The 144179-nt window shown below is 38.3% G+C and overlaps 2 protein-coding genes and 1 long non-coding RNA gene across 3 annotated transcripts; 2 read left to right on the top strand and 1 right to left on the bottom strand.

Annotated features, from left to right (window-relative positions):
• Positions 1-28747: 28747 nt before the first annotated feature.
• On the top strand, positions 28748-100784 carry LOC134535268 (fatty acid synthase-like). The gene is made up of 4 exons (XM_063374341.1): positions 28748-28886; positions 83153-83353; positions 91530-91768; positions 100527-100784. Exons 1-4 carry the CDS (start codon positions 28748-28750, stop codon positions 100782-100784), a joined length of 837 nt encoding a protein of 278 aa, XP_063230411.1.
• A 9133-nt stretch (positions 100785-109917) lies between these two features.
• LOC134535589 (uncharacterized) lies at positions 109918-126298 on the bottom strand. The gene is made up of 2 exons (XR_010075654.1): positions 125940-126298; positions 109918-110492 (listed from the first exon to the last, which is right to left on the bottom strand). It is a non-coding gene; the product is annotated as an uncharacterized LOC134535589 (long non-coding RNA).
• Positions 126299-126426: 128 nt separating this feature from the next.
• Positions 126427-140531, top strand: LOC134535267 (fatty acid synthase-like). The gene is made up of 3 exons (XM_063374340.1): positions 126427-126483; positions 128443-128769; positions 140520-140531. The coding sequence occupies exons 1-3, from the start codon at positions 126427-126429 to the stop codon at positions 140529-140531; spliced, it is 396 nt and encodes a 131-aa protein (XP_063230410.1).
• The last annotated feature ends 3648 nt before the right edge of the window (positions 140532-144179 follow it).

Here is a 144179-nt window from a genome sequence, read left to right as displayed (position 1 = left end):
TGCTACACACATGAGAAGATACTCCCCGGGCGAATGACCCTACTGAGTTGTGGTTGTGATCAACTGAAACTATTTCAGACAACCGATGCCTGACCTGGCCTGAGCGGGGCGGTGGGGGTGCGAAATGTCGCGACTTTCCAAGGTCGGGTGGGGATTTCCCTCCATGGTTCCCACAGGGCCACGGCAGAGTTGCCAGACGTACAATCTAGAAGGTATTTGTACCTACCAAAATTCAGTGGTATGTATCTACCAGTTACCACCGTACCATCGCAAGTTAGAATGTACGAGAATAATATCATTTTTATTAGTGTATATATTATATATCTTCCAATATGAATAATTCCTTTAAACTGCACTAGACTTTTTTTTGCTCTAACACTACGATATTGAAGTAAATATATAGTATAAATTACTCTTTCAGTTCAGCGCCCCTCCAAATGCGGCGCCCGGGGCACAAGCCCCGTCTGCCCCCCCTTAGTTTCGTCCCTGTGTATGAGTGTATTAAATCCAAGATGCTGGATTAATATGTGGATATACAAGTTAAATCGGACACCATGATATAATTTAATTTAATATGGTGGCTGCATTAGTGAAATGAGAGGGCATGGGAAATTCAAATTCAAAATGATAGTGGTGGTATCATAGGTAAATGTGATTACACAGTCCAAGATAGTGATATCATAGGACCAAAGTTTTGATGAAGTATTCCAATTTAGAAATGGTGGTATAGGTCAAAGGTAATGATCATGTATCCAAGATGCTGATGTTATAGGTCAAACAAAGGTAATGACAATGAACTCTTAGATGGTGATGTTATAGGTTAAAGGTAATGATTATCTACTCCAATATGGCGGAATGTTATAGAATTCAAATTTATGTAATTCAAGATGGTGGTTGGAAATGGAATAATACAATATGATGGCAGGGAATTAAGTAGTCCAAGATGACGGTGTGATGTTATAGGTTAAAAGTAATAATGATTTCTAAGATAAGGGCTACATTTGTGAAAATTTAAGATGCATAATAATTAATTTGTCCATAACAAAAAGTGCCACTTACCTACCATAATGTCATATAGCGACAATAACGCCAAGATTGACACATAGGAATGAGACATTAAATTTAACTGTAACTGTAGCAAAAAACGCAACACGCAGGAATAAGGCAATCGATTTCCAGACCTTGGATGTGATGTCATTATTCAAAATGGTATAACGTTTTAGAAAACAAAATGGCGGCTGCACAAACATAATAAAATGGTATGCCAGGAAAGGGTGTGTAGTGCCTGGGTCTTGGTAATTGCCGCTTTGTCCAGTTGTGCTTTATATTGACTGTCGATGGGAATCATGCATGGCTTCTGGAGTGTCTGTACCGATCACCCTGGTTGAAGAACCGTCCTTGTCCTCCTCTTTAAATGGCGTACTTGGTGGGGGTTTGTAGTACCTACCATTCATCTCTGGGGCTCGGTTCTGGTTTTCCTACCCGGATTGCTGAGTTCGGTGACAAAGGTTGGTTGAAGCCTGTCTGGTGGTAGAACTTTGTTCACCAGTTTCCGAAGTGGTACGTACTGGTTGGGTCTGTGCCTGGTTGGCGGCGGAAACCTAAGGCTAACTTTCTGTGAAACTCTGTCCACTGATTTGCGTAGGCAGTTAGCGATCCGAGAGTTGGACAGTGTGGGGGGGGGGGCCCTTGTTTTCCAAGTCTAATAAAGATGTTGGCTCTGGATTTATAAGATATGTAAGACGACTCCTATTCTACCCTAAAAGGGCGCAGACATAGAAGGGGAGGTGGTGGGTGAGCCGGCCTTCGGGCCGGAAAACAGTAAACATACGTAATGTGATAATCCTTAATCAGAATCCCTATTCCCCTGTACTGTTAGTCGTGATGTAATCCAAATTGGTAAAAAGATTTAAATTCAGAATGGTAAAAATTTTTGGATTTCAAAACGGCTGTTGATTAATGGTATTGCGAAAATCCTAAACCGGAATCCTCAATCCTTTGTCTCTGTCAGTGGTGATGTAATCTAGGATAGTAGAATGTTCTAGAATTCAAAATGGCGGAAGGTGTTAGAAAACATAATGGTGATAGGAAATGACATAATCCAAGAGGGAAACCGGAAATTACGTAATCCAAAATGGTGTCTGGAATAAACCTTATACAATATAATGGCTGTAAACGATGTACTCTAAGATGGCATCTGTAAATGACGTTATCCAAGAATGCGGCGGTGATGTCAGATGTCAAATGTCACGAATCCAGGCATCCGAGGCATCCGAATCCACAATACACTGCGCTCTAATTGTCATAACGTATCTACTTACACCATGCAATGCATTTGGCAAGACAAATTTTAATTTAATAAAAATTTTAATTTATTGGTTTTCACATCTGATGTATTATAAAAGGAATTTATATTTTTGCTAACGTTTATCGCTGTACGTACTGAATGTGTATTTTTTAATTTTCACGCTGGACTATCTGTGTGAAAGAGTATTATCTCTTTAATACTAAGCTTATCAGTAATCTACTAGTACATTGTACTAAAATTTTGATACCAGTATTCTGCAATTCAAAAAAAGTTGTGCTTTTTAAAACATATATTTTGATTTTAATTCTTTAGAAGATGATAAACTAAATTAGAGTGGGAATTTAAAAGCTTACTTAATCCAAACGTTAGTTAAATATGCATGTGTAACATTTTTTAACAGGCCGCATCGATAATAGATAATTAGATATAGATAATTAGTCTATGTCTATTTCTAATTATTCTAGATAATTAGTCTATGTTTCCTTCAAGTGAAAATACATCACACATAAAACTAGAGTTATAAAATGATCATACTTTAATTTTACTAAAAAAATAACACTAATTAAAATATCAATGGCTACAAGTCATATATTTATGTCCCTTCAAACAATATATTTTTTACAAAATCAAAATAGTCTAATATTAGTGTTTTTGTAAATAAATGAATTAAAAATTTAATTTTGATACTGTCCTCTGGGTGCATTACTGGTCATATGTCGTTTTGTTTTGATAAAAGTGGTAAGTATTATTATATATATTGAAGAGTTTATCATATTATTTATTATTTAAAAAAATTGTTGTCTGTAAAGTCGGTTTACGGACGATAGTTTAACGTGACATCGTCATAACAAAACATTGATGAAATGATTGCATACTTTTATGAATAAAATTGAATCATTTTTATTGAATAATCACTGTTTTGTATGGATACAAAGAAGGAGTGAAATGAAATCTACAATTTAATTGATAAATTAACTTTATTTGCACTCATTAATTCAAATATGTTTATTACTTTAACAAATAGATTATTTTAACTTTAACTATTATACATGTTTGCTATTTAACTTCTTACAATCTGTGTTATTCTGTTAAGGATAGGACGATGATAGGAAAAGTAGGAAACGAATGGGAGTGTTTCAAGTTTAATGCGCCTCGAATGTGGACTACAATTTCGACCAGGTACACAACTATCTGATCTCGTAGATTATGAGATCATATTAGCTAATCATATACCTGTATTGTGCTTTGTACAGTAATGCGGCTATGGTCTGGAATTCATATTGGTATAGGTCGCACGGGATGGTGAGATGCGTGTCGTTACTGCGCAGTACCACAGCACACAACAGCACACATACAGAGCTTTAGACAATGCTAGCATGACCTCACATGTGTGTTCTGTTAAGTAGTGCCATGCACACAATCACCGATCTGACTTTCCATTTAACATGGATGCAGTGAAGCTCGTTGTACACGAAAACAGCTCTAGAGGCAAATTAAAGAACTTCCGGATCTATGGTTTTTTAAGGTTTTTGTCATGTTTTTTTAAAATGCTGATTTAATGTACAAATAGATTTGATGTAGATCATAGATCAATAATGTATATCTCTAAGTGTTTAATTGGGCTCGGCTAAGGATATCATTTGAAAGAGTTGCTTTATTTTTAACTAGCCATAGTTACCTTATCTTTGCTCAGAAAAACCCAGTCAGTTCTTATTAAACTGAAACCGGAAGTTCTTTCGAAGGTCCAGAGCCTTCTGTGACGTTATAGAAACTTTTCAAACATCCTAGAATATTCTCGAAGATTCTATAATATTCTGGAAAAATATAAAACATTCTGGAGTACTAAAGAACCTTCTAGAAGATTCTTTAACATTCTGGAACATTATAGAACACTTTCAATCTTTGGAAAGATGACATAAAATTCTGGAAACAATTACAACATTATAGGACATTCTAAAACTTTATAGATCATTCAGGAGCCACTTCGGCACTAGTTTACAAGCTGCTTCATCGACTACTCATAAGAAGTCCATTTGCACGATTCCCTCTATGGACACCTATATCTTCGAACACAACCCCTGCAATTTCAAGACGAAACTTTCTTCATGGATGGGGGATTGTAGGTTACCATACCACATAATACCTACAATGCAGTAGGTTATAACTTCACGCAAAGAAAAACCACGCTTATCTTATATTTATAATATACTAGCTGCAGTACCCGGCTTTGCCTGGGCTGAACACCGGGTGATATATTGTCCGCGAGTTACAGAAAAATGGATAGTGGTGGACATTAGGAAATTACACACAATTACTGTTTGTGTATCTGTGACCTATGGTTATCTGTTTACCCATTGCGATCGGTTGAAAGGTTTAGAAGTTGATGCGCTACAGCGCCATCTAGCGGCGATTTACAAAAAAATGGTTAGCATAACATTCATAGCATAACATTTATAGTGGCAGATCACTTTGCAAAAATCAGTCAAATCTATGAAGACCATCTAGAAAGTCATCCTGAGCGGATATACAAACATGGATGAGAAAGGTTGCCGCCTGACGATTCACCATCAACAGACAGTGCTGGCACAGAAAGGTGCCAAACGTGTAGACTTAAATTCATCGGAACATGCAGAAAGTGTCACCATTGCGGGATGTGTAAACGCACTCGGTACTGCAATATCACATATGGTCATCACAAATTGTCGAAATTTTGGGGCTTTGTTCCCAGAGGGGGGCGGAGGTTCGAGGACCCTGAATGGCTCGAAAACAGTTAAAATCGAAAGAGAGAGATTTTTAAAATTTTTTAAACTTTCGAGATTTTGGGGCTTTAACCACCTGGGGGGGGGGGGGGGTTGACGTTGAGGACCCCGAATGGCTCGGAAACACTCCAAATCGAAAGAAATATAAAGGAATATAAGAATGTAGGCATTTACTGTACTCCTATCTACCATAATAACAATATTGACAAATAGAAAGCTTATTACCTACCTATGAATAATTATCTAAATAAATTAATAAATAACTGTATGTTTAAGAATTTACGTACATACATAATATTAAACTTCAAACTATACACAAAAAAAAACTAAGGATGTTTGTGAAACAATTTTTTATTTGTCATAATGTTTAAAACATTTGTAAGATTTGTTTATATGTAAAACTGTGGTGGCAATATTCCGCTTATACAAAGGAGTATAGAAATCAATAGAGATATCACTCTCTGTACACACCACAAATATTTGAATTAAGTAAAAAAAAAAAAAAAAAACAGTCCGAAATGAAACAAAAAGTATAAATAACAAATAATTTGACAAAAAAAATTATATAACTGGAATGACAATGTTAACATCCATCTGAAATTTAATAGAAGAAGGTAGTTAAGAATATATATATAAGAAATTAAATGAAATTAAAACATACATAAATAAAATTATCTCACACTCAACCAAACATAATGTTTAATATGAAATAAAGGAAGATGGCAATTACACGTAACTATTCTAATAAATAAAAAATCAACTTTCCTGTAAATAGTAAAATTCAAATTTTTCAAAAATATATTACATAATTGATAAATATTTCTGGTCTTCGGTCTCAGCAGCCCTAAGACTCTTGACGATCAGCAGATAAATTATAAACACTAAACCAAACTCCTTGCAAATAAGTAGGTACTGTAAGAAAAAATAACAATATTGACAAATATAAAATATTAGTAGGCCCTAGCAACCTATGAATAAATTTCGAAGAAATTTATAAGTTTAAGAATTTATGTAGGGTACCTACATAATATTAAACTTGAAACTATCCACACAAAAACCTAAGAATGTTAGTGAAACTAATTTTTTTTATTTGTCATAATACCTAAAATACGTGTGTTTCCAAAATGAAACAAAGTGTAAATAATGACCAATTTGACAAAAAAAATGGTACAACTCGAATGACATTGAAAACATACACGTGAAATTTAAAAGAATTATGAGTGCCCTAGGTAGGGAGAAAAAATATATATAGAAGAAATTAAATTTTAAAAATGGGTGCGTGTACTTAGGTACGCGCATGAGAAGTTATACTTCTTTGGCATCATTAAAAAATAGTTTTTAATTGCATGCAAAAATATTGCGTGGAGTCCCTCCGCGTGGAACAAGTGAAACTTCGTAATGTGGAAATGAAATTAGGAAGGGGTAGAAATTGATTTTTAGTAAAATCATATTGAATCAAATCAAACTAAAAAAATAAAGGAAATAAATTTGTAAAGATTCATTGATTGGTCTTCAGAGAGAGAGAGACACCTATTGAATGTCTATAAAACTAACTTTTTTATGAGAGCATATTTTCATGAAATAAATCATGAAATTATTCAACGATAAAAGCTGTTTATTTAATCAAGTGGACGGGTTTGCCCCAAGGAGAAAATTGACGCGGCGAGACCTCGTGGACATAGAGATATGACACACACTCACTATTTATGTGTCTATGAAACATGATTTTTTTCTGCAATTTAAATTGTAATATACAAAAACGGTATTGAAAATTGAAACAAATATGGCGACACTACAAACTGTCAAGATCTTTATTTTTTTCTTACTCTCTACTTAGTTCCTTACAATAGTAAAACGTAACGTAATGGCTTGAAAGCTATTGCTCGGCAGACATAGAGGAATGACACTAACAGTTTGCATATCTATGACACACATTACATAAAATTAAGATATATATTTTTTAACCCGTTTAAATTTTTTTTTTTAGACAAAATATAGCCTATGTCCATCCCCAGGATATAATTTATCTCATTGCCAAATTTAATTACGATCTGTTCAGCCTAGAAAAGGTAACAAACAAACAGACAAACAGACAGACAGAGTTACTTTCGCATTTATAATATTAGTAAGGATAATTATTACTGCTTAACAGTAGGTGTATTTGGTATGTATGAGGGCACCAGGTCTAGGGTCGGGAGCCGGGGAGCCACGGGGGCCATCTTGGATTACGTAACTTCCTGTGGCCATCTTGGATTACGTCACTTCCGGCGGCCATCTTGGATTTGACAATGACCTTTGACCCCGGCGGCCATTTTATTTTAACCGCCATTTTGTTTTCTAGAACATTCAGCCATTTTGTTTTATATAACATGCCGACATTTCGTGTTTCGTTCGCTATTTTGAAAATATTTATGTATTATCCGATTTTAATGAAAAAGAAATAAAAAAAATAATAAAAAATCCATTGGAATTGACGAATGGGGAGCGGCAGAGACATCGCCCACCCGTACAAGTTGTTTGCTTCAATGTACTCCAGGAATGTGGATGGCTTGGAAGCTTCATGTGTTTCTGGTACGTAGGCGTTATTGGCTACACAATGACGTTTAATGCTTTGCATTACACCACCGCGAATACCAGCCTCCACAAACATATACATGTCGTAATCTGTGAGTAGCTCTAGCTATACACCAGTGGTTCGAAGCATCGCGTCGAAAGTGAACCCAGGACAAGAAATGTAGTGAGATGGATCTAAACTATATGTTTCCAAGCAAAGACTTCGAAAATTCTCGAATACGTCCGCCAAAATCAGAACATCCGTCTTTAGGTACAAGTCAGCGTACTCCCCTAAGGTAGCACACTGAAACTTGTCCCAGACATTTTGTGCGTGAGCGTAATATGCCTCGGAAATACCAGAATCAGTCAGAATATTTAAGAACTCATCGATGGATGGAAGACTAGTATCGTCTAGTCGAGCAAAAGAATCAACGAAGTCGTAGGGGAAGACTCCGTTGCGGGTAACCAACTCCAACTCGTCAGGAGCGAAAAACTTAGCAGTACTTATCAACTTGTCTGCAGGCCTGAACTCGGCGAGCGAAGCGAGACCCCGACTCATTAAACGGAACGTATCGACAAACTGAATGCTGAACTTATCATGTAACTTCTTGGAAAAAGTTATCAGCTTCTCCTCTGAATTCGGAATGATGAAGATGTCTTTACTATCATACCCCAACTTACTGATTATGAAGTTCTGATCGTATGCCAGGTTGTGGAAGAACACAATCATATTTTTTGGTCTGCACCTGAGAAGGTTGCAGTCATTACATGCAGGCCCAATAAATTCTCCTGTGAAGTGATTATGATCACGAACTTTCTTTACAGTTCCTCCGAACTTTCCCCTACAGTAGCAACAACACCTTGCTTGCAGAAAAGCAGTGTTCTGTGCATGTGTGTGTTGATTCATAGGAACAGATGTAGAAAATATTTTCTGTACGTCATTTCCAATCTTCACAATGCGGGATATGAATTTATCTTCTGCATCACACCCGCTGTAAATTTCAGGCTCTGTTGGAAGTGAAGAAGTAAGGTGTGCTGGAATGACGGTATTATCTGCTTTCACGTAAATGCAGAAGATGTACGCTTTATGTTTTTGGTACTGCAGCGTGTATGCTTCATCAGGATTCGGGTGGCACGTATGGATTTTCTCCAGAATAGCTTCAAAGTCGCAATATACCACGATGGGCATCTTGTCCCTGTGATAGATGTTTTTGAACTGTAGAACAGGAGGAAAGCCATTTTCATCAAGCTGTGGTATTTCCATCCTACCAGCAGCATGCTGTTTACAGAAATCACTGTGTTTTTCCAAACACTGAAGACCAGTGAGCCCGCTAACCCTTTCTCGATCATCGTAATGCTTGAAGCATCTTTTACAGACATCTTTTATAGCCTCAGTGTGTGTAGTGATTTGGGACTGAACCAGAGCAGAAAAATTAGTGATGTAGGTGAAATGGGACGAATTGTCATTGACCAAGAGCAGAAGATCGAAATGATGTTCTTTTTCTTCAGGAGCGACTCGTGCAGGAACAACATTCAGATTGTCGTCGATACTGTTAATGTTAATGGAGACTCCGGGGTTCTGTTTTTAAAACAGTGGTATTTGCCGGATTGGAGTAGGAAACTCATTGTTGTTGAAATTGAATTTATCTTCCAAGTCATGGTATCGCTGGTTGACACGTTCAGTATTCCATCCTTCGACGTACTTGACCAGAATTGACCACTTAAAGCACATGTGGTCTTCGAGGTTTTGCGGATTGATCACTGCGTATTTGTCTTTGATGGAAGTAGGTAATTCGATGTAGGAGCTGGCACGGAGTGGGTCGAGCTTGTTGATTCTCAACTTTAGTCGCTTAACGGCCGACAAAGTCCATCCGGATCCTTTACCCATGTAGTGTTCCTCCTCCTTGCAGATCTTAGAGATAGACTCGGTGACTGCCTCCTCCACCTCGTGAAATGCATAGAGGGGAACAATCATGGTTTTAAAGGCCCTCTTGTCTTCGCTGGCATCCATAGGTTTTTCGTAGTCGCACTCGAGCACGATATTAAACTTCAGCGGCCCGTTCTCTTCAATCTCCTCCATGAGCTGGCTTATTATATTTGCCTTGATGGAGTCCAGGTACATACAGATATCCTTGCCAGTACTTGATGTATTTAAAGCAACGTAAGTCTTCAAGTTGCCCTTGTATCCTACTTCACCGGTGATGAAGCCACGGGTATTGGCCAAACCCGCGCCGGTCACCACCTTTGTTCGGCTGGTCGATGGTTTAGGCAGTACTGCTGGCATAACTGCTGCCATCCTCTGCTTCTTTGTAGGAGGCATAGCAGGTCCCTTGCTCACCTTGATGTGAGCTTTCAAATTATCTGCTCTGGCGAACTCTTTAGCACAGTTGTTGCAGGAATGTGCTATGCGGTTAGGGTTTAGTCTGCAAGCCGACTTCTCATGCCATCTGGCATGGCTGGAGTTTTCGAAGGCCTTATAGCGGAAACTGCACCGTATGCCTGATGTCATGGCGACAGCACCGGTACATGATGCAAGGTGCTGCTGCATCTTGTCACTGCGTGCAACCATCTTGCCACATAGGTGGCACTGCTGGTAGTCACGATGCTGGTTCTCGGCACACTGTCGCTCGTGCCGGTAGCAATTCTTAGATGCCGTGAAGGAGGTAGAGCAGAAACAGCATTTCTGAACAGTAGACGTCATCTCGACAATCGGTAGTCCGGTCTCAACGTACGGAACACGCGAAGGAAGCTCGACGTACGGATAACTATAACAAAAGAATTAAGAATACAATGTAGCTTGATGTTACATGAAAACAAACATAACCTCAAAACTCTAGCCCTCAAGCTTTCTAACCTAAACTGATAGCAATGTTACTAAATAAAAAAGTTGCAAACATAAACTCAAAACTCTAGCCCTCAAGCTTACTAACCTAAACTGTTAGCAGTGTTACTAAATAAAAAAGTTACAAACATCACCTCAAAGCTGCTCCTTCATGTACAATCCTAAAAATTATAGAAAATTTAAAGTACTGATAAAAGGTAAAACTGTTAAAAGTTTAAGTGAAACAATTCCTGGTTACCCACACATAAGTGTACAGAGAAAAAACTAGCTAGCTACAAAAAAGCTGAGAAACATACAAATATTAACGAAACATGTAGCATAGCTCAGAAAACGATGAAGTGGATCTGTAGAAGGCGATGTAGCGTTGGCGGTAGGAATTGTGCTAGCAGCGAAACTCACACACGAACTAACTCACTCAAACTCTAAAAACACACTGAAGCTCCGACAGCTAATCCCAGCCTTTTATAGCCTCGGACCTGCCTGTTCTTGGAAAAACCATTAGGAGCAGATTATTTCTGTTGTATCCACCAATAGGAACGCAGTACATGGAGGGATAGGAATGTAGAGTAGCATCATCATCTTCGGAAAAACCCAGCATGACTCATGCGCAGGTCGTGGCAGGTCTGTGAGAGGTGTGGAGCAGATGCCCTACCACTCACGAGTCGGGTAAAAACATTAATGACCTAAGTGATTTAGAGATTAGGTCGCGAGGCACTGCCTGCATCGTGACTCATCACTCAGGAATGTCGTCTCGCAGTGTCGATGGGACCCGAACAATAGACTTGGCCATGCATTTCACAACAGGTCCATTAGTCGCCCGACTTTGTGGCGCCATGAGGCGCTCAGGTAGCAGTCATGGTCTACGACAACAGACTCGTTAATCGTCAACAGTCCAAGCACTCGAGCTGCAGTCATGGCACGCTTGTTACAACAGGTCTGCGACATCGTGGCGTCAAGCTGCGTTCGAGGAACATACAGCTAAATACTCATTATAGATGTATAAAGAAATAAATAAAAAAAATTAATCAGGTAATTTTAATACATTTATTTTCACGTCAGAACACATCTAAAACTAGAACATAAAAAATTTATTCTACATTTATTATCTCCGACATACTTTTTAAAATCTTTTGCAATTTACTGCGTACAATCCGTTGAACATCCACACTATGCATGCTCGTTGGTTCGAAGAAAGTACTTGTAGTTTTCAAATTGTTTTTAGCAGGCTTGCGAGGATTTTTTTTTTCTGGTACACTTTTCGCATGTTGGAAATTTGTTATTTCATGGTTTGAATACCCACTCGTTGAATACCCACTCACTCGTAGTAATACAGTTTGTTGCAGGATTGTAGAATTGTATAGTCAACTAGGACGTACGTGCCGTTCCCCGTATTTCCCATCCGTTCAAGTAACAACCGTCAGGTAATTATGTGCTTGTGCTTATTGTGTTCAGCCACCATACCCTAATCAATAGCCTAGGAGCTTAGTAGGGCATGCTGGGGCCGACGACCCACCACAGAAACGGCTAGACGCCTTAAGACTAGTCTGGCGCCCTCCCGGAGAACTAACACCAGCAACTACTAGGCTCACCCTGGGTATCGAGCTCAAGACCCCGAGTGATGGCATTTGGCGCCCATGTGTGTGACAAAAATTAATAATTCCAGTGTTTTTCCATGATCCGCCAACACCAAGGAAATCTTGTGCGCGTGACAGAATTGGGGTTAGAAAGGTAGGCGTGACCAGGACAGCAGACAAAGGGCCCTTTCACTTCTGGACTTTCCAACAGAGCGAGACCGACCTCCCTCTTCCCCCCCGCCAAAGCTAACGCTCTTCTCTTTGTGCGACCATCCGGCAGCGGCCCAATCCTTTTCCCCCTTTTCTCAACCCGAGCTAAGCTCTTCTCTTTGTGCGACCATCCTGGCAACAGCCCACACCCCTCCCCCTGCTTTTCACACCGAGAACTCCTTCACGGCCCAACCTGCTTCTCCCACCAGCCGGAGCTATCGCTGTACTCTTTTAGCCCAGGAAACAAAGGTTTCAACCTGTGAAAAATTTGTCCAAAGCTGAATTTTTGCACAGTGGTAGAGTCGACTATGCTTAATAACATACCGAAAGTTTACCGCTGTAGACCTTGTGCGTATCACTGAAAATTTGCAGTTAAATCCTAGATGACAGCGACTTGCAGCAGTTCATTAAAATGCTTCCCATTTACGCACTTTTTACCGTAGACTCTCGATAGCTATATGAAAATAATCTTAATGCACTACTACTCACATTTATAATGAATAAAGTTCTAAGTGTTAATATTAAAGGTAAGAAAAAAAATGTTAAATTAATGAAATAAGTTTTTTTACATCAGTCAAGGCAATAAAAAGACAATTCACTTAAAAATAAAGGGTCTTATGCAAATATGTTTTAAACAAAAGTTGTTGTATAGTTGTTAAGCTTTACAGGGACATATCTCTCAAAAGTCTAGCTTAATTTATAGGATCACTAGAGACTCCCGAGCTTATAAATGTAGTCTACGCACTGCGACAGAGCCACAGCCGCAAACGCTGTGGCCACTCTCACTCCCACGAAATCGAAGATTTTTAATCTTTGTAAAATTTGCTCCTAACTGAAATTTAAAACAGTGGTAACATTCAAGTTTTCTAGCAACATTTTAAATGTTTACCTCTGCAAACCTTGCGCGGAACACCGAAAACGAGAAGTTAAGTCCTAAATAATACTTTATTGACCACTCAACAACATGGCACTATAACGTAATTACTATAGTATACTTTCAGAATAGCAAACGAAAATTTACTCAAAACATTATTCTCAATGATTAAATTTAAAAATCTTTCACTACGTTTGACTAAATATATTTATTCAATAATATTAGAAGAGAGGTGTTATGAAAAAAAGGGCACAAATGGAAATACGTATTACAAAAACACGAAGAGCCCGACGTGAAAACATTAAATACAAGAAGTTGCAAAGTTCTTATACTTTTAATTAGTTTATTTGTTGAGAGCTTGGTACAATGTTTCTGACCGCTAAAGCGATACGAGCCGCGTAGTGTATACTACTGCGAGGTTGTCGAAGTAGGCTCGGGTCGGGACGAATTTCGCTGTAAAGAAACAAAGGTTTTTAATACATGGAAAATTATCCCAAAGAAGAAACTTTGTACAATTGTAGAATGAACGTTTCTTAGTAACATGTCAAACGTTTACCGATGCAAACCTTGTGCGTCACACCAAAAACAAGCAGTTAAGCCCAAAATGACCATTTTTTGCAACGATCCACAATAATGGATATTGCAAATGCAGTTTATGGAGTAGACTGACAGTATGGAACCCAAAATAATCTAGAAACATTGTCCTATCTGAGGATAGTGATAAAAAGTAAAATTTAAACATCTTTCTATAAAATAGGCAATTTAAATCATTAAAGTTAACAAATTCAATTTCATTCAATTTTAAGTAAATATTAATACATTTTACATAAACTTAAAGAGCCCAACATGGAAATCACTTAGAGTAAACGTTGTTGCATATTTATTCATCTTTAAATTGGTATATTTTTTAAGTGTCTCATACAATTAGTCTGACCGCTGAAGCGATCCGAGCCGCGTAGTGTATACTACTGCGATGTTGTCGAAGTAGGCTCGGGTCGGGACGAATTTCGCTGTTAAGAAACATGGAAAATTATCCCAAAGCAGAAACTTGGTACTGTTGTAGAATAAACGTTTCTTAGTAACACGACAAAAGTTTACCGATGTAACCCTTGTGATCACACCAATAACGAGCAGTTAAGTCCTAAATGATAATTTCCCAAACGATCCACAAAATTGTGTTTCGTAACTAATATAATAACTCTATAAATACTTTTTTTAAGTAGACTCTCAGTATACAGCAAACTTGGTTTGTCCTCAAACGCCATTCTGTTACGGTAATAGGAATATGAAATCAATACAGACAAGATCTTGTTTCGTTTACTATGGTGAAACCAGAGTTAACCGAGAAATGACCGAACGTCCCGGAAAGTTGTGATATTTGACGATATTGCGCGAGTAGCACACCCGTACGTGACTACAGAGAATGGATAGTTTCCTTAACCGTTAGGATTTCTGGTACGAACACCCTCTCACAGGTAGGGTCATAAAATACGGTCAAACTCTTGCAAAAACATCCACCACCGCTCTTTGCCACTAGCAATCCAACGACGTCAGCTAGGCACAGCATTCAAATACATTAACTTATTAAAAAAACTTAATATGTAATCCTACCTATACGTTTTACAACACAACTCGTGTTTTATTAATTTTCTGAAAAAAAAACCCTATTATTATAGGAATTATGTTGTAAAAGTGAAAAAAAACTCAGAGCACATTTACGATGTATCGTTTTATTCAATTTTTATGTAGTAAACTGATTTTAAAGAAGTATATATATATAATTTTTCATTTTGTCGAATACAGGCTACATTAAAATTTTGCATTGTTCTGATCGAAAATAAAACGATGTTTCAGAAATAAAAAAAAATTGTTGCTAAAAAAATAATTTTAAATAATAACATTTTTGAAACAGAATAAATCAATGCAGATATAAAACCAGAGGTCCTCTAGAGTTTTTCATTTACAAGTTCTAAGCAGAAATCGTTTATTGTTAATTTTATTATAACAAAAAACATTCATATAAGAAAAAAAATGCATATCTCCATATCTCATCACATGTAACATAAATACACCATCTCATATGAATTAGCTATGTTTTAAGTTATCCCTAAATATGACCAAGTTGAATGAGTGTCGCAGTACGCAGTGTGTCGCAATGCCGCGCTGGAACGGCGGTGGCCGTGAGAGATCAGTACGGCCGCAGTACACTGCAACGCTCGGGCCGCTTTAATGAGCCAACTAATTACGTTAGACTCTTTATAAATATACTGTCTTAAAGCTAAAGGTATAATAAAAAACATTTATTTGGACATTTTTCGCATTGGACTCTTCAAATTGGTGTACATAGTATTTTTATTTGGGTGGCAAAGATAAAAAAAAATATGTCATAAATTAATCGCTTAATATCATATCTTTAATATTAACGATTTATGCTTTTTACAACATTTATGGCTGTATTAGAGTCTCAAGATTATTTTGGAAATTTTATGGACAGTCTAAATTAAAAACTGTTCAAATGGGTAGCATTTTAATGGACTGATGTAAGTCACTGTCATCTAGGACTTAAATGCAAATTTTCGGTGATACACACAAGGTCTACAGCGGTAAACTTTCGGTATGTTATTAAGCATAGTCAAATCTACAACTGTGCAAAAATTCAGCTTTGGACAAATTTTTCACAGGTTTGTGCCTTATTAAGTCTTGGTTTCCTGGACTATTTGTGCGGTCATCCGGGCAGCGGCATACCGCGCCACCCCTCCCACCTGTGCGCGCGCATGAGTCCTCACCCCGACTACACCAAACATCACCGGACAATATGTGTGAATTTATTTTATAGTGGTAAAAATTGTTACGCGATCTAATCCTTCTAAATTATATTAGCTACACCACATCAACTGACACCTACCAGTGACGTCAACAACACAATTGCTCACCGGTAAAATGTTACCACACATTTCAACCACAGTCTGTGCAAACTGCTACCTACCTAAGGGCATGGACCTACTAACAGGGACACTACCGTGGCATAACACATGCCGATGCGAACCCGACACCTTAAAATTCCCGATCAAGCGGGGAAAAGTAAAGCCCACAAAGGAAATACAATGGAATCCTGTGTGGCCAGGGAAGAACGAAGCAGGGCTACCACCAACTGCACCACCTGCCCTAGTGACCACGGCACCAATCACACACACCACCACTGCAAACCCATCAGATAAGATAGGAACAACAGCGTGTGCAAACTGTGCACAGCGCGAGCAGAAGCCAAGACAAGCATGGGAACACACATCGCTGACCGAACTGAGCGCCACATGGGGGGCACCGCAAATGGTGACCAACACGGGTAGAGCAACACTACCGGAGTTAAGTGGACTGCAGCAGGAGAACCCGGGCGAGTTTCTACGGCAATGTGAGGTGCGCCTAGCGAGGGCGGGAAAACCTCCTGACGAATGGGCAGAACGTGCAGGTGAGCAGCTGCGGAGCGTGGCACATCACTGGTGGAGCCTCTGGGGCCAGTTCGGAATGCTGTGACCGTAGTTCACCACCAAGTTCATGCAGCGTTTTGACACCGGAGAGGCGGTGGTACAGTGTACCTCCCAATTCTACGGGAGACAGCAGCGAGACGGGGAACCAGTAGAGCAGTTTGTCACCCACAAGCTGCAGCTGTTTCGGCGGATCATGCCGAACACAGAACCAATGGCAGCGCTGCCGACCGTCACCACCCTGCTGTGTGATGAGCTTCAGCCCTTCCTCCGCTGCTACCGACACACCTCGGTAGAAGACTGTGTGCAACAGGCAGTGGCCACTGAAAGAAACCTCCAGATGGTGTGGCGCCGAAACCCATCAACGACAGACCGGGGGTACCACAGCCTAGCATTACCGGGCCCACCAGTGACCAACCACCAAGCCAGGCCGAGTGAGCCGCAACCATCACCCAGGCGGCAGTGGGCCATCGAGGATGCACTGGCATCACGCCAGAGCACCACCCAACCAGGCCGCTGGGACAACCAGTCACCACGTAACCATGAGCGGCCACCTAAGAGCCAACGGGGGTGCGCCACTGGGGCATATCACTGGCACAGTGAATGCCCACTTCCCCCACCACCCGGCCAGCAGCAGACAGTGCCGCAGTCGGGAAATGGACCACCAGGGGTGCGGGACTGAGGGGCCCACCCCCGCGAAAATGGTGCCATTTGCCACAACCTTCTCGACACCACCTTCCGCAACTTCCTTCTCGGCACCCACCTGCGACAGCCTTCTCGACACCACCTGCCACAGCCTTCTCGGCACCATCCTGATGCAACCCCCTTCTCAGCACCACCTTCTGCAACTCCCTTCTCGGCACCACATGCCACAGCCTTCTCGGCACCACCTGCCACAACCCCCTTCTCAGCACCACCTTCTGCAACTCCTTTCTCAGCACCACCTGCCACAGCCTTCTCGGCACCACCTGATACAACTTCCTTTAAGGCACCACCTGCCATGACTGCCATGGCACCACCTGCTGCAACCTCACTCTTGCCAGCACCAGCAACACCACCAGCAGTGACACTGGCACCATCCTTACCAATGGCATCACCAGCCACAGGACCAATGCCCTCAATGCCACTTGCACCACCACCCATCGGGATGATGCCAGGTACCACACCGACACTGGGCCAACTGTTCCGGCCATGCGATCACCTGCTGCGCATTCTGGTGGAGGTGAATGGCCAGCCGACGGCGGCACTGGTCGACACAGGTGCGAGCCACGTGTTTGTCGCCCCAAGCCTGGTATCTCCGGGAGCACTCAAACACCACCGCACCGAGATGCGCCTCGCGACCACTACACGACCAGGGATGACAGTGAGCCAAGCCAAACTTCAGAGAAGCCTTCGGGAAATGTCGACCACAGTTATTGCCCTTGTTGTGGAGGACCTGCATGAGGACCTTGTATTCGGACAGCCCTGGCTAGCGGAGCATGATGCTGTGGTGGAGCTGAAGGCTGCACGAGTCCACGTGGGAACCCGGGAGCGATACATGGTGTATGCCACGGGCCTCGCACCCGAACCACCTGGCGAACCACTTACACTGGCGCAACTGCATCACGATGTACCGCAGCAGCATCAGGCAGCTGTGGAAAAGGTGCTGAAAGAGAGGCAGGATGTGTTTGCACTCGCCAACCCCCTGCAATGTACCACAGTGGCATAGCATGCATGCATGCATGATCAACCTATTCATGAACCACCCAGGGGATATGGCTTCCGGGAGCAGAGCGCCATCAGAGAGCAGGTATCGGAAATGTTACGGAATGGTGTCATCGAGCCCTCCAATAGCCATTATATTTCATGTGTGGTGTTGGCCCCGAAAAAGGACGGCTCGCTGCATTTTTGTGTGGACTTCCGACCCCTGAACGCCATCACCATCAGCTCACCTCCGCCCCAGATCAGTGTCGAGGCCGCCATCGCCGGCTTAGGACGAGCCAAAGTGTTTAGCACGCTTTACCTCAAGGCTGGCTATTGGCAGGTGCCCATACGGCCCGGGGACCGAGGTAAAACTGCTTTTACAACACCAGAAGGGTGGCACTTCCAATTCAGGGCCATGCCATTCGGCTTAAAGTGCGTGCCAGCCACCTTCCAGGAGATGATGATGCGGGTGCTGGAGGGGTATGTGGGACAGATTGCTATAGCCTACCTCGATGATGTCATCGTGTTTTCCGAGACATGGGAGGACCACATCCGCCATCTTGCCCTCGTCCTAGAGTGGCTCGCGACACATAACCTAACAGCAGTGTCATGTCGGGGCGTTCAAAGTCGAGTTCTTAGGGCACTTGGTGTATGCGGCAGGCAACAGCCCACAACCAGTCCACCTGCGGAAAATCGCAGAGGCTGAGGTGCCGAGGACCTGCAAACAGCTACGTTTCGTGGGACTCGTTAACTGGTTAAGGAGCTATATACCGAACTTTTCAAATATCATTGTTCCACTCACAGACCTTTTATCACCACAGTTGCGCTACAGGTGGAATGCGATCGCACAAAATGCCTTTGACCAAATCAAGGCTGCATTCACGAGCTGCCACACATTGGCACGGGTGGACCCAGAGTGCCGCCTGTACCTGCAAACCGATGCCACTGCCCTAGGGGTGGGAGCTGTGCTGTTCCATCTGGACCAGAATGGAGACCGACAAGTCATCGACTATGCGAGTGCGAAGTTCGGCTCGGCAGAGTGTCGTTACCACAGTAATGAGCAGGTGTGCCTGGCTGTTGTGTGGGCCATGAAGAAGTACTGCCCTCACCTGGAAGGAAAACCATTCACGCTCCGCACTGACAACAGGTGCCTGACCTGGCTGCACACCATGCAGGGGAAGAAAAGCAAGCTGATCTGGTGGGCGTTGTTCCTGCAATCTTTTGACTTTGAAGTCGAACACGTCCCCGGAACAGACAACCAGCTGCCCAACCTTCTGTCTCGCGAGCCAGACGAGAACAGCGAGCTAGCCGACCATGAAGGCTGGGAGGATATGCTGCCACCCAGCCACCAAAACAGGCAAGCCCAACCAGTTGTAACATGCACGCGGCTTACAGCCGTTGCCCAGGAAGACGACATACCACCGAGTACAGCAGCCGACGTCCACCACAGAGTTTTGGAAGCCGAAGGGATGTCACCAGAGGCCGATCGACGGCGCCAATAGGCGACGATGGGGGAACATGACACCTGGTGTGTATGAGACGGGACCGTGTGGTGCCGTACACCTAGACACAAAATGTAATGGAAGACCTATGTACCACCTGAAGCCCGGGAAGCTGTACTATGGTTCTACCATGACCACGAACTAGCCGGCCATCCCGGCACCGACCAGACAAAGCGGGCTGTTTGCCAATATTACCACTGGCCCAGAGTCGCCAGCGATGTACGCGAGTACGTGCGCGAATGTCAAGTCTGTCAATCACAGATGGCACGACGGTGTGATGGGGAGGAGCAGCAGCTTTCCAGACAATAGGACTGGATGTGATGGGCCCATATCCACGAACACCGAGGGGATACAGGTTCTTGCTTGTAGTAACTGACCTGTTCACCTGGTGGACGGAGGCCTACCCCTGTCGAAATGTGCGAGCCGCCACCATCACCAAGATCCTGGCACACGAGTTCTTGCCGCGCTGGAGCTACCGACAGTTAGCCCTCTCCGACAATGGCAGCCAGTTTTTGGGCCGACAGTGGAGGACCTAGTGCGACGACCACCAAATACAGCACCACACCACACCCGCATACCACCCACGGGCGAACCCCACCGAATGCCGCAACCAGGAGCTAAAGGCGCAGATGCACATACGCCTTAGCTCGGACCATGCACAGTGGGACAGGTACATTTCAGATGCCCTGTTATGCACGTGCCAGCGAGTGAATGCGGAAACTGATAGAACACCCGCAGAGATGGTTCAGGGACACAATCTACCCCTGCCCGGCGAATGGGCCACACATGGAGTACCATACCCGACAGAAGGACCGGAAGAGCGAGACCGCCGCCGCACAGCCACACACGAAGAAGCACGCCAACAGCAAAAAGTCTACACAATGGAAATAACACCAACGACGAACCACACGCCACCCACCGTAGAAGCAGGAGACCAAGTGTTTGTGCGTGTCCATTCCCTGTCGGCCACACCACGTAATTACTGTGCAGGATTGGCCCCCCGCTGGGGAGGCCCCAACATGATACAGAGACTCCTTGGCCAGACAACATAACTCGTGTGCCTAGGTGGACGGCGGGTGAAGAAGATTCATCGTGATGACCTGCGCCTTGCAACATTCCCGGGAGACAGGCTCCCAGAATCGCCTGTAACACTGACTCCACCAGAACACCCAGCACCCAGGATAGAACTGGACAATCCGACCACCCTTGAGGGTGAGCAGGACGAGGACCAGAATGGTGGTCAAGCCTCACGCCAATGACAGCCCAGATGCCAACGATTACCAAGAGTAACTATCACTGATGTCTCGGCGGATGAAACAACATCCGATGCATACGGGCACCAATTACACCACCGGTCGTGACTGAACCGTACGAGACTGACCCCGCCGCACCTGTGTCACTGACCCGGGGTGCCTGGGGCCACCTGGCATCCCTGGAGGACGCCCACTTCACTGTCCATGTGAGCGAGCCGAACGACGAGGCTAACGAACAGCCCTGCCGGCCAACCCAGCACCCGTGTCACCTGGATGATAATGGCCTCGATGAGCCAATGACCCCACAGCGACAAATGCATCGACAAATGTGAACAAGGCTGATCACAGGCGCAGACGCCACACCTGATTGGAGAAGCGACCACGTGCTGACACCACCCGCAACAGAACCAGAGGAGGACCGAACCAACCAGAACTCGAGTGGTCTGGCATAACCCGGTATTTCAGAAATTGAAGAAAACACGTCGGCCTCCCAAACTGACCTTTGCCAATATGACAACCTGACCGGACGGCCCCAACGGGTCAGACAGCCACCGGGATACCTCGCAGACTACCACCTGGGAACAATCCGGTGCGCCCGGTCTGCTGATGCAGCCCCCGAGTACACACAGCGGTATGACCTGTGAGCAGAGCGCGGTCCCTACCAGCTGCTGCCACTCCAAGCGCCTCCAGCTTGGACCTGCTGCCAATGCTTGGGGTGCAGCCATGCTGCGGGGTACCAATCACAGGGAAAGACCGGGCTTCTCCAGGGGGGGGGGGGTTTGACGTCGTACCGCCTGTGACAATGAAGACCGCACCCCTAGCCTAGCCTATGCAGGCTGACACTGCCCCCTCCTCCTAGGCCGGCCGCGGTCAACGGCAGTCGACCACGTATCATCAATTAGGACGAACGTGCCGTTCCCCGCATTTCCCATCTGTTCAAGTAACAACCGTCAGGTAATTATGTGCGTGTGTTTATTGTGTTCAGCCACCATACCCTAATCAATAGCCTAGGAGCTTAGTAGGGCATGCTGGGGCCGACGACCCACCACAGAAACGGCTAGATGCCTTAAGACTAGCCTGGCGCCTTCCCGGAGAACTAACACCTCAACAGAGACACCAGCAACTACTAGGCTCACCCCGGGTATCGTGTTCAAGACCCCGAGTGATGGAAATATATTTGTGTAATCCAAATTGGGATCCAATGAAAAATTTGTTGTTGTCAGGTCAAAAGTCAATGCATCGCCATGACATGCCTGCATGTGTGTTCAAACAAAAATGAAAATCTTTGATGAATTTGATTACACATCACTCGGTATTTGGCGAAACACGTTGCTGGCTTTACTCTGTAGAATGGCAAATACGAGGTTTGCCACTTGCTCATATTTTGTTTTGGTTGGTGGATAAAATACGCCCAGAAGAAACTGATAGAATTATTTCAGCGGAAATTCCGGATCCGAATATTGATCAATAATTTTTTGACATTGTTAATACTAATACTAACATGATCCATGGTCTATTTGGTACTCAAAACATGACATCACCATTTATGGACAATGTACGAAGCATTTTCCAAAACCATGTCTAACTCAGGGGCGAAGCCAGGGGGGGGGGGGGGGTTAGGGGTTAAACCCCCCCCCCCCTTAGCATAAAAGCTTTAATTAATTTCTTATTCATCACTCAAACAAATTTCATATTAAAATTAATAAAAATTTTACCATTACAATTTTTAACTTTAAGAACCGAAAACTGCTAAAATAGCACTATTTTACACCTTAAAATCCCCGGACCCCACGCTTTATTAGGGAGGGGGGGGGGGGGCGCACGCTTCTTAACACCCCCATACACAAATCCTGGCTATACTAATGGTCTAACTTATACTATCACCAATATCGATGGTTATCAATCTTACAGTCGTAGAGACATAAACAATGGCGGCAAATCATATCGATTACGTCTGTCAAACTGTGTAAGAGTTGATAATCGCAGGGTGGTTCCATTTTCACCATTGCTGTGCAAAACCTACAAAACACACATAAACGTTGGGTGATGCAGTTCAGTGAAGTCCATCAAGTACATTTGTAAATACGTCCATAAGTGCAGTGATAAAGCTATATTTTCTGTTAAAAATGTAAACGACAATACGATACATTAGTAGTAATGAAGCTATTTTGCGCATTTTTAATTTTCCTATACATGGAAGGGATCCTGCTGTATTACATTTAGCTGTGCATCTTGAAAATGAACAGCGTGTTTTTTTTTCACGGAACAGACTGCTCTACAACAACCTCTAACAGCTCCCAAAACAACTCTTACTGAAATTTTCAACCTTTGTAATCGACAAGATGTTGTTGGTAATTTAGCAAAGACATTAATGTGTACTGACGTTCCTAAATTTTTTACATGGAATAAACAATCAAAAAATTGGGAACCACGGAAACGAGGCGTTTCAGTCCCAGGATTCGCCGACATATTTACGGCAAATACTTTAGGCCGATTATATACAGTTCATCCTAATCAACGTGTTTGTTGTTGGTTAACGTTCCTGGACCGACATCCTTCCAATATTTGCGAAAAGTCAATGGTATATTATTAGATACTTTCTTCGATGCGTGTCGTGAATTACATTTATTGGAAAATGATAACCACTGGAACCTGACACTAGCAGATGCAGAACTGAGTTCATCTCCACAACAAATTCGTCAATTATTTTCAATAATATTAACGTGTTTTCCGTCTGAAGCACCTGCTCTGTAGAACAAATATAAAAACTCAATGAGTGAAGATATTTTGCATCGGATTAGATTTACTAATCAAAATCCAAATATCAAATTTTCGGCTGAAATATATAACGAAGCATAAATAATGATTGAGTATTTTTGTATTCTTATTTCAAACATGCCGCTCATCCATTTTGGCATGCCAGCGCCGAACCGCCCAGCAGCAGATATCTTCAACAGCGATATTCAACGTGAACACTAGTTTAATATGACTTCTTTGGCTACTTTTGTTGCTGATAATGAACAATTGCTTACTGCTGAGCAACGATATGTATATGATCAACTTATCAATTTCAGCTCAACGAGGTGGATTCTTTTTTTTATGCACCCGGTGGCACTGGTAAAACATTCCCCAACTCACTGATACTTGCGCGCATTCGATCATAAAATCATATTGCATTGGCAATTGCTTCATCAGCTATTGCAGCAACCTTACTTGATGTTGGACGGACTGCGCATTCAGTACTTAAATTACCTTTGAATATTCATACAAATCCCGACGCAATGTGTAACATAAAGAAGTTTTCTGGCATAGCTGAAGTTTTGAGAAAATGAAAATTTATCATCTGGGATGAATGCACAATGGCCTACAAGCATTCGCTTGAAGCTCTCGACAGGTCGCTGAAAGACATAAAAAATAATACTAGGCTTTTCGGTGGTGCTTTACTACTGCTGTCTGGTGATTTCAGACAGACATTGCTCGTCATTCCAAGTGCTACATATTCGGACGAAATAAACGCATGTTTGAAAGAATAATATCTATGGCGAAGTGTCAGTTAATTATGCCTAGGGACACCTGTATTTCGCGAATACATTTCGTGTCTAGGTACATCGCAAAACACCGTAGTTTTTTTTCTTGTAGTTATTGGCTGTGGTCGGCGAGAGGTGTTTTCCCGCACTTGACGGGGCCAATGGGAATGTGGATACCGTACTGCTGCACGCACACGATTCCAAATTACTCTAAGAAAAAGCTATAGTGTTTTGTGACATACCTTGACACGAAATGTATTCGCGAAATACATGTGTCCCTAATTATGCCTTACCATAAATATGCGTGTTCAGCTTCAAAATGACCCATTAGCGTCGGGATTCTCTGAACAATTGCTAGACATTGACAATGGTAAAATTCAATTGTATGAAAATACACAATATATTCGACTCCCAGAAAATTTTTGCAACATGGTGGCTACCAAAGATGAGTTAATTAAAATTATCTTTCCAGATTTATGACATAATAACTATACTTATCATGCATGGCTACGTGAGCGAGAAAAAATTTAGATGTTGATGCCATAAATTTCAAAACACAGCATTTATTGCCTGCTAATAAAATTAAATTCAAATCGATTGACACTGTTGTTGATCCTGATGAAGTTGTCAACTATCCTGTAGACATTTATATTCACTGGATTAACCTGGAATGCCACCACAAAACTGGCGTTTGAAGATTGGCTCACCTATATTTTGCTTCGAAATTTGAATGCACAATAATTGTGTAATGGCACGCGGTTGGTCACACAAATAATCATTGGCAACATTCTTGAAGCCACTTTTTAGAGTGAAAAATTTCCATGTGAAATTGTACTACTACCATGGATCCCAATGATTCCTTCATATGCACCTATCCCATTCAAACATTTACAATGTCCAATTCGCTTGGCATTTGCTATGAGTATTAATAAGTCACAAGGTCAAACAATGACGATTTGTGGCTTATATTTAGAAAATCCGTGCTTTTCTCATGGTTAATTATATAATGCGTGTTCCAGGGTTGGCAAACCATCGAAATTGTTAGTTTATACCCCTCAACGATTAACCAAACATCCAATGGAATTACGATAAATTAAGTTTTTCTACATTACAAAATATACCTGTTATAAAATATTTTGAGTATAAACTTTTTTACCTTCAATTAATACAAGTTAAAGTTTTTATTCAACACAGCTTCTAAAATCAACTTACCTCATAGTATACACATACTCACACACTATCGATTGGTCGAAATGTAGTAACTGTACATGTAATGAATTTAGATATTGTAATAACTTTTTAGTAAAATTTGTCATATAAATGGTCAAAACTGTTACAGCTTAATCAAAATTTTTTTTTTTTTTTTTCAAATTTAAGACATGTGTATATGACAACGTCTGTCGGGTCCGCTAGTAGGAATAAATTGTAAATTTGTACAATACATGTCTATGGTTATTTTGCGTATAATTTTTTTTCAGATAATATTTACTATTTATTACAAAACTTGCTACATATTTTAATGTTTTATTAGATATTTGATTCAATAATAATAATTTTAAAATAAGAAAGATAATCGAATATTCTACATTTTGACTTTATTTGGTTGATCGTGCTTATTGTGTGAGCAGTTAATACTAGAAAGCTATTCAGGGAACAGTTTACAAATAACTATTGGAGGTTTTGGGACAACACAAAACTAAGGGCCCAGCTAAGAATCCAAACTCTGTATTCTATGAACACTGTTTTGTAGTGATACATTATTTGTAGTTGTACCAAATTTACAAATATCTATAAAATTACATGAATATTTCTGTTCCCTGTAAAACATAACAAAATTATAATATGCTTGCAAAAAAGCTTCCTTGCCAGTATATACGAGTATATTTGGTTAGAATATGTATAGGAATTAGATTTTTCTATTTGTTGAAGTTGACACTTGTGAACTGGGGTGGTTATCATGATTGTTGTGCCCGCGTGTAATAATTATTTCCTCGCAACGCTTACAGACTAGAGTATGTTAGTATATAGTATGTGGTTGCATCAAGGTAAAGAAGGTCTAGGAGATGCCTTGAAATTCCAGAAATAAATATGAATATTTCAAAATTATCATTACAGCAAAAGGACGGAATAATCGAAAATTACGTTACCTAATCCCCCCTATGAACATAGTTAAAGAGGGGAATGATGGGGCCTGTACCCTCCTCTCCAAATCCTGATTTTTTTGGGTTAAAATGGCTTTAAAATGGCCCCATTTATGTCTGTTGAATATACACAATTTGAGGGTAGCTACCAATCTCTTTATACGCGTGTTGTAACATACGAGTAACAGGCATTTTGCCTAAAGGCAGTTTGCCTAAACATGAATTCGTTACGGCGATTTGCCTAAAGTCATTTCGCCTAAAGGCGTTTTGCCTAATAACGAATTGCCTAACGGCGATTAGCCTAACGACATTTTACCTAACAGCATTATGCCTAATGGCGTTTTGCCTAACTCCGATTTGCCAAACGGCGTGCATAATGGCGATTTGCCTAATGGCATTTTGCCTAAAATGTTACTATGATGACAAAACCTCATTTTGACTAACGGCGTTTTGCCTAATGGCGATTTGCCTAACGGCGTTTTACCTAACCTAACCTAACCTAACCGCATTTTACCTATCGGTGTTTTGCCTAACGGAGTTTTGCCTATCAGCAGTTTGCCTAACGGCGATTTTCCTAAAGGCGATTTCCCTAACCGCGATATGCCTAACGGCATTTTGCCTAACGCCGAATTGCCTAATGGCGATTAGTCTAACAGCGTTATGCCTAACGGAGTTTTGCCTAACGAAATTTTGCCTAACAGCATTTTGCCTAAACAGCATTTTGCCTAAAATTAGGCAAAAACCTTTAGGCAAAACGACACATGTCCTAACATACTCATAAACAGTAATACTATAAAGAACTATCTTTCACTAGGAGCAATTATTACCTTAGAATTTAGGATATTTAAAATCGCCTTGCATGCCATGTCGTTTTTTTTTGTTTTTTCCATAATTACTAATTTTTAATTCTCTTTCTCTAAAATTATTACTCGATACCTCCCTTTCACTTATTGTTAAGCCACAAATATTTTCAACATAAATTTAATTAATCCACTATTAGAGTATTGATGATAGTTACAGAGACTTGCGTGCCTTTTTACTCCATATAATTACAGTAAGTGAATATCTGTTGGACATATTTGTGGCAGTATAAAAAGTAAGAGAATTTTAAAAGTTAAAATTTAATAAATAGCCCTTAAATAAGAGTAACGACGAAAAAACGGAAAAAAAAACATGGCGTGTGAGACCGAATCTTAAGGTTCTCAGAATGACAAAAAATTCGCTTGCAAAAATTATCTTTTGAAAAATATTCCAGTAGAGGTAACTATGGAAATGAGTATTCCATACTTCTAACGACTCCCCAAAATAAAGGCCCATCCAAAGTATATTTATATATCTCCCATAGCCCTCCTTACCCTAGAGTAAATAAAGTACTAGTTACAGAGTGAACACTCAAAGAATTTTTCTTCATAATTGTACTATATGACTGCACACTTGACCAACATAAATGTGGTTTTGTCCCACTATTAATCTACACTAAACGTTTCACTTATCAATTATTTATGTATGTCTGTAAACGATATGTCTAAATGTTATCCATAGTATTCGGTGTAAAACAATAGAAAAAAATGTATAACATCTTTATTACGAAACTAGAAATTTTTTCGTTACCTTGTTGTAGTATCAGCCTAGCAGTTTTTTTTCTATTGATTGCTAACATTTTATTTAGCTTATAATAACGTTGGGGGTGAAGAAAAGCACATGAGTGTGGTTTAGTCTTCTGTCGTAGTAGTACAACACACAAATCACTATCACCACGCCATGTTGTTTTCTTCGTTTTGTCAAGATTTATCACATGCAACTAGTGAGAAAAATTAGTAAAATAAATTTAACATAAGAAATAAAAAAAATAAAATTGTTAACTATTTGAACGGTTTTATGTTTTCAAAAAAAAAATTAATGTTTTAAAATATGTAAAATTCAATACGTTTGATAGGATTATTTTTAAGGTTCTATATAGCTTCAAGTCTCTCGCCTTTGAAAACCAAATAGCTCCTCATGCGCGTTATATATTTTTACCCTTGTGCAGCGGCGGTGCGATGGCTGCACCAGGAGCGGAGGTGGTGATCTCGGGGGTGTCCGGGCGCTTCCCTGAGTGTGACTCCGTGGCCGAGTTCAGGGACAAGCTGTTCGCCGGTGAGCACCTGGTGTCCTGCGATCGCCGCCGCCAGGACCTGGGTGAGAAGCAGGGACATAGCCAGGGTATCTCATGCTGCTTCCGACGCCCTAACTTTCGGATTAAAAAAAAAATGCGACAACAGGATTAAAAATAACAGCAATTTTGGAAATTATATTGTAAGCATTAGTTGGAAACATATGTGTATTTATTCCATATTCCAAGTACAGTCTATATTTCATGCGAGTTTGCACAAGTCTATGTATTTCATACAAACTTGATATGTGTGATTCGTGTATTTATTAACATATACATAGTTATATATTTATGACCTGCTTAATGAAATCAAACAGTTGACTTAAGAACTAAATATTAAAACAATTAAATAAATATAATCAAATGATTAAATATCCAGTTTTTTTCTCAAGCAAAATAATTAATTAAAAATTATTTGTGTCAAACTTTAGAGAACTAAATTCTACTATTCCCTGAGATTGAAGTGTGACAAACAATCATCTTTTTTAAAATCCCTGCCATTGGAGGGGAAGAAAACCACCCTCATATAGTGCCAATCTTTTAAACTGATAAACGAGAGAGTTTTTTTTTATCTGTAGCTCGCGTATCATTTGGGATTTGGCACGCGAATTCACCACGTGGGATCCGTTTGCACTTCGAAGCACTTTTTTTAAGTGTAAACATCTCAGTTCTTGGCATACGGAATTTCGTTGGAGTAATTTCATGAAAATGGAACGATCGTCAATGAGCGGAAATGTGACGCAAAGCATGTGGACCCATGTGTAGCAACATAATTCTAAATAGAGTAACATTTGTTAAGATGCACCAAATAACACCTTATGATAGTAAAACTACCATATTTTCACTAAAAATATCGTAGGCTTTTTATAACTGTGGTGTCTGAAGTATGCGACATCGTCCAGCACATGCGCAGAACGAGGTATCTGCCACTACAGTTACGGCCTGTAGCTCACCACGTGCACCAGCCGTAGGGATCCTCTGCGCGGGAAGCCTACAACTCACTTAGTTATAGGGCCCTATTGAGCAGTTCAGAACTTTACAGACTTTTGCTGCTTGCTCGCGCAACTTGAGTAGCAATGTTTTTAAAAATGTAAAAGCGCGGGTAAAACTTGTTTTGAGTGATAAAAGGATATGCTCATTGTCAGAATTCGCAAAAATAATATTTATTCATTATCAGTATAAATATGAGAGTTTATGGATACACAAGAAGCAAATATTATTAATCATCATATGATAGAAATTTAATACTTTAAAAAAGTTAATGATATTCTAATTCAATTCGTTAAAATAAAATAATGACAGCAGATGATTTAAATTTAATATAAAATGTTAATGTAACACATTAAATGATAATGCCTAAATTTATTTTATTTAGGCTGGAGAAAAATTCTTGCTCGTATTGTTATATATTTGTACTCAGTGCCTGTCAATGGCGGATTCCTGAATATTTTTGTAAAAAGGGGTAGAAGAGGCGGTTGAAATATTAGAAAAAAAAATTAAATTTGAAATCATGTATTTAAAATAACCTACATTACAATTTACACTAACACATTTAATACATATGTCGTTGGCTTCTTACCTATTCGGGGTGATTGAGGGTTTACGATATATACCCACACCCTTCCATCTTCCATTGTGTTGGTACACATAAAACTAACACATCAATTTATATGGTATGAAATGAAAATAGTCAAGAGCAGGTGATTAAAGTACTGAATTTAATATTAACTTTGCAATACAAGGTTACGTGAAAGTAAATGAACTTACATTCTGCTTCATCCAATCTTGTTTTCCACATGTGCCCATATTGCTTCAGGCATCTTATTATAGACCATGGCTGATTGTTTTCGTAATTTTGTTGACTTGAAATTTATGGAAAGGTATTGAACTTTTCATCGACCTCAAATTCAATAGACGATGTATGAGCCCTGGCGCCGGGGCGTGGTGCCGGTGCCGAGCCACATCTCTGATTCTGACATCACGGCGGCCATCTTGGATGAGTGTAACGGGACACAGCGTAACGAGTCACAACGTCACGGGACACAGCGTAACGGGACACAGCGTATCGGGACAAGTTGTACCGTGACCTTGACCTTGACCCCGGCGGCCATCTTGAATACCGTCGACTTTGTTTCTGTTGTTTGTTACTAGACAGCGCCAGCGTCGCTCTTGATTTTTTCTTTTCCACTGGAGGCCGCCATCTTGGATACCGACGACTTTGTTTCTGTTGTTTGTTCCTAGATAGCAACAGCGTCGCTCTTGATTGTTTTCTGTTACACTGGAGGCCGCCATCTTAGATACCGTCGACTTTGTTTCTGTTGTTTCTTCCTAGATAGCACCAGCGTCGCTCTTGATTTTTTTCTGTTCTGCTGGAGGCCGCCATCTTGGATACCGTTGACTTTGTTTCTGTTGTTTGTTCCTAGAAAGCGCCAGCATCTCTCTGTCACATCACATAAGGTCGATGTTCCATTACCTACCATACCTATTATGATCCTTATCGACATATTATATTTAATTTTTATGAAAAATACATTGGAAGCGCTGTGATTCGAACCAGCGCAACTCTGGTAGCTAGGTTGGAAAACATACGCCTTTAACCACTCGGATATCGAGACATTTACCAGACTGAGAATTAAATAAGGTATATAAAAAAAATAATATGCATATTCGGACTTGAAATTTTTTTAAATTTTAAGTAATAATGTTCGAGACAGAACCACCATCTTGGATTATGAGGTCACCGTTGCAATTTCCGTTACGCTCGCAATCTTTAAAATCAGCAATTTTTATGTTTGAAAATCGGGAAAAATTTTTAAAATCATTAAAAAAATTAAATAATCGAATTTTATAATAAAAATCTAATAAACCACTGTTTCACTTATCGTTACGGTCGCTATCTTGGATTATATAAATGATACACGTTACGTTTCGTCCAGCCATCTCGGTTGAGTATGATGCCATCGTTACACTTTATGTTATGACCATAATATTGGATCCTATTAATGTTGCAATTACCGTTATGGTCACCATCTTGAAATTTAGAAGCCATCTTGGAAACCCGTAATTTTTATGTTAGAAAATCGGGGAAAATTCCAAAATTCATCAAAAATTTAACTTAATAGAATTCTGATTGATAAGACCGATTCCCGTCCTTGGTTCGAAACAGGTGAGGGCAAAAAATAATAAAACCATCAGATCCTCCCTCCACAGAACCCACCTACAGACTGACCTACCACCAATAACAATGTATAGGTATATCATCAACTTGTATGACGTCATGTCCGGCATCTTATAATTTAGTCGACATCTTGGATATCTTTATTTACTATCCGATTTTAATAAAAAAAATCCAAAATTCATCAAAAATTAACTTATTAGAATTCTGATTGAATAGATCGATTTCCGTCCTGGGTTTGAAACCACTAAGAGCAAAAAAAAAAAAAAAAAAAGCCATCAGAGCCTTCCTCCACAGAAGCCACCTACAGACTGACCTACCACCAATACCAACGTATATATAACGTCAACAGGTATGACGTCATGTCCGCCATCTTGTCTTCGTCCGATGGAGGCCGCCATTTTGTTTTCGTCTGCTATAGAGTGCTGGTGCCATGTTAGTATAATTTTATGTTCACCATGCCTTTAAGGGCGTATGTCCCGTTCCAGGTCATGATTTTATATTTATATTAATCACTGATCAACTTTTAGACGTTTTCAATCGTTTAACTTTCACGAAATGAAAAAAAAAAATAGAGTTGCATACTTTTTGCATAATTAGCTGCTAAAGTTACACTTTTAACCTTTTTGGGTTGTACAAATAAGGAGAATTTAATTTATTGCAGAACTGATACTTTTTAGGATTAACTGCTATGCCACTGGCTACTTCAAGAAATGGTTTGCATTTCTTTCAGAAAATATTAATTAATTTTACCTATCATTTCAAAATTCTCAAAATTTGTATGATCTTGCAGCCAAGAAACATGAAATGAGTTTTTGTGATAGAAATGCAAACCATTTCTTGAAGTAGCCAGTGGCATTGCAGTTAATCCTAAAAAGTTCCAGTTCTGCAATAAATTAAATTCTCGTTATTTGTACAACCCAAAAAGGTTAAAAATGTAACTTTGGCAGCTAATTATGCAAAAAGTATGCAACTATATATATTTTTCATTTCGTGAAAGTTAAACGATTGGAAATGTCTAAAAGTTGATCAGTGATTAATATAAATCTAAAATCATGACCTGGAATGGGTCATACGCCCTTAACCTCGTCTGTTGGCATTGAACTTAGTCATTAACCTTGAACTTTGACCTTGACCTTGACATTTGACTATGACCTTGATATTTGATTTTGACCTTGAAATTTCACTTTGACCTTGACGTACATCATGGATCCGACATTTTATGTTCAGTACATGCTACCAGGAGCTACCACCTGCTAGTGTTCATTTCCAACCATCTTGTTTTCATCTGCTGGAGGACACCATCTTGTGTGTACTCGTGTTACCATCATGCTAGTTTTATTCTAACCTGCTATAGTGCAGTAATCATTTATTACTGAGGTGTTCGCCATCTTTAAATTTGGACGCCATCTTAAAATCATATAATTATTTAGCTAGAAATGTGGGAAAAATTCCGAAATTCACCGAAAAAATCAATTATTAATTTACAAATCGATCAGTTCCTGTCCACGGTTCGATTCTCGACCAGTGATAGTTGTAACTAAATATTAAACATATTTAATATTTTGTTTTCCATTACCGTTCGTGGAATTTATTAATCATTTACTCTTCGAAAAAAACTCAAGACAATATACCTGACCATCTAAATAAATACAGTGCCACTATGCATTACATTAAAATTTAGTTTTTTGATACTTAGATTAACCTTTAAAATGTTCATGTACAAAACCATACATACACCAAGCGTCATCGGACTGCAAGACCGGGTCATGAACAATTTCAGACATATAGACCACGAACATAGTAAACGCAGGAAAACGGAATTAACACACAGGAAAACGGAACGTACACACAGGAAACGGAATGTACACGCAGGAAAACGGAATGTACACTCAGGTAAACGGAACGTACACACAGGAAACGGAACGTACACACAGGAAAACAGAACGTACACACAGGAAACGGAACGTACACACAGGAAACGGAATGATCACACATACAGAAGCGGAAACACATGCTCAGTTGGAAATCAGAATACAAGAAATATAACGTCCTTTTTAAAATATAAATAATTCATTTATTTTTCAATAGTACACACATGACAGTTAAACAAATTATTGTATGTAGCCAGCTTTCCGCAGTTCTTTAAGTATGGACGATACTTCATCGATATGCGAGTAGTTTCCTCTACGAACAGATGCCACCATCAGTCTTAGTTGGTCAACCAATATGTTAGGATCGTCCAATCTCTTCTGCTACGTTCATCTTCCTTGTTCGTTTACAATAAATATCATTATCTCCGGTGTCTTACGTTTTATCACCAACCGCAAGGTCACTTTCGTAATCGTGTCAGTGATTATCACAAGCTTGATCAGGATAATTTATTTTATTATGTCATTTCCATCTTTATGATATCAAGCCGCCATCCCAGTCTTCGATCTTGCCTGCTTTAGCTGCTTCAGCAAAGTCTTCGATCACGCCACCAGCTTCAGAGTCACTGTAGCAATCACCGTAGAAGGCATCGTCTTCACCCAGATTACCTTAAAAATTCGTTTTCGTTGAAGTCGAAGTGTCTTCATAGTCTTCATACTTCCTTTTTACAAAGTATGGTGGATCTACTGAATATCGGCTTGAATGTATTCTCACTTTTCACGGTGTTGTTACTTCCATTAGTTTCAGTCTTCTCGAAGCCTTCAGCATCCTTCAATTTATGTTCTTCGTAAGATCTGGTAAGCTAATACCATCACGCTCAGGACAAGGAAAATTGTGGTCCTAATGCAGATCTCTCTTCTTTAGTCTTGTGGATCCATCGATGTCCTCTATGTCGTAAGTAGGCTTGGCTTTACATGTTCTACCATGACATTTTAAGCTGTCAATTCACGTTAACAACCTGATACACTGATTACAGATTATCATTTTACGTAGTGGTTACGTAGTGAGCATCCCGCATCCCGCATAAAAGAAATAAATATAATTTACCTGCAAGCAACACATGGCGACATCTGATGTTGAAAAGCGGAACTACTTGTAACAAGTACCTTTGCATGAGATAAATTAACTCTCACCACTGAATGGTGCTATTGAAGTCAGTTAGTCATGTAGTTTCGTAGCCACGCGGTCTTTTAGCCATGCTGACTCGTAACCATGTGACTTGGAAGCTTCGTAGTCCTATAGCCTCACATTCACGTAACCTTGAAGACTAGCACTCGCATAGTTTCGTAACCTCATGGCTCATAGTCTCGTAGTCATGATACTTTGGAGCCTCGTAGACTTGTAGCTACGTAAACAAGTAGCCTTTTAATATAACATTATGCTGAGGGTGGAGATTCAGCAAAAGAGAAAATTCTGTCGAATTCAGATTCGTCAATTGGAGCCTTGTAGTCGAGTAGCTTCGTAGTCAAGTACTCATGCAGACTTGTAGTCCTGTATCCTCGCAGTCACGTAAACTCGTTTTCTAGAGGCGTCGTAGCTCTGTAGCTTCGCAGTCTCATAAACTTGAAGATTCGTTGTCACGTAGTCCACTGAATGGTGCTATTGTAGTCAGTTAGAGACATGAAGTTTCGTAGCCACGCGGCCAATTAGTCATGCAGTCTCGTAACCATGCGTTCTGGAAGCTACGTAGTCCTATAGCCTCGCGATCACGTAACCTTTAAGACTCGTAATCGCATAGTCTCGTAACCTCATGGCTCGTAGTCTCGTAGTCATGAAGCATTGGAGCCTTGTAGTCTCGTAACCTCATGGCTCGTAGTTGCGTAGTCGTGATGTCTTGGGACCTCGTAGCATTCTAGCCAAATATCATTGGTGCTGTTGTAACAAAAGGCTGTAGGAGCAATTGGTGCCTTCTGGAGCCTTCGATGTCTGTAGCTGTATCAAAACAACATCAGCGTAGATACTGTAGCAAGGTGTTTACCTTTATAAAGAATGCTAAACGGTATGAGAATAATGATTGGGTTAAAAATCCCTACGCAAAATGATAAGCTGTAATCGGTGTATCAGGTTGTTAATGTGAATTGACAGCTTAAAATGTCATGGTAGAACATAGAAAACCAAGTCCAATTTCGGCATAGAGGACATCGATGGATCCACTAGACTAAAGAAGAGTGTTCTGCATTACGACAATAATTTTCCTTGTCCTGAGCGTGATGAGTAGTATATAATAGGGGCTCCTGACATTGGCACCAGGGCGAGGAGCGAGACGCCGACCGCTATCTTGGATTGTGAAGTCACGGCGGCCATCTTGTATGAGTGTGACCTTGACCTTTGACCTTGAACTTGAAATTTGACACTCAAAAATTGCCAAAAGTTTTAAAATTGGGCAAAATTTGCCCAAAATTCCTGAAAAATCGACCATATCTAATTTTTTTGGAAAAAAATTCCACCAAAAAATCTCAAATATTTTGATAAATTAAACAATTCCCTTTTTGAGGAAAAAATTCCCGTTTCGAGAGAAAATTTCCCGTTTTTAGTCCTTAAAATTCTCAGCGTCTAGAAATGATCATATATAGGCTTAAGCATCCATGTCTACAGCCTCCGATAAGCCTCTGACATCATCATGGATAATGTCGTCACTGTTACAATTTCCGTTACGGTCGCCATCTTTAAAATCATTATATATTATCCGATTTAAAAGAAAAAAAATCTAAAAATTACAAAAAAAAATTATAAAAAAATATTTAATAGAAAATTAAAATAAACTAACTTTTATGACACGGAGCTCGGAGTCCTCGGTTCGAACCCTGTGAGAGCAAAAAAAAAATGGTGACCGATCCTACTACCCCGTGGTGGCTGCAGGCAGACCGACTCCCACCACTTTTTTCAAAGCATATATATCGCCAGTGAGCATGACGTCACGTCCGCCATCTTCAAAATCCGTTATTTATATGTTAGAAAATCGGGAAAAAATTTAAAAATCATTAAAAAAATTAATCAACCGAATTAAATAATAAAAATCCTAAAACCAACGTTGCACTTTTCATGACGGCCGCCATCTTGTCTTCATCTGCTGGAGACCACCAACTTGTTTTCGTCCGCTAGAGTGTGCTGATACCATGTTAGTATAATTTTCTGGTCACCATACCTTTGTCCTCATCTGCTGACAATGAACTTTGACCTTGAACTTGAAATTTGACATTAACCTTGAAATTTGACATTGACCTTGAAATTTGACATTTACCTTGAAATTTGACATTGACCTTGATCTACGACTTTGACCTTGACGACCATCATGGATCCGACATTTTGCATTCAGTACATGCTACCAGGAGCTACCACATGCTAGTGTGGCATCTTGTTTTCGTCTGCTGGAGGACACCATCTAGTGTGTGTGTGTACACATCTTACCATCATGCTAGTCTAAGTTTTACCCGCTAGAGTGCAGTAATCATTAATTATTACTGAGCTGCCCGCTATCTTGAAAATTTGGGCGCCATCTTGAAATCATGTAATTATTTAGCTAGAAATGCGGGAAAAATTCCAAAATTAATTAAATATTGGCAATCATTCTACAGATTATTTCGATCCGCTTCTGTCCTTGGTTAGATACTCGATCGATGTAATAACGTTTAATTTTAGGTAAAAAAATAATAATTTCAATAAACCATGTTCAAATTTCTTAAAGAGACTTTAAACCCTCTACTACCATTATCCTTTAAGCCATCAATACCAACATCTTGGAAAATTCGTAATAATTAACCTAGAAAATCATGAAAAAGTTCAAAATTCATTAAATATATTTGAAAACAATATACTGATTAAATAGGTCGACTAAGGTCCTTGGCACGATCCTGGACGAAGCTAAATGAAATTTAATTTTAATACCAGAAAAGTGTAAGGTTCGAGAAATAAAAAACCACAAGTTATTTTACAAACATAATATTTATTACACAATTTCTATCCTACTACAGGATCATTTGCGAAACCCAGCAATCTTATAAACATTTAGCCCTGCATAGACGTGCAACGACTACTTCTTATCTCCAACAGCTCCAAATGCTCCAAAAGCTCCAAAAGCTCCAACATCTCCAAATGCTCCAACAGCTCCAAATGCTCCAACAGCTCCAACAGCTCTAATGATATTGGTTACAATGCTACGAGTCTAAGAGACTACGAGGCTACAATGCTACGAGTCTAAGAGACTACGAGGCTACAAGGCTACGAGTCTATAAGGATCTAGCTGGTTACGAGTTATACATGGCTGCGAGAATGCATGACTAAAAGACCGCATGGCTCCGAAACTACATGTCTATGAAGCTACAAGGATACAAGTCTACTCGGCTCCAAAAGCTCCAACAGCTCCAACACGCAATGTACGCAATGTACGCGCAATACATGCAATTTACGCGCAATAAATGTAATGATTACACAGTACACACAGGAAACGAAATGAAGAAATAGTACACACACAGGAAAAAACGGAACGTACACACAGTACACACAGGAAACGGAACGTACACACAGTACACTCAGGAAACGGAATGTACACATAGTACACACAGTAAACGGAACGTACACCCAGTACACACACAGGAAACGGAACGTACACACAGTACACACAGGAAACGGAACGAACATACAGGAAACGGAATGATCACACATACAGTAGCGGAAACAAAGGATTAGTTGGAAATCAGAATACACGAAATAAAAACATAAAATTTTTACTTTTAATATTTAATTTATTTCTCAACATTACGGAAATACAAGTAAAAGATGCCATTATTGTATTTAGCCAGCTTTCCGCAGTTCTTTGATGCACGAATAGTTTCCTCCACAAAGCGAGCCATGTAGAGAAGTCTAAGCCGGTCAACCAATATGTTTGGATCTTTCCATGATGTGTAATCAATCTCTTCTACCACCTATTTACTTGCTTGTTTACTTTAAATATCACAATCGTCCCAGTGATCATACTAAGCATTATCAGATTTATTTATTATAACACGTTGTTTCCATCGTTTCGATCTCAGGACACCGCCACATTCTTTGATCTTGTCAGCTTTAGGTGCTTCATCCCAGTCTATGCCTTTGTCAACAGCCTCAGAGTCACTGTAACAATCACTGTAGAAGACATCCTCTTCACCCAGATTACCGTATGAATTCGATGTTGATGATGTCGAAGTGTCTTCATCGTCTGCTTTCTTCCTTTTTAGGAGTCCATCATTTTTACAAAGAATGGAGGATCTACTGAATATAAGCTTGAATGTATTCTCACTTTTCACGGTGTTGATACTTCCATTAGTTTCAGTCTTCCCGAAGCCATCAGCATCCTTCAATTTATGTTCTTCGTCACGATCAGGTGAGCTAATACCATCACGCTCAGGACAAGGAAAATTATTGTCGAAATGCAGATCACTCTTCTTTAGTCTAGTGGATCCATCGATGTCCTTTATGCCGTAAGTAGGCTTGGCTTTACATGTTCTATCATGTCTGTTTAAGCTGTCAATTCGTGTTAACAACCTGCTACACCGATTACAGCTTAAAATTTTGCGTAGTGGGTATTTAGCACAATCATTCCTTCTCATGACAAAATCCTTGCCACAGTATCTACAGCGGATTCCTTCCGATTCAGCTGCAGATAACAAACCATGATCCATGATAGCTTCTGTGACTAATGTTAGATACTAACTGACAGTTTTCCAAAAGGAACCATTTTTTAAATAGAATTTTTTAAATATTTCATCAGCGAGAGTTAAGTTATCTAATGCAAAGTTAATTGATGCAAGTAGTTCTGCTTGTCAACAACAGATGTCGACAAATTTTTGCTTGCAGATAAATATTATATATTTTATGTGGTATGCGGGATGCTCACCAATGATCGTAAAAGGATGTTTTCGCTAGACATCAAGGAGAAGGAAGTTCGTCCTTCGTGATAGTGTTTCTCTTCCGTCTTATCAGATATTTTTGGACTAAAAATGTTTTTTTATTTTTTTAAATCCACCTTATAAAAAAATGTTGTCAGTGACTCTGAGACTGTTGACAAAGACATAGACTGTGATGAAGCACCTAAAGCTGACAAGATCGAAGAATGTGGCGGTGTCCTGAGACCGAAACGATGGAAACGACGTGTTATAATAAATCAATCTGATAATGCTTATTATGATCACTGACGCGATTGTGATATTAAAAGTAAACAAGCAAGTAAGTTGGTGGTAGAAAAAAATTGATTACACATCATGGAAAGATCCAAACATATTGGTTGACTGGCTAAGACTTCTCTACATGGCTCGCTTTGTGGAGGAAACTATTCGTGCATCAAAGAAATATCCTTCATACTCAAAGAACTGCGGAAAACTGGCTAAATACAATAATGGCATCTTTTACTTGTATTTGTGTAATGTTGAGAAATAAATTAAATATTAAAAGTAAAAATTTTATGTTTTTATTTCTTGTATTCTGATTTCCAACTTATATTTTGTTTCCGCTACTGTATGTGTGATCATTCCGTTTCCTGTGTGTTCGTTCCGTTTCCTGTGTGTACTGTGTGTACGTTCCGTTTACTGTGTGTGTACTGTGTGTACGTTCCGTTTCCTGTGTGTACTGTGTGTTCGTTCCGTTTCCTGTGTGTACTGTGTGTACGTTCCGTTTCCTGTGTGTACTGTGTGTACGTTCCGTTTCCTGTGTGTACTGTGTGTACGTTCCGTTTCCTGTGTGTACTGTGTGTACATTCCGTTTTTTCCTGTGTGTGTACTATTTCTTGGTTTCGTTTCCTGTGTGTACTGTGTAATCATTACATTTATTGCGCGTACATTGCGTACATTGCGTGTTGGAGCTGTTGGAGCTTTTGGAGCCGAGTAGACTTGTATCCTTGTAGCTTCATAGACATGAAGTTTCGTAGCCATGTGGTCTTTTAGTCATGCAGTCTCGCAGCCATGTATAACTCGTAACCAGCTAGATTCTTTTAGACTCGTAGCCTTGTAGCCTCGTAGTCTCTTAGACTCGTAGCATTGTAGCCCAATATCAGTGGAGCTGTTGGAGCTGTTGGAGCATTTGAAGCTGTTGGAGCTGTTGGAGCTTTTGGAGCATTTGTAGCTGTTGGAGCTATGAAGTAGTCGTGGCACGTTTATTCAGGGCTAAATGTTTATAAGATTGCTGGCTTTCGCAAGTGATCCTGTAGTAGGATAGAAATTGTGTAATAAATATTATGTTTGTAAAAGAACTTGTAGTGTTTAATTTCTCGAACCTTACACTTTTCTGGTATTATATTAAATTTCTTTTAGCTTCGTGCAGGATCGTGCCAAGGACCTAAGTCGACCTATTTAATCAGTATATTGTTTGCAAATTTATTTAATGAAATTTGAACTTTTTCCTGAATTTCTAGATTAATTATTACGAATTTTCCAAGATGTTGGTAATTATGGCTTATAGGATAATGGTAGTAGAGGATTAAAAGTCTCTTCTAAGAATTTTGAACATGGTTTATTGAAATTATTAATTTTTTACATAAAATGAAACGTTATTACATCGATCGAGTATCGAACCAAGGACAGGAGCGGATCAAACTAATCTGTCGAATGATTGCCAATTTTTTAATTAATTTTGGAATTTTTCCCGCATTTCTAGCTAAATAATTACATGATTTCAAGATGGCGCCCAAATAATCAAGATGGTGGATACCTCAGTAATAATAAATGATTACTGCACTATAGCGGGTAAAACTTAGACTAGCATGATGGTAAGACGTGTACACACACAAGATGGTGTCCTCCAGCAGACGAAAACAAGATGGTGGCAATGACCACTAGCTTGTTGTAGCTCCTGGTAGCATGTACTGAATGCAATATGTCGGATCCATGATGGTCGTCAAGGTCAAAGTCGTAGATCATGGTCAATGTCAAATTTAAGGGTCAATGTAAATTTCAAGGAAAAGGTCAAAGTTCAATGTCAGCAGTTGAGGACAAAGGTATGGTGACCAAAAAATTATACTAACATGGTATCAGCACACTCTAGCGGACGAAAACAAGTTGGTGGTCTCCAGCAGATGAAGACAAGATGGCGGCCATCATGAAAAGTGCAACGGTGGTTTTAGGATTTTTATTATTTAATTCGGTTGATTAATTTTTTTAATGATTTTTAAATTTTTTCCCGATTTTCTAACATATAAATTACGGATTTTGAAGATGGCGGACGTGACGTCATGCTCACTGGCGATATATATGCTTTGAAAAAAGTGGTGGGAGTCAGTCTGCCTGCAGCCACCACGGGGTAGAAGGATAGGTCGCCATTTTTTTTTGCCCTCACAGGGTTCGAACCGAGGACTCCGAGCTCCGTGTCATAAAAGTTAGTTTATTTTAATTTTCTATTTAAATTTAAAATTTTTTTTTTAATTTTTTTAAATTAAAATTGGATGTTATTAAAAGATTTTAAAGATGGCGATCGTAACGGAAATTGTAACGGTGACGACATTATCCATGATGATGTCAGAGGCTTATCGGAGGCTGTAGACATGGCTGCTTAAGCCTATATATGGACATTTCTAGCCGCTGATATTTTTAAGGACTAAAAACGGGAAATTTTCCCTCGAAATGGGAATTTTTCCCTCAAAAAGAGAATTGTTTAATTTATCAAAATATTTGAGATTTTTTGGCGGAATTTTTTTTCAACAAAAATGGAAATTTGATCGTTTTTTGAGGAATTTTGTGTAAATTTGGCCCAATTTTGGCAAATTTTGGCAAATTTTGAGTGTCAAATTTCAAGGTCAAAGGTCAAGGTCACACTCATCCAAGATGGCCGCCATGACGTCTAAATCAAAGATGAAGGTCGGCGCCTCGCTCTTCGCCCCGGACCCAGTTTCAGGAGCCCCTATTATATACTACTGTGATGTTATTAGCTCACCCGATCGTACGAAAAACATAAATTGAAGGATGCTGATGGCTTCGAGAAGACTGAAACTAATGGAAGTAACAACACCGTGTAAAGTGAGAATACATTCAAGCCGATATTCAGTAGATCCACCATACTTTGTAAAAAGGAAGTATGAAGACTATGAAGACACTTCGACTTCAACGAAAACGAATTTTTAAGGTAATCTGGGTGAAGACGATGCCATCTACGGTGATTGCTACAGTGACTCTGAAGCTGGTGGCGTGATCTTAGACTGTGCTGAAGCAGCTAAAGCAGGCAAGATCAAAGACTGTGATGGCGGCTTGATATCATAACGATGAAAATGACATAATAAAATAAATTATCCTGATCAAGCTTGTGATAATCACTGACACGATTACGAAAGTGACCTTGCGGTTGGTGATAAAACGTAAGACACCGGAGATAATGATATTTATTGTAAACGAACAAGGAAGATGAACGTAGCAGAAGAGATTGGACGATCCTAACATATTGGTTGACCAACTAAGACTGATGGTGGCATCTGTTCGTAGAGGAAACTACTCGCATATCGATGAAGTATCGTCCATACTTAAAGAACTGCGGAAAGCTGGCTACATACAATAATTTGTTTAACTGTCATGTGTGTACTATTGAAAATTTAAATGAATTATTTATATTTTAAAAAGTACGTTATATTTCTTGTATTCTGATTTCCAACTAAGCATGTGTTTCCGCTACTGTATGTGTGATCATTCCGTTTCCTGTGTGTACGATCCGTTTCCTGTATATACGTTCCGTTTTCCTGTGTGTACATTCCGTTTCCTGTATGTACGTTCCGTTTCCTGTGTGTACGTTCCATTTTCCTACGTGTACATTTCGTTTTCCTGTCGGTACGTTCCGTTTTCCTGCATGTACATTCCGTTTTCCTGTGTGTAAATACCGTTTTCCTGCGTGTGCTTTGTTCGTGGTCTATATGTCTGACATTGTTCATGACCTGGTCTTGCAGTCTGATGACGCTTGGTGTATGGATGGTTTTGTACATGAACATTTTAAAGGTTAATCTAAGTATCAAAAAACTAAATTTTAATGTAATGCATAGCGGCACTGTATTTATTTAGATGGTCAGGTATATTGTCTTGAGTATTTTTCGAAGAGTGAATGATTAATAAATTCCACGAACGGTAATGGAAAATAAAATATTAAATATGTTTAACATTTAGTTACAACTGTAACTGGTCAAGAATCGAACCGTGGACAGGAACTGATCGATTCGATTTGTAAACTAATAATTGATTTTTTTGGTGAATTTTGGAATTTTCCCCACATTTCTAGCTAAATAATTACATGATTTCAAGATGGCGCCCAAATTTAAAGACGGCGGATACCTCAGTAATAAATTATTACTGCACTGTAGCAGGTTAGAATAAAACTGGCATGGTGGTAACACGAGTACACACAAGATGGTGTCCTCCAGCAGACGAAAACAAGATGGTGGCAATGAACACTAACAGGTAGTAGCTCCTGGTAGCATGTACTGAACATAAATTGTCGGATCCATGATGTACGTCAAGGTCAAAGTCAAATTTCAAGGTCAAAAACAAATTTCAAGGTGAAAGACTAATTTCAAGGTCAAGCACAAAGTTCAAGCCAAAGTCAAATTTCAAGGTCAAAGTCAAATTTCAAGGTCAAAGTCGAATTTCAAGGTCAATGTCAAAGTTCAAGGTCAAGGTTAAAGTTCAAGGTCATTGACAAAGTTAAATGCCAACAGACGAGGTTAAAGGTATGGTGAACAGAAAATTATACTAACTAGACACCAGCACACTATAGCAGACGAAAACAAGATGGCGGCCTCCAGTGGACGAAGACAAGATGGCGGACATGACGTCATACCAGTTACCGTTATATATACCTTGGTGGTAGGTCAGTCTGTATTTGGCTTATGTGGAGGAAGTCTCTAATGGTTTTTTTTTTGCTATTAGCGGTTTCGAACCAAGGACGGAAATCGATCTAATCAATCAGAATTCTAATAAGTTAATTTTTGATGAATTTTGGATTTTTTTTATTAAAATCGGATAATAAATAAAGATATCCAAGATGTCACTTAATTATAAGATGGCGGACATGACGTCATACAAGTTGATGATATACCTATACCCTGTTATTTGTGGTAGTTAAGTCTGTAGGTGGCTTCTGTGGAGGAAGGATCTGATGGTTGTTTTTTTTATTTTTTGCCCTCACCGGTTTATAACCAAGGACGGTAATCGATCTAATCAATCAGAATTTTATTAAGTTAAATTTTTGATGAATTTTGGAATTTTTCCCTATTTTCTAACACAAAAATTATGGATTTCCAAGGTGGCGTTTAAATTTCAAGATGGTGACCATAACGGTAATTGCAACATTAATAGGATCCAATATTATGGTCATAACATAAAGTGTAACGATGTCATCGTACTCAACCGAGATGGCTGGACGAAACGTAACGTGTATCATTTATATAATCCAAGATGGCGACCGTAACGATAAGTGAAACAGTGGTTTATAAGATTTTTATTATTTATTCGATTATTTAATTTTTTTATGGATTTTTAAAAATTTTTCCGATTTTCAAACATATAAATATGCTGATTTTAAAGATTGCGGGTGTAACAGAAAATGCAAGGGAACCTCATAATCCAAGATGGCGGTTATGTCTCAAACATTATTACTTAAAATTTAAAAAAATTTCAAGTCCGAATATGCATGTTATTTTTTTAAATACCTTATTTAATTCTCAGTCTGGTAAATGTCTCGATATCCGAGCGGTTAAAAGCATATGTTTTCCAACCTAGCGATCAGAGCTGCGCTGGTTCGAATCACAGCGCTTTCAATGTATTTTGCATAAAAATTAAATTTAATATGCCGATAAGGATCATAATAGCTATGGTAGGTAATGGAACATCGACCTTATGTGATGTGACAGAGAGATGCTGGTGCTCTCTAGGAACAAACAACAGAAACAAAGTCGATGGTATCCAAGATGGCGGCCTCCAGTGGAACAGAAAACAATCAAGAGCGATGCTGTCGCTATCTAGGAACAAACAACAGAAACAAAGTCGTCGGTATCCAAGATGGCGGTCTCCAGTGGAAAAGAAAAAATCAAGAGCGACACTGGCGCTGTCTAGGAACAAACAACAGAAACAAAGTCGACGGTATCCAAGATGACGGATCCAAGATGGCCGCCGGGGTCAAGGTCAAGGTCACATTACAACTTGTCCCGTTACGCTATGTCCCGTTACGTTGTGTCTCGTTACACTCATCCAAGATGGCCGCCGTGACGTCAGAATCAGAGATGTGGCTCGGCACCGGCACCAGGGCTCGGAGCCCCTATTACATACTACTACGATGATATCTGATGAACTGTTAATGGAGCATTAACAGTGTGATAACCAGAGAAACCCAAGAAAATTCATCGAGTATGGCAACGGTAGCCAAATATATTTCTTGAGAATAATCATTGTTAGACCCCGGCATAAGTCAAACCCAAACACGTTGGTAGGAGGCACGTTATCTGACCACTCAACCACCGTGTCTTTTAAAGCCCAAATTGTCGATGAGAATGGATACCAAATAGCTTTAGATATCGTTATTTTGCTTATCAATAAAATAACTTGATTATATAGCATATGATCAAGTAACTGTTTACAGTAACCGGTAACCATTAAGATTAAGAAATGTTGTGTTTGGCCCGGTGGGAGGAGATAAATCGTCTCCATCAAATTCTAAATATCTATTAAAATCTAGCATAACCAGTATTTGAAATCAAGCATCAGGCAAAGTAGTTTAACTTAAACACCTGCCCCCCCCCCCCCCCCCAAATTTAATTCTGATAAAGCTCCAGTGATGAATTAGGTCTTTTTCCGAGATAATTTATGTTTTAGTTTTCTGTTCCTTAATGTAGGAATAGGGTTAGGTCATCCTCCTGGCGAATACATAATTGTATATAGTTTTTTTTCACTATTTGTACATTCCAGACTATAGGTACACACCTCAGCCCTTGATGTACGGTATTTGGTAAGAGTAATTTCGTGAAAATGGAAGTCATATCACAAAAATGGTGAAAACGCATTTAGAAACATAAACGTACATAGTCGGTTTAGTAAACACTAGGAAATAAAACAAACTTATTGGTGAGCCATATGAAAATTTGTGTTAGTGAAACTACCCTGGTATATATTTAGTAACTAAAATATCAAGTGTAATGTAATTACAAATTTTAAAATATATAAGAAAATTGGCATTGCCATTATACTGTCTGTTTCACAAACTCGAATAAATTTTTTATAAGCGTTTTTATAGAACGCTCCTTTGTAAACCTTAAGGTACACGTCAGTGTAATTATTTTTTTTTTTACTTTTTAATAATAGTATTTAATAATAGTATTATGAAATAATGTTCAATGAGATCAATAAAGTTGATATTTATTAATTGTAAGAGGTATTTACAGACTGGTTTCAATTGTTTGTGCAAAACAAATAATTTATATACTTAATGTTATAATATCTTTTTTATAATGTTTTGAGATGATATTGTTTTATACAGCGATTGGTTTGCAACTTTAAGTTTTAAAGATACTTAAAAGATTGTGACTTTGCTAATGCCTAAATATATGACTCCTAAATAAAATGATCTCAGTTCGAGACACCGTCTGTTCACTATACGGCGTATGGTGACATGTATAGCCAAGTAAAAGATTATGAAAGAAATAATCATTAGGAAGCAACACTTCATTTACTGTAAATTTCACAGATATATATATATATAACATTCCTTTTCTTCTTCACCCACTAAACAATCTAACATGTCTAAATAAAAAAATGGTGGTAAATTAAAATTACATTTAATTAGTAACGTATTATGGCAACCCATGTAAGACGAATTGGGTTCGTGAGGGATAGCCCAATAGTATTATTAAATTTCTATTAATTTGAATGTTTAAGTTAATAATAAATAATTGAACTTAAAAATATCCGATCACAAAAAAGGCTCTTAAAAATTATTATTCTCAAATCACTAAATGTCTGTCTAGTACCGCAGTTAACACTCCTCACTGGAGCTAGGCTCAATAGCGGTTTGCCCATTACTACACACCTTTCCGCGCACACAGTGTCGCGCCACTCAGTCGCCGAACTCTGCCTTGCGCCACTCTCAGGGGGTGTCTCTTACCCTGTTCGCCAATGTCGCATTCCGGAACTGTTGTAGGACTCACTCCAACTTTCTCGGAGCTCGCTCGGAACTCCTGCGGAGGCCAGCACCGCTTATTAAGTTCTAATAGTTCGTCTTTCCAGAACCGACAAGAGTGACAGTGACGAAGTCGCGTCATCCCAGGCCGACGCGGCGACTATAAGTTTGGGGTCCATTCACGACACTCAGCGCGGTGGCCCGCGGACTTCCCAAAGCCACTCAGCGATAGATATCAGATATGGGTGAGGGGGGTAATCCAACCAGGCACGCATGGCATGCCTTACGTTAAGGGCGACATGTGACATGCAGCGTGTCGCTAGTGGCCGTCCAGGGCCGCCAGCCAGCTCCGAACCTGGCACGTGTCGCGGTTCTTTTTGGTTTCCTAATAATATACAAGTTAAATATTTAAATACATATGTACAAATGTTCTTATGCCAAAAATTTTAAACCCCTGCATGTTTTTAATACAATTAAGAACATTTGCTTAAATTGCCATACCTATTAGGGGCCACAAAAATCTTTAAAATTTTCAACGTAAGGTACACAGACGTGAGAGGCCGTTGCTCGAAACGACTCCTAATCAAATTTCTACAATGGCGAGATTGATGACAACGTGATTCTAATGGCCAGTTTTACCATTAGAGTTCAGGCGTGATCTTGAGTTATAAGCTGGTTTTGTCAACGTTCGACCACATATTCGGTAGTACCATTGTTTTGTGAGCTTTGAAAAAAGATCAATAGAAACTTTAATGTTAAGCGTCTCTCGGGGTGGTTCATAGCTATGATCTCGGATCGACACTGTTCCAGCAGACATGGCCGACATTTTCACATACTTTATGCATGTTTATTTAATGAAACGTAAATATTAAAGTATTATTTATAAAATTATTATCATATTTAATGCATGTATAAAAATGTTACTTAATCTAGTGTTCCCTCTTGTCACACGAAATGTTTGAAATTTTGTTTTAGTTTAATGGTTTGATACTTAATTTCGGCATGAATTTTTTCCATTTTAAATTGAAGTGTTTTTTTTATTCAAAACTTGCTTCGTTTCATATAAATTTTTAGATACTAGTATGTTTTTTTAGTCGTTAATAGAATTGAAAATATGAGGCAGCAACTATATTTGCTGCTATCTTTGAATCGTATCAATAGTATACTGTGGTAATTCCTGGGCCAGAAGTTGGAGTGAGGATTCAGGGAATGTCCGCCATGTTGAATTGTGACGTCGTGGCGGCAATCTTGTAGGACTTTGACCTTCACATTCAAAATTTGCCTAAATTCGCCAAAAATTACTCAAAATTTGCCCAAAATTCACCAAAATCCGACCAAATTTCCAGTTTTAAGAAATAATTTCTACCAAAAATTCGCAAAATTTTAAAACATAAAAAATTCCCTATTTGGAAGGAAAAATTTCCCGTTTTAGTAGCTACTTTAAAATGCCAATGGCTTGAAAATTCCCCAAAGTGGCTTAAAATTCCCTGGCGACAAGACATTTTAAGCCCACGAGGCAATGATCTTATCCATTATGATGTCACGGCCACCATATTATTGAATTATGACGTAACTGTTGGAACTATCGTCATTTCCGCCATCTTGAAAATCCATAATTGTTATATACTTGAAAATCAGGGAATCATTTTAAATTTATGAAAAAATTAATAATAATTAAAATAACATTCAGCCATCTTGATTATGACATCACGAACACCAAATGGAAAATCCGCAAATACTATCAAAAAAATATGAACAATTTGAAACTTTATAAAAATATTAATTAATAGAAAAATTAATAAGAATCGCACTTACATCATTAAGTCATCCGTTCGAACTTAGTGAGGACAAGAAAATGACAACATATCTTCCACGGAAGCCACCGACCAACTGACGTCCCACTACTAATACCAAGGTATATTATATCACCGGCTAGTATGATTTCATGTCCGCCATCTTGTTGTCATATGCTGGAGGCTGCCATTATGTTTTTGGCTGCTAGAGGCTGCCACTTGGTGTTCGTCAGCTGGAGTCTGCTATCTTATTTTCGTCAGCTGGAGGCAGCCATCTTGTTTACGTCTGCTGGATTTTAAATATTTTGCGTGACATTTCAATCCAAGATAGCGGAGTGTTATTAATGTAAATATTAATGTCATATATTTTTTTAATTAATTTCGGTTTTCTATCAAAAATACTGTTTGTAAAGATGGTGGCCATAAAAATAATTGATAAGGTTACATGATAATTCAAGATGACAGCCGTGAAATCTTAATGTTTAAAGCTTAGAGCGGCTTGTCGCCGGGCAATTTAACCTGTCAAATTTTCAAACCGTTGGCCTTTTTGAGGACTAAAATGGGGAATTTTTTTCAAAATGGAAATTTTTCCTTCGATGCAGGTAAAATTTTAATTTTTTCTTATTTTTTGACAGAATTCTTTTCCAAAAAACTGAAAATTGAGGTGGGTTTTGGCAAATTTCTGGCCAAATTTGGCAAATGTTGAGTAATTGTTGGAACATTTTGGTCAAGGTCAACGTAAAAGTCAATGTCAATGCCACAATATAAGATGGTGGACATGCTCTAGCATGGGAATTCCGCGGGTTTACAAAGGCTGCCGCGTGGAATTGCGTAAATAAGCACAGATGTTCGGGAATCTTCGAACGTCGGGTCGGCCTGGGATGACGCGACACGTCACAACCACTGTTCCAGAAAGGCGGCCACGTGTATAAGAGAAACTTCCATGGCAGTTGAGTTCAAATATGCGAGTTGAGTGAAGTGAGTGCTCAGAGAGTGGCGTAGACACGGAGCGAAAGGACCGCCCGTATATGATCTAATGGTGCGAAACTGTGTGTGTGGACAAGTGCGTGATAAGGGCGAAATACTGTTGAGCCTAGCTCCTGTGAGTAGTGTGAACTGTGAACTTGACAGATACTTAGTGATTTGTGAACAGATGTGTGGTGTTTTGATTAGTAATGTAATTATTAGTGATAAATAAAACTCTATAAAATAATTGGGCTATCCTTACGAACCCATTTCCCGACATGTAACACTCTTTGATGCCATGTTTTTTACAACACTGTTTATTTGGCTAATAAATTATAGTATAAAGTATAAATTATAGTATAAAGTATTCCCTACCATAAAGTTTACTTTGGTTCACTAATACGATTAGTATATCACCCGAAGTTTATGATAATTAGAATGTCCGTGTGCATGTTGCCAGACGTGAGTCCGCCATCTTGAAAACCTTGACTCGTGGGTATAGCAATTTCTGCATGCATACACACAGAACTGACAATTTACGCTTTGTAATGCACGCTTATTCAATCCTGATGTATACAAAAATGTCACCCTCAACGTGCCTAAAAAAGTTTAACCTCAAAAATGCAGGATATTATAATTTCGGTATAGCGTTGATGCATTTGCATGCGATGCATTCGGTACACCTGTTCTTCGGCTATTCTAGAGAAATTATTGGTAACAACTTGTTAAAAATATTTTTATTTACGTTTAAAAAAAGGGAAATGTTTTTTACGGGTTTCCCTTAAAATATTAACTTTTCGTATTTTTATCACATTCGGCATTAATTTAAAGAATGTTAATTTAAATTTTTTGTGCGAGTTTCTTATTATAAGTTTATTTGCAACATGAGAACATATTAATTTGCTCGTTACATCACTGGCGAGTACTGAAACTCGCAATCGTTTTTGAACATCGTTTGTATATTTATATAGTTATTTTATTTTGTATAATATGTTTTAATTTTTTTTAGTGTATGTCTGTTTTTTTTTGTTTTTTTACTCTCCTTGTTTATATGCGGTAACGTTATTGATAGCTTTGGTAGTGCTATTTTTATTGAAGCTATACTGACAGGTGCTGATTCTTAAAATGACTGTTTTTGTGGTCTGCAGAGGCTATATTTCAAATACACAACAACAGGTTAATTTCGTGAATAAAGATAAAAAATTACTTATTTTGCTCCTACTAATTGCTCTGTGCAAGTTCATATTAAACAGCAAGAAAAATGAAACTGTGACCGTGGCCTATAAGGGAATGACAGTGTTGGAACAATGTGTGCACGTGGGGAACAGCAGGGCTGTAAATAAAATAGGTATTGGACATATATAAATTTAGCAAAAAGTTCTGACAAGGCTTTGATTTAAACATATTCCAGTTTTTATGGTATTTTAAACCCATTATATTTAAGACATACCATAAAAGTTTAATTGCTTTTATGTACCTGATTTTGTGATACGTAAAACTGTTTTATAAAAATAATAATTATATGTTTTACAAGTAACCATGGAAATAATCATACCGATATTGCTAACTCACGCTGAATTTATTAATGTGGGCGTTTGGTTGCGGCAAATGATGAAGGTAAATATTTATAAAATGTTTGAACAGAATCCTGGGGTGCGCCTAAATATGCTGCAATGCTGAAGAACTTGTACCAGTTTGATGCGGAGTTTTTTGGCATGAAACCTGGCCAAGTGGATGGCACTGACCCTCAGGGACGAATTTTGCTAGAAACGGTTTACGAAGCTATCGTTGATTCAGGTATGTAATGTCAGTATCACTTTTCTGCTTCGGCGGAATCTATCAATATAAATGAATTTTTTCACCAAAAAATTTGTCAGTTTTACCTTTCTAAACTTCTTTTTGTAACAATTTTTAAAATTTTTGTAATACTTAGTAATTATCACAGACTTGTACAATCTTTATTACATATGTCTAAATATTTTTTTTTATATCTATATACATCAGGAAGGTACGCAGGGAGGAGTGGATGGTGAAATGGAGAAATGATTCATGCAATGGGGAATTTAATTTTAATACCATTTCTTGGACATACGCCATTACAGTTTTGCATTGTTGGTCATGGAAAAAATTCAAGAAACAAAATTAAGAAATAAAAATGGAAACATAAATTCCCAGAAAACAATCCTAATTAAGCTGTCAAACATATGAACTAAAAGATGTACCTTAACATGTATTATGGACAACACAATAACGTCAACGCCGACGAAGAAAAGGAACAGAAAACATACTGGGTTCGCCGGTGTTGTCATTATGTTGTTCATAATATCTGTTTATCTTCATCGTCAAGTTTGTATATTTGTTGCGTTGTTCCGATATTGTTGTCTGCCTGCATTTTTCGTTATTGTTGAAATCGTCTCGTCACTGAGTTTCGTCTGTGTTGTTATTATTTTATTCAAGATTAAATTCCTTCTACGAAATTCATGTCCTGTCTTTTATTTAAGTTGCATGTGTTCGTCTGTACTGTCGTCGTTATGTTGTCCATAATACCGGTTTAGGTACATCGATGAGTATATATGTTTGACATAGCTGATAAAGTTTGTTCTCTGTTGTTTTTATTCTTTCATGTTTATTTCTACATTTACGTTCTTAAATTTATTCAATGACAAACAGTATAGGACGGCAAAGGAATATGTCCAATAAATTGTATTACTCATGTGGGAATATGTCTTTTGATCCCCCCCCCCCCTACAAATCCTGAAAAAATGTATAATTCCCCCAAGAAAAGAAACGAATTTGAAAGCAAAGTAAATATATTCTCACAGCCTTCCCAGATTAAATTGTGCGAACGCTCCTGGTGTGTACTTGCCAGTGTAAGATGATTATTATATTTTAATGAATACAATACTATTATGTTAAAATAATTGTAACGTACAGTTGACTAATTTAAAATAATTAAATTAAAAATAGATAATTTTTCTACAAGTTAATTTTATATTTTATGTTTCTGATATTTAACAATTTAAGATGACCAAATTTCCCATTGAGTATTTATTTTCGAACGGTAGGTACCACATTATTACAGTGCTAAGAATTTCTTTGATAGTGTTTCAATGAAACCAAATTATATTTACAAAATCTGAACGAAAGTAATTAGTTAAAAACAATCTTTAAATTCTTTTTGTTTGGTTTCATATGGTTATACAAGGCTTCACACAAAAAAAAAACTGATGACCTTACTTTCCAGTTCTCATGTAGATTTTTTTTCAATCATACGTCTTGTCTTTTGATTTTGCAGCATGATAGTTATCATGTTTAGTAAAATATTATACCACAGTTATGAGTTTAGGTAGATTTAGAAAAAATACCAGCTTTAGCAGTCATTACAATGATGAACATTCAGGACCATATGTTCCTAGTTTATCGTTCCAGGGTTCAAAGAACCGAAAAAAATCTAAAATAAATTTCATAAAGATCCTTTTTTTATGAACACGATAACTGCTTTACTTTTTTACAAATTACTTCTTTTCATTCATACATAATATAAAGATGGAAAATCTAGGTCGAGTATGTTAAAGTGTGAAATTTAATAAAAAGGGGGTGGGAGGGTGGTAATATACGGGGAAATTTCATTGAAACCAGATAAATCACTGTAGTACTTTGAATATAAAAATGTTTGCATAAGTTTGAAGCTATTTGTTTACAAGGAAAACATGAGAGGTATAATTAAACTTACTTAATTAAATATAGTAGAACAATTTTTATGAAAGAAAAAAAATTTACCTGCTAAACTTTAAAGCAGGTACAATAGTTTAAGTAATAATTTTAACTTTGATTGTACATTTAACTAGTGTGAATGAAATTTTTCCTAATTTTGACGATATAATTAAAATACAGTTAACACAATAAGTATGCATTTACTGTAAGAACAATTCCGCTCATGTTTAGATTATGAAATCTGGTGTTTTGTAATAACCAAGGTAAATTGAAGGATAACAGTGTCCAGATGATGTCTGAAAGTGCGAAACATGATACTTATGTATGTTTTAAAAATAAAATATTTTAGAGAGCACAAATTTTTATAATTGCTTGCAGCACAGTACTTGTACCTGTGTCTGATAATTACCTACCCAAATATTAGTTACTTTCTTTTATTCTCTAAATAGACATTTTTTCGCAAAACGGTTTTGCAAATTGCATAGACTATTCGTGTGCTGACTGTAAATTTGTCTCTCATCCGAGTTGTGTTTCAGGTCAAAACCCTCAGGAAATGCGAGGCTCAAGAACAGGAGTATTCGTAGGCATATCGTTCAGTGACTCAGAACAGTATTGGTCTCATCAGTTTGAAGAAGAAAACTGTAGCCGCTACCTGTTGGGAAATTCCGATGCGATGATGGCAAACAGAATTTCTTACGTGTTCAACTTTAAAGGTATTTTAAAAAAATCTATTATATTAAGTTCTTTATGACACAAGCTTTATGCCAGTTAAATCATCTTAAATCATGTTGGAAGAATTCTGACAAAGTTTATCCTTTATAAATTCAGGATGGAGTCCAAAAAGACTCTTATTTTTAGCGTGTAGCGGTTCTAACAAAACAAAAAGTATAAATCCCCAAAAATATTAAAAATTGTGCCCAAAAATTAACTTATCAAGGTAAAATGATTTTATAATACAGAATGTAAGTTTAACAAAAAATATTATAGTATCGAAAGGATCAAATCCTTCTGTTTAGGTTTGTAAATCACGAGGTACACACACAACTAGAGCTGTTCCTAAAAAATGGAAAATTAATGCTTATATAAACATTAAAAACAACTTTTGGCATATATTTATTATTTTCAAATTAATGTTAGTATTATACAAAAAGTATCCTGTGGCACGATTCAGGGTGTAACGCATCACCTGGGTCTGCCATCTTGGATTGTGACGTCAAGGACACCATCGTAACCTTGAAATTTGACCATTGCCTTCAGAATTTACAGAAATTCCCTTAATTTGGCAAAAATTCATTCAAATTCGCAAAATTCCCAGTTTTCAGAGAAAAAATAAAAAAAATTAAAAAAAAATAATTTTCCTTATTTCAAAGAATAAAATCCCGTTCGAAGCAATATTTTCCCCTTTTATTTCTCAAAAAAAGCCAACTTTTTAAATTGTTCTTTACAAGTCTACAATTCCTTATCTACAAGCCTCCAGTTAACCTCTAAAGACATTTGACCTAGACCGTTGGGATGACATTGTCGTCAATTTGAGTTGTAATGTCATCGTTACAATTTTTTTTATACTCACCATCTAGAAAATATTTAATTATTATGCTAAATTTAAAATAAAAATCAAATTCAATAAAAAAAATTAAGTTATAATTACGATTATAAGAATGTTGTCCGACAAGTTGAAAATCCGTATGTATTTAAGAATTTATAATAAAATTTAAATCTTAAAATTTAAATTATAAAACACGCTTACATCATGGAGTCGGAAGACTCGGTTAAAATCAAGTGAAGACAAAATAATAATGGCGACGGATCCTTCCTCCATGGAGGCGAACGACAGACTGAAATCCCTCCACAAATGCCGAGTAATATATTGCGTCAACCGGTATGATGACTCGTCCGCCATCTTGGTTTAGTCTGCTGGATGCCGCCATCTTGTACCCGACACATTTTTTTTTCGTTTGATAGAGTTTGCTACAACCATTTTTTTAATTTTAATTACTTAAATGAAGGAATTATTAATTGCCAGGGTGCCCGCCGTATTATCAGCCATTGAAATATGTTTTTAAAAGCAAGAATTCGGGAAAAATTTTCAAACAAACACTCATTAAAATAATAATTGTTTGATCCTCTAGGTTCAGTACTTAACTGATACATAAAATACTAGCAGACCCGACAGACGTTGTCCTGTACACACGTCGTTAATTCGAAAATTTCAAACATTCTTCAATAAGCTGTAACAATCTGGACTGTTTTGATGAAAATTATTATTCAATAGTTATTTTAATATCTAACTTCATTACATGTACACTTATACAAATTCGACCGATCGGTAGCATGTGAGTATATACTGTGTGTGTAAGTATGCATATACTGTATGAGTGAAGTGAAATGTAGAAGCTGTGTTAACTAAAAAGATGCATCTATTACCACACTCCACGGATGAAATTTGTAGACTGGATAATAGCAGCCACTGTCTATGATTATTGACACGGATATTTCTAGGCGTCACCGAAAATTTTAAGTGAATGAAATGACTGATTACAGGTTGGGATATTATCCGTGGAGTGTGGCAATAACAGCATCGTAAATACAAACTTTAACTTGTTTTAAGTAAAGGTAAACAATGTTATAATGAAACTATTTTATAACATTTATTTATTAATTTACAAAAACTTAATTTATCTTAATGCTATTGGATGTACAATATTTTTAGTTAATCCTTGAGGTGTATAAACAAACAAATTCGATGGTTTTCCAACTCTGCAACACGCAACATAAAATTGACCGTGAGAAAAACACGGATTTTCTAAATCTAAGCCACAAATTGTCATGGTTTGGCCTTGTGACTTATTTATAGTCATAGCATATGCCAAGCGGATTGGAAATTGTAAACGTTTGAATGGTATAAGTGAATCTGAAGGAATCATTGGGATCCGTGGTAGAAGTACAACCTCACCTTGAAATTTTCCACTCAAAATAGTAGCTTCAAGAATGTTGCCCATGATATTTTTTTATAACTAATCACGTCCCATTACATAATTTCGGAGCATTCAAATTTCGAAGCAAAATTATAGGTGAACCAACCTTCAGTCGCAAATTATGTGGTGGCATTCCAGGTAAATCTAATGAATTTAAAAATTCTACAGGATAGTTAACAACTTCATCAGGATCAACAACAGTGTCGATCGATTTAAATGTAGTTTCATTACCAGGCAGTAATTGCTGTATTTTGAAATTGATGGCATCAACATCTAAATTTTTCGCAGCTAAAATTGCTCGCTCTCGTAGCCATCCATGATTAGTACAATTATTTCTCAAATCTGGAAAGATACTGTTTATTAACTCATCTTTGGTAGCCACCATGTTGCAAAAATTCTCTGGAAGTCGAATATATTGTGTATCTTCATACAATTCAATTTTACCATTGCCAATATCCAACAATTGTTCAGAGAATCTTGACGCTAATGGATCATTTTGAAGTTGAACGCGCATATTAATAGTAAGGCATATTTTCTGACACTTCGCCATAGATAAGATTCTTTTAAACATGCGTTTATTTCGTCTGCATATGTCGCGCGTGGAATGACTGGTAATGATTGTCTGAAATCACCAGACAGCAACAATAGAGCACCACCGAAAAGCCTAGTATTATCCTAGATATCTTTCAGGGACCTGTCGAGAGCTTCAAGCGAATGCTTGTGGGCCATGGTACATTCATCCTAGATAATAATTTTGCATTTTCTCAAAACTTGAGCCATGCCTGAATGCTTCTTTATGTTACACATTGCTTCGGGATTTGTGTGAACATTCAAAGGTAATTTAAGCGCTGAATGCGCCGTCCGTCCACCATCAAGTAACGTTGCTGCGATTTCTGATGAAGCAATAGCCAATGCAATATTATTTTATGATCGGATGCGCGCAAGTATCAATGAAATGAGGAATGTTTTACCAGTACCACCTGGTGCATCCAAAAAAAAGAATCCACCTTGTTGCGCTGCAATTGATACATTAATTTGATCATATACATTTCGTTGCTCAGCAGTGAGCAATTGTTCATTATTGGCAACAAAAGTAGCCAAAGAAGTTCTATCGAAGAAGTGTTCCCGTTGAACATCGCTGTTGATGGTATCTACTGCTGGGCGGTTCGGCGCTGGCATGCCGAAATGGATTATCGGCATTATCGAAATAAGAATACAAATATGCTCAATAATTATTAATGACTCATTATATATTTCTGCGGAGAATTCGATATTTTGATTTTGATTAGTAATTCTAATCCGATGTAAAATATTCTCACTCATTGGGTCTTTATATTTGTCCCACAAAGCAGATGCTTCAAACGGAAAACACAATTTCAATATTATTGAAAATAATTGACGAATTTGTTGTGGAGATGAGCTCAGTGCTGCATCTGCAAGTGTGAGATCCCAATGGTTATCATCCTCCAATAAATGTAACTCACGACACGCATCAAAGAAAGTGTCGTATAAAGTACCATTGACTTTTCGCAAATATCGGAAAGATGTTGGTCCAGGAACGTTAACTAATAACAAACCCAAAAAAAATAAACATTCGCGTTGCTTAGGATGAACTGTATATATTCGACCTAAAGTATTTGTCATAAATATGTCGGTGAATCCTGGGACTGGAAATGCCTCGTTTCCGTGGCTCCCAATTTTTTGATTGTTTATTCCACGTAAAAAATTTAGGAACATCAGTATACATTAATGTCCTTGCGAATTGACCAACAACATCTTGTCGGCAACAAAGGTTGAAAAATTCAGTAAGAGTTGTTTTTGGAGCCGTTAAAGCTTGTTGTAGTGAAGTCTGTTCTGTAAAGTAAACACGCTGTCCGTTTTCAAGATGCACAGCCAAATGTATAACAGCAGGATCCCTTTCATGTATAGGAAACGTAAAAATGCGCCAAATAGCTTCGTTACTGCTTATGTATCGACCCATTTGATAACGTGTAATTTCGTCATTGTCATTTACATTTTGAACAGCGAATACAGCTTTATCACTGCCCTTGTGAACATACTTACAAATGTATTTTATAGATTTCACTGAACTGCATAGTTCAACGTTTATGTGCGCTTTATAGGTTTTGCACAGCAATGGTGAATATGGAACTACCCAGCGATTATCAATATCTACTGTCACACCGTTTGACAGACGCAATTCATATGATTGACCGCCATTGTCTACGTCTCTACGCCGGTAAGATGGATAACCGTCAATATTGGTGATAGTATCAGATTGGCATGGTTTTGGAAAACGTTTCGTACATTTTCCATTGTCCATACATGGTGACATCATGTTTAGAGTACCACATGGACCATGGATCATATTAGTAGTTACAATATCAAACAATTCTTGATCAACATTCGGATCTGGAATTTCGGCTGAAATAATTTTGTCGATTTCTTCTGGGCGTACTTAATCCACCAACCAAATCAAAATATGCGCATGAGGTAAACCTCGTTTTTGCCATTCAACAGAGTAAAGCCAACAATGTGTTTCACCAAATACCGAGTGATGTGTAATCAAATTGATCAAAGATTTTAATCTTTGTTTAAAAACACGTGCAGTGATATCATGGCGATGCATCGATGTTTGACCTGGCAACAACAAACTTTGAATTTCATCCCAGTTTGGATTACACGTAAATGTGATAAAAAGATCTGGTCGGCCATATGCACGTACGTAAGTCATGGCGTCTTGAATATACTCTTGCATATGACACGGACTACCAATGTATGATGATGGGAGAATATATGCGCTACTGATGTTGTTGATGTCATTAGATGCATCTACGTTACCAATAACGGCGTCACGCAAATGAATGTACTCCTCAGCACGAAGTTTTGTTTGATTAAATTTTATATATCGTAATCTCTCACTTTCAATTTTTACGTACATATCGACAATATACTGATGAAATAGCTCTCTGCATCGGAGAATGGTATTGTCTTCATTAGCACGTATCATCAATCGATATGCGTAGAAGTTCATAGCACTAACTTTCTTGATCAGTTCTTCACCTGCAAATAAATATATATATGAGAGATACAGAAATTATTTGGAAAAAAAAAAATCTGTAAGATAGTCTATTAGTTGTACCTGTAGTTGGATTCCTTTGTTTAATACTAAATGGTATCCATCTTCTTCTTCCCAAAATATCAACGGATACTGCAATGCATCGTAAGAACGATGATTGTCTTGAATTAATTGCATCGTATTATCTCTGCGTTGAATGCAAATGTCCCGACGTTCACATGGGTCACCGGCCATAACAACTGCAACTTCATTAATAGTTGGAACATTATATGTGCCTGCGTGCTCTCCGTAGGGCACTTTGTCTGCTTTAATAATAATGGCGTAGTTGTCGTTTTGCAGTCTGCTAGAAAAAGTCTTGAACAATTGCAACAACTGGTTATGGTTTTGCAAAAACGTTTCCAAAATGTCCACAATTTCTCGTTCCTCCATCTGCTCTATATAGTTGTAAGCGCAGCGTGTGTGTGATTGTTGCTCCTCATTGCCCATAAAATAAATTTGTAAAAATTTTGGATCGGCATCAGGCATTGGGAGCAATGAACCTATTTGGTGGTACACTTGACCTTGAATTTTGAATGTAGATTCGAAATTACGACCATCTTCATTATGAACAATTTTTGTTGCTCCAAGTAATGTCATTTGGAAGCATGAATTGAATTTACGAATTTTTCGCAAAAACAATTTCGATTGAGATGTGGTGCCAGCTAAAAGTGTTTTTAAAGGTTCCGGCGGTGGATTTAGCGATTGCAGTGAAATTTTTCCAGATGCGCAACATAAACCAGCTGATTCACCTTTGTACTTGAAAGCATGACAATGTTGACACTTTTTGTCCATACTACCAATCGAGATTAATGCATGTGACGATTTCAGGATCATATTCAAACGCAAGGCGATTGAGTGATGCTCTTGTCAATGCTCGATCATTTTGCATCCGGCGTTGGTTACGTTCTCTATGTGCATCCGTCGCTTGTTGACATGCCTCTCGTTGTCTTACTGCATTAGCACGAAGACGTCGAGTGCGTTGTACTGAATTTTCATTCGCACGTGTAGATGCAACTTGATCTCTCAGATTTGCATTATCCGCCGAGTGTTCTTCATCTGTTCTATTTATTCGACGATCATGGACCAATTGCGCGTTCGGAGTACGTCGACCAATATTTCTGGCTCTTCCTCGAAGACGTGGCATTTTTCTGAAGAAAAAAAAATACTGTAAAATAATACGCAACGAATGTGATTTTTTTTTATTGAGAATGAAATTTTAATTAATTAACAAAAAAGATTTATTGTAACAAATTTTAGATAAAAAAACGTGTAATTTTATTTTTTTGCTTGATTACTTTTAAAATGAATAATTTTTTCCAAAGTAAATAATTTTTAATAGAATTTTTTTCAAATTTTTTATAGTTTTATTTTAAATAGTTTTTTTATTTAAAAAATTAATAATTTTTATTAAAAATGATTGAAAAAATTCGTTATGGAATCAATAAACTACACAAATAATTTTATAGAGAAATGACACACACTCACTATTTGTGTGGCTATGAAACATGATTTTTTTCTGCAATTTAAATTGTAATATACAAAAAGGGTTTTGAAAATTGAAACAAATATGGCGACACTATAAACTGTCAGGATCTTTATTTTTTTCTTACTCTCTACTTAGTTCCTTACAATAGCAAAACTTAATGGCTTCTAATAATGCGTTGCAATTTTTGCTTATAAAGCGTGATTTTTTTTAGTTTTTCTTAACTCAGAATCGAGATAAAATATCCAATTGTGAATCCAAACCATCCTCGAATCCCCGTGAACTCACACACAAAATTTCATCAAAATCGGTCCAGCCGTCTAGGAGGAGTTCAGTGACATACACACGCACACAAGAAATATATATATAAAGATGAGTTAAACAAATATCACTAAACATGGGCCGGTTCAAGAAATAAAACAACAAAATTACAAACAAAAATTTATTTCATTAAAGTACACACGTGCTAAAGTTAGCAATCTAATGAACATTTAGTTCTTTGGCTTAAAATGAATAATTCTTAGCTCCAATCGGTTTACTGGAGACAGTGACCTGCCAGATTATTTTCCTGCATAGTCTTTTTATTACCGACAGAGTTTCTAAATACCGTGTTTTTATGTTTATGTTTCACATTGTTAGCACTGTAAATTATAGTATTCACGGTCTTGTATGGGCACTTTTTCTCTTAGTACTTGAACGGATACGGTTTACCATATACGCAGACCATTATATTTTAAAGGTCCGTACATTGAGGCTTCTTCAGTAAACTGCTCATTTATGCTATGCTTGATATCATAAAGATACACAAAAATGTATTTTGACTCACTAAACGTATTTCCAAAATTGTAGTCTTTCAATGTTCCACAAAATTCTGATTTCGCCAAGTAGAATCCATTATCATTTACCTGTAATCCGCGAAGCACCGTGTTGGGTATTTATTCATGGCCAGGCGTTATCGCAATACGCTGCTGAACATCTGTATTTGTGCTTGTACGCATACAAGTCTACAATCTAAAGTTAGGAGTCGAAATGTCGGCATGTAGTTCAACTGTTGTCATACGGACTTCAGCTTTACAGTTTTTCACATGTCATCTCAATTTTTTAATAAGTCTAAACGAACCACGGCACTCATCGCAGCGAAACTTCAAAAGGGAAGGATTTTTCGTACATTTACTCCCATCATGTTTTCGTACCTCATGGACACGACATATCGCAGTAGATGCAATGATGTTAGGCGATGTAGACGAAAATTTCATACCTGAACCGGATGCTGATGATAATGCTGCAGTACCAATTCACGGCGTACACTTACCTAAGCTCCTCAAAACAACGCTGTTGCAGAGAAACCTTTACTTTCTGCCACGCAGCAGGACTTTATTATGTCTTCAATTGTATTTTCAAATAATCATATCTTGTAAATGCTTGCGACTCTTTCTACAACTAAACATTTTACGAGAAAGATTATTAACACATTCTCTGTTCTTGTGTCGACGATCATTATGCTTGTTCGAGACAATCTTATCAATGTAACGACATCGATTTTTGGATAACGCCGATGCACCTTTAGTAAACAATGCTCTCTCACGATTGAAAGAGGAGTGCTTGTCTAGACACCAAGAAGAATCAGAACTATCTTGCATGATAGTGTTTCTCAATTATTTTAATGCATATTTTTCATGACAAACTATTTGTTGTTTTAAGTTACACCTGATAAAAAAATGTTATTGTCGATTTTGTAACATATATTCACTAATTAAAAATAACTATGAATAAAATTGCTTGTCTCGTTAAGTAAAACATTTTTCATATTGATATATCAGATATAACATCTCATTTCATCAGAAAAATTTTTTTGGTAATTAATTTTTTTTGTAATTATATAATTTCTAATTTAGATTCACTTAATTTGGAGGAATATGTGACCACCTAATTATTCATGCCAATATTTTTTCTCCGTGTGCTCCTGATTATTTATCTTAATATTTTGGTGGTTTTCTCGATATGCTCCTGATTATTCCTGAAAAGATTTTTATTGGTTTCTCCCAATTCTTCTGGTTATTCATGGTGATGATTCTGTTAGATTTCTCCACGTGCTCCTGGTTATTCCTGGTGAGGCTTTTGCTGTTCTCCGAGTATTTCTGGTTATTTCTGAATAATCGATCTCTGCATGAAAATGTTTTTAATTAATGAGACATGCAAATTTTATTATGCGTACATTTAATGACTGTATTTCTGTTGCAAAATCAGCATTTACTTTCCTTTAAAAAGGTGAAATTTGAAAAAAAAATAACCATTACTAAAAATTAAATGACTTAAGATGACTCAGAAAACTATCATGCAAGACGAACATTCTTCTCCCTGGTGTCTAAACAATCGCTCCTTCTCTTGCGATCGTTAGTGAGCAATCCCGCATCCAATATGAAAGAACAAGTGTCCATATAATATGTCAAACGAAGAAATTAGTTATTTAGACGATTACTATGTCTTGAGACAGGTGAGAAACATTTACATGTGAGACGAATTTTCTTTTCCTTGATGGCTAGCGAATACCACCTTCTCTTGCGATCGCGAGTTAGCATCCCGCATCGCACATGAAAGAGCTATTGCCTGTACAACACAGCATTTGGCGCCAACTGTTACGAGAATTGGGAATACTTGAAAATAATTATTTTCATGAGATAAATTAACTCTTGCTGCTGAATTGAGCTATGGTAGCCAAGTGCATCCTTGTAGATTTGTATCCTCGTAACTTCGTAGCCCTGTAACGCTGTACCCTTGTAACATAGTAACCATTAAGAATCTTGTAGAATCGCAGCCTTATATAATCGTAGCATTTTAGTATTGTAGTTCTTTAGCCTGTAGTATCGTAGCTTCATAGTATCGTAGACTCGTAACTTTTCGGAGCCTCGTATCAGGGACGTAACTAGACATTTTTCCACCCGGGGCAACATCTCATCTTGGCGCCCCCGCCCCTTTTTTTAAAATTTTTCCCCAAACCATTTACCGACAACACGTCCTCATATTACCACTACATATGAATTCCACAATTACAAATATGTTTTATTAATTAGATAACAAACAAATGTATTTATTTACAGCAATTTAATTTTTTCTACAAGATAAAATTCCCACTTATGTCTAAGCTACTTAATTGACATGTAATCTAAGAGTAGCATGTTTGATATATACTTTCACAAAATGCTGCAAATGAAATGAAAAGTTTATCATCAAATAACAGAACAATATGTGTGAACTGAATCGACAAGAAGAACAGGATATTTGATTATGATAAATAGAGTTAATAGTTTGAATAAAAGACTTCACTCGAGTTGTTATCTTGAGAATAATAATTATACATTTCACACAATATCTTAATATACTGGCTAATTGTGATAAAAAAATTAATTCACATACAGAAAACTTGAACTAAAACTTAACTTTACGGGCTCTTTTGGCTGCAAATGTTTTTACAATGCCCTCAAAAGACAGCTTTGAAACTAACTTGTGCTCTATTGATATGATGCTCAGGTTGGTTAGTCTTTGCTGACCTGATAAATTTCTAAGGTAATTTTTTATCATTTTTAGTTTGCTAAAATTCCTTTCATTAGAGGTGGTTAAGACTGGTATTGTGCAAAAAATTATCAATGCTGTCGTTATGTTGGGGTATGCGTCTTCAAGCACATTCTTATATATTAATGGCAGAAGATATGCTGGTGAAACTGTTTTCATATTAGGGCTTAAATCCAAGGCATGATACTTCAAACTTTCAACTTCTATCGCCAGATCGTCCCTGTTTAAGTCTTCTTTATATGTGGTAGCTAAATCAAGTGCCTGTTTCTTCAATTATTCACCATTTAGTGTTTCAAACAGAGCTCCATTGAGGAAACCAAATAAACTATTCATGTTTTGAATAGCTTAAAACCTTTGTCTCAGTTCACTCAGAATCCGATCTATTATTTGTATAATCAACAGTCTGAACTTTTTTTCTTCTGAGAATTCATAGCTTTCATCTTCACCCTTTTCATCAACCATCCGCTTTTTCTTTCTTCCCCTTACTTGTTTCTGCTACTTCTTTCGCTTCTCTGATTGCGTTTGTGGAACTATTTAACCTTTCTGATCCTAATTCTGATATCATACGGTTAATATGTTTTGCTGATAGATCGATACTGATGTCATCTCTTTGTAATAATTTGTTGACGATATCAATACGGCTTGGTTCCCTATACCAAAAACAGGAGAATACAATGAATTCAAAATTTCTGATATTTCTTAGAAAATAAGTTGCTTCTGTTTTTGTTTCAGCTGTTCTTATTGGGCTGGTCACGAGATCATTCAAAGCATCTATAATCTTGTCTAGATGCTTATATATTACAGCTACAGCTTCTCTCTTAGTCGACCATCTGGTATTGCTTTGCAGTTTGAGAGATAAGGGAACATGTTGCACTAGAACCTCCCATCTATTGGTGGAGGAAGCAAATAAATTGTAGAGACAATTAAGTTGGCCAAAGTAGGACTCTGCCTCTGGTGATAAGCTAGCAGCATTCACCCCAACTAAATTTAGCGAATGTGCTGCACATGGCACAAAATATGCCAAACTATTTACTTCTTTGATACGAGATTGAACTCCTTTGTACACACCAGTCATGTTTGACCCATTATCATATGACTGCCCTCTGCAGTTCTTAATATCTAATCTATCATTTCTGAGTTTTTCTAAAATCTCTTCTGAAAGAGCCAATCCAGTTTTTTCACAAACTATTTTGGAATCAAGAAAACTTTCCACTATCTCAGGGCCATTTTCGGTAATCTTCACGTAACGAAGAACTTCAGACATTTGTTCAAAATGGCTTAGATCGGACGTGCAGTCTACATAATGGAAAAGTATTTAGAAGCTTTCATGTCATTAACTATATGTTCTCTTATTTTTACAGCGATATTTTCTAAAAATTCATTTTGGATATAAGAAGAAAAGTAGCTGACCTGGTCATTTTCATGGCGGAGAATGTGCTCTCTCAGTTGGGGATTATAATGATATACCATCTATATTGTGTTTAAAAACTTGCCACATCTAGGGTCACGAAAGTATAGGGATTCATCAGAACCTCTTAATGGACTACCTTGTTTTGCTAAATGTATAATAACATCAATTATTACATACGAAACTCATCTCTAGTGTGTTCCTCCTGTGCTATTTGATCCTGCAGCTCTTTATCAATACCAGAGCACTTATTTAAGGATAATTCCAATGTTTTCCACGAGAAAAAAACACTTTTTGTGGTTAAGTGAATTTTCATGCTCAGGAATCCTTTCACTCAAATTTTTCCACTGAGTGAAACCTTCGTCCTTGGCCAAAACAGATACTTTTTGTTCAGAAAACATGTAGGAAAAAGGTTTGCATATTACACAAAACAAGGCATTTTTTGATTGACTGAATGTTAGCCATGTTCGGCGTACTTTTAGACCATCAGCCAATGTTTTGGTGAACCAGTCTTTGGTTAAATTTCTTCCATCTGTTGAGGTGATACTTAGATCAGGCTCTACCTTCCCCTCGTTCAATAATCCTGACACTATAAAGCATCTTTCTGTATCCGAAAAGGCTGCAGGCCTCTTCCCGGGGTCTCTGAAATCAAAATGAATAGCAGGCTCACCCTGGACGAGGTTCTTTGTCGGAATTGTAGAATTCGAAAAAAAAAAATGCCTTTGATGTTCCAACAGTAGTCGTAAGATGCTGCTCAGATACAGTGCATGGTTGGAACTAATCTTCATTGATGACTTGTGTTACTGGAATTTGAATTTCTTCTTGATGGCTTCTTTCTTGCACACTCTCTCTCTGTTCCAGTTACACATACCTCTTGAATCGAATGTTCTTCAGGATCCTTAATGCTACTGCTACCACCTACAAAACAAAACCAAAGTAATTAGACTTGTTTGATCAATGAGTAAGTCTAGATATGTGATTTCTGTGTAAGCTATTGCTATACTATTTTGAAATTCTAGTTTGAGCTGGTAAATCCTATACTCTTTGTCTGAAACAATTTTTAAAAGAATAAAATTCGTACCATTAACACTATTAAATTCAATACTTTTTATTGTAAAACCTAAAAATATTATCTACAAGTTTCGTCTTAATTTATTTTTTATATGCCCAGCCATTACTTCAAGGGGCGGAAAATAACAGGGGTTGAAAGACAACCAAAATCATTACTTCCTTAGTAAGAACACTATTAAATCGGTACAAATTGTTTGAAAATCATAATTTTTATCTAAAACATTTGTATTAAAATTGTTTTGATGATTCAAATCTTTATTGCAAGGAGTTGAAAAAACTTGGGGTTGGAGTAAGAAAATAAATAATATTTTTCAACCATGTACACTACAAATCCATTCCTATTTTTTTTTTAATTTCTAAATATTGTCTAAAACTATTATTAAAATAATTTTTTATCTGACCAAGTATTACTGCAAGTAACATGGTTTGAAATTAAAAAAGAGGCATTATATTTTTTAAATATACCTATATACTATTGAATCCGTAATAATTTATTTATAAATTCATAACTTCATCGAAAACTTTGGCTGAAACAATTTTTGATAAAACGAATTACTACCACATACACAAGTTTAAAAATTTTAAAAAATTCAAAACATCCTAGTAAGTATCAAATTTGTTCGAATTTATTTCAAACCGTCTTAATATTATCATAATCCTTGGTGCAAAGAAAACTTTTATATGGCCACGTTTTTAGTGCAAGGAATGAAAAAAAAGTGTAAGAAGGTCAAAAAAATTAAATAATTACCTACCTTAGCTGACACATAATATGAAAATCGTTCTATGCTCTTTAATGCCGGATACATTGAGTTAGAAATAAACAAATATTCAATCCATTATTTTGTAATATTGGAGAAAATAAATAATTTAAGTAGGTACATTAAGTAATTAATATGTTTTGGAAGTTTATAGGAGTCTTAAAAATACTTCCAAGTAAATATGTATTACTTCGAAATCTACATACGCCTGTAGGCTGTGCCGAAAAGGATTTTCTTTTAAATTTTTATTTCAAACATCTATTTGATCCAATTTTCATAAAAATATTTATATATTTAAATAGGCAGATTGACAGACATGCGCAGCAAAGTACTAATGTCCTTTGTTTGAGTATGGACTTAAAAAATGTTCAAAATTAAGTATTAGATCTAATGGTTGCCCTTTTTAAGTTATAATGCAATACTTTTCTATTACAAAAACTAAAATAATAAAGTAGGTAACATTAAAAAAAAATTATTGTTACCTTATTTTTTTCAAGTATGTTAATAACGTACCTTCTTCATTAACGTCTTTGACATTAAGCCAAGATGATAAAAAGGACGAAGACTGGCAAGCTTCTTTTTCTCGTTCTTTAGCTCTTCTTTTGAATTCTGCACCAAAGGTTTTTTTTTTACATGTTTTGAGATTATACACGATTGTCAAACACAATTGAAACAGTTTACGAAATTGTGTGTTCACAAATAGCAAAAGTGACGTAACTGAGAGAAAAGAAATGCTACACACATGAAAAGATACTCCCCGGGCGAATGACCCTACTGAGTTGTGGTTGTGATCAACTGAAACTATTTCAGACAACCGATGCCTGACCTGGCCTGAGCGGGGCGGTGGGGGTGAGAAATGTCGCGACTTTCCAAGGTCGGGTGGGGATTTCCCTCCATGGTTCCCACAGGGCCACGGCAGAGTTGCCAGACGTACAATCTAGAAGGTATTTGTACCTACCAAAATTCAGTGGTATGTATCTACCAGTTACCACCGTACCATCGCAAGTTAGAATGTACGAGAATAATATCATTTTTATTAGTGTATATATTATATATATTCCAATATGAATAATTTTGTTAAACTGCACTAGACTTTTTTTTGCTCTAACACTACGATATTGAAGTAAATATATAGTATAAATTACTCTTTCAGTTCAGCGCCCCTCCAAATGCGGCGCCCGGGGCACAAGCCCCGTCTGCCCCCCCCCCCCTTAGTTTCGTCCCTGCCTCGTATCCTTGTAGCCTCATAGCCGGTTGCATTGTAGTCTTGTAGATTTATAGCCAAGTTGCCTTGTGGCCAAATGTTGCTGCAATAATCAGGCCTTAGACAACTGGGGCCGATGCCTTTCGGTGGATATGATTTTTTTAAAAGCAAAGACAGATGGAGAAAAGATCAGTTGAGTCAAAGTGAGTTGGAGGCATCGTAGCTTACAATAAAAAGACTATAGCGTTCTAATGTGTTCAATGTTCGTGAAAATGTACTTTTTTCGTTAAATGTATATGTTAAATTCTGAGTTGCCGTATTATAATGATAGGATCGTATGCATGTGGCGAGATCGTATCCATGTGTAGAGATAATATTTTTGTGGCGAGATAATATCCTTGAGCCATATCCCACTGATAATTGCGAATTCCTGCGATGAGATCGTATTCCTGTGATGAGACTGTATCCTACTGCGTGAAATTTTAAAACAAAGCTGCGTCCTTTTCGTTAGATGTGCACCCCACTTTTTTCGAAAGTGCTTTCGATTTCTTTAAATTATGTGTTGAGTAGTATAGGAATTTATGGAGGACAGGCTTCAGAATGAGGATTGAGGATGGGATGAAAGGCCGATTTTTCTGACGTCATGGCAGCATTTGGATGACTTTGACATTTACCTAAATTTGCCCAAAAATTCGTCAAAATTCGCCAAAATTTCCACTGTTTTAGAAAAAAATTCCGTCAAAAAATCACAAAATATTTGTCTGTTTCGCGGGAAAAATTCCCATTTCGAGGGAAAATTATCCGTTTTTAGCCCTCAAAAAAGCCAATGGCTTGAAATGTCCCCGAGAAGGCTTAAACTCCCCATGACCAAGCCATCCCAATGCCGCTGGTGGGGAGCTTTAACCTTGACCCCTCAACCGCCATTTTAAAGTATGACATCACCGTTGCATTTTTCGTTACGAGCGCCAACCTTATTTTTTTATTTACTATCCGATTTTAACGAAAAAATAAAATCAATAAAAAATTTATTAATAATAATTTAATAAAATAATATTTAAAATGTTTGCTTACGATATAGAGTTCGAAGTCCTCGGTTGATATCCGGTGAGGACAAAAAATAAAAAATGGCGACCGATCCTTCCTCCACAGAAGCCATCACCAGACTGACCTCCCACCACTAAGGCCAAGGTATATATGAATAGCTTGTTTGACGTCAATTCCGTCATCTTGAAAATCCGTAATTTTAATGCTTTAAAATCGGATCTTATTTTAAAAAATATAAAAAATCATCATTATTATTACAATATAATGCAATACTATTTAAAATACTGTTGCACATATCGTTACACCCCGCCATGTTGGATTCTAGAAACTAAGCTTGTTATGCTATGTCCGCCATATTGGATGAGTATCTAAATGTTTCACTTTACATTTATGTCCACCATATTGGATTCTAGATCGTTATGGCTGCCATCTTGAAAATATTGATTTATTATCAGATTTTAATGAAGATATTAAAAATTTTAAATAATTAAAAACAATTTAATAAAAAATATTTAAAATTACACTTACACATTGAAGTCCTCGGGTTTTAACCTAATGAAGTTAAAAATAAAAAAAAATGGTAATGGATCCTTCCTCTACAGTAGCCGTCGTCAGATTGACCTCTCACCACTAATGCCAAGGTATATATCATCAGCTAGTATGACGTCACTTCCACCATCTTGTTTTCGTTTGCTGGAGGTCGATATCTTGTTTATATCTGCTAGATTCCACTGACACCATGTCAGTTTATTTTTTTGTTAACCATACCTTTGACCTCGACTGTTAGCATCGTAATTTGACCTTGACCTTGAACTTTGACCTTACCTTGAACTCTGATATTGACCTTGAACTTTGACCTTGACCTTGAACCTTTTCCATGGTGACAATATTGGATCCTTCATCTTGTGTTCAGTACTACGATAGTTAACATATATCGCCTGCTAGAGGACATTGCCCCAATCTTGTTTTAATCTGCTGGAGGATGCCATCTTGTGTGTGTTTTCGTCTGATAGAGTGCGATGTCATCATATTAGTGTATGTTTTACCCGCTAGAGTACATTAATCATTAAATATTACTGTGGCTCCCACCGTATTGAAAATTGGGAGCCATCTTGTAGATTCGTAATTATTTAGCTAGAGATTCGGAAAAAAACACCAAAATTCCCCAAACAAATCACTCATTAAAATAATGATTGGTGCTATAGATTTAACTCTTTGGTTAGATCCCTGGGCGATGCAAAAAAAATACTGAAAAATACCACAGAAGAGACAGGTTCGACAATTAAAGCAACACAAATTCAAATAAAATAATATTACATTAACATTAAATAATTCATCAAACACAAACAAGTGAATTACTAGCGTTTCTCGTTTTTTTTAAGTCTTCTTAGAAGACGAAGCCAGTCCTTTGCATGCCTTGACATGTGTTTTCAAATCTATTATATATAACAATTGATTAACTAATCATGCATATTCAGAAGCCAGGCTCGTAATAGACGGCCAGGCACATCCGGTCGGTGGTTAGTCACATTCAGTCCGGGACTAGGCATGTATTCGACGGTCAGGCACGCCAAGTAGGTGTCCAAACGCGTCCAATCGATAGCCAGGAATGTGTATTCAACGTTCAGGTACTTAAGTCCATTAGGTGACAAAGTGATATCTAGTCGGTAGCCAGACACATCCTTTAGGTGGTCAAACACAGCTAATCAGTAGCCAAAATGTATTTCTCGTCGATATTCGGTAAACATTTTAATCAGTTCATGCAGAAAATCAAACACATAGACCAAGCATCACCAAAACACGAGCCCAGTAAATTTTCATAATATACGATCAGGCACCTCCAGTTGGTGGTTAGTCACATTCAGTCCGTGACCAAGCACGTATTTGATGGTCAGACACGTTCAGTAGGTGGCAAAAGACAACCAGTCGGTGGTCAGGCATGTACTTATATTCAGTGATCAGACATGTATTTAGCTTACAGTCATATTAATGTTGTTGGCTAGACACGTCCAGCTGATGGTTAGGCACTACCAGATTGAGGTCAGGTTAACACGAGAAGTCAGTGGCCAGGAACATCCAGTAGTTGTTGGCTTGAAACCTCTATCTAGTCTGTGCTCGTTGGTAGTTAAGCCTTTCTATTCAGTAACCAGACACGTAATCGACATCCAGGTGCATTCATTTCGTATCCAAGTGTCTCCAAACCAAGAGGTGTCACTCACCGATATGCGAACATAATTTTAAACAGGTAATTTTCAATGTCAGACTTACAGGTAAGACATCTCCAAACCATGAGAACAAACATGTCCTGAGCACAGACCTATCATTCCGCAATCTAAAAAGGATGCACATTAAAAAAGGAAGCATATATGTATAAAACTTCGATGCTGTATTACGATCTCGTCCTAGGAATACGGTCCCGCCAATATACAGTATGCTCCAATTTGGCAACAGCTCCCAGTGCTGCAAAGCAAAAAATGCTCCGAATTCTTCAGAAGCTCCAATGCTCCAATTGCCCATTAGCTACAAGTGCTCCAAGAGCTCCAAAGCTCAATTCGTTCCAACAAGCCATGTTCACACAATGTATGTGCAATACACTCAATGAACACACAGTACACAAAGTACACGTAGGAAATGGAATGAGCACACAGTACACACAGGAAACGGAATGAACCACATTACACACTGGAAATGGAATGAACACGCAGTACACACAGTATATGCAGGAAACTAAGCTTCTAGGACACAAGGCTACGTGGCTACGAGACTAATTGGCTCTGTCTTAGACTCCATTCAGTTGCGATAGTTAAGTTATGTAATGCAAAAGAACTTGTTGCAAGTATGCCCGATTCCTGCCAAAAGATTAAGTCACCTTTATGCCAGAAATTAGGAATTTCGACACTTTTTTTTTTTAAATTTTACTGTAATTTAAATTTATTTTTGGAAATTTGATTTTTCTTTATAATTTGGTTACTTTGGGTGTTTTACTCTTTGTTAGGCTGGTGTACTCTCCTTAGTTAATTAAACTTTGTGCCAGTAGACCAAAACAGATTTCCCAGAGTCCTATCTTAGCTTTTGCAAATCTAAGACTTCATGGGCAGCCCGTTTAACATTCCCACGCTTGCAGGCATGTCCCAGCTCTGTAATATTACTTCACTTCATGACTAAAACTGCACACAACAGCTCTGGACGAGTTGTTACCATTTCTCATAGACGAGCTGACCGTAGCCTTTACCGTCACGCAAACGTCTTAGGTTCACTCCTTGAGAGTCACGTCATGGACGCTCGTTCCCAGCGTCGTTGCACTTTTTGTTCACCCCCCTCCCTTCCCGGTTCTAAGAATTCGCCTAAGACCAATGACCAGTCATAAACCCCAGCAGACAGCGACCGTCTCCAAGGGCGACTGGCATAAAAAAATGTATGTGCCAAGATGGACCGCACACGACATCTAGCGACAAACTCGCTAACCGGCCAGCCAACTTACCCTGTAGGCCGCCAGAGAGCTGCACCTGACTGCCCCTTTATTCCCTTGTTAAAGCAGATGCCTTGGGCGAGTCGATTCTTTTTTATTTCAGACACCCCTCAACAGGTAGCGCTAAGGTCGGCCAGTGCTACCAACTTCGAGACATCGAAGTCAGAGTTTTTTTTTATGCCCACTCGGGGAACTTCGGAACCTTTCGGTCCTGACGTCCCAACTCCCCCCTCCACTTTTGGTTGAACAGTTACTTTTAATTAGGAGATGCGGTTCTTCGCGAGAGACTTTACTTCGCGTCGCGACTGCAGACGGACCATTTGTGATTATCTGCGAGTTGACGAGACTCTGCAAGACTTCCATCCGACCGCAACCGGCGATGTTGTCGCTTAAATAAGGGATGCTATCCCTGTAATTTTTTTTAAGTAGTTAAGTCCGTCTGTGTAGTACAACGAATAGTAGTTATTTTCTTTAATTATTTTCTTTTTTAATTGATAGAAACGTCCGCGCACAGCCGCGTATTCGCGGGATCCAGTCCCCGGCTGGCGAAGCATCGGAAATCTGAAGACTACTTGCCTGTCTGTTTTGATTCGGACTGTTCCAGACAGGGTCCGAGAGCCGGACGCCGAATAGGCATTTTCATCTCCCTTCCTCAACAGCTCACAGGCGCCCTGGCATCATGCTCCCGCGTGATCTCCGGGAAACGAAGCCCCGACCTCCGGTGCTACTGTATCTTTCAACCTTTTTTGAACTTTCCTAAATTACGCCGTCAGATGAAGTTCATCATATAAACATAATTTCTGGACTTTAAGTACATACATATGCTGGGATAGTTAAAATATATTAGTATTTTTTTATTGGTTTAGGTATTTTTGGTAAATGAAACTTTTTATAATTGAATTTAGTGTCGACCCATATTTTTTTTCTTTCTGAATATACCTGAAATCTGTTTAAATACTTAATTGATATTGTATGTTTATATTTTTTAATAACTGTTATAAATTTTCCTATAGTAAATTTACGTAATTATATTCAGACGGAACCACACCTTATGTTCATTTCTAATAACATTGTGAAACCTTAAAGATCCCCAGCACACCTTTTGCTGGCAGGTAAATATTATTTATTTCTTTTATGTGGGATGCGGGATACTTACTAACGTTTGCAACAGAATGAAGGCATCGCTAGACACAAAGGACCAGGAAGTTCGTCCTTCTTGATAGTGTTTCTCATCCGTCCCATGGCATATTATTGGACTGAGTAATGGTATTTTTTTTTTAATTCTACCTCATAAATATATTGTTAGTGCTGATTTAGTAGCAGAAATTCACTTATTAAATATAACCTTGAATAAAATGCATGACTCATTATGTAATTATCATGCTGAGATTGGGTTCTCAGAAATAACTAGAAGCACTTGGAGAAACCACAGGATATAATTAGGAGCACATGGAGAAAACTAACGGAAGTTTTCCATAATATCAAAAAAAAATCACAGAAAAAGTTTTAAAATAATTATTTGTAATGATAATAAACAAAGTAGAAAATAAAACACCGAAAATGGATAAAAAATTTCAAATCAGCTTCTGCCAGGTTGTGAATTTCTCCGTTGTCGAGCAAGGATAGCGATCTCCTACAAGCCAGACTCTTTTGTAGTTTTTTTTATCCTTTTTTGGTTTTAATTTTCTATTATTATAAAATTATTATTTTATTTTATTATTTAAAAAAATTTTCTGTGATTTTTTGATTTTAAGGAAAACTTGCGATGAGTCCTCTTACCGGTTGACGCAATATATTACTCAGCATTTGTGGTGGGATGTCAGTGTGTCGTTCGCCTCCATGTAGAAAGGATTTATCGACATTTTTATTATGTCTTCACTTTGTTTTAATCGAGGCTTCCGAGCTTCATATTGTAAGCGCATTTTTTAAATTAAAAATTAAATATATATATATTTACAAATTCTTAAAATCTATTTCCAAAATAATTTATTTTAATATATGCGGATATTCATGTTGTTGCATGAGTTTCTAAGTATCGTAATTTTTAAATAAAAATGGTTTTTATTTATTTTTTTAAGTAATGAATTTTTTTATTTTCTAGCATAATTATTTTCAAAATGGTGACCATAACGAAAATTGCATAGATAAATTTACAATTTATAATGTCTGCAATGTCATCGCAATGGTCTAGGTAAAAAAAAAAAGTCTTTAGAGGTTTACTGCAAGCTTGTAGATGAGGATTTTAAGACTCGTTGATAACATTTTTAGCCTCTAGCAATTTTTGAGAACTAAAACAGAATTTTTTTCCCTAAAACGAGTATTTTTCCTCATAATAGGAAAGATTATATTTTTCAGATTTTGTTACTTCATATTTGGATGTTTTCCTTAAAAACTGAGAATTTTGATTTATATTGGTGAATTTGTGTTCAGTTGTGTCAAATTTTGAGTAATTTTTCTTTTCTTTGGTTAATTTTGAGGGTTAAGTTCACGGTCAAAGGTTTAGGTCATCCAATATCGCTGCTGTTACGTTAAAATCCAAGATGGCGAGTCCCGTTGTCACCTTTTATATACTAAATTACTAATGTTTGTATACAATTTACTCATAACTGAAATTACACTGTCTGTTTTAAGGGTTATACAAAGCCTTAAATAATTATCTGTTTTACCTGTCATATAGGGATAAAAACATTAATAATAATAATATTTTTTTGAATTAAAAATTGTTTGGTCAGAAAACTTGGAGCTTAACTTATAATACTTGTGTACTGGCTGTCGACAAGACCGCTTCAATTTATTTTACAGATTCTTTAATAATATTAAAGGAAGGTGTCAACGAAACTGTCAGCTTGAATTGTCCATCTATAAAAAATAAATTAAAGTTACTCAATTATAAACAGACGATGTTGTAAAATTTAAGTTCTTACAGTCCGGTTAACCATATAATATGTTTTAGTCTATTATTTAATACAAATAATGAAACAGCAGCAAAATTGTGTGCAAACTGTTTTTCTCTCTCTAAATCTATGCGGGTCCCATTTCTGGTAAGGTCACACGGATTACATATAAGTGGGAAACGTGGTGGACGTTGCAGGGATTTAAAGTGATTTACAGTTAGTATTTGCGGACCACTTGTCTATACGTTAATCAAGTGCAATACGAGAGAGCACTATATATTCTTTGAATGATTATTTCAATGCGGAACACTGAGTTTAAACAATTTCATGGATAAACTTTATTATTGATATACGCTGGTTGCCCTAGAATAACCTACAGTATCGTTTCCAGTATCTTCAATCTGGCTGTGCCTAATGATAGTATCAGATGTCATTTCCCGAAACGTCATTACTGTACCGTTATTGAAAACCTTTTGTGATTGTCAATGCAGTCGTCTTTGTGTATGTTCAGATTATCTATTAAGTATCATTGTTCGATTCGTCGGCGCGTCTGTGTGCTGTTTAAAGCAAAATTGTTTTTCTTCTGTATCTACTGTTCTTGTTGCAACTATCTCATCTTTGTCAGCACACCGAGTTCGTCTGTGCTGTAATTCTTTTCTGACTAGATTCCTTCCACGGAATCATGTGTGTTGTCAAGGCATGTGACATTAGATATCTGCTAATATCTGGTTGTTTATGTATACATGCTTGTTATCCATTTTTGAGGTTTATTCTATGACAACCAATGTAGATTGCCCAAAGTGCTTGGAGAGTGAAAAAGGTAAATTCTGGGGAATTTTGAGTAATACTGCGTAACTTAATAGCATGGCCGACATTTTTTGTTCATTGATGATACGCATCTCTTTCGTTGCAGTGACTATACAAGATGTGAAAATTTTCATGTGTGTTTTTGTAAAAAGGAATCTCCCCTTAAAAATATTTAGAGTTTAAATTTTAAATAATATGTAAATTTTTTATATGCAAACGCCTGGCTTGAAGGTAATATGCACTTAGGGCCATTAATTAATTGCGAGAAATTCCCTTTTTGGAGGGGGGAAGGGGTGTTAACAATTTCCCTACACGACCTAACCACGAATTTGTTAGGAAAGGGGGGGGGGGGTTGTTAAAAGCCATTCTTTCGTAATATTTTACTTCAAGTCAAAGTTTGCCTAAATGAAAACAATTTTGGCAACGCAAGATTTCAAGCATCAGTGTCCCAAAAAGCACCAGAACGAAAAAAAAAAATCTTAGTTTGTATTATAACACGAACTTACCAAAGACTAAATAAGTATTGTGAAAAGATAAAAATGATTGATTTAAGCCAAATAATAACATATTTGTTAGTGTATCAGAACCATTTCTAACGGAATTGAACGCTTTATAGGAAATTGTATATAAAACAGTATGTAAGAAATGGGAGGTTGGTCAAAAAATCTTATGTGTAGATACTTGTATGAATAATGGAGGGGGGCGGGGAGGGACAAAACCACCAAAATCGTTCTTACGCATTTAAAGAACCACCCCTGTGACAAGAACTGCTATCCATCTGCCCAGTTTTCCTAGTTGCTTGGGGTGAGCTAAAAGCCAAGCGAGGGCGTGATTGTCAGACTCTAATAATAATTACCTGTGCTCAAAGTATTGTCGAAATTTATCGATTCCGAACACAACTGCTAGACACCCAGGTTCATAAACAGACGACGATTTTCTCTCTTGATATGTTAGAGTACGAGAGGCGAAAGCTATTGGTTGCCTGTGGCCATCGAAATCTTGTGATAGCACTGCTCCAATGGCGACACTCGATGCGTCTGTCTGTAGGATGAATGGTTTAGTGAAATGCGCCATCCTAAGAACAGGTGAGCTGGGTATGGATTGTTTCAAATAATTAAAAGCTTTGTATTGCTCAAGGCCCAATTAATTAATGTGTTTTTTCTTTCGAATTGCATTTAACGGGGCTACGTGTTCCAATAAATCTTGAAATTCCTTTTGGATCTTTCGGTGGTTGGAAATCAGCTCTGGCCTCGTTTCTCCTCTACTGGAAATTATGTGCCCCAGAAAAGAAATTTCGGAAACTGCAAACTTAATTTTCTTTGTATTGACACTTACTTAGTCCTACTTTACGCAGTCGGGTAAGAACTCAAGATAAATGAGCTATATGTTCTTAAAAAGGTTCAGAATACACTACCACATCGTCAAGAAAGTTAAATACAAATTTAAATTTTAAATCACCATAAACTTGGTCAAGGAGGCGAGTTAATACCTGGGCGCCTGTGGCTAGGCCAAAAGGAACTACTTTGTATTGATAGTAATTTCCGCCAAAACTCAATTAGTTTTTTCGGATCCAATCCGTTGGTTTCTGGGAGATTGGTGAGTAGCCTTTACACAAGGTGGGCGACTTTGCTATAGTAATGTGCTTCATGACCTTGCACAGCTGGTGTCGGGGGATGATTTGGCACAGGATTGAGTTTTTTTCGTGGGAGGGGTGCTGCAGGTGCCAGAGGGAAGTCGGTGGTTGAGGGGCTGACTTGCGTAATTTCTAGGTCTGGTTGGGGAATAGTTGTCATGGTGGTGGCCTGTGCGAACTTAGTCGCCGAGTTGGGTGTGCTGGCCTGAGGTAAGGGTGGGATTTGCATTCCAATGGCCGCAGGGGGAGTGTGGAGTTATGGGATGGTCTGGAGTGATGAAAATGCTGATTGGAATTTGTAGTAGGGATTGAAAATGGCTGTCGAAGTGGGTGGAAGGTAAATTGGTTGGTTGAGGTGGGAGGTGTGCGCAATGAGTTCGGGAATAGGTCGAGTGTAGGTGACCTTGGTGACTGGGTGGGCTACCGGCCTCGTGATAGAAGTGGATGTGTACTATATGTTGATGGATGGGTAACTGATAGTAGGCATTGCAGGAGGACTCTGGAATGGAAGTGAGGAGTAGGAAACTGGGAGCGGCGATGATACTGGTGATACTGGTAATGGAGGCACGAGAGTGACCTTGTGCTGGGGTTCCGGTATTTGTGTTTGTGAAACTTCAGGTTGTATATTGGGATTGGCTGCTAAAATAGTTTTGTTCCAGGCATTTTTTCCTGGGGATCAGGAAATATTTCAGTAATATCAGAGGGTGTTTCTCGTAATGTGGCGAGTTTGTTGCTCAACCTAGCTGTGTAGTTGAGAATATGCTTTCGGTATTTGTCTATTCCTGGAGATGCCGTTCACTTTACCTGCTGATAATATGGACAGGTTTTTGAGTCTAGTGGCGACGTGGTTGGTTAGCGTGAGGATTCGTAATACGTTTGTTCTGTTTGTTTCGTTGTGTAACCCATTAATGCAAGTTGTAATGTCCTGAAATGTACTGCATGCGATGTTAAATTCTTCTGGGGGGTCAAAGATTAAATTCCAAGTTGCTGGCGGCAATTGCAACTGGTTAGTGGCTATAAGTAGATTCCTTATCTCTTGGGCATCTCCTGAGGGGGGTTGACCACGAAAGGCGAGTTCATATGCAACATGCAACTCTTATTCTAGTCATACATACTATGAAAGAACACTCTTAGTTTTTTACTTAAATTATAATATTTATTTTACATGCTCATTGGGTTATGCACTTATACCACGTAGAATTCCCGCCGGAAAGAAAGGAGCAATGCCCTCTGAAGAGACTGGTATGTGTGTGGGGGGGGGGGGGGAAATGGTCAGAGCGTAGGCATGCATGCGTGAGATAACCCTGGGACAGTCCAGCCGGCTGTCTGTGAGACGATGAGAGGAGGAGGGGTGAATATCGGATGTGACTGCCACGCGAAAACACGTCGCGTGGAGGTCGTGACAGCTGTCTGGCTACGAGGCCGCACTACAGCCCGCGAGAGGCGGAATTAAAAAGGCATCTCACGAAACTAAACTAAATATCGCATTGAGATACGAATATACCAGCTTAAAATTCCAAATAAAAAAATATATACAATTTAAATTTAAAAAAAATATTTTTAGTTTTGTGGTATTATTGGGATTGCTTATAGACGAAATCACCCACTACCTATAACTGAATCCATGCTCTGCTTCCATTTTTTGTTACACTCCTCAGTCATAACAGAGTAAACCTAAGTTAGGTATTTTATAACTTTGTTACAATTCATTCTCCTGATGATTGGGGGTAACTAGTGGATCTTTTGGTGTCAGAAGGCAAAATAATGATTTGGTCTAGATATTAGTGCCCCTGTTTTAATTTTAGTTTTAATATTTTCACATGATATTTTATAAGTTGATTAACATATATATAACATGTATTAATAATATTATTAAAAGTATGGGCCGGCTATTATTAGACAATTTAAATAAAATTCGTGAAAATGAACTAAGTCGCAGTCACAGAATATGGTAAATCTTTTAAGTCCTAATGAAACATTTCTGGCTGTATGATCTGTTCAACGTCGTGATTCGATGCTAGTCCGAAAAGGTTAAAAAAACTGAAGGTCTACGGTTTGACGATTGCTGGACGAAGTGGAACAGCTGACTGGACGTCCGAAGGCCTTGGTCATGCGGCACGTGGAGACTAATCTGGTCCTTGGAATGTGTCCAGTTCTTGTACCCTGTCTGTGAACTTATCACACATATATGTTCAGGACTGATTCGTAGACAGTTTGCAAAATAGGCAGAAAATGCCTTTTAATCACGATGATGGCTAGAGAATAAAAGTTGTCAAAACTCACCAAACCGGGAGATGGCTTCCAGGATCAGACAGGATGTAGAGCTCGCGAACTCGCGGTTGTTACGGACGTTTCCATGATTAAAAAAAATATAAATTAATAAATTATGATAAATAAAACATGACTACTCCTACGAGGTAGAGATACATGGACTGACTAAAAGGTAATCACTACAGTTGTGGGAATCATATCTCTTGTCTAGCTGATTACATCTTTAAAAAAATGGAGAGGCATCCTGATGACTAAGATACGAAGCGGTCAGTCCAGATTCGCAAAACTACCGCTTGGGGTTCATGAGCAGTATTTTTTTGGGACTGGAGTCGTGGCCTTGGGGCCAGGCCGACCCTGGCTGTGGTTAGTGACCGGTCAATGCTCTGGGCACTGTTCCCAGGAAAACTTCGAGAGGGGGGTGTGTGGAGAGTTCTGTGGCAGTGGGAAAGAGGCTCTACTGAGCCCAGAGGCGTGACTGTACATTGGTTTAAATGACTCACGCCAGGCGAGTTCTTAGAAGTAACCTGCCCTGAGATATTGCAGGACATAGCAGTTTCGCCATGGATCAGAGACGAATTACAGGCAACGTGCGTGCGCCAAGACGGGAATAAATGGATCACCCTCCTGGGTCATTGAATGGTAGGCAAAATCATATCTAGGGCTGGGAAAACTTGGGGAGGCAGGCCTGGAAAAAGATTAAACTGGAGTGTACAGGAGGAGGAAAAAGTTAAATTTCTTGCAGCAAAAGAATGACTGTTGAAATTATTTTTTAAAAATTCGAATTTAAAATTCTACCTAAAATACTACTTGGCGGCACAAGATGTTGGTCGCGCCGAGTGGCCCGAGTGGTAGTGGTGGGGTTAGGCACAGTTCTTGACCATATGTCGGACTGCCTGACCAGGTCCCAGCGCTGCACTGGACACGGGCTGCTCGTCCAGCCTGTACGCGCTGGAGGCGGCCGTCGCCAGCATCGCCGGCGGCAGGTGCGACGCCGCCGTGGTCGCCGCCACCAATGTGTCGCTCAACCCGCTGCTGTCCACGGCGCTGCTGGGTGCCGGCGCGCTCACCCGCGACGGTCGGTGCAAGGTCTTCGACAACTCTGGTGAGCCCTCCCGTTTTAGCACTGCTGGGGCTCATGCATCTTTCCCAAGGGAAGCTCCTCAAAGGCCGTTACACAGGAAACTACATTTTGTACTTTTACAAAAGATTCTTTTTGAAACCAGTTGCCCAAAAATATTTTTAATACTATAAAGTAAGAAGTCAGGAGGTGGCATACCGTTATGGAGTTGAAGTGACTTTTTAACCTAACCATTGCAATATTTTTCCAGCTACAACATTCCGGAAATGGTGCTTTATAACGTCCGATGATGATTTGTAAGTGTGATTTAGAATAATCTTCGTCTAAAACCACCACGTTCATAAAATTTAATTTAAAACTATTTCCACAAAAAAACACACCACAGTTCAGTCAATGGTTTGTGCCTAATCAATAGGGCGCAACAAATATCTGAGGAAAAAATTGTTCCACACACCATTGAAATATGCAGACATGGCCATCCCTTGTTTAATATAATTCTTCAGATATACGCAATTTGAGTTTTAACTGTTCGTTATGGACAAACTTCAAAGATTTCAAAATAATATTGAAAACATAAGCCCACCGACAAGCCTAAATCAACTGGTGTCAAACTTTAAATATCAGACAACAAAAATATTTCGTGGAAATAATTTTGTCACGAACAAATAACAGCACAGATGATAGCAGTGGGCTTACAATGACGAGACAGTTTCGATAAAAACAGGGAATGTAGACAAACAACAACCTTGGACCACACAGCGATCATATCATCCCAACGATTATACTAAACAGGTGTTGTGAACAACACAATTACATCAGTACCGCTGTACATCTGAAATGGTAATGAACAAAAGAATTGTTTTCAATCAAAATTTCTCATTTAAGAATCATTAAAGAAAACTTATGTTTTTACGTAAATTTGGATATCCAATTATGGTTACTTCTGCATACATGACATACATTTGGAAACAACACTGCCACACTTACGAATATTGGCACACAATTTTAAATTATGACTCCTGTTTCATTCAAGCATTAAATTTTATATCTATGAAGAAGATAATTGAATATTAAAAACAATTGTTATTAATTTTTACTATGCATATTAATGTTCGAAGTTATTTCTGCACCACGAATACCTGGGCAATATTACGAACACAATAATAATGCGAATAATTTTTTTTAGCAGTACAGATTGGTTTCATGTAAATGTACCAACTAACAAATATCTGTAACTTTTCATTATTATTTCAGTTGCAATTATGAAAATAAATTAAAAAAAAAAAAATATTGAAGATTCTGTCGAGACAATGACTCACAAGCGTTCTCAGGAGCAGCGTCTGTATTGTATTAAGTTTCGTGGCGGGTAAAAACGTGTCAAGTATGGCTATTAGGCTTCTGCGAATACAATTGTTTTACATTCGAATTGAATATGACATTATTCACGAAAGTTAAATTTTACAATATTTACGAAAATCAAATATCACAATATTCACGAAAACAGAATTTTTTTAAAAATCTTATTGACGTGACAACGTCTAATAAATCGATAAACGCCGGCTGCACGCACGAAAAAGTGTCCCATAACGCACATTGTCCCGTTACGCTGTGTCGCGTTACGCTCATTGTACGCTTGCGCCGCATCTATCTCTCTTCCACTCGATTGGAACAACCATCGATTTGACTTTTTCGAGGCACATTAAACTTGAAACACTCCCATTCGTTTCCTACTTTTCCTATCATCGTCCTATCCTTAACAGAATAACACAGATTGGAAGACGTTAAATAGCAAACATGTATAAAAGTGATATTTAAAATAATCTGTTCGTTAAAGTAATAAACATATTTGAATTAATGAGTGCAAATAAAAGTAAATTTATCAATTAATTTGTAGATTTCATTTCACTCCTTCTTTGTATACATACAAAATAGTGATCATTCAATAAAAATGATTCAAAAAGGTTTTTTTTTCGGGATTTCCTATTGGAGAAAAAAAATATCCAAAATACTGTAAAATAAAAGAGAGCGTAATTTACGTGAACCATAACAAATTAAAAAAAAAATATCAAATGTAGCAAAAACCAAAAACATCTGGGTTACAAAAAAAATTGTGTTTGAAAATTGTTCTTGGAATAAAACTTACTACATACATAAATAAGAGGGTTATTTATGAAATTAAATCATAAAAACCGATTTGTTAAATATATAAACTTCGTGTGAATGTTACATAAAACCAATGTAAACTTATTCTTTAAATCATCTTAGTCTCATATATGTCATATTATTTGTTCAATAATTTTTTTTGTATTAAAATAAATGTATTCGATTAGAAATTACGAATCCAATAAGGCGCGTTGGAACATGTTTCGGGGTGTGGGGGGGGGGGGGGGGCGATCCAGTTGACTGCCCGGCCATAACATCTCATGGCCGGGCAAAGTGATGGTTTTGCCCGGCCATTGCATCAGATGAACAAGAGGCATTGCTAAGTGGTTTTGTGGGATTTCTGTGCGTTTTTGTCCACCCTTGTCTACCTGACCTTCAGACCCTTGCATTCACCCCGCCTCGTTTCTACCTAACTGTAACGACCTGACATGCAGAGCGCTTTCCACATCAGTCATCATTTAACTCAGGTACCTATTACTTTTGAGCAGTTTAGACTGAGACAAATTTTTACATGATCCCGAAAACCATATGTAATATACCTATTTAACATTAAAGTTTAGTATGTTGGCACATTATTTTTTTCCGCTCGTCACTCGTGATTATTCAATCGAGTATTAAAAAAATTTCTTGAATCTAGAAATCATTGAACAAGAATTTATCAAGCAGATTTGAAGTTATTTTTAAGCATTTTCACTCGCCTATTCTGTGGGGTTCGCATTTTAAACTTATTCTTAGGGGGAGTCTGACAGTGAAGACAAAGATCCTAAAGAAGAGTTGGATTACTTTAACTCAGGTTTTACTTTTGAGCAGTTTAGACTGAGACGAATTTTTACATGATCCAGAAAACCATATGTAATATATATATTTAACATTAAAACTAAGTATGTCGGTACATTATTTTTTTTCCGCTCGTCACTCGTGATTATTCCATCGAGTAATAAAAAAATTTCTTCGAATCTACAAATCATTGAACAAGAATTTATCAAGCAGATTTGTAGTTATTTTTAAGCATCTTCACTCGCCTATTCTGTGGGGTTCGCATTTTAAACTTATTCTTAAGGGGAGTCTGACAGTAAAAATATTAAAATATTGACTTTTTAAATTTTTAATACCAAAATAAATTTTTGACTTTCCTGAATAAAGTGATTTGAGTGTCATTGCGAAAAGCTTTTTGAAATCTTTAATTTTTTATTTTTTTAAAGTTGAACTGCGATTTTCGAAAAATAATTATTGTGACTTTTTAAATTTCAAATGCTAAAAAAATTATTTTCACATTTCAGAATACGATGTAAATAATTTCTAGTACTCCTTTCAATAAAAAAATATTACGAATAGTAAATTTTCAAAACTTTGGAGCCTAAATTCATATTTGGTTGATGTATAGACCTTTCCTGTATTGACCTTGATTTATGAAGGCTGACAGTAAAAATAAAAAAAAATAAAAAAAACATTTTTTGTTCATTTTTAATGTAAAAATAAACTTAAGACTCTCCTGAATAAAATTATATGATTGTTATTGCAAAAAGTTATTTTTCCATCTATAATTTTCTTTTTTTTAAAGTTGAACTGCATTTTTCGAAAATTATTTTTTAAAACTTTCAAATTTAAAATGCTAAAAAAAATATTATTTTGACCTTTCTGAATACAATCAAAATACTTTCTAGTACTCCTTTGAATAAAAAATATATAATGAATACTAAATGGTATATTTTCAAAAATTTGGAGCCTTAGGTACTTGAGATTTCATTGATGTATAGACCTTTCCAATTTGAGCTTGATTTATGGAAAACTACATTTTCTATCATATTTAACCCATTATCTCAAAAACTATAACACTACAAAGTTCAAACTTTTAGCATAGCTGGAGATAGTAATTGTGAAAAAACTGTACTATGATTATGAAGTTGTTTTTAGAAACAATTAATTTAAAAAAATAATTATATTGAAATTTTTGGATAAATACTATTATTTCTTAAAATTTTAGTAACTTTTTCCAAAAACACATGCAACAATCGATTTTAGTACAGTATGATAAAAACATATTGAATATAACATATTTAAAATCTAGAAGGGTTGGTTTCTGAGATAATGGGACACAAACATAGCATTTTTAACCTGGGCAAGATAGGACAGTCAGACTCCCCTTAAGTTAGATTCATAATAACACATGACATTGGCATACAGCCTATCAGATGGCTACGTAACGTTTTCCTGTACATGCCGTTGCCTTTTTTATTCTGTTACCACATTCCCAGAACGTTAATTTTCGGGAAAATAAGATTTTTTAACATTCAGTTTAAAAGATAACTCGCCATGAAGTGAGTTTGTCTTTGGTTTTACAGTTCATTTCGCACTTATGTTTACATTGCTAATTGTAAGCAATAGTTGCCCAAGTAAGAAGTAAATCAAGACTAAAGGTACATTTATTTAAGCTATTTATGTTATGTACTATACAAGATGAATAATTTGATATATTTTAGGTTCTTCTACTCTTGCTGAAAATGGACCAGAGGAAAAATGTGTGGTTGACCCGAGAACTAGAAATACCCGGCAAGCCAGGGACAGTAAAGTTCCTGAAATTTATTTTATCAGCGAGAAATGTCATCCTCAAAGTACATTTATCTTTCCTACCAGAACCGACGGAGCTAGTCGTGGAAGGAGAGCGCGGCATCAGTGGTTTAGCGATTACGGATGGCTTCACTATGATAGTGTAAACGATAGTGTTTTGTGCTTCGTGTGTATTAGGGCATGCAACAAGGTGAGCAAAGAAGACAGGTCATGGTATAGTGATGCATAATTAGCATTTATTTATTTGGGCTTCCGCTCCTGGAAGGATGCGACGGCAACATTTGCAGGTCATCAAAGGAGTACATTCCATAATAAATGTTTGCAGCTGATAATAAGCAGGGAAAAATTTGTTCCGGTCGTTTCTCAAATGTCAGATGCTCATGTGAGGGAGAAAAAGAAAGCACAAATCTGCTTACTTGCTATGATTAGCTCTATTCATTATTTAGTGCGATCTGGAAATGCTGTACACGGTCACGAAAGTGGCACTGGTAATCTTGTCATGCTCTTAAAAGAGAGGAAATCAGAAATTGAGGAACTGGAGCTGTGGCTTAAAAAATGAGACAACTACCTGAGTCCTGAGATACAGAATACAATAATTGAGATTATGACTCACATGGTTTTTGCGTTAAATTGTATCTGAAATTGAAATTTCTCCATGGTCCTCGGTTATTGCAGATGACACTACTGATTGTGCTGGTCAGGAGCAGTTCTCTGTATGTATTAGGTTTTTTAATCCACAAACTTTAGTTGCAAAAGAGTTATTTGTAGGATTTTACAATCCTCATGATAGCAAGGGGGCGACACTTGCTGCGGCCATTAAGTATGTGCTTCTACGAATGAATCTTCCAATTTCTGATCTCAGAGGACATTGCTTTTATGGAGCTGCTAATATGTCTGGAAGAGAGAAAGGAGTTCAAAAGATTTTAGAGAGTATTCAGCCAAAATTTCATCATGTACACTGCTCAAACCATGCACTGGACTTTGCCTTGCAAAAAGTAGCTCGTCAGAGAATTGGAATGTGCGATTTACTCTGCACAGTTAAAGATGTATCCAATATAATTTTGGATTTAGCAAAAAGGAGAAAAATCTACGAAGATATTGTTTTGCCTCCTTGCAAAATTGGAGCTGAAGACGAAGATGTGGTCACTGTAAAACCAACTTAACTTCTTGCTCTGTGCCCAACACATTGGAGTGTCAGGGTTAATTCACTCAAAAAATTCAAGAAAGAATACAAGCGAGTTCAGAGAACTTTGGATGCTATCAATGACGAAAAAGGAACCATTTATGATGAAAGAAAGTCTGCTGTGCGTGGATGGATTGCCAGGTTGAGAAAATTTGAAACACTTTTCTATCTTAATATAAGTATCGAGGTGTTTAGTCCTTGCGAAGAACTGGCTCGGGCTCTTCAAAATACACTTATCACTGCTTCAGGTGCAAAGCATTCTGCTCTGTTGGTGATTAGAAAATTGGAAGAGTTAAGAACTTAAACAGATTTCAACAGAATCTACCAGCAGACACATGAAACTGCCAAGAAGCTTGAGTTGAATGTTTCAGCGGAGCCCAGACAGAAAAAGTTGCCAAAATGCTATAACCATTCGTCCATGACAGAGCTATCAGTTAAATTACAGACGAAATACAGTCTTCGAATAGAATACTATCAAATCATAGATCTCCTTAAGAACAAGCTGTCTGACCGATTTGAGCAGAGTGGGCTGGAAAAACTATGTGAACTCGAAAGGCTCATGATGAATTAATTCACTTCTAGGAAGGATACCTACACAAGTTGAATTAAGCATAATACTCGGTGTCTTTGCCGAAGATTTCAATTTAGTCAGTCTCCTTACACAGTTGCAGCTATTGAAGAATCTTCCTGGAAATGTCCCCGACACTTGTGCAGCATTCGCTGAAAAGTTGGGTAAAGAGAGTGATACGACCCGTGCTTTGCTCGATCAAGTAACTCGACTCATGATACTCACCATGACTGTGCCTGCTTCAGCCGCATCTGCAGAGCGTTCATATAGTGCACTTCATCGTTTGAAGACATACTTGCAATCTTCAATGTCCCAAAGACGTCTCACTCATTTGCCTTTGCTTCATATCCATAGTGATAAAACTGCATCAATAGACATCAAGTCGGTTATGAAAGAATTTGTCTGCCGCAAGGACGAGAGAAAGAGCGTTTTTGGAAAAGTTTAATTTTTTCTGTTGCTACTCATCAAAACATGAAGTCTGGGTGCTGTAATAATTATTTCCTTTACATCAAAACTTGTGATGCCATTTCTAGTAGCTGTGTAGTTGTCAATGAAAAAATACGGATTGTTCGTACAAATAATTCTGAGAATTTTAAGAATGTATTTTATGTATTTTAAATTAAATTATGAGGAACATAAAAATGCTATGATAGTAAAATGTCGAACGGCTCACTATTCCGAGCTTTGTTATATTGTGATTTGACTTTATCAATTTGAATGTGTTATTTTGTCATATAACTTATAAGATATTTAGATTTTCAGATTTATTAATGGTAAAGCAGTTTTTCTGTCACATTTAAATTAATATTCAGTGGACACTAGGTACACCATATGCTTGTGTCAATACATTCTGAATATTGACATCATATAAGAATATTTAATTAAAGGTGTGTAACATTAAGAGTTCTCCTGTCCTGATATTCAAATGAATATACTTAAGAGTGGTCAATGAGTGGGATAATGATGTTTTTGTTAAATTGTTTACTCAAGGCTCAGCCTCACTTAAATATTTGATTATAGCTTGTTTTGATTATTGCAGTTGTTTGTTAGCACATATTAAGAAAATGTATCAATAGATATACATAGTTGGCAAATAATACTACCATCGTCATGTAATTATGATGCAATTAGTCAAACATAATTTAATTATAAATACATCTTTGCCTTTTCTACAGCTCTAGATAACTTTATGATATCTGGGGACTACATTTGATGGTACTTGTAATTTATGTACTCTGTGCCGTGGTAAAATTCAACAAAATGCCTTTAAAATGAATTCTACGAGGCGAAAACTGAAAAGTGAACACTGTTTTGTGATGCCGAGCCGTAAGTTAATTTATTATAAAAAAGTTATAATTTCTGCTAGTAGTACATTCTATTTGTATGTACGAAAGATGCTTACATAGCACCATTTTGCTCCTTAGAATACAATTTTTTTTTACCAGGGGAGAGCAACCGGACCACCCCTTTGTTAAATCCACCACTTATAATGATACTCTCCTCCCCCCCCCCTCCAATTAAATATTTGCTTCCTGCGCGCCTGAATCCAATACCAAATCTTCAACCCCTAATACGCTATACGTGATTTGGTTATTTCCATGTGCTTTGCATCATGTACCACAGAATAAGTGTACACAGGATTAAGCCATTATGATTAAGGATTAAACTTAGATATTAATACTTTGATGGAACGGGCCCGCTTGGATTCTTCCCGGCAGCGGACGGCTACACGCGCGCTGAGGCGGTGGTAGCTGTCCTGCTTCAACGCGGGGCCGACGCCCGGCGCCTATACGCCGAGGTGTTGGGCACCGGCACCAACTGCGACGGCCGTACCGCGCACAGCATCATGTTCCCGTCAGCCGAGGCACAGGCGGCGCTCATGACGGAGACGTGCCGCCGGGCTGGGGTCGACCCACTGTCGATGGGCTACATCGAGGCGCACGGCACCGGCACCAAGGTTCCTCGCCCCCTCCCTAACTCAATTTCTCTTTCTCTTGGTGCTTTGGTAACATCTTAGCTCTAGGTTTGCGGCATTTTGTAAGAGAAATTTTGTGAATAGAACAGATGTGTGTAACCGCGGTGTGGCCATCTGTGGCAGATAGTGCGAACCAAATATCACGAATACCAATAGAAACTTTATAGTATTACACGTTTAATATAATGTTACGATTTATAATGTAGGGAGAACTGGGTTCGTAAGGGCTAGACCATGAAGTTTTATTAAAGATTTTTGATAAAAAAATGTACATTTATAATAAATGGTTCTACTTAAAACTGACCAAACTCAAATAACTTGCAATAAAAAAAAAAGTTTATCCTCAAGTAACTCACTGTCTGTCAAATTCCGCAGTTCGCACTCTTCACTGAAGCTAGGCTTACCAAAGGTTCGCCCCTTACCCCGCGCCTGTCAACACACACACAGTTTCGCGCCACTCAGTCGCCACACTTTCACGATCCAGTCGAACTCGAGTCACATCCATCTCTATGATGGGGGGGGGGGGGAGGGGTTCATCTAACCCTCTTCGCCGATGTCGCAGTTCCCTTCGCTCAACTCTCGGAACTGCAGCAGGGACCGGCATCGAGCTTAAGTAGTGTGTGGCGCCCTTCTCGAAATGACGAGACCAACTGTGATGAGTCGCTTCATCCTGGGCCGACCCGACGCCAGAAGTGTCGAGAATTGCGTCGCTTGCTCACGCGATTTCACATGGTGGCCCGCGGAATTCCCAGGGCTGCTCAGCGATAGATAACAGCACCAAGGCAGGACGATGCCTAAGGTGCGGAGTGGGGGAGAATGGTGGCGACGACCCTTGTTATCCGGCCAGGCATGCGTGGCATGCCTTACGTCAGCGGAGGCCATGTGATACGCGCAGGGCCGCCTCTTTTATCCGTACCTGGCATGTGTTATGGTCCTATCTGCGTTTGTAAAACTGCCCCCTCCTTAGACCTGTTCGGCCCCGACAGCTAACGCATCCCTTCCAGCATATTCCCTCAACAGTCCAATTGTACCACTTTTATCCCTCCCCTATTTCCACTCTCAAGGCAGTAGACATAATTTAGCCACTTCAGTATTTCATACAGGCCTTCCCACGATGCTTGAATTTTAGGGCATCTTCCCTTCCTTCGTTGTAGGTTGTACAGCCACACCAAATCTCCCTCCTGAAATACGGTTGAGGTAGTCTTCAGGTCATACCTCGTCTTCATTTTATTCGTACCTAATCGAAGATAATTGCGGGCTTTTTCGTGTAAAAGCATCATTCGCTCCTCTAAACGATTTACATGATCAGTGGTGCTGGTTGGCTCCCTGCTAAGACGACCGAACTTGATATCACAGTGCGGTATTAATTTCTGTCAAAACAATTTATTCATAGGAGTCTGCACAGTGGAGTCATGAATAGCACCACCTATATGCCATTAAGAAAAACTGCATTTGTTGATCCCAATCCTGTTGATACTCGGCCACAACCTTGGCCAGGTGTTCCTCAAGAGTTCTGTTGAACTGCTCCAACATGCCATCGTACTGAGTATGTAGCGATGTAGACCTGGTTTTATTTATTCCCAGCAACTGTCACACCTGAAATATTGGTGACTCGACATTGCGGCCTTGGTCTGAATGTAGTTCCATTGGTACTTCTTATCTTCAATTTAAGTTGTTGACAATTCAATCCCCAATGGTATAGGCTTCTTGGTTAGGAAATGCATAAGCATCCTGCCACTTACTGAAGTAAACCATTGCTACCAGAATGTAACGGTTACAATCTTTAGTTTTGGGAAATGGTCCAGCGATGTCGATGGCCCTTTTATAGACGAGCATGCACGCATTTTCTACACCAAACCTGCACATCCTGGCGACACCTATTACATTATAAATCATTGCTGGATCTTGACTAAAGTTTTGTTCACTTCTAGATGATCACCAAAGGTACAATCATGGATTCTTTTAACACCTCTCTAACTGGATGTTTTGGAAGGAGTAGTTGCATTGTAACTACTTTTCTATTTTAACTCTCCCATACTCTCATTAGTAGCATAATAACCATTCTCAAGGAATTCCACTGTACCCAGTAAGCTTTCAGAGTGCATTAGTCACTAAAGCTCTCGTGATATATTGGATGTCCAGTACCAATCTCTAGCCAGTTTATAATAGGTACCAGGCCAGAATCTTACCGCGCTTTCAAGCTGGCATTATCCCATTTTTCTTCCCCATTAGTTATCGTTGTTAGCCACAAATCTTCGATTCCCTTATTTTTTTCTGCCCTATTGCAATGGTTCCAGGCTTTCTTGCAAGATTTTGGGAGAGGGCTGTGAATTCAGCCTTTCCTGTGTTTTATCCGACAATCATATTGCGTTATCTGTTCAATCCACCTTGCAGATTGTCCCTCTAAATTCTTCAACTGTATTAGCCATTTAAGTGCGGCATGGTCAGTGCATTAAAGGAATATTCTCCCATATAAATATGTAGCAGACCTCACTACTGCCAAGAATTCTTATCTTGTGATGCAATAGTTGCATTCAGGCTTAGACACAACTTGCTGTACTGTGCTATTCCTATTTCAATTTATTTTGAACCTGTGTAAGAACAGCAATTACCACATCTCCACTTGGATCTGTGTCGAGGATATACTCTCCATGTTAATGGGGGTATGAACGCATGGGACTAGTGCACAGGGATTCCTTGAGGTCTTGAAAGTCAGTATCACATGGAGATGCCCACATATATTGTGTCTTGTCCTCTGTTAGCTGATGCAATGGTTTTGCGATTGTCGAGAACCCAGGTACAAACCATCTATAGTAGGTACAGAGTCTCAAAAACATTTAACTCAGGCTTATTCTTAGTTTGAGGCCACTCCTTAACATATAGGATATTCTCATGGTCTGATCACACTCCATCCTGTTATATAATATGTCCCAGGAATGTTACCTCATGCTGGCACAAGAAACACTTCTTACTTCTTAACTTAAGTTGGGCATGGCCAAGTCTGTCGAATAGATCCTGAAGATTTTGCAAATGTTCCTTCAATATATTCCCTACCACACTGATGTCGTCCAGGTATATTTGGAATACTTTCCAAGTCAAGCCATGTAGGACAAGTTCCATCAATCTCTCAAAAGTTGCAGGAGCATTACATAACCCAAATGGTAACACAGTGAACTGAAACAGCCCATTACCTATCTTTTTAATCTTGGGATGCAGCTCCACTTGCCAGTAACCACTCTTCAGGTCCAGTGTAGAGAACCATCTGGTGCCAGAGAGTGTATACAGTATGTACTCGAAACGTGGGAAAGTGTAGCTGTCCTTCTTGGTAATGACATTAAGCATCCGGTAGTCCACACAGAATCTCAGTAGTCCATTCTTTGCCACTTAAACAACTGGGGAAACTCAAGGACTCACTGATGGTTCTATTACACCACCTTCCATCATATCCGATATAATTATCTGGGCTTCTTCCTGTTTTGCTAGATGCAGCTGCAGTGGTGCTTGTGGGATTGGCTCCGCATCACCTGTGTTGATGCGATGGCAGACCGGAGTTTTTTTCCCAAGGTCAGAATCCCCTTAGGAAAATACATCCTGGTTACTTAACAGAAAAGCTGTGACTTCTTCTATTTATCCATTTGTTATATTATTTCAGCATTGCCATAGTAAATGTTCTAGATTTGAGTTTAGTGATTGTGTGTAACATCTAATATGTGGGGAGACTCACACTGGCCTACCTAAGAGACAGTTCGAAGCTAGCTATTGAGTCTTCCTGTACCAGAACCCTTGTTCCAGAATCGAGGTTGATCAAGCTAACTGGTACAACTTCGCCGAACCTTGCAATGCTTCGGGCGACCAGGAGTGTCTTCATCCTAAAGTCATATATGGCTCTATCATGTACCTCATGTTGCCTCTAGGGTATCCCATTGTCCTAGCTGCTATTATAGGCCTATGGTTTTCTGGTATTGAAATAGATTGATTAACTACCATTTTCGTTACAGGAACTTCCATTTGGTCGTGGGTAAACAATGCCACCTATTCATCTTTACTACACAGCACTTTTTCTTCCATGTCAATAATGAATCATTATCGATTCATGATATCCACTCCTAAAATTACATCATCGGTGATATCCTCAATAAGAAAGGTCTGTGATAATGTCGAAGTTCCAATGCTTACCTCCAAATCCAGCTGTCCATACAGGTGAAGTGTCTCCAGTGGCTGTTTTGAGTCTATATGGAATGGGTATTCTCTTCAACTTTTGTCTACTTACAATGTCTTAGCAAACAATAGATACAAATGCCTCTGTATCAACAGTAATTAAACACTGTCTGCCATTGATCCATCACTTAAGGAACAAACATTCTTGGCATCTGAGAAATACCAATACAGGAATAACCGTAGGGGCTACCATTCCCTGTAGTGCTGACACTTGCCCCCTAACACCAGCTATTGTTCGTTTCCCTGTTCCTCTTCCTGCTGCGATGACACTCCCACTGGATGTGACCTAGTTCATTTCAGATAAAGCACCGCGGGCGTCTTCCTGGTCTTCTGATCTGTTCAACTCTAGTATCATTAAGCAACTTCTTAAAGGCCCTGAGATTATCTCTGTCATTAGTGGTGTTTATGGCATATTTCTATTCTAAGGCTCCAATCCAGCATTCCTTGTCCTCATGCTTGGGTTTCTTGAGTCTTTGCTTTCTGCCTCAATTTCCAGGGCATGGTCCAAGGCCTCGCATTTCTTCTTGTGTCAGAACAAACAAAGAGTTCGCTGAACTTCCGCATTTCTGGGTACGTCTGTAAAACCACTAGTGGTTAGCTGCTAGTGGATTTCTGTTGGTGCTTCTGGGTAGGTGAGAAGCACGAGATGCTCGATTTCGGCTTCGAATTCTTGGAGAGTTTTTTAAAATCTCTGTTTACATGTCTTCAAGGCTATTATATACACCTCACCCATGTTTCGGTTTCCATACCTCAACTCAAGGGGCTCTACTAATACTCAAATACTCAGTAGTATTTCTGGTTTGAAAATGGTATGGTTTGCAGCAGCTTTTGAGGAGGTATTCGCAGGGCCAAGACGAGTGCCGAAGTCTTTTCTTCCTAGTCCCTACAATTCACTTAAGCAGCTGCCTCATACTGTCGCCTGCTGACATCTCACAATGGTTGGCCATCAAAGGTGGGTGGCTTGAATTTTGGGTGACCAGTTACGCATTCCACCTTCACATCTTTGGAAGAACTATTCCATTTCGCGGCAGATGTAGCTTCCTTGAGTATCCGACGGCCATATTCAGTTACCGCTGCTACTCGCTGTTCGGTGGCCTGCACGAGTTCATCTGGCTGTTGCGCCACTCGTTGTTCGTTGGTCTGCTTGAGTTGAGCTAGCCGTTGCCCCATTAGTTCTTCATGTTCTGCTAGATGTGTCTCGAAACACTGCACTATTTTACTTCCAATTGAACCCTGGTTTCATCAATCTTTTTTTAATTCTTCATGAGTAGCCACGAGTTCATTATGCATAACTTTCCTGTCCTCTCTTCATCTCCTCTAGGGTTCTTCTTGGTGTCTTTGATCTCGGTCTGCATAGCATTCTTCATCTTCTCTTGGCAGTTCTTGATTTCATTCTTCATCTCTTCTTGGCTATTATAGATTTTATTTTTCATCTCTTTTTGGTTACTCACCATTTTATTGTTAATTTTGGCAAAGATGGCCATTATGTTCTTAAGTTCGTCAGCAACCATATTCCTTGTCCACATAAACTATTAATCTGTCACTATTACTACTGTCATCTACTATGCTATTATTTCACCTATGAGATAACCTAAATTCATAATCAATACTAACACTAACTTTACAACACTCAATACTAACTATTATTTCCTAAAATTTATTTTAAAAACGAAAATCTAAATCATAATTTATTTCTTCGTTTCAATTCTCTATTGAGTATTCGTAAATTATTTAATTAGGGCTATCCTACGTATGAAAGTTAATTATTTAATTAGGGCTATCCTACTTATGAAACCAAAATGTTACGATTTATAGTTTGGGGAGAACTGGGTTCATAAGGGAGAGTTCTTTAAGTTTTATTACAGTTTTAATGATTAATAATATTTACATTAAAATAAGTAATTGTACTTAAAAATGTCCGAACTCAAATAACTGGCACTTTAAAAAATGTTTATCCGCAAGTCACTCAATGTCTGCCAAATTCTGCACTTCTCACTGGAGCTAGGCTTACCGCACGCCTGTCTACACAAACAGACTCGCGCCACTCAGTCGCTGTACTTTCATGAGCCAGTTGAACTCTGTGTTGCGCCATTCTCGGAAGGCGATGTTCAACGATGTTGCACTTCGCTTCGCTCGGGATCCGCTTGGAACTTCCGCAGAGGCCGGCGTCACTGCTTAAGTAGTGTGTGATGCCCTTCTCGAAACTACGAGAGCAGGTGTGATGAGTCACGTCATCTGGGCCGACCCGACGCCAGAAGCGTCGAAAATAGCGTCCCTTGCTCACATGACTTCCTGCGGTAGCCCGCAGAATTCCCAAGACCGCTCAGCGATAGATCACAGCGCCAAACCAGGACAAGGCCTTCGTTGCGGGGGGAGGGGGTAGCGACGACCCTTGTAAACTGGCCAAGCAGCATGGCATGCCTTACGTCAGTGGAGGCCACGTGATACGTGCATGACGCCAGCAGCCTGGCAGGGCCGTCAGCCAGCTCCGAACCTGCCGTGAGTCGCGGTCCTCTCTGCATTCGTAAAAATATTTTAAAATTTGGGCAGAATTAAAAAAAAAAAAAATTGACGAAAATTATGTCTTAGACTGGGGTTTAGTATTTTATCAAGTTTTTTTTGTTGTTTTCGGGGCAGTTTCATTATAAAGTTTAAATTTTCTGTCTGATAATCAAATGATTCAATAGTCAACATAGCTGCTCCGAAAATTAATTCTAGTGACAGTTGTGTAAACTATGTGTTATTCACATCAATAAATGTTGTTGAAAACACAATTAACTTATATATTTATCACTTTATGCTTCATGTTAATATCGTATTACAAGTGTTTTTTTTTTTTTTGCAAAATGAGAACACATTAATTTGCTCGTTACCGAGTAAAGATGTTACACCTCTCTAGCCAATACTGAAAGACTAGCTCACATTTATTTTGACACTGTCGGAATAAGTCCATCTTAAAAATGACTTTATTTCGACAGAGATAGAGTGAGGCAGGGTCAAATGGGCCTGAAGAATGCATGAGGTAATAGAGGTCATGTAGCAGTGATGGAATGATTGAATGACACCCCATAAGCCCACGGCAACGTAAATTGATCTTCGAGTAGCCCTCAGCAGTTATACACGAAAAATAGGGTCCCTATTTTTTCGATTAACATCACCGTAACACATGCAATTTATGAACTTTATAGTAGTAAAAGTATCTATTTTTATGTACGAAGTCCTCGTGCTCGCTTTAATTACAATTGTTTCTTCGAAATGTATTTGCAATCCCGAATTTGCATTATAAAATAATGATGCCTTATGCCTTTTGTGAAAATATAAATCATTATGGATTATTTCGGTTCATTTTTGTCGTAAGTATCGTACAAATTTAAAATAAGCGAAAGAAATAGAGTTTCCACACACGGACTCTAACCCTCTGCGACAAATGCTACTTTAACATTTTATGAACATAATAGCCTTATATATTGACCGATAAAGAAAAATTGTTATTTCCTAAGCGCTTGGCCATTTGGAGCTTTTTTCTCGCAACACTTTTATTTCTAGCCAAGTCCTACATATACTGTGAATAACGACGAAATTGGTAATGACGAGTAGCAAATCTACCATTGTGAGTCCCTTCTTTGGGATTACGTGGTTTCGATATAGAGTTGACCCGTGAACTGACTTAACCATGACTGCAAGTGAGAATAGAGATTGCGAAGCCCGCCTAGTCAGGTATGTAGGTACTTGGGTTATTGAGGTGGAATGATAAATGTGACAGTGAGGTATCGCCTCAAAGCGCAAGGCTCTGAACTGACGAGCAGTCTTTTTGTCTTCCATAGGGCACCTATGAGATTTGAGTAGAAGCTTTAGCATTAAATGATGGAGAAATCAAAATGAAGTTTTAATTTCCTTTCCTTGAGAGCTGTAAACAATTTGTACTTAATGTTTCATATATGTACAAGTATTATTCTGAAAACATTCGTTTTAGCCATTTTATATCTTATAAAAATCAAGTATATAAACTAAACATGTAAACAGAACTACCTACTCATTCGCTCTCATTGTATTCTTAAATGCTTTTAGTAAACAGACCCGACTCTGGTAGCGGGGTCTCAATAGGTTTTGATGGAGTATTTCTTTCTTAACAAAGCAGAAGTAGTGTATGCCTAACTAGTTTAATCATTTGAAAAATATGGTAGAACAAGTCCATTTGCCTTTTATGTCAACAAACCTCACGGTTTCAGTTGCTTTATCCATCTCTGTTCCTAACCTAGAAATCACAAGTGAATCATGAGGTGATTGTGGACGGTTAAAAGGTTTGTAAAGTACCTGGTGACACCGTGACAATTTAGTAATGTTTTCTCATTGCGTATACAGTTTTTATCAAAGTTTTATAATGAAAATTTTTAAAATAAAATGTATGTTGGATAAAGTGCAGTTTCACATCACTTACACATACAAATGCATAATTTATTTTAATATTTTAAGTTAAGATACAATTGAGCGGGAGATGGTTGATGCGGGGTTCCTTCTTCAGGTTGGCGACCCGCAGGAGCTGCGGGCGATCGCGGAGGCATACTGCGGCGGCAGGTCCTCGCCTCTGCTGGTCGGCTCCGTCAAGTCCAACATGGGCCACGCCGAGGCGGCGTCCGGCCTCTGCTCCCTCGTCAAGGTCGTGCTGGCCTTCGAGACCGGACTGATCCCGCCCAACCTGCACTTCGCAGAGCCCAACCGCGGCGTGCCGCAGCTCCTGGACGGACGAATACAGGTGGGACTCGTCCACATCTCCCCGTAACACTTAGGCTTAAGTGATGCTTCGATCAGAACACTGTACCTTTTTTTTTTGTAAATAGAACGGACACAAATATATGTTAATAAGCACATTTACATGAAAACAACTCTATCGCCATAAAATAATGCTTGCAGTAAGATAGGGTTCGGATTCTTGCCCGGGCATTCATGATTTGTTTTTTTCCAGTACCTCCAGTATTTAAAGATATTTGTAAACCGTTTCCTTAACAGCTTTCCAGTAACACAATTAATTAAAAACAAATTATTGATTAATAGATTATTATTTACATGGTTAAAAACAATATGCTTGAATGAAAAATACATTAAAACATCAAATCATTCACCAATTTTTGTAAGAAATTATCCGTAATTCATATATGAAAAAATAACTTTAGCCATGTTTTGTAAAAAGTTACAATAACTTTCTTGTGCTATTTCTTGGCAACTGGTTATCAAAGGAATCTTTGGTAAAAGTACACAATATCCATGCTTCTCCTATGAATATAGACACGCCCAGACGTTTCGTTAATTCATTATGTCTTAAGGCCATGTTGATTTTTTTTTGTACTTTAGTCAATACTATTATTAAAAGGCTGATTCAAATTTAAAATTTGAAGCCTCCCTTGCATTTATTGTACTGCCACAAATTTTTGCAACATATTATCATGTATGTGTAAGAATTCGTTAGTAGTATGTAATAGTATTTCTGAGCGCAGGGTTCAGGGTGTGGTGCCGTGGTTCCGTCAGCCATATTCAATTGTGACGACACGGCGGCCATTTTGGACTCAAAAATACCTCGTAATACATCAAAAATGACTCAAAATAACTCGAAAATTCCCGTTTTGAGAAAAATATTTCTCGTTTTATTCCACAAAAATTCAAAAATTAGGATTTTGAAAAACCTCAAAAGTCTTTTGCCTAAGAAAGAACACTTAATCCTAAAAGCGGCTAAGAAGTCCTAAGAGCTAGCCGCTCTAAGCCGCTGACGTCATCTAGGAGTATGTCGTTATATATAGTAGTATGTTTTGGCTCCTCCTGGCTCGAGGTTCAGGGTGTGGTGCCATCGTGCTGACCACCATCTTGGATTGTGACATCATGGCGGCCATATTGGATTACCGTGACCTTGACCCCCGGCGGCCATTTTGGATACGCCATCTTGGATCTGCCATTTTGGATGACGTCAATATTTGTTTTCTCGAAAATTCCGGCATTTTTCAGCCATTTTAAATTATGACATCACCGTTGCAATTTCTGTTATGGATGCCATCTTCAAAATATTTATTTATTATCCAATTTTAGTGAAAAAAAATTTAAAATAAAAAAATTTGAATTAATAAAATTTTAATGACAAATTTAAATACATACATTAATGACATGGAGCTCGGAGTCCTCGGCCTTGCTATGCAGCTTACTGAAACATTCCCCAACTTGTTCATTTGGCATTGTTTGAACCATCGTTTAGAGCTTGCCGTACACGATTCCGTAGAAGAAGTAGCTGGAATCAATCATTTTAAGATCTTCATGGATAAAATTAGGAATATGTTTAGTTGTTCTCCGAAAAATAGCAGGGAGTTGGCAGAAGTTGCTAAAGGACTAGAGGAGCAAATTTTGAAAATCGGCCGTGTTTTAGATACTCGTTGGGTAGCTTCCAGCTTAATGGCGGTGAAAGCAGTTTGGACAGATTTTAAAGCTTTGTACAACCATTTCCTTGAAGCATCTGAAGACAAGCAAAGGGACTCGAAGCAACGTTCGACTTACAAAGGGCTTTGTAGTACATTGTCTTCTACAACTTTCGTACACAACCTTGCATTGATGTACGATGCTCTAGAAGAGTTAGCTGATTTGTCCCTTCAGCTTCAAAAATCAAGCCTCAACCTTATCCAAGCCCACAGTGATATAACACTGTTAATTAAAGTGTTTGAAAACCGAGTTGAAAACATGGGTAGACGTTCAGTGGAAGCTAAAATTGCTATTGACGATTTGATGTTTCAAGATGTTGAACTTTATGTGAGAGCCAAGATACCAAGTATTCCAGAAAAACAGTTCTATCGGAGCCTCGCAAACAACTTGACTTCAAGGTTGCTATCATCTTCAAATGCGTCTGAAAACTACAACACAATCATGAATGACATCAAAGTGATCCACCCCATGTATTGGCCAAAAGACTTATCCATCACCTACGGAGAATGTGAGATCCAGCGAATCTGCGATAGATTTAAGATTAGCAGCTCTCAGGATATAATTAGAGACTTCAGACACTTCAAGCAGGGACTGAAGCCTATGTTAAGTGGAGAGAAACCTACTATTCTTGAGCAGCCGCCGTCGTTTAAGAAACTGATATCCATCATAAATAGCATTGCAGTGTCTAGTGCTGAATGTGAACGTGGATTTTCTGCAATGAATTTAATTATGACTCCTCTTAGATCTTCACTCTACATTAGCACGGTTTGCGATTTATTGCGGATCAGGCTCCTAGGACCTCCTGTGGCTAGATACAATCCCGAGCGACACGTCAAAACTTGGCTGGCGAAGGGACACCATTCTGCACTTGACACCAAGTCAAAACAACGAAGGCAGAAAACGTACAATGAAGACAGCATTGCATTGTGGGAACTTTTTTCCTAAACCCGTTCATTTTTAATATCTTTTAGAATTTCAGAACATTAAGTTTTCATAAAAATAACTAGGCCTAAATTGTAGTTGTGTTCTAAACTAAAGTTTTCTTATTTTTCTTTTTGTATTTACAGTTAGTTGTGTATTGATGTTTTTTTGCAGTTTTCACTTCAAAAAATTAACAAACAACTAATTTTACCAACTAGGCATTTACTTACAATATTAGACTACAATGACTACAAACCGTACATTGTCATAATAAGTAGATGAAATAACACCTTAACTTTTTAAAATTTCATTAAATTTTTAAAATGAAACCGTGTTACTTCTTTGTGTCATTTATTTTGTGTGTAATTAAACACTTCCTTTTATTTTCCAAGAAGTTGGTCTATTTTGAATGTATAAATATTGTTTTTTTACCCATAAGGTAGGCCAAATTTTCTTTGTAAAATATGCAAAATTGTAGTTCAAGCAAGCTGTTATATTCAAAAACATCTATTTACATATGGATATGTATTATTACAACTGTACTGTATATCAATAAAATTGTAAATAAGGCTTTATTTGTTTTTATTTTACCATTCATTAAAAAAGTAATATTGGTAAGCTTCATTGCTTCAAACAAAATGGTCAGTGAAAGTAGTCAACAAGATGTTAATGGAGCAAAGGGTGAACTCAATTTAAATTTATGTTTTTATTTTCTTACATCATAATCAAGCACTTTAAAAAGTAATCACCATTAAAATATCAATTTTTTATAAAAATAATTGTAGTATTATGTCTGGATGACCAAAAACGCGGGTTTACAGTTATAATTTTCAAAACTTTTTCCCGGGGGAGGGCCCCCGGACCCTCCTCCTTCCTGGGGGGTATTCCAGACCCCCGGTCTGAGCATCCCGCTTTAGAGTTCCCACACCTAAAACTTTAGAAATTAAGCACTGATGTAGACTTGAAGTAATGTTTCCTTGCAGTCTCGTAACCTTGTGTTTTAGAAGCTTCGTAGCTCTGTAGCCTCGCAATCTCGTAAACATGTAGACTCGTAGTCACGTAGTCTCGTTACCTCATGGCTCGTAGTCGCGTATTCATGATGCCTTGGAGTCTCGTTGACTTGTAGCTACGTAACCAAGTAGCCTCGTAGACTTTTAGCTATGTAACCAAGGAGCCTTCTAATCTTTTAACATAATGTTGCTGGAGCATTTGGAGCTTTTTAGACTATTAGGCAGTTGGAGGAGTCTTGTAGACTAGTAGATATTGAAGCTTTGTAGTCAAGTGGCCTGGTAGCCATGTAGCCTCACAGTCATTTGGAGCCGAGTAGACTTGTATAGATGTAATTCATAGCCATGTAGTTTCGTAGCCACGCAGCCTTTTAGTTATGCAGTCTCGCAGCCATGTATAACTCTTAACCTTCTAGTTACTTGTAGACTCATAGACTTGCAACCTCATAGCCTCTCACACTCGTAGAATTCTAGACAAATTTCATTGGAGCTGTTTAAGTAAAGGTTAGTTGGAGCCAATGACTGTTCGAGCCAATGACATTTGGAGTCAAAAAACTGTTGGTGTCATTGACTGATGGAGCCAATTACTATTGGAACCAATGACTTTTGGAACAAAATTTTTTTGGATTCATAGACTGTTGTAGACATTATTTATCCTAACTTATCATTGATGATCGCATCCTAGCGAGTTGAATGAACGAGAGAATGCACCCCCTTTTCGTTTAACGAACTTTCGTTTTGTAGAATTTCCATCCAATCGTGCTTAGTTTTCATTATATACTTGTCCTGCGCGAACGATGCGTAGACATTGTGTGTACATTGCGTATATTGCGTACTTTGTAAGTATTTTGCGTGTTTTGTGCGTCAATTGCGAGAACATTAAGTGTACCTTCCGTTTACTGTGTATACAGTGTCTTCATATAGTTTCCTGTGTGAACTGTGTGTTCATTACATTTATTGCGCGTAAATTGCGTGTTAGAGCTTTGGAGCTGTTGGATCACTTGAAGTTGATGGTCAATTGGAGCATAGGTGCCAAATGTAAAAATATTTGATGGCGCGAATTGTAGCTCTTGAACCCAAATGTATATTGATATATTGGTACGAATTGAATCTCTTAAAGCCTAGCGTATATTGGCGAGATCGTTTTCATGAGACGAGAACGTATCACACCACATCGAATTTTCTCGATCATATGAACCTCTTTTTAAAATGGTGATTTGACTGGTGCATTAAAGTAAATGGTTCATGATTTGACTAGCGTATTATTCCATCGGGTGCATGTATATAAGCATGTTCCAGACAGCAGACCGCTCAGGTTGTTATTGTCGTCGACGAGGTAAGAATCACCTAGTTTGTTTCTTCTGGTGCATAAGTTGCATAATTACTTGTTCTTGCGAACTCGATGGCATCTTTACCGACTTTTACGACGATTTTTATGGACGTTGTACCATCGTCTATGGGAACCCTGACGTCAGTGACGACGAAGAACATGCATATCCCGTTGGCAACGACTACGGCAACATTGGAGGAGACTTCACCAGTCGTGGTACCACCAGCCGAAGAGAGCTTAATGACTACAGAATTGGATGCGCAGGAAACCACATTGAATGACGTTTCACCCTCGATGGAGACTTCAATGGCTGCTGATTCGACAACAACTAAAGAACATAGATACTGTTACAGCGACAAGATTTTCTCAAACAACAGCAATGCTCGACGACACGAGAGGAGCGAATGTGACAAGAACCTATCTCGTAAAATGATTGTTTGTGAGAAATTTTCCAAGCAGTTTGCCAGAAATGATAATATGAAAACTCACGTAAAGACATGCAAAGGTCCAGCTGTGCGGCAGAAAGTAAAGGTTTCGGTGCAATAACGAATGATTGATTTGTATAAGAGTATGCCTGGAAATTTTGTATTTGCAGTAACATCGTCATCTGGTTTGGGTCTGGGTCATCAGCACTGTATCCTTGCAGCTACTGCGATATTACTATCGCATTTTCGCATGATGCACGGAGACATGAACGGAGTAAATGCATGAAAAATCCTTCTCGCATGAAGTTTCGCTGCGATGAGTGACATGAATGGTTTACTCGAAATGATAGTTTGATACGACATGCGAAAAAATGCAACAGTAAAGTTCGTGTGCCTACTGATGAACTACCTGCAGAAATTTCGACTCCTCTGTTTAGGTTGAAGACTCGTGAGCGTACATGCAAAAAAAAAAAAACAGATGAGCAGCAACCGATTGGTATGAGGTCTCGACATGAAACTAAACCTAAGAATGTTATCGGTGCTCTGCAGGTGAAAGTTAATGTCCGCATTTCGTGGAATATTGAAGGACTACTTTTATCGAAATACGATTAGTGAGCCAAAAGACATTTGTAATTTTCTTGACGATATTAGTCAAATCATAATTAATCAGCTTTCTGATGACATAGCTACAAACGGACATTTCAAATATAACTTGTGGTTGGACTGTATGTATGGAAAGCCATATCCGTTCGATATCAAAGTGAAGAAGTGTGCGTTCAAGAAACTGGCTGCAGTAATTTACAGTTCTGACGATGTGAAGCAAACTGTTAAACACGGTATCCAGAAACTCTGTCAATAAGAGGAGGACTATGTCTGTAAAGGATCTGTTTGGTCTATGTCTAGTATAAACAGATTGGAGCTAGGAATTATTCATTTCACGCCTATGCAGGCCTTAATGATTATAAAATTTATAACTATCGCAAATGTTCCTGTAGTAGAATATAAATTATGTAATAAATATTATGTTTGTAAAATAACTTGCGGTGTTTTATTTCTAGAACCTGGCACTTTACTGGTTTTTTAATTCACTTTAATTTAGCTTCGTTCAGAGACAGAACCAGGAACGGATATTGATCAAATCAATCAGTACATAAATGTGTGATTTTTTTGATGAATTTTGGATATTTCCCGAATTTCTAGCTAACAAATTACACAATTCCAAGATGGCATCGAAATTTCAAGATGATGGGTGCCACAGTAATAATAAATGATTTCTGCGCTATAGCGTGCAAAAATTACACTAACATGATGCCAGCACACTCTGGGTGCCGAAAAAAAGATGGTAGTCTCTAGCAGACGAAGACAAGATGGCGGACATGTCATCATACCTTGGTATTGTTGGGTCAGTCGGCAGGTAGCTTTGATAGAAGAAGGATTTATCGAAATTTATTTTTATTTTTGCTCTTACTGGGTTCGAACCAAAAACATCAAGAATTGTGGTTTAAATTGTATTTTATTAAAACTTGATTAATTAAATTTTATAATAATTTTAGAAAGTTTTTAGAATTTTTCCAAAACTTCAAGCATAAAAATTACGCATTTATAAGATGATGGCTGTAACGAAAAGTGTAAAGGAGTTTTAAAAGATTTTTATTCAAATTTTATTTATAAATTTTTAATAATTTCTACAACTTTTCCTGACTTTCTAGCATTAAAATTACGGATTTTCAAGATGGCGGACATGACTTCATACTAGTTGACAAAATATATGCATTGAAAAAAGTGGTGGGGGTCAGGCTGCCTGCAGCCACCAAGAGGGATGGATCAGTCGCCATTTTTTTAGCCCTCACCGGGTTTGAACCGAGGACTCCGAGCTCCATGTCATAAATGTTTGTTTTTTAATTTTTTATTAAAATTTTAGTGTTTGAGCTTCTCAATAAATTTTAAAACTTTTATCATAACACTCGGATAATAAATAAAGATTTTGAAGATGGCGTCCATAACGGAAATTGCAACGGTGACGTCATAATTCAAAATGGCTGAAAAATGCCATAATGCTCGAGAAAACAAAATGATGTCATCCAAAATGGCGGTGCCAAGTTGGCGGATCCAAAATAGCCGCAGGGGGTCAAGGTCAAATGTCAAGGTCAGGTCATACTAGATGGCCGCCGTGACGTCGCAATCCAAGATGGCGGTCGGCACCACGGTCACAACACCCTGAACCCTGCGTTAGGAGGAGTCAATACATACTACTATATATAACGACATACTCCTAGATGACGTCAGCGGCTTTTAAGCCGCTTTTAGGATTATGTGTGCTTCTAAGGCAAAAGATTTTTGAGTTTTTGAAATCCTAATTTTTGAATTTTTGTGGAAGAAAACGAGAAATTTTTCCTCAAAACGGGAGAGTCATTTTTAAGGAAACATGGCAGCAGTGAAGTTACAATACAAAATGGTGATCAGCACCACGGCACCACGGCACCACACCCTGAACCCTGCGCTCGGACATACTATTACATACTACTTTCGTCATTAATATCACTTGATTTCCTTTTTTCATGCTATTTAACTTTCGAAAATATTAGTGGCAGAGAACAAAATAAGGGAGTTATCAAGTTAAAATTTCAGAAAATGCTTGTTCCAGTGCACGCACTTTTACGGTATTATGCATGAACTCGTTTGCTGTCTGTCTCAAGCAATCACGGCCTAAGTGGTTAATGTTGTACCTGTTGTAAAAAGGCATTAAAAAAAAGGTACGGCCACTTCAATAACTAGTAAGACACGGGCCCGCCCTTCGCCTATTCTGGCAACAAGGTGTATGTGCGTCGACTCCTTACTTTATACGCGTTGACTGGGGCCCCAGCTGGTCGTCCGCGCGAGTCACGGTCGCCGCCACACCTGCGGCCGCAAGCTCTCGCCGGCCCATGTTGCTGTCGTCGCTGGCTCGAAAGTCCCGTCTCACAAGTTCGCGCGCCACAGCTCTGCGCGTCACTCCGCCACGTCATCGTCGTGCATCTTCGACCGTCCTCGGGATTGCTCGGAACACCCAATAACCACTCAACACTTGGCGTCGATTTAGCAAACGATTACAGTTTCATTTTAGCATCCTAAAGGTTTGTCCAGACGATGCGATTTTTCGTGCAACTTGCGCTGTGCGCTATTGCCTCTAGCGCATGCAATATTGCACGATGAAAATGGAAGACGCACATGCGTGAAGACGCAATGCACGCTCCTGTCTACACGCTGCGCTGGACGCAAGGTGTGTAGTTGAAATAATGTCCATCGATAGTGCAGTGGTTGCTGCAGTTTGTGCTGCATATGTAGTAGTGTCTCGTTCAAGAAAAAGAAGAAGATTATGGCAAAAAGAGTTCTTTAAAAGCAGACAAAATAACATGTTGCGAGAGCTTGAATGGGACGGAGAAGTGCTGTTTAGTAACTTTACGCGAATGTCGCGACAGGACTTTGACGTACTGTTAGAAAAAGTGAGACCATTGATCTGCAAGCAAGACACCGTAATGCGAGAAGCGATTCCTGCAGAAACGCGACTTCTTCTGACACTGAGATTTCTCGCCACGGGTTATTCTTACCACAGCCTGAAATATTTGTTTAAAGTGTCAGTGCAGAGCATCAGTGTCATTATACCAGAAACTGTTAAGGTCATCATACATGTTTTGAGGGAGTACATAAAGGTAAGTCATTAAAAAATACAATGAAATACATTAGTTATTGATATATTCATTCGGTGAATGAAACCGAGACAACAATATAACGATGTTAAATACAATACACTTTATATGAAACGAAAGTAGGGATACAAAATATAAGAATACCGGGATGCATTCAATACATTTATGAACACATTACTCAGGCACAACCACATTGCTACCACTGCTGTTGCCGAAACCATAAACGGCTTCATCATGATTAGGCAAACGCAGCTCGATATATTGCTCTGACGATGAAGAACCCGTGGAACTTGTGCTTGGCAGGTAATTTAGTGGTTGGAATGGAGAGACGACTGATTGAACAACATCCTGGGACTCGATCTCAAAGAGAATGTTAGTGATACGGTTGTGAGCAATGTTTTGTAATTGAGTGGATGGTAGGTTCCGTATCTTGTGAGCAACAAAGTCTGCAAAGGAAGCATGCACATCGTTTATTTTCATGTTTGCACACACACTTTTCATGATCTTGAATGCTTCTTCCTCTCTGGTCACCGAACTCTTTCGTTTGTTAATTCTGGAACTCGTAGTGTTGACAACTGCACACGTTCCCTCTATCGGAGATTCGAGATGAGAAGTATGAAGCACATCGTCCTCTGCATGCGTGTCTTGGTTTACTTCAGGAACCTAGCATAAACACAACACATTCATGCAGAAATTTGCTGCTATGTATAATTTTAACTAGTATTACTAATATATAGGCAATATGTATACGTCTATAGCATACATATTATACATTTATTTCAGATGCCATCAAGTGAAGAAGAGTGGAATGAAATTGCGAGTACCTTTGAAGCAAAATGGAACCATCCTAACTGCTGTGGTGCTGTTGACGGAAAGCACGTTGTGATACAGTGTCCAGAAGGTAGTGCAACCGACTACTACAACTACAAAGGATGCTATAGTATAGTACTGTTAGGAGTTGTGGATGCAGACTATAACTTTATATATTGCAATGTAGGATGCCAAGGGAAAATTTCAGACGGTGGCGTGTTCAAGCATTCGGAATTCGCAAAGAAACTATTCGGCAAAAGAATGAGTTTGCCAAATCCGAGACCTTTACGTGGCAGAAATTTAGACGTCCCTTTCGTACTTGTCGCAGATGATGCATTCCCTTTACATGAACACATAAAGAAACCATTTCCGGTGGAACTGGGTAAGGGATCTCCGAACAGAGTGTTTAATTACCGACTGTCTAGGGCACGTCGTACTGTTGAGAATGCTTTCGGTTTGCTGGCATCAGTTTTCAGAATTTTTAGGAAACCAATAGAAATGAAAAATATTTCAAACGTTGCAGACGTTGTACTTTGTTGTGTGTATCTGCATAATTTTCTGCGAAAACAGAAGTCTTCCCGGACGTTGTATGCGCCATGCGGATCCCTGGATAGTGAGGATGCTAGTACCGGCAATGTTATTGATGGTTTGTGGAGGCAAACAGTAGCATCTGATACTGGTATTTTGCCCCTGCAGACTAGGGCACGTAAGCCTTCTGCGAGGGCTCACGACATAAGGATCGAATTTCGCGAATACTTTATGTCAAGAGTGGGTTCTGTTCCTTGGCAACACCAGTATTTGTAATGTGTAATGTGTGATGTGTAATGTTTCAGCAAATCGTCTTGTATTCATATTTTAATCTATAGTGATATACGTATAAACATTCTTTAAACAAAGAACAGAAATGAGACTATAAGGTAATGATATATCTGAATTGAATATTAAGGGCTCTGATAACCGCTTTCTGTATTTAATTAGTAATCAAAGATACTTACAGTAGATAAATTCTGGATGTACAATTACTGACGATAATTTTTATCATTCCCGGAGCGAATTATGTGTAACATTTCCTATAAAAATTTTGCGATACAATGATACACGATGTTGCTCGTTTAGTTTTGTGAAATACCAATCGGTAAGTTATATTTACAAATGAAGTATGATTATTGAGTATTTAAATATATTTTGTACGGCAATACATTTACAGACAGGACAGTACAAGTGGGATACTTTTTGTTTGATAGTTTTCTTTAAATTAGATACCTTGAGAAATAGTTAATTGCAACTTTGAGTCCCCTATTACAGCTCAGTAGACAAAAGAGTCCTTAACATAGAAACATTCTCACATCATGTGGTAGATGCAATGTAACAGTGTATATAAGTAGTTGGAAATAGGGGGTTCAAGCACAGGCGCAGGAGCCAGGAGCCGGCCGCCATCTTGGATGACGTCATTTTTGACCCAAAATTCCTCAAAATTCCTCAAAAATGACTCAAAATGACTCAAAATTTCCCGTTTTCGAGGGAAAAATTCACGTTTCGAGGGAAAAATTCCCGTTTCGAGGGAAAATTTCCCGTTTTATTCCGTAAAAATCCCAGTGGATAGAAAAGTCCTAAAAGTGGCTTAATCATCCCTAACGCAAGCCACTGTTAAGCCGCTATCAGGACTTGACCTTGACCTTTGACCTTGCCAATCTATGCTAATCTATGCCAATCTATGCCAATCTACGCTAATCTATGCTAATCTATGCCAATCTATGCTAATCTATGCCAATCTATGCTAATCTATGCCAATCTATGCCAATCTACGCTAATCTATGCTAATCTATGCCAATCTATGCTAATCTATGCCAATCTATGCTAATCCGTATGCTAATCTATGCTAATCTGTATGCTAATCCATGCTAATCTGTATGCCAATCCATGCTAATCCATCCGCCATTTTGTATTTCTAGAAATTTCCACAAACTTCGAATCGTGACGTCACCGTTGCACTTTGTGTCACGGACGCCATCTTGGATTTGAATTTTTTTTTTTCGAACTTTGAAATTCGATGTAAACATCAACCACCATCTTGTTTTCGTCTGCTGGTGGCCGCCATATTGTTTTCGTCTGCTGGTGGCAGCCATCTTGTTTTCGTCTGCTGGTGGCCGCCATCTTGTTTTCGTCTGCTGGAGGCAGCCATCTTGTGAGAGTGCGCTCACGCCATGTTAGTTTAATTCTTACCCGCTAGAGTGCAGTAATCATTTATTATTACTGTGACACCCACCATCTTGTCATTTGGCCACCATCTTGAAAATCCATAATTATTTAGCTAGGAATTCGGGAAAAATTCCAAAATTTATTAAATAAATCACCCATTAATTTATTTATTGAATCGCTGGATTCCCGTCCTTTGTTCGATACCTGATCGATGCAATAATGTTTAATTTTATGTAAAATAATAATAATTTCAATAAACCATCTTCAACATTCTTAAAGAGACTTTAAAACCTCTACTACCATCATCCTATAAGCCATCAACACCACCATCTTGGAAAATTCGTAATTATATTGCTAGAGATTCGGGAAAAAGTTACAAATTCATGTAATAAATTTGCAAACAATAAAATGATTAATTAGGTCGACTCAGGCCCTTGACACGATTCGGAATGAAGATGGAAAAAAATAAACATAATATAATAGTGGCAGGTTCGAGAAAGAAAAAAACACAAGTTCTTTCACAAAATAAACTTTATTACATAATTTCTACTTTACTACACGAACACTTGCGAAAGCCAGCAATCTTATAATCATTTAGGTCCGCAGCGGCGTGAAATGACTAATTCTTAGCTCCAATCGGCTTATACTAGAAAGAGTCCAGCCAGAATCTTTACAGACATAGTCCTCCTCTTCTTGACAGAGTTTCTGGATACCGTTTTTAACAGTATGCTTCACATCGTTAGAACTGTAAATTACTGCAGCCGATGTCTTGAATGCACACTTCTTCCCTTCGTCTTCGAATGGATACGGCTTTCCATATATACAGTCCAACCACAAGTTGTATTTTAATGAACCGTTTGTTGCTACATCATCAGTAAGCTGATTGATTATGTTCTCTTTGATATCATCAAGAAAATTACAAATGTCTTTCGACTCACCTAACGTATTTGGATAATAGTAGTCTTTCAATGTCCCACGAAATGCAGACTGCGCCAAGTAGAACCCATTATCATTCACTTGTAATGCGCCGAACACAGTCTTAGGTTTATTTTCATGTTCAGACGTCATACCAATCGGTTGCTGCACATCGGTTTTCTTGCTTGTTCTCTTACGAGTCTCCAATCTAAAGCGAGGAGTCGAAGTTTCTACAGGTAGTTCTTCAGTAGACACACGGACTTTACCGTTGCATTTTTTCACATGTCGTCGCAAACTGTCAATACGTGTAAACCATTCATGACACCCATCACAGCGAAACTTTATACGAGATGGATTCTTCTTGCATTTACTCCGCTCATGTCTTCGTGCATCATGAGAAAATGCGAACGACATATCACAGTAGCTGCAAGGATACCGTGGTGATGAAGACGATCCTTTCAGACCCGAACCAGATGATGTTGTTGCAGCAGTTACACCATCTCCAGGCATACTCTTATGAACATCAATACATCGTTGCTGCACCGAAACCTTTACTTTCTGCCGCACAGCAGGTCCTTTGCATGTCTTCATGTGCGTTTTCATATTATCTTGTCTTGCAAATTGCTTGTGACATTTCTCACAAACAAACATTTTACGATAAGGGTTCTTAGCGCATTCTCTCCTCTCGTGTCGTCGAGTATTGCTGCTGTTTGTGAAAATCTTGTCACAGTAACAGCACCGATGTTCGTTAGTCGGTGTTGAATCACCAGTCATTGAAGTTTCCATCGAGGGCGAAACGAAGTTCGACGAGTTTTCCTGCGTAGTCAGCACCAACGGCATTAAAGTCTCTCCTGCTGACGGTATCGCGACTGTTGAAATCTCCTCTTTTGATGACGTCGTCTTTGCCGACGGGATCTGCACCTTCTCCACCGTAGCTGACGTCAGGGTTCCCGTAGACGATGGTGCGTCGTCCATCAAGTTCGACGTTTTAGATGGTAAAGATGCCATCGAAGTCTCAAGAACAGGCAATTACACGACGTATGCACCAGTAGAATCAAACTAGGTGATCCTTACACCGACGACGTCAGTAACAAACTGAGCGACCTGCTGTCCAGGACTCGCTTATATACACGCACCGGTTGGAATAATACTCTAGTCAAATCAAGAACCAATTACTATAATACTCGAGTCAAAACACCATTGAAAGAAGAAGCGCACCAAAATAAGGTAACGCATTTGGAAACAAATTCATCAAATGAAATGAACACGCAATGCACGCACTTGCAGCTTTCATCTCAAGGTATCATTTAAATTTCATTCAAGCGAAGTATCAAGCCAATGTCACATCATATTATCATCCTATTGGTCATACTATCCTCAAAATATAACAGTCTTATAAATCACACCAGTTATAGAAGGACTTATAGTTTATAACACACATCATTTCAGCCATTGTTCTTTAACAAATTCGAATTTAAAAATGTAAAATGTAAGTACTTGTTAAGTTGAAGAACCAGGTACGTAAATATATTATATACTTTATGGACACTGTAGGCACAAAAACCCTGAAAGTACATATGTAAGAATGATATTTAATAAAACTAATATTAGCTCTATACCCACACGACTATGTGTTGACTGCTGTGTCTAGGGTGTTGACCTCAATTTATACCGCTAGGACCTCCCTCCAGTCCAGTCACGTGTACCGTTGCTTCCGTTGTTGTCCCCCGCCTTGCTGGCGGCCTCCAACATTCGAACGAGGTGATCAACCATCCAAGCCCTAAGCATGTTCGCATTGTGTCTTGAGATCGGACCTGGACATCCAAGTTACATAGAGTATAATATACTCTGAAATACATAATAAAGAGAAAATTGATATAAATAACATTATACTTTGCTTAATAGTTCCAGAAGTAATGAACGCACTGCTTGACCAGTGACAGGTGTAACTAAATATTAAATATATTTTATTTTCCATTACCTTTCGTGGAATTTATTAATCATTCACTCTACGAAAAACAACTCAAGACAATATACCTGACCATCGAATTAAAATACAGTACCGCTATGCCTTACATAAAAGTCTAATTATTCGATAATCTGAATAACCTATAAATCGTTCATGTACAAAGCCACACATACAGGCCAATTGTCTATGGACCATGAGACCGAGTCATGACAATATCAGACGTATAGGTTAGAATTTTCAGAACCGCAGGACCTTCTTCGTCTTTAGATAATTACAGTCATTTAGACCATCATGAAATCTTAATACATACTAAAGGACCAAGCGACCTTGAAAAATATTTTAGTAACACCAAGAGGTTTTGAACTAGTAAATATTCAGTCACTACATATTTTACTATGCGCAATCAACAAAAAGGAAGCACCATCAACGAAAAGGCAGCACATTTGTAAACACCATCAACAAAAAGGAAGCACAATCGGAAGCACATTCATAGAAAAGGAAGCACAATCGGAAGCACAATCACAAAAAGGAAGCACATTTGGAAGCACAATCACAAAAAGGAAGCACATTTGGAAGCACAATCCACAAAAAGGAAGCACATTTGGAAGCACATTCAACGAAAAAGGAAGCACAATCATAGAAACAACGCACAATCGGAAGCACAATCAACAAAAAGGAAGCACATTTTGGAAGCACCATCAACAAAAAGGAAGCACATTTTGGAAGCACCATCAAAAAGGCAGCACATTTTGGAAGCACAATCAAAAAAGGCAGCACATTTGGAAGCACCATCAACAAAAAGAAGGAAGCACATTTTGGAAGCACCATCAAAAGGCAGCACATTTGGAAACACAAGTTACGAGAACTAAGTCTTAGTTAGATATCAGAATGCAAGAAATAAAAACATTAAATTTTTACTTTTAATATTTAATTTATTTCTTAAGATTATACAAATAGAAGTAAAATAAGCCATTATTGTATGTAGCCAGCTTTCCTCAGTTCTTCGAGTTCTATACCTACCACGTTAGCATGGAGATGTCGTCAGAGCCCCCCCACACCACTGGGCGGCAGTTACGGTGACCCCAGAACTCGCTCGAAATATCCTGCACAACACATTCCAAAAACATGACGTAGCCTATGGTTGACGGCACAAACACCCTGAGTGGCTCTGTGTGTTTCCTCCTGCCCGAACACGCGCTGCTGTGAAAGCCTCTTCCCGAGCACAGACGTCACTCCCGCAGCAGACAAAACAGGCGTATGCTACAGGAGCTAGAACAATTGAATAACCAAATATATTTAGACTACCCAACTACATAAATGACATGAGATAATTCCTGTGCGATAATCGTACTTTAAATAATGCAATGTATGTATAAACAATAATCATGACTAAGTACTTGAAAAAAAAAATGTAAATGAGGTGTTATTCACCTTTAGCGCTTCTCGATTTCTGTATCTGCTACCCACGAATTAAATTGAGATGGGAAACCCCACCATTTCACAAAAGACCGGCCATTTCTTCGTTTGAGAACTTTCTCCACCTAATATGTGTCCGGATACATCGTAGGCTGGATCTCTTCAGCATAGAAGCCACCACGAATAGGCTTGTGGTCCAAGTCTTCGAGGTAGTAGGTCCTGGGTTCCGATTCACGAACGTGTGTCACACGGAAAAAGTTCTGAACTCCAATTCGCCGTGAAACCTTTCTCAAAGACACTTTTCTGCTTGAAAATTCTCACAATGTCACCAACATTAGCTTTATGCTTGCGTGTATCTTTCTTCTTCGTTTTGGTGAATACAGTCCCAAGTAGACGATCATCCTTTACATCTTTAGGCTTCATTTTCGTGGTAGAATGCACTGTGGAATTATATTCACAAATGCCACCTGCTTATTGGCTACTGACTCGTGATACCTGTCAACTGGGGCGCTTGCGATTCGATGCTTTTTTTGGTTGAAGGTTTTTCATTGGCTCAAAGTTCTTCAGATAAACTGTGAACCAATCAGTCCAGTCACGTGTACCATTGTTGTCCCCCCGCCTAGCTGGCGGCCTCCAACATTCGAACAAGGTGATAAACCATCCAAGCCCTAAGCATGTTCGCATTGTGTCTTGAGATCGGACCTGGACATCCAAGTTACATAGAGTATAATATACTCTGAAATACATAATAAAGAGAAAATTGATATAAATAACATTATACTTTGCTTAATAGTTCCAGAAGTAATGAACGCACTGCTTGACCAGTGACAGGTGTAACTAAATATTAAATATATTTTATTTTCCATTACCTTTCGTGGAATTTATTAATCATTCACTCTACGAAAAACAACTCAAGACAATATACCTGACCATCGAATTAAATACAGTACCGCTATGCCTTACATGAAAGTCTAATTATTCGATAATCTGAATAACCTATAAATCGTTCATGTACAAAGCCACACATACAGGCCAATTGTCTATGGACCATGAGACCGAGTCATGACAATATCAGACGTATAGGTTAGAATTTTCAGAACCGCAGGACCTTCTTCGTCTTTAGATAATTACAGTCATTTAGACCATCATGAAATTTTAATACATACTAAAGGACCAAGCGACCTTGAAAAATATTTTAGTAACACCAAGAGGTTTTGAACTAGTAAATATTCAGTCACTACATAATTTACTATGCGCAATCACAAAAAGGAAGCACATTTGGAAGCACAATCACAAAAAGGAAGCACATTTGGAAGCACAATCCACAAAAAGGAAGCACATTTGGAAGCACATTCAACGAAAAAGGAAGCACATTTGGAAGCACAATCACAAAAAGGAAGCACATTTGGAAGCACAATCCACAAAAAGGAAGCACATTTGGAAGCACATTCAACGAAAAAGGAAGCACAATCATAGAAACAACGCACAATCGGAAGCACAATCAACAAAAAGGAAGCACAATCGGAAGCACATTCATAGAAAAGGAAGCACAATCGGAAGCACAATCACAAAAAGGAAGCACATTTGGAAGCACAATCACAAAAAGGAAGCACATTTGGAAGCACAATCCACAAAAAGGAAGCACATTTTGGAAGCACCATCAAAAAGGCAGCACATTTTGGAAGCACAATCAAAAAAGGCAGCACATTTGGAAGCACCATCAACAAAAGAAGGAAGCACATTTTGGAAGCACAATCAAAAAAGGCAGAGAAAAAAAATATTTAAAAATAAAAATAAATTAATAAAAAATTTTAAATGACAAAAAAAATTAAAAAAATAAATAAAATTCTGGCTTGTACTAGAACTATATCTTTGCTCAACAATGATAAGTTCACAAGCTTGCAGAATCTGTTTATTTATTTTTTTAATTTTTTTTTGTCATTTAAATTTTTTTATTAATTTATTTTTATTTTTAAATATTTTTTTTCTCTGCCTTTTTTGATTGTGCTTCCAAAATGTGCTTCCTTCTTTTGTTGATGGTGCTTCCAAATGTGCTGCCTTTTTTGATTGTGCTTCCAAAATGTGCTGCCTTTTTGATGGTGCTTCCAAAATGTGCTTCCTGTTTGTGGATTGTGCTTCCAAATGTGCTTCCTTTTTGTGATTGTGCTTCCAAATGTGCTTCCTTTTTGTGATTGTGCTTCCGATTGTGCTTCCTTTTCTATGAATGTGCTTCCGATTGTGCTTCCTTTTTGTTGATTGTGCTTCCGATTGTGCGTTGTTTCTATGATTGTGCTTCCTTTTTCGTTGAATGTGCTTCCAAATGTGCTTCCTTTTTGTGGATTGTGCTTCCAAATGTGCTTCCTTTTTGTAATTGTGCTTCCAAATGTGCTTCCTTTTTCGTTGAATGTGCTTCCAAATGTGCTTCCTTTTTGTGGATTGTGCTTCCAAATGTGCTTCCTTTTTGTGATTGTGCTTCCAAATGTGCTTCCTTTTTGTGATTGCGCATAGTAAATTATGTAGTGACTGAATATTTACTAGTTCAAAACCTCTTGGTGTTACTAAAATATTTTTCAAGGTCGCTTGGTCCTTTAGTATGTATTAAAATTTCATGATGGTCTAAATGACTGTAATTATCTAAAGACGAAGAAGGTCCTGCGGTTCTGAAAATTCTAACCTATACGTCTGATATTGTCATGACTCGGTCTCATGGTCCATAGACAATTGGCCTGTATGTGTGGCTTTGTACATGAACGATTTATAGGTTATTCAGATTATCGAATAATTAGACTTTCATGTAAGGCATAGCGGTACTGTATTTAATTCGATGGTCAGGTATATTGTCTTGAGTTGTTTTTCGTAGAGTGAATGATTAATAAATTCCACGAAAGGTAATGGAAAATAAAATATATTTAATATTTAGTTACACCTGTCACTGGTCAAGCAGTGCGTTCATTACTTCTGGAACTATTAAGCAAAGTATAATGTTATTTATATCAATTTTCTCTTTATTATGTATTTCAGAGTATATTATACTCTATGTAACTTGGATGTCCAGGTCCGATCTCAAGACACAATGCGAACATGCTTAGGGCTTGGATGGTTTATCACCTCGTTCGAATGTTGGAGGCCGCCAGCTAGGCGGGGGGACAACAATGGTACACGTGACTGGACTGATTAGTTCACAGTTTATCTGAAGGACTTTGAGCCAATGAAAAACCTTCAACCAAAAAAAGCATCGAATCGCAAGCGCCCCAGTTGACAGGTATCACGAGTCAGTAGCCAATAAGCAGGTGGCATTTGTGAATATAATTCCACAGTGCATTCTACCACGAAAATGAAGCCTAAAGATGTAAAGGATGATTGTCTACTTGGGACTGTATTCACCAACACGAAGAAGAAAGATACACGCAAGCATAAAGCTAATGTTGGTGACATTGTGAGAATTTTCAAGCAGAAAGGTGTCTTTGAGAAAGGTTTCACGGCGAATTGGAGTTCAGAACTTTTTCCGTGTGACACACGTTCGTGAATCGGAACCCAGGACCTACTACCTCGAAGACTTGGACCACAAGTCTATTCGTGGTGGCTTCTATGCTGAAGAGATCTAGCCTACGATGTATCCGGACACATATTTGGTGGAGAAAGTTCTCAAACGAAGAAATGGCCGGTCTTTTGTGAAATGGTGGGGTTTCCCATCTCAATTTAATTCGTGGGTAGCAGATACAGAAATCGAGAAGCGCTAAAGGTGAATAACACCTCATTTACATTTTTTTTTTCAAGTACTTAGTCATGATTATTGTTTATACATACATTGCATTATTTAAAGTACGATTATCGCACAGGAATTATCTCATGTCATTTATGTAGTTGGGTAGTCTAAATATATTTGGTTATTCAATTGTTCTAGCTCCTGTAGCATACGCCTGTTTTGTCTGCTGCGGGAGTGACGTCTGTGCTCGGGAAGAGGCTTTCACAGCAGCGCGTGTTCGGGCAGGAGGAAACACACAGAGCCACTCAGGGTGTTTGTGCCGTCAACCATAGGCTACGTCATGTTTTTGGAATGTGTTGTGCAGGATATTTCGAGCGAGTTCTGGGGTCACCGTAACTGCCGCCCAGTGGTGTGGGGGGGCTCTGACGACATCTCCATGCTAACGTGGTAGGTATAGAACTCGAAGAACTGAGGAAAGCTAGCTACATACAATAATGGCTTATTTTAATTCTATTTGTATAATCTTAAGAAATAAATTAAATATTAAAAGTAAAAATTTAATGTTTTTATTTCTTGCATTCTGATTTCTAACTAAGAGTTAGTTCTCGTAACTTGTGTTTCCAAATGTGCTGCCTTTTGATGGTGCTTCCAAAATGTGCTTCCTTCTTTTTGTTGATGGTGCTTCCAAATGTGCTGCCTTTTTTGATTGTGCTTCCAAAATGTGCTGCCTTTTTGATGGTGCTTCCAAAATGTGCTTCCTTTTTGTTGATGGTGCTTCCAAAATGTGCTTCCTTTTTGTTGATTGTGCTTCCGATTGTGCGTTGTTTCTATGATTGTGCTTCCTTTTTCGTTGAATGTGCTTCCAAATGTGCTTCCTTTTTGTGGATTGTGCTTCCAAATGTGCTTCCTTTTTGTGATTGTGCTTCCAAATGTGCTTCCTTTTTGTGATTGTGCTTCCGATTGTGCTTCCTTTTCTATGAATGTGCTTCCGATTGTGCTTCCTTTTTGTTGATGGTGTTTACAAATGTGCTGCCTTTTCGTTGATGGTGCTTCCTTTTTGTTGATTGCGCATAGTAAAATATGTAGTGACTGAATATTTACTAGTTCAAAACCTCTTGGAGTTACTAAAATATTTTTCAAGGTCGCTTGGTCCTTTAGTATGTATTAAGATTTCATGATGGTCTAAATGACTGTAATTATCTAAAGACGAAGAAGGTCCTGCGGTTCTGAAAATTCTAACCTATACGTCTGATATTGTCATGACTCGGTCTCATGGTCCATAGACAATTGGCCTGTATGTGTGGCTTTGTACATGAACGATTTATAGGTTATTCAGATTATCGAATAATTAGACTTTCATGTAAGGCATAGCGGTACTGTATTTAATTCGATGGTCAGGTATATTGTCTTGAGTTGTTTTTCGTAGAGTGAATGATTAATAAATTCCACGAAAGGTAATGGAAAATAAAATATATTTAATATTTAGTTACACCTGTCACTGGTCAAGCAGTGCGTTCATTACTTCTGGAACTATTAAGCAAAGTATAATGTTATTTATATCAATTTTCTCTTTATTATGTATTTCAGAGTATATTATACTCTATGTAACTTGGATGTCCAGGTCCGATCTCAAGACACAATGCGAACATGCTTAGGGCTTGGATGGTTGATCACCTCGTTCGAATGTTGGAGGCCGCCAGCAAGGCGGGGGACAACAACGGAAGCAACGGTACACGTGACTGGACTGGAGGGAGGTCCTAGCGGTATAAATTGAGGTCAACACCCTAGACACAGCAGTCAACACATAGTCGTGTGGGTATAGAGCTAATATTAGTTTTATTAAATATCATTCTTACATATGTACTTTCAGGGTTTTTGTGCCTACAGTGTCCATAAAGTATATAATATATTTACGTACCTGGTTCTTCAACTTTACAAGTACTTACATTTTACATTTTTAAATTCGAATTTGTTAAAGAACAATGGCTGAAATGATGTGTGTTATAAACTATAAGTCCTTCTATAACTGGTGTGATTTATAAGACTGTTATATTTTGAGGATAGTATGACCAATAGGATGATAATATGATGTGACATTGGCTTGATACTTCGCTTGAATGAAATTTAAATGATACCTTGAGATGAAAGCTGCAAGTGCGTGCATTGCGTGTTCATTTCATTTGATGAATTTGTTTCCAAATGTGTTACCTTATTTTGGTGCGCTTCTTCTTTCAATGGTGTTTTGACTCGAGTATTATAGTAATTGGTTCTTGATTTGACTAGAGTATTATTCCAACCGGTGCGTGTATATAAGCGAGTCCTGGACAGCAGGTCGCTCAGTTTGTTACTGACGTCGTCGGTGTAAGGATCACCTAGTTTGATTCTACTGGTGCATACGTCGTGTAATTGCCTGTTCTTGAGACTTCGATGGCATCTTTACCATCTAAAACGTCGAACTTGATGGACGACGCACCATCGTCTACGGGAACCCTGACGTCAGCTACGGTGGAGAAGGTGCAGATCCCGTCGGCAAAGACGACGTCATCAAAATAGGAGATTTCAACAGTCGCGATACCGTCAGCAGGAGAGACTTTAATGCCGTTGGTGCTGACTACGCAGGAAAACTCGTCGAACTTCGTTTCGCCCTCGATGGAAACTTCAATGACTGGTGATTCAACACCGACTAACGAACATCGGTGCTGTTACTGTGACAAGATTTTCACAAACAGCAGCAATACTCGACGACACGAGAGGAGAGAATGCGCTAAGAACCCTTATCGTAAAATGTTTGTTTGTGAGAAATGTCACAAGCAATTTGCAAGACAAGATAATATGAAAACGCACATGAAGACATGCAAAGGACCTGCTGTGCGGCAGAAAGTAAAGGTTTCGGTGCAGCAACGATGTATTGATGTTCATAAGAGTATGCCTGGAGATGGTGTAACTGCTGCAACAACATCATCTGGTTCGGGTCTGAAAGGATCGTCTTCATCACCACGGTATCCTTGCAGCTACTGTGATATGTCGTTCGCATTTTCTCATGATGCACGAAGACATGAGCGGAGTAAATGCAAGAAGAATCCATCTCGTATAAAGTTTCGCTGTGATGGGTGTCATGAATGGTTTACATGTATTGACAGTTTGCGACGACATGTGAAAAAATGCAACGGTAAAGTCCGTGTGTCTACTGAAGAACTACCTGTAGAAACTTCGACTCCTCGCTTTAGATTGGAGACTCGTAAGAGAACAAGCAAGAAAACCGATGTGCAGCAACCGATTGGTATGACGTCTGAACATGAAAATAAACCTAAGACTGTGTTCGGCGCATTACAAGTGAATGATAATGGGTTCTACTTGGCGCAGTCTGCATTTCGTGGGACATTGAAAGACTACTATTATCCAAATACGTTAGGTGAGTCGAAAGACATTTGTAATTTTCTTGATGATATCAAAGAGAACATAATCAATCAGCTTACTGATGATGTAGCAACAAACGGTTCATTAAAATACAACTTGTGGTTGGACTGTATATATGGAAAGCCGTATCCATTCGAAGACGAAGGGAAGAAGTGTGCATTCAAGACATCGGCTGCAGTAATTTACAGTTCTAACGATGTGAAGCATACTGTTAAAAACGGTATCCAGAAACTCTGTCAAGAAGAGGAGGACTATGTCTGTAAAGGTTCTGGCTGGACTCTTTCTAGTATAAGCCGATTGGAGCTAAGAATTAGTCATTTCACGCCGCTGCGGACCTAAATGATTATAAGATTGCTGGCTTTCGCAAGTGTTCGTGTAGTAAAGTAGAAATTATGTAATAAAGTTTATTTTGTGAAAGAACTTGTGTTTTTTTCTTTCTCGAACCTGCCACTATTATATTATGTTTATTTTTTTCCATCTTCATTCCGAATCGTGTCAAGGGCCTGAGTCGACCTAATTAATCATTTTATTGTTTGCAAATTTATTACATGAATTTGTAACTTTTTCCCGAATCTCTAGCAATATAATTACGAATTTTCCAAGATGGTGGTGTTGATGGCTTATAGGATGATGGTAGTAGAGGTTTTAAAGTCTCTTTAAGAATGTTGAAGATGGTTTATTGAAATTATTATTATTTTACATAAAATTAAACATTATTGCATCGATCAGGTATCGAACAAAGGACGGGAATCCAGCGATTCAATAAATAAATTAATGGGTGATTTATTTAATAAATTTTGGAATTTTTCCCGAATTCCTAGCTAAATAATTATGGATTTTCAAGATGGTGGCCAAATGACAAGATGGTGGGTGTCACAGTAATAATAAATGATTACTGCACTCTAGCGGGTAAGAATTAAACTAACATGGCGTGAGCGCACTCTCACAAGATGGCTGCCTCCAGCAGACGAAAACAAGATGGCGGCCACCAGCAGACGAAAACAAGATGGTGGTTGATGTTTACATCGAATTTCAAAGTTCGAAAAAAAAAATTCAAATCCAAGATGGCGTCCGTGACACAAAGTGCAACGGTGACGTCACGATTCGAAGTTTGTGGAAATTTCTAGAAATACAAAATGGCGGATGGATTAGCATGGATTGGCATACAGATTAGCATGGATTAGCATACAGATTAGCATAGATTAGCATAGATTGGCATAGATTAGCATAGATTGGCATAGATTAGCATAGATTAGCGTAGATTGGCATAGATTGGCATAGATTAGCATAGATTGGCAAGGTGAAAGGTCAAGGTCAAGTCCTGATAGCGGCTTAACAGTGGCTTGCGTTAGGGATGATTAAGCCACTTTTAGGACTTTTCTATCCACTGGGATTTTTACGGAATAAAACGGGAAATTTTCCCTCGAAACGGGAATTTTTTCCTCGAAACGGGAATTTTTCCCTCGAAAACGGGAAATTTTGAGTCATTTTGAGTCATTTTTGAGGAATTTTGAGGAATTTTGGGTCAAAAATGACGTCATCCAAGATGGCGGCCGGCTCCTGGATCCTGCGCCTGTGCTTGAACCCCCTATTTCCAACTACTTATATATACATATTTTTCAGCAATCAAAAATATAATACCAGGTATCACAACGCAAATACATTACATTATACTTACATTCATCTCATTGTTGTCATCATTGTTGGTGCTGTCATCAATGCTGTCCACAGTCTGAAATGGTACGGCCGTGTCTTTCAAAAACAACAGTGATTTGTATGCGAACCATGACGGCACTTCCTTTGCATTCGCTGACATGCCACATTTTGCACTACGGACTTTATCATGCTCCTTGCTAAAATAACAACGTAAGCTTTTGATCTTATTTTTCACAGCTTTTTCATTTAGTCCATACTTTCGTCCTAGTTCAATGATGGCATCCCTTCGAAGTTGTTTGTTTTTGTATTCTTTTAAGCTAGTGTTCCACAGGAGTTCATGTTTACGGTAGTCTTCTATGAACTGCAATGTGCTTTCCTGGCTATCTGACATTGTATTATACACTATGCACAGTCACAGTATCAATCAACTGAACTCTGACAACTCTCGTCAACCACAAACACATGCAAACTTGTGTAGACAAACACGGCGTAGCGCACGGAAATGGCCGATGATACCCACTGACAACGGGAACACGTGCGCTACCAGACGCGCTACTGATTTCCAGGTAAACGCGCATGCGCTCGACGCACACGCTGCTTGCGCTTGCCATGCGCTATTGCATGCGCGCAGCGCACAGCGCAAGTTGCACGAAAAATCGCATCGTCTGGACGTGGCTTAACGACATTACTTTAACAAAATGGCAAAAACCAATAACAATGAATATTTTCTAATTAAACACAAAAATAAATACTTCTTCAAAGAAAATAAACCTACGTAGGCAACAGCTAAGTAAACAATGAAGAAAATTACCGGAACCGGTAACAAATATTAATGATTGATTTATATTTCAGTCTTTGCATGAATTGAGAGCATGGAATACCTAATATGGTATACAGTTTGGAATTATAAATGGTTATATAGTTTTTGAAAAATTTTTAATATTTATGATAGCACTTATAAATTTACAACAAATATTTTAACAAAAATATAAATAATTCATAAACATTTTATAAACAATTAAACAGGAATAAATTAAGAAAGGGCTTATTTAATATAATAATCAATGACACAAAATTATGCAAGCAAAATAAATAATGTAACACCTCCCAGAGCCTATTACAATGGTTGCTTTCTTTGGACTTATTTTGTGTTTCAATTTTTTTTTTGCCAGGTTTTCACTCCCATAGCTGCTAACTGGCTAACATAGAATCACGTTAGCAGGACGTGTATTACAGTAATTTTCGATCAATCATCAAAACCACTTTAAAGTATATGTGTTTGATTTTTGCTCTCTAACAAACAACTTAACCATTCTAAGAAATTTCAGCGTCCCTAAAAGTACATACATTTATTTTATACGTTGTAAGTGGCGAGAAAAAAATGGTCACAGATGTTTTGGTTTGAAACGCAGGTCTGAAACAAACACCGTGAAATATCACCAAAAAAAAAGTAAATCTCTTTTAACACTGTTTATATTACAGAAATCCTAGGGACCTTAGAATGTTGCTATTGTATCAGAGCATAAGGGTAAAAATGTTTAGCAAGTAGGTAATAGTTACATAACGATTTGTTTGAATTTAAGTTTTAAGTAAGATAAAAAAATAATAGAAAACTATGTAAGTTTAAAGAACTCGTATAAACTAAATTTTATTGAAATTTAATAGAATAGTTCACGGCCATGGCTGGCCAATTCTCGGTTAAAGCACACGATGCTTACAACGCTTTCTGAAAGGCACTTCGGCCTGAGCCTCACCTTATCTTTCCTACCCCGAAACACTCCCTAATGAATACATTAATTTTTAGTTTCCTTAAGGGGGGGGGGGGGGGGTGTTATAGGTAGGACACCATCTTGACTGCGTTATTTTTGTCTGTATGGATCGATTCAAGAATAATTTTGGACAATCTGACTAAATTTCTATATAGCACATAGATTACAATTTTAACTTTTAATTTATGACAACAACACTTCCTTTCGTTCCACCTGCACTGTAATATAAAATTTTTAATGGAACAGAAATATTCATGTAAAATTACAGATATTTTTGAAATTTGTACACTTACATGAAAATATCACGTCTGCATACCTACAGAATAGTGTTAGCAGTAATATTGGGTTCAGTTTCTTGCCCAGGCAATTATGCTTTGAGTTGTCCCAGTACCTCCAATAGTAAAAGATATTTGTAAAGCAGTCTTTGAATAGCTTTTCAGTATTATTTGCGCAAATTAATGAACACAATAAAACTAAATATAGTACAGTTATTGAATGAAACATTAATTAAAATATAAAATAATTTGCCAATTTTCGTAAGAAATACTCAGTATTATTTCAAAATAAATATTTCATACATGCAAAAATAGTCATAGACTTGTGTTGTACAAAGTTGCAATATATTTCATGTAGTATAACAAATTATTTTTGGCAAGTATTTTCCAAGTTAATTATTTGTAAAAGTACAGACACGTTTTTTCTGTGCACCGACATCCAGAAGAATGCAACTTACCCCCTCCCTGCACATGCGGTTAGGTCGTGTCGGAAAAGACTTCGCTGCGTGGAGATCTGGCAGCTATCAACTCCTTCGGCTTCGGCGGCTCGAATGCGCACGTGATCCTTCGCCGGCCGGCTCCTCGAACGTCGGCGAATGTCGGCGACGGCAGCGCCCCGGCACTCGTCGTGGCATCGGGACGCAGCGAGGTGGCCGTCAGGGTGCTCCTGAGAGCCGTGGAGGAACACGGCTTCGACAGGAACTTCATTGGCCTCCTGCACCGGGTTCATGACGCCGAGACTCCCGGACACCCCTACAGAGGGTTCGTCACCAGGACGCAGTCGGATAGGGTCAACTCCGTCGTGCAGGTAAGGCTCCATTTCAACAGACTTCCACGGCGGTTAACCGCCGTGGTGCAGCTGGGTTAGTCGCTTTTTGATGTATAACATCTTAACTCCCGGTATAAGAAATTTTGGTAGGAGAAAATTGGTGAATGCCACGTAAGTCAAAGATCGGAAAAGTGTAACAACCGCGGCACAGCCATTTGTCGCGGAAAAGTGAACCTAAGTGAAACCTAATTGTATTTAATTTTTTACGAATATGTACAAGGTAGGCAGTATTTTAATAAAACTTTAGGTCAAAAGTCATGTCTTAAGTCGGGGTTTGATAATTTTCTAATCCAATTCTCCTTTATCGAAGCCGTTTCATTACATAGTATGTATACAATTTCGGTTTAGCTAATCTAATAATTTAATAGTCGACGTAGCTAATCCGGCAGTGAATTCTAGTGGTGGGTGCGGAAACTACGTGTGATTCGCGTGCTAAATGTAGTTGAAAACACAATTTGCGTGCATGTAACACTTTGGGCAATGTTTTAAATAGTTCTACCTAAAATAACGTGTTCGTGTTTCGTATTATAAGTGTATTTGCAATGTGAGAAAAAAATGTGTTTGCTCGTTATTGATGTTAGATGTTACAGATCACTGGCAAACACAAAAAGATTTACACACTTTTTTTTTCTTTTTTACGTAAGTAGTATAGGAATGTATTTCCTGAAACAGGGTTCAGGGTGTGGAGCCGGAGCCGGTGTCCGCCATATTGGATTGTGACGTCACGGCGGCCATCTTGGATGGTTGTGACCTTGACCTTTGACCTTGACCTTGAATTTGATCCTCAAAAATCACCAAAATCCTCCAAAATTGGGCAAAATTTGCCCAAAATTCCTCAAAAATCGCCAAAATTTCCATTTCTGTGGAAAAATGTTCCGCCAAAAATTCGCAAAAAATTCCTCAATTCGAAAATCAGGATTTCGAAAATCCTCAAAAGTCGTTTTGCCCTAGAAAGAACCCTAATTCCTAAAACTGGCTTAAAACTCCTAAGAGATAGCCGCTTATAAGCCATTTCTAGGAATAAGGATACCATGACCGCCATCTTGGATTATGTCGTCACCGATGCATTTTTCGTTACGGCCGCCATCTTTAACTTTTTTATTTATTATCCGATTTTAATAAAATATTTTTTAAACATTATAAAAAAAATTAAATAATAAAATTTTAATAAAACATTTATAAAAAACAAACATTAACGACACGGAGTTCGGAGTCCTCGGTTCGAACCCGGTGAGGGCAAAAAAATTAAAAATGGCGACAGGCTCCTTCCTTAATGGTGGCTGCAGGCAGACTGACTCCCACCACTTTTCTTAAAGCAGATATATCGTCACCTAGTATGACGTCATGTCCGCCATCTTGTCTTCGTTGCTGGAGACCACCATCTTGTTTTCGTCGGCGAGAGTGCGCTGACGCCATGTTAGTTTAGTTCTTATCCGCTAGAGTGCAGTAATCATTTATTATAGAGGTGCCCCCCGCCATCTTGAAATACGGCCGCCATCTTGAAATCATGTAATAATGTAGCTAGAAAAGCGGGAAAAAATCCAAAATTCATTAAATAAATCACTCATTAACTTACATATTGATTCGATCGATTCCTGTCCTCGGTTCGATACCCGATCGATGCAATAATGTTTAATATTATGTAAAAAATAATAATTTCAATAAACCATGTTCAACATACATAAAGAGACTCTAAATCCTCTACAACCATCATCCTATCAGACATCAAGACCAACATATTGGTAATTCATAATTTTAATGCAAAAAATTCGCGAAAAAATCCAAAATTCATTAAATAAATTTGTAATCCATATAATGATTGATTTGATCGACTAAGGTCCTTGGTTCGATCCCTAGCCGATACAAAACAACTTTAATTAAAAAAATACTAAAAAAGTGTTAGGTTTGAGAAAATAAAAACACCACAAGTTCTTTTAAAAAAATTTTATTACATAAATTCAATACACTACTACAAGTACAAAAAAACACTGACAAATTAGCAAAGCCTTTTGGATTCCTCGATTCAAACAGTCTTCTTATTGTACGGACTAAGCCTTTTACATGACTTTAAATGTCTATCCGATCCGTTCATCACCACAGCCAGAGACGGACTGAAGTTCATAGTACTTATATAGTCTCATTAGCCGGTACAACACATGAGTCAAATCAATAACCATGTTCATTATACTTCTCGGAGCATTTTTTATAATGACGATGTAAGCTATCGAGACGTGAAATTATTTTATTGCACTTATTGCACTGAAATTGTATTCTTTGAACATTATTAGAACAACCGCTTCTTTCATGTCTGCGAGCATTTGAGGTGATAGTAAATGATGCACCACAGTATTTGCACTGATGCGAAGTACGCTCTTCATTAATTGAAGTATTCAATGCTGATGAAACGTCAGCTGATGGTGGAACAGCACATATCGAAGTCTCCTCCAGTGTTGTCAGAGGCGTTGCCAACGGGATCTGCTCCAACATCGTCGGCGCCGACGTCACGGTTCCCATAGTCGATGGTACATCCTCCATCGAGTACGACGTTAAAGACGGTAAAGATGCCATCGAGGTCTCAAGAACAGCTAATTGACACGACTTATGCATTAGAAGAAACAAACTAGGTGATCCTTACACCGCCGACGTCAGTAACAAACTGAGCGTCCTGCTGTCTAGGACTCGCTTATATACATGCACCGTATGGAATAATACGCTAGTCAAATCAAGAACCATGTACAATAATACTAGAGTCAAATCTACAAATTAAAAAAGAGGATCATTTGATCGAAAAAAAAATTCGATCTCTCCAATATACGCCAGGCGCCAAAAGCTACAATTCACGTCACCAGATCCATCTACATTTTGCTCCTATGCTTCAATTGACCATTAGCTGCAAGTGCTCCAACAGCTCCATCAGCTTTAACATGTAATGTACGCAATGTACACACAGTACACACACAGGGAACGGAACGTACACACAGTACACACAGGAAACGGAACGTACACACAGTACACACAGGAAACTAAACGGACACACAGTACACACAGGAAACGGAACGTACACAAAGTACACACAGGAAACTGTACGTACACACAGTACACACAGGAAACGGAACGTACACACAGTACACACAGGAAACTAAACGTACACACAGTACACACAGGAAACTAAACGTACACACAGTACACACAGGAAACTAAACGTACACACAGTACACACAGGAAACTAAACGTACACACAGTACACACAGGAAATGGAACGTACACACAGTACACACAGGAAACTGAACGAACACACAGTACACACAGGAAACGGAACGAACACACAGTACACACAGGAAACGGAACGTACACACAGTACACACAGAAAACCAAACGTACACACAGTACACACAGAAAACGGAACGTACACACAGTACACACAGGAAACGGAACGTACACACAGTACACAAAGGAAACGGAACGTACACACAGTACACACAGAAAACGGAACGTACACCTAGTACACACAGAAAACGGAACGTACACACAGTACACACAGGAAACTAAACGTACACACAGTACACACAGGAAATGGAACGTACACACAGAACACACACGAAACTGAACGAACACACAGTACACACAGGAAACGGAACGAACACTCAGTACACACAGGAAACGGAACGTACACACAGTACACACAGAAAACTGAACGTACACACAGTACACACAGGAAACGGAACGTACACACAGTACACACAGAAAACGGAACGTACACACAGTACACACAGAAAACGGAACGTACACACAGTACACACAGGAAACGGAACGTACACACAGTACACACAGAAAACGGAACGTACACCTAGTACACACAGAAAACGGAACGTACACACAGTACACACAGGAAACGGAACGTACACACAGTACACACAGGAAACGGAATGTACACACAGTACACACAGGAAACGTAATGATCACACATACAGTAGCGGAAACACACACAGGCTTAGTTGGAAATCGGAATACAAGAAATAAAAACATTAAATTTTTACTTTCAATATTTTATTACTTTTCAACATTATACAAATGCAAGTAAAACAAACCATTATTGTATGTAGCCAGCATTCCTCAGTTCCTTGAGTATGAAGGATATTTCTTTGATGCACGGATATTTTCCTGCACAAAGCGAGCCATGTAGAAGTCTTAGCCGGTCAACCAATATGTTTGGATCTTTCCATGATGTGTAATCAATCTCTTCTACCACCATCTTACTTGCTTGTTTATTATAAATACTTTTAATATTATGATCTCTGGTGTCTTCCGTTTTACCACCAACCTCAGGGTAACTTTCATGTTTGAGACGGTGATCATAATAAGCATTATCAGATTTATTTATTATAACTTGACGTTTCCATCGTTTCGGTCTCAGGACATCGCCACATTCTTCGATCTTGTCAGCTCTAGGTGCTTCATCACAGTCTATGCCTTTGTCAACAGCCTCAGAGTCACTGTAACAATCACTGTAGAAGACATCCTCTTCACCCAGATTACCGTATGAATTCGCTATCGATGATGTCGAAGTGTCTTCATCGTCTTCATGCTTCCTTTTTAGGAGTCCATCATTTTTACAAAGAATGGAGGATCTACTGAATATAGGCTTGAATGTATTCTCACTTTTCACGGTGTTGATACTTCCATTAGTTTCAGTCTTCCCGAAGCCATTAGCATCCTTCAATTTATGTTCTTCCTCACGATCAGGTGAGCTAATACCATCACGCTCAGGACAAGGAAAATTATTGTCACAATGCAGATCACTCTTCTTTAGTCTAGTGGATCCATAGGTGTCCTCTATGCCGTAAGTAGTCTTGACTTTACATGTTCTACCATGTCTTTTTAAGCTGTCAATTCGTGTTAACAACCTGCTACATCGATTACAGCTTAACATGTTGCGTAGTGGGTTTCTAGCACAATCATTCTTCTCATGACGTCTAGCATTCCTTCTCATGACAAAATCCTTGCCACAGTATCTACAGCGGCTTCCTTCCGATTCAGCTATAGATAACAAACCACGATCCATGGTAGCTTCTGTGACTAATGTTAGATACAAACTGTCAGTTTTCTCCAATTGGAACCATTTCTTAAATAGAGTTTTTGAAATATTTCATCAGCGAGAGTTAAGTTATCTAATGCAAAGCAAATTGATGCAAGTAGTTCCGACTGTCGTCAACGGATGGCGCCTGGTGTTGCTTGCAGGTAAATAGTATATATTTCATAATGTGGGATGCGGAACGCTCACTATCGATCGCAAAGGGAGCTTGGCTTCGATAGTATCCAAGGAGGAAAAAGTTCGTCCTTCCTGCTAGTGCTTCTCAGATTTCTCACGGTCCGCCATCTTGGATTACGACGTCACGGCGGCCATCTTGGATGGGTGTGGCCTTGACCTTGTACCGAAACCGCAGGAATGAACGCAAGCACACGGATTAACCATCAAAATATTGATAAGAAAAATCGGGAGCACACGGAGAAAACCATCATAATACTGGCAAGAATAATCAGGAGCCCACGGAGAAAACCGTCACAAGTTTTCTTTGATATCATTAAAATACAAAAAAAAATTAATAAAAAATTAAAAATAAAAACGAAAAAAAAATTCAAACATTCTGCTAGCTTGTGAACTTCTCATTGTTGAGCAAAGATAGAGTTCTAGTACAAGCCATAATGTATGAATTTTTTTTTCGTTTTTATTTTTAATTTTTTATTAATTTTTTTTGTATTTTAATGATATCAAAGAAAACTTGTGGCGGTTTTCTCCGTGGGCTCCTGATTATTCTTGCCAATATTATGATGGTTTTCTCCGTGTGCTCCCGATTTTTCTTATCAATATTTTGATGGTTAATCCGTGTGCTTGCGTTCATTCCTGCGGTTTCGGTACAAGGTCAAGGTCACACCCATCCAAGATGGCCGCCGTGACGTCGTAATCCAAGATGGCGGACCGTGAGAAATCTGAGAAGCACTAGCAGGAAGGACGAACTTTTTCCTCCTTGGATACTATCGAAGCCAAGCTCCCTTTGCGATCGATAGTGAGCGTTCCGCATCCCACATTATGAAATATATACTATTTACCTGCAAGCAACACGTGGCGCCATCCGTTGACGACAGTCGGAACTACTTGCATCAATTTGCTTTGCATTAGATAACTTAACTCTCGCTGATGAAATATTTCAAAAACTCTATTTAAGAAATGGTTCCAATTGGAGAAAACTGACAGTTTGTATCTAACATTAGTCACAGAAGCTACCATGGATCGTGGTTTGTTATCTATAGCTGAATCGGAAGGAAGCCGCTGTAGATACTGTGGCAAGGATTTTGTCATGAGAAGGAATGCTAGACGTCATGAGAAGAATGATTGTGCTAGAAACCCACTACGCAACATGTTAAGCTGTAATCGATGTAGCAGGTTGTTAACACGAATTGACAGCTTAAAAAGACATGGTAGAACATGTAAAGTCAAGACTACTTACGGCATAGAGGACACCTATGGATCCACTAGACTAAAGAAGAGTGATCTGCATTGTGACAATAATTTTCCTTGTCCTGAGCGTGATGGTATTAGCTCACCTGATCGTGAGGAAGAACATAAATTGAAGGATGCTAATGGCTTCGGGAAGACTGAAACTAATGGAAGTATCAACACCGTGAAAAGTGAGAATACATTCAAGCCTATATTCAGTAGATCCTCCATTCTTTGTAAAAATGATGGACTCCTAAAAAGGAAGCATGAAGACGATGAAGACACTTCAACATCATCGATAGCGAATTCATACGGTAATCTGGGTGAAGAGGATGTCTTCTACAGTGATTGTTACAGTGACTCTGAGGCTGTTGACAAAGGCATAGACTGTGATGAAGCACCTAGAGCTGACAAGATCGAAGAATGTGGCGATGTCCTGAGACCGAAACGATGGAAACGTCAAGTTATAATAAATATATCTGATAATGCTTATTATGATCACCGTCTCAAACATGAAAGTTACCCTGAGGTTGGTGGTAAAACGGAAGACACCAGAGATCATAATATTAAAAGTATTTATAATAAACAAGCAAGTAAGATGGTGGTAGAAGAGATTGATTACACATCATGGAAAGATCCAAACATATTGGTTGACCGGCTAAGACTTCTACATGGCTCGCTTTGTGCAGGAAACTATCCGTGCATCAAAGAAATATCCTTCATACTCAAGGAACTGAGGAATGCTGGCTACATACAATAATGGTTTGTTTTACTTGCATTTGTATAATGTTGAAAAGTAATAAAATATTGAAAGTAAAAATTTAATGTTTTTATTTCTTGTATTCCGATTTCCAACTAAGCCTGTGTGTGTTTCCGCTACTGTATGTGTGATCATTACGTTTCCTGTGTGTACTGTGTGTACGTTCCGTTTCCTGTGTGTACTGTGTGTACGTTCCGTTTCCTGTGTGTACTGTGTGTACGTTCCGTTTTCTGTGTGTACTAGGTGTACGTTCCGTTTTCTGTGTGTACTGTGTGTACGTTCCGTTTCCTGTGTGTACTGTGTGTACGTTACGTTTCCTGTGTGTACTGTGTGTACGTTCCATTTTCTGTGTGTACTGTGTGTACGTTCCGTTTTCTGTGTGTACTGTGTGTACTGTGTGTACGTTCCGTTTCCTGTGTGTACTGTGTGTACGTTCAGTTTTCTGTGTGTACTGTGTGTACGTTCCGTTTCCTGTGTGTACTGTGTGTTCGTTCCGTTTCCTGTGTGTACTGTGTGTTCGTTCAGTTTCCTGTGTGTACTGTGTGTACGTTCCATTTCCTGTGTGTACTGTGTGTACGTTTAGTTTCCTGTGTGTACTGTGTGTACGTTCCGTTTTCTGTGTGTACTAGGTGTACGTTCCGTTTTCTGTGTGTACTGTGTGTACGTTCCGTTTCCTGTGTGTACTGTGTGTACGTTCCGTTTCCTGTGTGTACTGTGTGTACGTTCCGTTTTCTGTGTGTACTGTGTGTACGTTTGGTTTTCTGTGTGTACTGTGTGTATGTTCCGTTTCCTGTGTGTACTGTGTGTTCGTTCAGTTTTCTGTGTGTACTGTGTGTACGTTCCGTTTCCTGTGTGTACTGTGTGTTCGTTCCGTTTCCTGTGTGTACTGTGTGTTCGTTCAGTTTCCTGTGTGTACTGTGTGTACGTTCCATTTCCTGTGTGTACTGTGTGTACGTTTAGTTTCCTGTGTGTACTGTGTGTACGTTTAGTTTCCTGTGTGTACTGTGTGTACGTTTAGTTTCCTGTGTGTACTGTGTGTACGTTTAGTTTCCTGTGTGTACTGTGTGTACGTTCCGTTTCCTGTGTGTACTGTGGTACGTTCAGTTTCCTGTGTGTACTCTGTGTACATTCCGTTTCCTGTGTGTACTGTGTGTCCGTTTAGTTTCCTGTGTGTACTGTGTGTACGTTCCGTTTCCTGTGTGTACTGTGTGTACGTTCCGTTCCCTGTGTGTGTACTGTGTGTACATTGCGTACATTACATGTTAAAGCTGATGGAGCTGTTGGAGCACTTGCAGCTAATGGTCAATTGAAGCATAGGAGCAAAATGTAGATGGATCTGGTGACGTGAATTGTAGCTTTTGGCGCCTGGCGTATATTGGAGAGATCGAATTTTTTTTTCGATCAAATGATCCTCTTTTTTAATTTGTAGATTTGACTCTAGTATTATTGTACATGGTTCTTGATTTGACTAGCGTATTATTCCATACGGTGCATGTATATAAGCGAGTCCTAGACAGCAGGACGCTCAGTTTGTTACTGACGTCGGCGGTGTAAGGATCACCTAGTTTGTTTCTTCTGGTGCATAAGTCGTGTCAATTAGCTGTTCTTGAGACCTCGATGGCATCTTTACCGTCTTTAACGTCGTACTCGATGGAGGATGTACCATCGACTACGGGAACCGTGACGTCGGCGCCGACGATGTTGGAGCAGATCCCGTTGGCAACGCCTCTGACAACACTGGAGGGGACTTCGATATGTGCTGTTCCACCATCAGCTGACGTTTCATCAGCATTGAATACTTCAATTAATGAAGAGCGTACTTCGCATCAGTGCAATAACTGTGGTTCATCATTTACTATCACCTCAAATGCTCGCAGACATGAAAGAAGCGGCTGTTCTTATAATGTTCAAAGAATACAATTTCAGTGCAATAAGTGAAATAAACTAATTTCACGTCTCGATAGCTTACATCGTCATTATAAAAAATGCTCCGAGAAGTATAATGAACATGGTTATTGATTTGACTCATGTGTTGTACCGGCTAATGAGACTATATATGTACTATGAACTTCAGTCCGTCTCTGGCTGTGGTGATGAACGGATCGGATAGACATTTAAAGTCATGTAAAAGGCTTAGTCCGTACAATAAGAAGACTGTTTGAATCGAGGAATCCAAAAGGCTTTGCTAATTTGTCAGTGTTTTTTTGTACTTGTAGTAGTGTATTGAATTTATGTAATAAAATTTTTTTAAAAGAACTTGTGGTGTTTTTATTTTCTCAAACCTAACACTTTTTTAGTATTTTTTAAATTAAAGTTGTTTTGTATCGGCTAGGGATCGAACCAAGGACCTTAGTCGATCAAATCAATCATTATATGGATTACAAATTTATTTAATGAATTTTGGATTTTTTCGCGAATTTTTTGCATTAAAATTATGAATTACCAATATGTTGGTCTTGATGTCTGATAGGATGATGGTTGTAGAGGATTTAGAGTCTCTTTACGTATGTTGAACATGGTTTATTGAAATTATTATTTTTTACATAATATTAAACATTATTGCATCGATCGGGTATCGAACCGAGGACAGGAATCGATCGAATCAATATGTAAGTTAATGAGTGATTTATTTAATGAATTTTGGATTTTTCCCCGCTTTTCTAGCTACATTATTACATGATTTCAAGATGGCGGCCGTATTTCAAGATGTCGGGGGGCACCTCTATAATAAATGATTACTGCACTCTAGCGGATAAGAACTAAACTAACATGGCGTCAGCGCACTCTCGCCGACGAAAACAAGATGGTGGTCTCCAGCAACGAAGACAAGATGGCGGACATGACGTCATACTAGGTGACGATATATCTGCTTTAAGAAAAGTGGTGGGAGTCAGTCTGCCTGCAGCCACCATTAAGGAAGGAGCCTGTCGCCATTTTTAATTTTTTTTGCCCTCACCGGGTTCGAACCGAGGACTCCGAACTCCGTGTCGTTAATGTTTGTTTTTTATAAATGTTTTATTAAAATTTTATTATTTAATTTTTTTTATAATGTTTAAAAAATATTTTATTAAAATCGGATAATAAATAAAAAAGTTAAAGATGGCGGCCGTAACGAAAAATGCATCGGTGACGACATAATCCAAGATGGCGGTCATGGTATCCTTATTCCTAGAAATGGCTTATAAGCGGCTATCTCTTAGGAGTTTTAAGCCAGTTTTAGGAATTAGGGTTCTTTCTAGGGCAAAACGACTTTTGAGGATTTTCGAAATCCTGATTTTCGAATTGAGGAATTTTTTGCGAATTTTTGGCGGAACTTTTTTCCACAGAAATGGAAATTTTGGCGATTTTTGAGGAATTTTGGGCAAATTTTGCCCAATTTTGGAGGATTTTGGTGATTTTTGAGGATCAAATTCAAGGTCAAGGTCAAAGGTCAAGGTCACAACCATCCAAGATGGCCGCCGTGACGTCACAATCCAATATGGCGGACACCGGCTCCGGCTCCACACCCTGAACCCTGTTTCAGGAAATACATTCCTATACTACTTACGTAAATTTTCTCTCAATTTGGACCCCACGTATGGCATCGATGTGTACAGTGTTCAAAATCGTAACTATACATTAAGTAAATTTAGTTGCCCGCCCTCGAGTTAAACCATATAATGGCTAAAAGTATAAAGACATGGGAACTGAAAGCTGTAAAAATTTTATGTGGATTCTTGTTTTCATAATTTGGCTTTCTTAATGAATGTTGTATGATAATTTGAATTCCTGAAATAGATAGTAACTAGCTGCTACAAACAGTAGCCCTTATTTAGTAATTTCCACTTCGTATTAAATGATTTTTGTTATGAATCGTCACCATGATGTCAATATAAGTTGTAGTATGGTCTTTGAAAATATCGGAATGTGCAATCTCTGCATTAAGAATTTATTTCTGCATATTAAAAACAAAGGCGTGAATAGGCTCAGCAAACTGAAATCAAATAAAATCATTGTTGATTTAAATTGGAAACACTTGAACAAAAAGTAAAAATAAAATAAATCTCCATTAAAACAATTATCGATTTAAACTTCCTTCCATAAATGTTTCAGACACATCCGTAACATTTTAAATATTTAAATATTTAAGTGAAACTTAACTTTCGAGCGTTGCGAAAATTCCTATCGAATGAGGGGAATCAGCTAGGTATGTGGTGGGGGAATCGGGAGAGGAGGGGAATAGTTCTATACGACGTGAGGGATTCGATAGAGAAAACGGTAGGGAAAGGTAGAAATGACGCAAAATACTTGCGCTCTTACACTCTTGCTTTCTTTCTCTCTTGAACTCTTGCACTCTTGCGCACTTGCGTACTTTTATGTGTGTGGTTTTTTCTCGGGGTGAACGTCACGCTATCCACACTCCGGAGCCGTTGACGCGGTTGGTGATTGCTGTAAAAGCCTTGAGCGGACTCAACGTGGTGGCGTGCGGCTCAGGGTAAACCCTGACATGCTGTAGGCATAGACGGATCACGGCGGTAGGGACCTGTCTGCGCCTGACGCCACCCCGACTATAGGGAGTATTTAGGCAGAAGGCAACACAACAGGGTTTGAGCTTATTGTTGTGCATCATGCCACGGACTATATTTGAAAGGAAATAAAGTTAGGTCTGGATTATTAATTTAAATACTCGTGTAAATCATTATTGTTTAACATTGTTATGTAAGTATAGTTTTAGTTGAGTTACTAAATATTTCTACTGGTATAATGGTTTTTACGCTTTAGTTTCACATGGGAAATTATTTTTCACGAATTACTATTTGTTTAGCTAAATCACATACCGTATTATCGTTACGAGCCCACGATTGTGTAAATATGTTAAAAATAGCATTTAAAAAGCATCTAAAAAATTACAAAAACAATTTCTGTCAGCTTGTTAACTTCTCCGTTGTTGAGCAAAGATAGAGTTATAATACAGGCCAGAATTTTTGTAATTGTTTACCTTTTTTTTATTAATATTTTATTTTTATTATTTTAATAATTATTTTCTGTTACTAAGGAAAACGTGTGATGGTTTTCTCCGTAGGCTTCCAATTATTCCTGGCTAGACATCTAATGGTTTTCTGGATGTGCTTCTGGTTATTGGTGAGAAATCGATCTCTGCATGAAGGATTTTTTACTTAATGAATCATACCATTTTATCCAGAGTTGCAATCAAATTGAGAATATCTGCTACTAAATCAGCACTTACAATATTTTAAACAGGTGGAACTAAAAAAAATCATTTCTCAGTCATATAATATGTGATAAGACGGATGATAAACACTATATTTTGCGATCGTTAGTGAGCATCCTGCATTCCACATAAAATAAATAAATAATTAATGACTGAACACAACACGTGACAATATCTCATGCCAATAAACGGGACTACTTGTATCAAGTTCTTTTGCATGAGATAACTTAACTCTCACCGCTGACTGGAGCTATTGCAGTCTGTTAGAGCCAAGTAGTCTCGTAGCCACGTCCTGCGGGCTGATTACGAACACCATCGACGACTTGCGTTATTCTTCACGCGGTAACGAAACACGTACCGCATTTGGTGATTACGACCCACCTTGCGATATGCGTTTCGTTATTTTCCACGGTAACGCTAACCTTCGATACGAATCCATGACGTCAGAGGACAAGCAACAACTGAACCATTAATATGTTCGTCAAAGAGACTATTTTGTCAGTGAATCATGACTACTTAGTGTTACTGGGAACAAAATAATCTTTTTCAATGCATTAATTTCTTAAATAAAGTCTTTAAAGCTTTTTTGCGGTCTTTTTCGTAGAAGTTTGAATTAATAATGCAAGTTAAGATTTCGCGTCGTCATTGTGGCTAACTGAGTCTTGCCATGTAAACATAAACATCGAACGAGAAGCATGTATATACTTCAATAGAACGAAAATGAGACCACTCTACAGGTTACAAAATTAAAGGAACACCTAATTACCACGAACCCGTGATTGTTTTTATTTTACCTATTATTGATATAATATGAAGAATGCAAATTAAAAAATATTTAGTCAAGGTTGGTGTGCTTGTATAAAAACATTACCTTATACTTCAAAGTTATAATTATATGTGGTTAATGATATTGTCACGTCTCACTTTCAGAGGGGGGGAGAGAATCGTAGCTCTTTACATAGAAACAACTCGCTTGCTGGCTTCAACATGTCTTAACTTCATAAAATACTTTACTGTACCTAGGATCATAGGTTCGTCATCCCGTACAGGATGTCTGGTGAGAGCTGAACCAAGGAGATTTTGCAAAATAACATACTACTAAAATAAAATGATTTTATTCTTAACGTCAAATAATCAACATCATTTTTAAAGAACATTTAAGTAGCGGGATTACAATTTAAAACAATAATCTCTTCATTACTTCCTTAACTACTGAACGATCTTTACAAGAGAGAAAGAGAGAAGTTCACTAAACTCTTCCCTAATCCTTCCGAATACATCAAATCATAATTAATACTTAAAATTAAAACAAAGATAAGTCCATACTCACATTTTCCGAAAAGCCTTTCTTGATCGATTACTTAAAACTAATGTAGGGGCCTCTCCTGCCCTTGAAAACCCGAACGAACATTACATTTTAAAAATTAGAACTAAACGACTAGTGACGAGGGCCATAGCCTCAGCCCGAAAGCTTGAAGATGACTACATTATGACCTAACTTGAATTACTTTACGGCCTAAGTAACTCGTTGCCTCTGGCGTCGGCCATAGCTTCCGCCAGAGTGAGCACCGAGTCACCACTCACTTGCGCTTAAATTCGCGCGCCCTGCCGCGCCTACTATAACAACCCTCGTTATTGAAGCCAAATTTACTAAACAACTAACTAGAACATCTGTGAAGGCTACCCCCCTCTACCCCGACGTGCAGGCCACACCGCGCGGCTTGTTACGACAGCGCGCCCCAGTAACTGCGGCCCATGGCTTCGCCAGCGCGCGGCCGAACAAACAAACAAACAAAATTCTGCAAGCCCGCAGCGCGCCGCGCCGGCCCCGTGCCCCAATTACATGGTCACGCCACTTGCGCTGACGAGTGAACAGAGCAGCCAGCCCAGAGTCCCGTCAGTAAAGTCCCTAAATTTGATTTCAACAACCCTGCAAAATTTCAACCCGTGACAATATATTTAAGTGGTTATTAGCATACCTAATAAAAACAACACTGTTTAACATATTTGCAGCGGTGACCTTTCTACTTTATGTAATCTAATTAGTTGAAATGTTATAAATATATTTTAATACTCATGCGCTTTCGTGGATTTTATATACAAGTGTTTTGAAACAATGTTTACAAGATATTTGTACCATTCGTAAATAAAAATAATTTTGCTAATATTTATATCATAGGTCACTCAAACATTGTTTACTCCCTTCGTACACTTGGTAAAGTTTAATTACAGTAAATTATTTAAATTTGTGGTTTTCCTGATTAGAGTGCACATGCCGCTATTAAAGAAGACACTGTGTTGAATATTTGTGTTCTCAGTTAAAATAAGCCTTAGAGTGGCACTGGTAAAATTACTGCTGCCCAACAGAAATCATTGTGTGGTTTATTAAGAACCACAGAGAGTTTGCAGCCAATTTTTCTTCAAATAATGAAAGTGAAGCTTGCATGTATCTGTGGATTTAACTGGCAAAGAGGCTTAACAAACGTTTAGGGACATTAAAAACCATTGTCCATTATCAAAATATTAGTTTTCTTATTTTTTTTCTTTAGTGAATATAGCCTAACAATTTCTATGTAAGCAGCAACCTTCAATTACAATGGAGAAGTTATAGGCTACTTTTTGTATTTTCATGTTTTGAAGTCTGTTTTAAACTCTTCAGTGTGTTAGGTTGCATATTCTAAGGATAAAATTAGGCCCATAATGTTTCAATATAAAAAGATTGACATTTTAAACATTTACTACGGAACAGTTCTTGAAAATTTTCAGTGTAAGAACAGTTTTTTTATAATGTGAAGATATGAAAGTTCATTACTATGTTTTTTTTTTAAATTGCTTTTTAATTTAATCTCACTACTGACTTAAACAAGTGAAACTAAGTACTGAGTAATTTGAATGTATGCAGTGTTGAATTATATTGTAAA

The sequence above is a fragment of the Bacillus rossius genome, chromosome 8 (assembly GCF_032445375.1).
Source record: "Bacillus rossius redtenbacheri isolate Brsri chromosome 8, Brsri_v3, whole genome shotgun sequence".
In the NCBI taxonomy this organism is placed as follows: Eukaryota; Metazoa; Arthropoda; class Insecta; order Phasmatodea; family Bacillidae; genus Bacillus; species Bacillus rossius.
The sequence above is the reverse complement of the archived record's forward strand: the minus strand, read 5'-3'. Positions and strand labels throughout refer to the sequence as shown.

Bases quoted from the DNA above. Each gene is read 5' to 3' on its own strand.
- LOC134535268 (XM_063374341.1), top strand. From the start codon at position 28,748: ATGGCTGCACCAGGAGCGGAGGTGGTGATCTCGGGGGTGTCCGGGCGC. The intron at 28,887-83,152 runs GTGAGAAGCAGG...CTGCCTGACCAG, and splicing joins TCGCCGCCGCCAGGACCTGG to GTCCCAGCGCTGCACTGGAC. The intron at 83,354-91,529 runs GTGAGCCCTCCC...TCTTCCCGGCAG, and splicing joins CAAGGTCTTCGACAACTCTG to CGGACGGCTACACGCGCGCT.
- LOC134535267 (XM_063374340.1), top strand. From the start codon at position 126,427: ATGATACCCACTGACAACGGGAACACGTGCGCTACCAGACGCGCTACT. The intron at 126,484-128,442 runs GTAAACGCGCAT...ACATGCGGTTAG, and splicing joins GACGCGCTACTGATTTCCAG to GTCGTGTCGGAAAAGACTTC.